The 144,179-nt window shown below is 40.6% G+C and overlaps 5 protein-coding genes across 8 annotated transcripts; 1 reads left to right on the top strand and 4 right to left on the bottom strand.

Moving 5' to 3' along the window:
• Window positions 1-46,217: 46,217 nt before the first annotated feature.
• ATPSCKMT (ATP synthase c subunit lysine N-methyltransferase) lies at window positions 46,218-59,833 on the bottom strand. Of its 4 annotated transcripts, XR_001553218.1 has the most exons (6): window positions 58,919-58,962; window positions 58,381-58,655; window positions 56,881-57,018; window positions 55,274-55,324; window positions 51,486-52,079; window positions 46,218-51,218 (listed from the first exon to the last, which is right to left on the bottom strand). XR_001553218.1 is itself a non-coding variant. In XM_015854405.2 (5 exons), the coding sequence occupies exons 2-5, from the start codon at window positions 58,648-58,650 to the stop codon at window positions 51,882-51,884; spliced, it is 657 nt and encodes a 218-aa protein (XP_015709891.1). In that variant the 5' UTR covers window positions 58,651-58,655; window positions 59,651-59,833; the 3' UTR covers window positions 46,218-51,881. The 4 variants fall into 4 exon arrangements, 3 of the variants coding, with proteins under 3 accessions (XP_015709891.1, XP_015709893.1, XP_015709890.1); XM_015854405.2 differs by lacking the exon at window positions 58,919-58,962 and adding an exon at window positions 59,651-59,833 and having other exon boundaries at window positions 46,218-52,079; XM_015854407.1 differs by lacking the exon at window positions 58,919-58,962 and adding an exon at window positions 59,253-59,515 and having other exon boundaries at window positions 46,218-52,079.
• Window positions 59,834-59,872: 39 nt separating this feature from the next.
• Window positions 59,873-67,440, top strand: CCT5 (chaperonin containing TCP1 subunit 5). The gene is made up of 11 exons (XM_015854403.1): window positions 59,873-60,045; window positions 60,282-60,342; window positions 60,457-60,621; window positions 61,328-61,526; window positions 62,425-62,617; window positions 63,052-63,201; window positions 63,583-63,702; window positions 64,088-64,273; window positions 66,006-66,143; window positions 66,349-66,529; window positions 67,157-67,440. The coding sequence occupies exons 1-11, from the start codon at window positions 59,941-59,943 to the stop codon at window positions 67,282-67,284; spliced, it is 1,626 nt and encodes a 541-aa protein (XP_015709889.1). The 5' UTR covers window positions 59,873-59,940; the 3' UTR covers window positions 67,285-67,440.
• Window positions 67,441-71,128: 3,688 nt separating this feature from the next.
• On the bottom strand, window positions 71,129-91,084 carry LOC107309548 (serine/threonine-protein kinase SBK2-like). The gene is made up of 4 exons (XM_015854454.2): window positions 90,793-91,084; window positions 84,167-84,356; window positions 83,238-83,440; window positions 71,129-82,980 (listed from the first exon to the last, which is right to left on the bottom strand). Exons 1-4 carry the CDS (start codon window positions 90,898-90,900, stop codon window positions 82,411-82,413), a joined length of 1,071 nt encoding a protein of 356 aa, XP_015709940.2. The 5' UTR covers window positions 90,901-91,084; the 3' UTR covers window positions 71,129-82,410.
• A 13,379-nt stretch (window positions 91,085-104,463) lies between these two features.
• LOC107309544 (carboxymethylenebutenolidase homolog) lies at window positions 104,464-111,404 on the bottom strand. The gene is made up of 6 exons (XM_015854449.2): window positions 111,282-111,404; window positions 108,938-109,205; window positions 108,317-108,424; window positions 107,073-107,215; window positions 106,568-106,659; window positions 104,464-105,643 (listed from the first exon to the last, which is right to left on the bottom strand). The coding sequence occupies exons 2-6, from the start codon at window positions 109,150-109,152 to the stop codon at window positions 105,464-105,466; spliced, it is 738 nt and encodes a 245-aa protein (XP_015709935.1). The 5' UTR covers window positions 109,153-109,205; window positions 111,282-111,404; the 3' UTR covers window positions 104,464-105,463.
• Window positions 111,405-125,112: 13,708 nt separating this feature from the next.
• Window positions 125,113-129,831, bottom strand: LOC107309513 (carboxymethylenebutenolidase homolog). Its single transcript, XM_015854389.2, has 5 exons — window positions 129,601-129,831; window positions 128,827-128,934; window positions 126,884-127,026; window positions 126,365-126,456; window positions 125,113-125,369 (listed from the first exon to the last, which is right to left on the bottom strand). Exons 1-5 carry the CDS (start codon window positions 129,804-129,806, stop codon window positions 125,190-125,192), a joined length of 729 nt encoding a protein of 242 aa, XP_015709875.1. The 5' UTR covers window positions 129,807-129,831; the 3' UTR covers window positions 125,113-125,189.
• Between the last annotated feature and the right edge of the window lie 14,348 nt (window positions 129,832-144,179).

The following is a 144,179-nucleotide window of genomic DNA, read 5'->3' on the forward strand; positions in this document are numbered from 1 at the left end:
ATCCCATGCTTTTGACCTATTTGAGAACATAACTTTGCCAGTCTAACTCATTTGTTTACCTGAATCCAGAGCACCAGCAAAGAGAATCAGTTAATATTTTAAGACCAATTGTCACAATTCTCATTTTACACCATGTTTACAAGAAGAAAGTGAAGGTTTGTAGTGAAGGCATTGTGTCTGACAGCAATAATTATAGTGAGCTCTCTAGATCACACATAGCAATTAAGAATGTACCTAAACGAGTACTACTGCGCTCCTCAGGGCGACATACTCAGCAGGCAAAGTATCACACAGCAGGTAGTTTTGAGGAAGCTCTTTCTCTAAGGACAGCAGCAAGGAACAGAGATTCAGGGGAGCTGACAATCCACTTGTTACTTGTAAGATCTACACAATCTGGAACTGGCTCTAAAAAGATGGTCTCTGAGAAACCCTCCATGATATCCCATAATCTATGCCCTCCCCTAGAAGGTCATGATGCAACCTACTGTAGGGAATCTGCTTTAGCAAGGGGGTTGGACTTGATCCCTTCCAACCCCTGCAGTGCTGTGCAAGTCTATGAGATCATTCCTCCATGCAGAAGTCTCTCAGAGGTTTATTTTGCACTTCAGATATTACATCAACACTATCTATGAATCCAGTACAATAAAGGTATAAAGCAAAAAAGAAAAGTGAACTGATAGAAAAATCAAGTATCATGGCAAACAGTAGGAGTGAAGACAACTGAAAATGTTATAGATTGCCATAACAAAATTCCCTGCTAAAATAAAATGATACAATTAAATCCACATCGATAAAAACAACATCTGTTCATACTAGAAAGAGCCCCATGTATTTTGTTTCCTTTTGTCTGAAGGCTAGGAGAAGAAAACAACTCCTTGCAAGAATCACTACAGAAGAGTTATAGTACATATACAAATAGAAAATTATGTTTTTTTAAAGACAACAAACATAAGAAGGTCAAATGCTTTTGCCTTATGTTTGCAAATAATTTAGTTAAAATCTCAACAATCTCTAACCTGCCCAGAGTGCTTCCCAGCAGAGGCCTAAGAATAATATTTTTTTTCATGACTAACAGAAAAGTCTGTCCCTTAGTCTCATTGGTTTGAGGTCTGGCAACATCAAATTGCTGTTCATTCTCATTCTTCCTCTGTTCAGTTATCCTAATGTGATATGTAGCAGTGGCATGTGGCTTCTCATAACTCTGCCAGGAAATACAAGGTCTGATGTAATTTGGGGGCTGAGGACAGAAAGTAAATATATATATATATATATATATATATATATATATATATATATATATATATATATATATATATATATAAAATAAACATATACATATGTATATTTTATATATATATATATATAGCATTTCTCATAAGAGTAAACAAATGCAAATATCAGCCTTTATTATCAACAAAATCAATATCATCCTGCAAAGTAGAAAGCCTATTATAAAACAATGTGCATCTGTTCCTTAAACAAATGAATTGCACTATTCAGCCTGTAGCTGCTCTGAAAGACCACACAGATCTCACCAGCAGTAAGAGTCTATCAAAGGCAAAACAACATCTGGAAGTGTTTGTGTGTTCCACAAGACAGGAAGTCATGTTTTGGGGCCGCCAGCAAAAGAGAAACATTGACAAACCAGGAGGCAAGCAGGGGCCCGACAAAAGACCAAAAGACTGAGGTACATTCAGACTAGTGAATCAAAGGCTTTGGGCTGATCTAGTCACTGTATGCATCCATAGGGGGAAGCAGGAGAGAGGACAGAGAAGACAACTCTTTTTAGAATTATTCTGCCAAAGGAAAAAAGCTGCAGGTTGTAGTAAGGGAAATTCCAACTAAATGTAAGTGAAATGTAGGATGAGTGGTAACAGCTTGAACAGGTTGTACGTGTAATCAGTGATAGAATTAGAGGGAATGGTTTTAAGCTGCATCAGGGGAGATTCAGGCTGGATATTAGGAAGTATTACTTTTCGGAAAGAGTAGTCAGGCATTGGAATGCGTTGCCCAGGGAGGTGGTGGAGTCACCGACCATGGGAGTGTTCAAGAAGCGTTTGGATGTGGTGTTGAGGAATATGATTTAGCCTGGAAGTATTGGTAGTGGTTGGACTAGATGATCTTCTAGGTCTTTTCCAACCTTGATAATTCTGTGATACAGAGAAGCCAGAGAAGAGACTGTCTCCATTCTTTGAAGATTTCAAAATGTACCTGTGTAAAACACAAACTTTGAAATTACACTGCTTTTTTGCAGGGTTGGATTATATCATTTCCAGGGTTCCCCTCCCAACCTACACTAACTCTATCATTTGAAGTGCAGAGTCATAATGATACCACGGTATGACTGTAAATCAATGTGTTGCACTGGTGAATTCATCCTGCTTCCTACTTTCTATCTAAAATCATTACAGTAGATGTTAGATAGGTATAATTCATAATGCCTTCATGATAGCTTCCTGCAAGGAAGGATGACGGTGTAACCTATGATGAATTCATACTGCTGTGCAAAAACAAAGCTGTGCACACAGGTTTCGTTAAAAAAAATTTAAAAAATCCAGCCTTTGGAACCAACAAGGATAAAAAATAAATCTTAGGAAGTCCAGGCTATATACAAACTGCTGTAATGAACAGCAACTCGAATAAATCAGTGGACTTCAGGGTAAGGAAGAGGTAAAAAAAGAAAAAGCAAACCCTAAATGTTGAGGCATGAATGCAGAGTTTGCAGAACCAGTTAGGGAGTCTGAAAGAATTGTGAACACACAGCTCAGAAGTACCAATGGCAAGTGGTTCACTCCAGCTTGCACAGGCCACACTTAGGAGGAAAAAAATAAGAGGAAAAAGCAGAAGCCGTGTATGTCTTATTGTATGACTTCCCAAAGAACTCTATACTCACTGACTTGTTGGAAGCTTTCAGATGGCTGTCCATTTGCTTTTCCTAATGAAGTAGATCCGCTTTGTATAAATATAATATATTTATATATATATAAATATGTAAATAAGCAGTATCAGAAGGAGACAGTGTAGGAACGATTTTCTAAAGCTAGCAGCCAAAATGCTCCCTGGAAAAAGAGAACTTGGACTCTGGTTACATACCAAGGAAATATTTATACATATTAAAGCAACATCAATAGAATTTGAAAAAAAACATTCTAGTCTTGCCTCTCTGGAGAGCAGTTAATTCATTTTTTCTTGGGAAAAGAAACAAAAGTTTTATAGCCCCTTCAGACAGAGGAAGACCTGAATCTGTGCTTTTCACATTCTGGATCAATATTCCAAGACCTATGCTCTTGATTAGAAGAATGTTAGTGTTATCACCTCCCATTCCTAGTAGCAAGCATCTGGTTCTGTAATTTTTTGTGAAGCATCTGCAAAGCAGTACCAAGCATAAATCTAGATATCATATACAAGCAACATGTGCAAAAGCACATTAGGATTTATCCTATAAAAACTGTTTTTCCTTACCAGCCAGCATAGTATCAAAAGCACAGCATTTTTCCTACAGCTGTTACCCACTTGTTTCATTTTCTTGAACTCTGCCATATGTAAGAAGATAAATTATGTATTGATTTTTCTTTTTTTTTTTTAATAGCCTCATGAACAAAGGCAGCGAAGTGGAAGATGGCGCTTTTGGGAGAGAATGGACAACACCAGCAGAGTATATTGAATCATGGCTCTCTTCTTGGTGGTTTTTCTTTGAGTTAACAGACTTATCACCACAGCAGCATGCTTCCAGAATGTGCATTCTCCTCACACTGGAGCAAAGGAGAGCCATATGCATCTATCATTATAGTTTTTCCACCAACAGCCTAGCACAGCTAATGGTACTTCTTTGCCTCTGTCCCTCTCCTGTTGCTCCTTCATGTGCTTTATGAGAGCATACCAGGCTCAGTGTTGGTGCTTTGTGGCTACATCCGTACACGGTATCATTAACAAGCCCATAAAATCCATCCCACTACCAGAACTGTCCCCAAGTCGTGCATCACCACATACGCAATTTCTGCCTTAGGTGAGCAATCACTTTCCCATAAATTCAGTGTGCTGTCCACAATTATAACTACAACACATTACTTCTCCACTGAACACTCCAAACCCTTCAGCTATAAATGGCAGGGTTTTCAGCATTCAGCAGTCAAACGACATTCAGTCTCTCTCTCTTCTTCAAGCATATTTTGTGACAGTGAATTAATTAAGCTTTGTTAACTAATACCACAAAGATAGTTCCCTCAAGCTTTTTTGATATTTGTTCCTTAATACTTTCTTAATTACTCAGTCAGTCTAGAGACCAATGGTGCTAGAGGCTTTATGAACTAAGCCAAATTGTTTGTCAGGCAATGCTACCATGAAAGAGCAATCAACATTTTTAAGCTTTGCTTCAAAAACATACTACCACTCTCAATCAGCCCTTGATCTAAATAGCTATGCTTATCCCAGAGGGAATTTTCCATTTATAATCAACAACTAAATATTAAAAACTTGCTTCACATTGAAAAGTAAAATAAAACTCCCACCTTTACCTGCTTTCTTTTACATCTTTGACATTAAAAACAAGTATATATATATAAAATCAATATACATCCCTAGGTTTTGAAAAAGCAGCATAGCGTAAAATAATTCTGCATGTGATATTTAGATAATTTTCTTTTTCTAGTTTCTCATGTGCCTATATATATAAAAAAAAATAAAGAAAACTATCATGTTTTATGGTCATTGGAATTCTACATCATAACATCATGCAGTGCACTGGGAATTAAAGTGTTAATGCCCCAGTTCCACATACCAAAGAGAAGAAACTACATTCCCCAGAAGACTGTTTGCTGTGCTGATATCATTCCTGCACAGGGGGAACACATATAAGGTGGTGGTGGGTCATCTGACACTCTCTCACTTTCCTTCAGCTATCCTCCCTGCTGCTCATCTTAATTGTTGCATCTATATCTCAGCATTAGCGTAAGGCCTTCTTTCAGACAATCTCTTTTTCATTATATCTGATTTGGTCAATCCCAATTCTAATTATATTGTATTATACTGTCTTATCTTGTTTTTTCAATACTCTATTTAGTAAATTAGTTCATTTCTCATCACATTGTTGCAGCTTTTTTTCAAATAATTTGGGGTCCCCTGTTTTCCTATCTCTGGAGGCGCGGATTCTGAGAAATCCCTCCACCCTGCTTGTCACAGAACTGGGTCAAACAAGCCCATAAACCATTGACAATAACCAAATAAAATCCCTTCTAGATGCAGAAGTACAATCAGGTAACCACAAGGTAACTCCAAGTTTTGTTTGTTTTGTTTTTAACTTCTATTTAGGTTCCACGTGTTGTTTGGTTTTTTTGTTGTTGTTGTTCATTATTATTTTCTTTTTTTGTTATTTTGTTGGTTTTTTGTTTTTTTCCCCCACATTTAAGACAATTTCAACCAAATTCACTTTTAAAAGATCCACACCAACATTCCCAATTCTGGTGGAGAAAGGCAAATGTTCAACATTTTGCATATCTCAATTTTCATGCCATCAGCCAGGAGATAGGCAGGTCCTTTTCTCTCCCCACTGTTAAGAGAACAGCACCTGCATATCATCTTCTTCCAGAAAATGACTCCACCCAGTGTGCTAGACAGCCCTTCCCACTCACCACATTCCACAGCTGATGACTATTTCAGTGGTCAGTAAAACGGGGATCTCCAGCAACGCCTGCATCTGAAACACTGAGTGTCTGTCTGGCCCTCTGTCCAGGCAGACTGATCCACATCTCGACAGTGCTCCATAACCACTGAGTTAGGATATTCTGGATATGATGTTCTCTGCACCATAGTACCCCAGCTGCTGTCCAGACTACTGCAATATATTTACCTGGTGGTGCAGAACAACAAAGAACATGTCCAACCAAGTATGGAGAGAACAACAACAACAACAAAAAAAAAAAAGAACATTTTCAGTGACATCAAATTAATTAAATCTGATAAATACTCAAGAAGAGAATATCTAAGTAACCATCAAAAAAATCATGAACAGCAGTCAGAAAATTAGAGATAAGTGCAGAGAAAGGTGGAAACATCCAAAGTAGGGAAAGGAGTACTGAACATCAACATACTAAAATGGATCAGGAGAAAGGTCAGAGAAAAAAAGTATAGGAACCAAAGATAAATAATTTCATATTCTCAATAACATGGAAGAATATCCCTTCACTTTTGGACAGAGAAAAGGCTTTGTTGAAGAAAAAAATATAATACAGATGTGCATAGTTTCAAGTGTCCAGTGAAAAATTATTATTAGCTACATAAAATCTGTTCACTTGTGCCATCTTCCATGAGTTGTGCTACAACTAATTGCTCTGAAACAAATCAATCAAGACATTCTCTTGGGTATTCTATATCTTCTTCAGTAATTAATTCAGGCCTCACATCACCTGCATTTGAAAGATGAAATGGAGGTATGAGTTTTATATTTGTTTTCTATAGCTTGTCTCATGCAGCTGGGTGTGAACAAGCCCTTGTAGGTACAGTCAGTAAGCAGAACAGAATTGCATAGCACACAAAGCTTCTCCTGGAATCAACAGGAACTGCAGGAATATTGTGTGTCTGACAAACGGCTTCTCCTTCTTCAAGAACCTAATAATAGCAAAGTTTATTTAGTTTGGATTAATTTCTGGAGGACAACAGCAGGCACACTTCACCAGACAGGCATAGTTAAAGGTATAAAGAAAATATTTCAAGATCAGCAGAGTTCAGATGCATCCCTGAACCCCTTTTCTTTGTGTGGGCAGCAAGCACTGAATGATGCAAATGAGCAGGCCTAGCAGGGGTTTCCAATGAGAAAAATCTTCATGTTTGCATGTTGCATGCATCTACCTAGCTAAAATGAGTGTGGAACATTTGACATCTGGAGATGATGCAATGAATATGTTCTATCAAGAGCACTTTAAAACTTGTATTTTTTCTATTTCCTGTTAAGTGCTAACATCAAAAGGGGTTGGATAGCTCATAGTGGTTGAAGTACAGTGGTCAAAAGGCTGGGCTGTGCCCAGTTATTTAAGGAAAGGTCCTCATTTTAGAGTAGAACTGCAGTTAATACAGAAAAACATATGACATCAAAAAACAAGAATAATTCAAGAGGGAGGTCTAAAATGCAGAAACATTACCTTGACCCTTTTCAGCTAGATCTCTTGGGTTTGGATTCCTTCCCTTTCCTGGCACAGGGATTAACTGATAAGCAGCAACAGAAAACTCAGCTGATTCCCTGGACAACACAAGCAGCTAGTATGTAGCTCAGGAAGTGGAATGCAGCTGTCAAATAAAACCACAAGGATGCTCTGTAGAGACAGATGATGTAGAACCTGGCAATAAGTTCAAAAATGTCTGAAGAGAAAGGCAGCAGCAAGTTAGTCAATGGAGACCATCATCAGCAAATATTGTTTCCTGAGGAAATTAAATAGAGCTGAAATGGCACAATACTACACCTATCTTATGGGTACTATGCACAATGGAAGAAAGGAAATAGTTGTACACTGTATACTGCAAATTGTGCAAGAGTTGTACAGTAAATCCACAACACAAATGAAGATAAGGAGCACCATCTGAAATGCAAGTAAAATAAACAGAGTATACAAAAAATTCTGGTTACTATTTTAAATCAATAGGCACAGCTGTAGAAAATGCTAATATTACATATTCCAGTGTATTAGAATTATGCAGAGGATATTGCATTTTAAATCTCTGCAGCCTTGAATTTTAACAAAATAGAACCTGAACATCATTTCTGTTCATCTTTTGTTTCTTGACGTCCAATTTCCCCTTATCCTTGCATTCCTGTTATTTCTAATTTCTCCAGAACATTTCAGGGGGGAAAAAAAGACATCAATATAGAAATGAGTATTGTATCATTTCTTAAATTAAAATCCCAGATAGTTAAATCCAGTGGCTCATTTCCATTCTTCTCTCCTAGTGTACTTGTCATATCAGTCCTTCATAACTGATTGGCTTCATCAATGTCCCATATTTTCCTGCATTAGAATTTAGAAGTATAATTAATACGCAGAGCAAATGCATTTCGAAGTACACAACATAGTACTCTGAAACAACGTATTAATACCCTCTGTGAAATGTTTGATTAATTATTGTTTAATATTGAAATCTTGAATTCACCCTCATGTCATGACTGAAGACAGCTTTTTCAGAAAAGTGGATGTTGATTGTTGTTGTTTTGTTTTTTTTTCCACAAGGGTAGATTGCCAAAACGCTGTACCAGAAAGACAACTACTGCCAGGGAGCAACAAGAGCCAATGCCTTCCTATTAGGATGGGAGCCAGCAGGGCCACACAGCCAGGCCCTGTCCTACTACCCCTACCAGGCAGCAAGGGGCACCAGGGCAGCCCCAACTCTGGATATTATGTATTTCTCACAGATGGGCCAAGGCTTGGTCCATGCCAGGCAGAGTAGGGCTGTGAGGATCATAGAATCTCAGCCTTGCTATATCATTTTTGGGGTACTGACTGGTAGTTCCAGAGGATGGGCAGGCATAGTCAAAGCTAAGAGTGTCGCCAGAACCATGACAACTTCAGAAAGACCTAAAAAGATCACAAAAGCTTATGTTTAGAAGTTCTGAGTTCCACAGTCACCTAACAAAATTTTACCTACTACTTATAAACCCTTCAACATCTAGTTAAAGGTCATCATGTTTATTAGTTTCCCAATATAAGCAGCACATTGATTTACAATGCTTTCACAGGAAGGCAATGCCTCATTGGAGGCTAGAGGCAGAAAACCAGCTATAAAGCGAAGCAAGAAGTATGTGGGCCTGCTACTGAGTAAGGCAGTTCATTTAGCAACAGCAGATAGATTAAGTTAAAGCACTTAGAAGTCCTCTTTTTCTCAGTCATTACCCCGCACCTCTGGAGTGAGTGAAATTATCATTGACATCTACCTGCATGAGGTCTCGGGGATTACCTGAGATGATTCAACCCCCACAAGTCTATGGGATCCAACAGACATCATCTAAGAGCATGAGAGCTGACCAGTATCCTCTAAATGCTCTATTGTCTTAGAAAGCTCATGGAGATCAGTTGGTTTCACAGATAAAATATTTGTCTTTCTCTGGTCCTGTCTTTAGAAAATGACAAGAGATAAAGCCAGGGAACTCCAAGCCTCAATCTCACCACTGGGGGAAAAAACAAAACAAAACAAACAAACAAACAAACAAAAACATAAAAGAAAACCCAAAGAACAAGCCCTCTTTGAGCATGTTTCCATGGAGATGTAGTTAAAGGTGTGTGGGAACGTCCAGTACAGATACACCAAACATAGACTGTCTTCTAGGCTAATATGACTAGGCTCATGGACGTTATTTGCCTTCAACTTTAGAAATATGTTGAACTCTCCCACCATTGTTCTTGTGTCCAAATTAGGATGTTATGATCTGGGTTGGAATAAAAATGTGCTCGGGTGATGAGGCTCTGAAAAGAACCATTAGCTCATCACAGTGTACATAGAAGCTACTACTAAGTGCAACACCACAGGTATTACGGCACCAATACAAGCTCAGTCTGGCTCATTCCTGAATCCTGCTGAGCTACTCTGGAGACTGAGTGATGCATTGGCTGCAGTGGGCCATGCATGGGCTGCTTGCAAGAGCTCCCAGTGCTCATCCCCACAGCACCTCTCATGTTTCCCTGACCCTAACCAGTGCAGGCAGACAAGGACCAGTGAGACATGCTGGCAGCAGTGGAGATGAGTGATACAGAGACATGTTCCCGGGGCATCCATGAGGAGCCTGGTTCTGTGCTGTAGTGGAGCAGGAGACAGCCCAGCTACGGAGGAGCAGGTGCACATCTTCAGCATGCCTTGAGACAGTGAGCAACTTCAACATCTCTTCCTCTTGCAGTGCGCAACAGCTCAGGTGCAGCACTGATGAAGGAAAGTGTCAGCCTCCACTTTCCCCACCTGCAGCAGTGAGACAACCATGCATGGCTGTTGCTGAGTTATGAGTGCATGCTTGGGCTGCTCAGCAGGGCACAGCCACTGTCATGATGATACAGGGCAAGGAGAGGCCGCAGGACAGGTTGGACATGCCTAGCTGAAAGTGACAATATGTAAGATTGCTGTAATCCAGTAAGGAGAAACACTTGACATGCTTAAGAGCAGGAATACTATCAAAATGGACCAGACAGGCCAGTGGGAGTCTTATGAAATTCAAGAAGGATGAATCCAAAGTTCAGCAGCTGAGAAGAAATAAAACCAGATGCAGAGGAATGACAACTAGGCAACAGCAATACTGAAAAATAAAAATTAAAAATCATGATCAAATTGCAAAATCACAGAACTGTTGAGATTGGAAGGGATCTCTCAAGATGCTGATCTTCCCGCTCAAGTTGGGACAATTAGATTAGGCTGCCCAGGAGGAGGAACATATACAGCAGAATTTTTCATTCACTCCACTATTAAAAGAGAAGTTCCCTCTTTTCTGGAAACGTTTGTTTAAAGAAAAAAAAAAAAAAAGCACTGTGGCTCCACCTTGGAGGTGAGAAACTCTATCTTCTGTCTTCTGATAAGTAGCAAGAATACAGACTCCTAACACAAAGTTGGTAAAGACCCAGACCATGCAATGCTGGCAGAAAATGAAGCAAAGACAGACATTTCTTATGAAAACAAGATGGTAAAAACTGATTTACAGTATCCAAATAAACTTCTTAGGGATTAGTTCACTTGAACTTGTTTAAACTAGACTACAAGTCACATAGCTAGAGTTAAGAACAAAATTATTAACCAATCAACCAAAAATAGTGCTACAGACTTCTAATCTGAAATTAGCAAATGCTGTAGTAACAGCATAGGTCATGCTTCAGTTTCAACAGAGACATTATCTAGAACTGAATTATAGTTCCTGTCCTTCTTGACATAGGTAGCTACGTTTCCTAAGGTTTCACCACACTCCTAGAAAAATCTTACCTTAGCCAGAAAGACATTTTTTCTTAGTTTTATAGTGAGAGTTCTCTTTCTTCCTCATTAGAATGAAAGCTACCTATATCAATACAACAGATTATCTCTGCTTGTCCTCACCAGAGAAGAAATGTCTCTGCTACTGTCAGAACACCGCTTTTGTCTCAAAGAAAAAACACCTTTTCTCCACCAGCTCACATTAAGATAAAACTGAATCAATATTCAAGAACATGAAGGACAAGAAGGTTATTAGGAACAATCAGTATGGATTTACTAGGGCAGATTGGGCATGACCAACCTGATTGCCTTCTTTGATGAAAGAACTAGCTGTACAGACAAGAGAACAGTGAATATCAGATCAAGGCAGTTATCATATTGGAGAGGCCTACCTGGAAAACTGTTCAGTCTGGGGCTCTGAAGTTTGCAAAGGATGCTAAGAAGTTGGAGAGAGTTCAGTAGGATACTGCCCAGTAGACAGCACTTAGCTCCTTAGGAAATGTTGAGGGAGTTCAGTTTCTTTAATTTGGTAAAGATTTTAATCCAAGAGCAGGCCTAATAGCTAGTAACCTACGTCTACTTGAAAGTTACTTACAATGACAACGGAGCCAAATTCTTTTCAGATATGGCAGACGGCAAACAGGAAGAAGTTGCACTTTGGAAGACTGATGGACATCAGGAAAAAAAAATCTTCTCAAGAAAGACTGGTTACCACAAGAATACATTATTCACATGTGGAATTGCCATCCTTAAAGATTTTCAAGACTGACAAAACCACAGCTGACTTGATCTAAAGTTTTTAACAGTCCTGATTATAGCAGAAGAATGGACTAGATGGCCTCCAGAGGCCACTTCCAAGCTGCATTTTTGTGATTCTATGAAAATATGTGAGGTAAACAACACTGGCTATTGTAACTTGCTTCTAACAGTTAATGCCCAGAAGAGTTACGTAATACAGCCCTTGTTCATGAAGGGTCCTGGAAAAACGTAACCAGATTTGGTAAAGAGCCAAAACAAAACAAGTCCTTCCTTCACATTACCTACATGAAGAAACAATGACAGTGGTTTAGGACCATATTTTGCTTACTCCAGAAACAAATGTATGTGCTGAACTAAAAATCAATGTTGAAAGGCAGTTTTTAATAGAACATGGTCTAGATTTTCATCAGAAAACAGCTTAAAATGACATTTACTTTTCTACATTCTTAAGCGCACTAAGCATTTTATTTTTTTTTAAATGGCATCTTCAACACAAAAGTGCATAAAGTGCACAGTATTTGCTCAGAGAAAAAAAAAATAAAATAAAATGAAAATTTTACCTCCACTTTTTGGCAGCCCTCCCATATAAGTATTTTTTTACTTGTGTTAAATGAGACAAGAAAACAACTACCAACAAAAAAATGGAGAGAAAGGAAAAAAAAAAAAACAACTGAAAATTAATAAATTGAAAATTCAAAAGTGAATTTAAATTTGTAAGAAGGCAACAAGGTAATGAATTTGGCTCATGTTTTTCAGGATAAGTATAATAGTATTGCATTCCTACTGAAGGGTAATGAATATGTACCACCAAAATCGGCTTCCTGTCCCTCACTATGCCCACCCTGTTAAACTGTCTTTTTGATTTTTGCCTTCTACCACACATGTGATTTAATATATATATATATCAGCATCATGCCAAAAGCATACATGGTTTATGTTGCTTACTGGCTAGTGAATCCAAATAATAGGAACTAGACAAATGTTTGTAAAGAGCATTAATTAGTGGCATCTATATTACATCCTTTAGCCAAACAGCCTTTTTTAATTTTATCATTGCACTTAAACTGAACCATTCATCTTCAACAAGGGCAGCAAACAGCTTAGCATTGCTGCCACAACCATTTGATCTTGCTGTGTTCAACAGCATTTCTAGCTACACATTGAGAGCATACAGGGATAAAGACAGCCAATTATTAGTGGAAACATAAAATATAAAAGTGGCTCAGGGACAAATGCTAGGAAATCAGAATATTCAAAACTGGTAGGGACAGTACTGAAATAAATGGATGTACCTAGATTAATAAATTAAAAAAAGACAGGGCCTCAAATAGAAGCCTGCACTCTTTTATGCTGTTTCACTACTAACATATATACTCCACCAATAGTTATGACCAACAATAATTAGTAATGTCGGAGCATCTACAGGACAAGGACTATGCACTGCAGATGTGAAAATACATTATTAATTCTGTTTTATACCATGAGCACAGCCCTCAAATCTACAAAGGAGTTGCTAAGGATAAGCATCATATTCTACTGCCCCACAAGATCAGAATGGATAGCACAACCCCAGACAGCATCAAGCAGTTGAACCTGACCCCAGAATCAGTTCTCCACCACTGTATATTCTTCAGCATGTACTCATTATAGCACTTAACTGCTCCTTCAAGGAGCAATGGGTACATCTGGCATTCACTGCTGTAAAACCACAGCTCACGTAGACATTCTTGACAAATCCAAAACACAGAGGCTGGATATTGCTGACAATGCAGCCACAGCAAGAAAAAGCGAAGTTCAGTCCATAGGGCAGAATTTTTAACTAGCTTCCTGTGTGGCTTTTCAGCCGCAGCTGTAACACTGACAGTACACACACTAAGTATCTTCTAGCTAGTTTGAACTCGTCCACACAAACTGCAGCTACTGTAACAGAGACATACCACAAGTTCAGTACATAGAAACCACAGGTATCTCCAAAAGATTCTCTCAACTACTGACTAGCCCTGGAGCCCAGGTTAGTTGCAGCTCAGGGGCAGACATGCACAGAACAGCCCAATAGAAACAGGGATGCTGTGCAAGCTCTAGCAGGGCTGTCAAGAGAACCCACCAACACCACTCTGCACAGAGCCACATAGACCCAGAGGATCAACCTCACAAGTGGACAGGCCAAGGCAGGATTCCCTCCTCTACCATCCCACAGATTTTTCTCCCAGTGAAGCAAGACAGAGGCAAGCCAGTTACAAACATGCACAGGCAAACTTATACAACCTCAGGAGGAAAGGTATTGATGTCATCCCAAAGCACATCACTGGCTTCAGCCCTTTTTACTTGTTTGTATGAATTTGTTTTCCAACTCCCAGATGAATTCACTAGCAGGCAGATTTTTCTCTGCTTTCCAGATGCTGGCAGGTTGAGGAACCTACCAAACAATGCCAAGTGAAGACAAATGCCAGGTGTTCAGTACTTCCTTCACATTTTGTACACTCTAGCTTAGGCAGCCGTGTACTTGGCTACACTGAGTACACTGACTGTTTTTTAACTGAAAAAAGTCAATTTTATTTGCAACACCATGTTCAGTAGACACAAATACATTACTTGTGAATTTTAAAATGCAATATAAAGAGTTGTAGCCCAACATTCAATCACATCTCTTTACCACACACTTATAGAAATATCCCTCACTTCACAACCAACCCTTACTCATGTCACCACTTTTGGCAGTACATAAAATTTGTGAACAACTGTCTTCAAGGCAGTACAAGAAGAGTAAAATTTCATGAACTATCTGAGGAGCACCTTGAGATCTCACTGAGTATGACAACCATTGCAATCAAACCACGCTGGCATGCTAAGTTACACACACACATAACATACCCCACTAGTCCTGTGTTTCCATTACTTTTTCTTTTTAATAAAAAATATTAGAGACTAAAAAAGTTTTGTTACTTATGTATGTTCACCATATTAAGAGGACTGCTCTGAAAGTAGTGCCTCCTACTTCCCAATGTTTGCCTACGATAATGTAGGCAGATATTGGTGGTATGGCAGTAAAGGTTGAACCTTCCCATCCATATCCCATTATATTTTGTTGCCATGTGACAGATGACAGCAGAGGGGCAGTCTGGCAGAGCAGTATCTGACAGAGAAGTGCACATGGAGAAAAAGCATGACACTGAATTCCCCCATTTTGAAATTCAGCATCCATTGACATTCATCTGCATTCAACAAATGTTTATGGGGAAGAAACAGTAGATTGAGCTCAAGGGGTGTTTGTGATTGACTAGCAGCAATAGCAGGTCACCTCTACTGGTGCAGTCTGTTACAAACACAGCACGCAGGCTCTTCTTTGCAGCTGGTAAAAAATTCATAGCTAACATGTGGAGACAGCATTGAAAATAAAAGAGTGCTTCATCGCTGAGAATGGGCTCCATCAAATAGTATTATTGTGCATCTTGTGTCTATTGCCACGTCCATGGAAATAAATTGGAGCAACCTTCATTGATGGGGCCCTGAATAATTTTTCTTCACTCAACACTGCCCAGGCAAAACAGAAGGTAGGACACCCATATACTATATCTTGCAGAGAGATCTCACAAATTAGAAGGTTGGGCAACCATGTACCATATTAAGTTTAATAAGAGCAAGCACTGGATTCTGCACCTGGTAAAGAGAAATCCTGACTCTACATACAGACAGGAGGATGAGACTCTAGAGAACAGACTCACTGAAAAGGATTGGGGGTCCTGCTCAACATAAAATTTTAAGTGAGTCAGCAGTGTGCCCAGCCAGCCAAGAAGGCCAATCATACCCTGGGGTGCACTATTAGAGAGCTACGAAAATGGTGAAGGGTCTGAAGAGAATGAAGAGAAGATGTATGAGGAGCATACATCGGTTTGCACAGCACAGAGGAGCTGAGGGGAGGCCTGATGGCAGCTGCAGCTCCTTACAGGGAGCAGAGGGGCAGTACTGAGCGCTGCTCTGTGTGACTGCAACAGGGCCTGAGGGAACAGCATGGAGCTGTGGCAGGGGAGGGGCAGCTGGGGGTAAGGGAAAAGTTCAGGTGAGCATGGAACAGGCTTTCCAGGGCAGCGGGTACAGCTCTAAGTCATCTAGTCCAACTCTGCTTCAATGAACAGGAACACCTACAGCTAGATCAGGTGCTCAGAGCCTCATCTAGCCTGACTTCAAGCGCCCCCAAGGATAGCGCATTGCAAGGCAACCTGTTCCATTGTCTCACCACCTTTGCTGTAAAAATAAATTAAAAAATAAAATAAAATAAAATGAAATTCTTCCTTACATTCAGTCTAAATCTCCCTTATTTTAGTTTGAAACCATTTCCCCCATCCTGTTACAGCAGAACCTGCTAAAGTGTCTGCCCCCTTCTTTCTTAAGTGGCCTTTCAGTTTGAAAGAGGACTGTAAGAGTTTAGATTACAACATACCTATAAAAAGCTCAATTTCACTCAGTGAAAAGAAACAGTCCTACTTTAGCTGAAATTAAACAATTTTGTTAAGATTTAAATTGATTTCTTAGTAAAGCATTAATTTCTCATTTGGATCAAGTGATAATAAGTAGGAGGAACAGTTTAATTAGCAATACTGAAAATATTCTGCACCAGAGAGAACTCATTAAAAAAAAAAAAAAAGAAAGAGAACTCCACCTCTTTTGTTAACGATTACCTTTGGAAGACCAACACGACACAATTTTCTAACTGCATGAGATTTGCACAATGCTACCATTCAAACACATCTATTAATTTACTTTTATTTTCTGTTCAGCTTTCCAAAACTAATTATCTAACACAGAGGTTAGGAAATTGGAGAGTGAGCCTCAAGAGGGATGAGGCGGTACATTCCATAAATGATAGCTTTTGAGTCCTAAGGGGAAAGGGGGATTCTAAAATACAGTAATTGTAAAATTATGCAAGAAAGAGCACCCCCACCCCCAGAAAATCCTTGTAAAGGGCAAGCACTCCACCACTGCTTTTATCCTCATGCAAGCATCTTACTAGATTAGAGAGTTGTGTGTCAGATGAAATTCACAGCTGATAAACATGAAGTGATGCATACAGAAAAAGAACAGATTTGACATACACAATGATGGCCTTTGGGTGACTATAATTAGCCAGAAAATACTACAGTCTTGCATTATGATAGTATTAGACACAAAGGCAACCACTGAGAGAGATCAACTCTGATAAAGAGAGCATCACAAAGAACAGCATAAAAGCTATGGTTTCCTTTTCTGCATTTGTTACCTTGAAATAATACTTGACCTTGTATGCATACTGCTATACGTGTGTACTACAAGAAAACGTATGAAGCCACCACTTGAAATACTATATTTTGTAACTGAGAGTAAGCTACTTTCATATGATGTCATACATCATCACCTAAGTGATGATGCTCATACATGAGTATTCCCACTGGACACCCTTAGTATGTGTAGTATCTAGAAGAGAGGGCACTAGAGTTACTGCAGTACCTGTATCAGCCAGATTTTTTTCCACTGCAGGAAGCAATCCTTATACCAAGCTTAAGGCTTGTCTTTGTTCTGCTTAAAACGTAGCCAAAGACCAAACCATGCAGTCTTAAGAGAACTGAGGGAACAACATGTTGAGGATCTCTGCTCTTTCAAGATTCACCTCCATGCCTCTAGGCTGTCTACTGGGGATGTTGGTGTTTTTTTGCCTACAAGAATGATAGATATCCTTTGTTTATTGCAGCAAATCTGTTTCACACTCATCCAACTGCATGAATCTTCATAAACTTACAACAGTAGAGACAGGAAGCTGCTATTAAATGTCTAAGTACCCTCTAAAAGCATACTCTGCTAATTTACTTGAGTAGCAATCTGACCCATAAATTTATTAACCATTATTTTTTCAATTTACAACTGCAATAATTGGTCTCTTGATGATAGAAAGAAACAAGTTAATACCAAACATTGTCTATTTGCAAGTGTCACAGAATTCTGCAAATCTTTCTAAAACTGATTGTTAAAGAGAGCAATAAAGTGAGTCTATGTGTCTATTTTAGGGTTTGATACTGACTGCAGCAGTTCAATACATTTACTTGCTACAGTAATATTACCAGTCACAACTACCTAATATGTTTTGATCAAGTTCATTCATGTAAGCATCAATAAAAAAAAAAAAATACTGAACAAAAGCATCACAGAAAACTCCACTCTGATTTAAACATTAAAGAAGAGTAGCTGTGATGGTTATGGATCCTGCAATAGTGAAAACACCAAGTAATAGTAAGAAGCATTGAGAACGATGAACGCGTCAGCACTGGGTAATATCACTTCAGTCCTCAGGCAAAGCATAGCCAGAACCCTATGGAGACATCCTGTAGCTCAAGAAAACACAGTCCCAAGTTGAATCTTATATTTTAGTTGTCCAAAATCACAACAAGCCAACAGTAACCTCTAACAGTGCACTACCTCAAATTTAGCAAGGGATTATATAATTTAGACAAACTGGTTTTATATTTTTCAATTCACCTAATTAATTCTAGTTTTCCATTACTACATCTTTATACATAAAAAACAGGTAATCCATTCACAAAATAAGAGGAATCAAATTGTCCCGTGAGAAAAGTCTCGGATGTTTTGTATAGGAACACTTACTGTGTCTTGACAGTAGTTTCATACATGTTGGCATCTGTAAGAGATTATTCTTTTATACCATTGACTCAAAGCTTGCTGAAGGGCACAGATGAACAAGTCCAAGCAAGTTCTGGTCAAGGGCTGAGAAATCCTTTGTCTGAGGGACACAGATGGACAAGGCCAGGGGCAACGAGAGAGAGATAAGCTGCAGCTTAATGGCTGAGAAGCAGTCTTTTGTGTGGGTTTATCTCAAGGAAGATGTCACATAGGCAGTAAAAAGGGAGGATAAAAGACAGATCAGCGACCATGAAGTTCAGTTTCTGCCAACATATTCCTCACAACCTGAGACCTGCAAGCTGAAAAACAAGAGGAGTTTTCTGACATCAGATTTCTCACAACATGCCTGCATGCTGAAGAAGAACAAGAAGATGTCTGCCATCATATCCTTCACTATGGAAGTCCTGCTTGCTGACAGACTCCCTTGGGCCTGCTACCCGAGAGCCCTGCTGCCTCCCTCTCAGTCTTACCCTGTGGTTTCTTCCTGCTACCCACTTGATGCCCAAAGCCAGTCACGCTGCTGCTCTCCCCCCCTGCATTTTTGCCTCGGATCATCAAAACATCTCACAGCGGGACTGCTCCTGGATCCTGGTGGTGACTATCCCCGCTTTATGCAATTCTTGCCTCTTTCTATCTTTTCTATCACCTGCCTTCCCTTCCCCATCACCCTAAATCATCCATCCTCCCCTTCCCCATCTCCCTGATTAAGATTTGTAATAAACTGGTCAGACCAACATTTGAACCATTGATATATTATACCCAGCATGAGATTAAGAAACAAAGAACCTCCCCTCTCTCTCTCTTTTTTGCACAAGACAGCATATCTTTTTTGTGGCTGAATAGTTGCAAAAGTCTCCTCATTCAGACCAACATTACAAACACCAGAACCAGATTATTTTCTCCTCAGAAACAGAGTTGGAATTGGTTAAGCCAGACCTTAAGATGCCCTTCTCAAGGATTATCTTGATTTTAGAATTTACACCACAGAAATATTACTCAGCACTACAGAGAAGAGTAAGATGTGTTGCAAAATAAATAAAGAGAAAATGCAGTTGAAGAAAATGCCAACTACAAAGAGAATGGTAATATGTCATCATGAAAGCACAGGAATTATATCTAGAATAATGTACTTCTTATTTCACAATAATTTAATCACATCTATATCTTAAAGCAAGGCTCAAATAATAATGGAAGCAAACAAGATTAGTGTCTAAGTAAAAAAAAATATTTATGGTATTTTTCCAGAATTAAATATCATAAAAGAATTACACATTTCATGAGAATAATTTATATGAATATTTGCTATATTAATTTAACCACAAAAACATTATGGTAAATCCCAAATAAAAGTCTCCATTAAAATTCAAGATTATCTGTAGCATCTAAGTGATTAAAAATGAATATGATTCAGACTCGTTAAAGAAACTTAAAGGATTAATAAATAACACTTCAAGAGTTCGAATCCCTCATCAGTGAGAAGAAGCATTGCTATCCCTCAGAGCAGCATGCACATGGAAAACACTCCGTACGAACACAAAAGTTATTAAATAGGTGTCACCATTATGGAGGGGGAAAAATCAAGCATATTTTTCTGAAAATATTTCCCTTATTTCTCTTTCCCAGCCAAGCCCAAAAGAGAAAGGACAGAAAGAAAAGTTCATAGCAAATTAATATCCCAGATGCAACTAAGTGTAACTTAGTTGTGTTTTTAGTGGTGGTAACTATCCACCACTTAAAGGATTTGTTAGCTCCTAAGTAAAAAACAGGAAAGAACAAAACTGAGTATTGACTTCTTGCAGGGTAAACAAGACTAAATGCCTGCAAGGTAATCAAGACTTTATTTGGGCATCACTTCCTAACAGTTGCAAAAGATATTTTTACTTCAAACATGAAAGCTTATACCAAATAATGGTGTTTCTAAATCATCTTCCCCACCCCAGACCCTTTCTAACTTCTAGCTCTGCAAGGACCTTTTCTCTGCCCTCTGTGATACAGAGGGCTTTTCTCCACTTCAAGTGGGCTGTGGATCAGGCTCTTAATCATGTTACCACCTGAAGTAAACTTCCACCATAAAAGCAGTGTGAAAACACTTAGCTTCTCTTCTTCCCAATGGCTTATTCTCTTTGTAAGCAGATTAGTCTTACTTGTTCTCAAAAAGTTTTTAGAAAATCTGAGAAATATGTATTTCTTCACTTGGTCAGTGTAGAAACAGCTATGTCAGTAAACAGAGCTCTCACATTTCTCCTCCACTGTTCTTGCAAAAAGACTCACTACTTCAGAAGAGTAAAGCCCCCTTCTTCACTTTTGGGAGTTACAACATATGGATTTTCCATCTGAACTAACAGCTACAGGATGCTGTGAAAACCGTGGCTATAGTCATGAGATAGGAGCTCAAAACCTACTACTACTTGACTTGCAGACAGCGTTCCATCATTTTGCTTTATTATTTGTTGTAGGCAAAAGACGTGAACCAGGCAGCACTATATTAACATATGAAAGTATAAAGGATTCTAGTAATGTCCTTTAAAAAAGAAATGAAATTAGCTCAGTGTTTTTGCTGCATCTTAAAAGACCAGATTTCAGAATCTTCATTAGAAAAATCTCTGTTTACTGGAAAGAAATGGAAACATACTTACAAATACTAAACAGATTAAAAAGAGTTAGAAAAACGTGGCATTTTCATGGTACCAGGGTCATATTTATTCTTCTCATACCACATTTATAAAAAAAATAATTCTTATTCTGTTATTAAGATTTTGAAAGTAAGTAGCAATACATTAAGAATGCCAAATCTACAACTTGAATCTTCACCTCATCTTAAGATTTTTGCTTTTTACTCATTGGATGTGTTCAAGAAATAAGACATTTCTGATCACTCTGAAGTTCACAAGTCAGCAGTTAAATAGCAGCATCCTGGTTGCTAAGCTACAACATGCTTTGCAAGTTACTTAAAATTCATAGCATAAGACCTTAATGTGAGAATAGTAGTCTGTGGGCAGAACACTGTTTCCGAGGGTGGTATGCTTATTCTAAAATAAGCAACCAAAAACCAAACCACCACCAGGCTAGATAATAAAATTCAGCTGCAATGTCTCCAAAATGCAATGAACTGTAAGGGAAAAAAAAAAAAAAAAAAGTGCTTCAGGTGAAGATAACTCAGCCACCATTACCAGACAATCCTCCAGATGACAGTGGAAGTGCTAATGCTACAAACATGGCCAGTGGGGATATAAAAATGGAGATATAATTAGTTGTAACTAGACTTTTTTTTATTCCACTTGGCCTTCACCTCACAAAGAAATACAAACTCATTAGTTGCTCCAGCATCTCACTGAGGTTGTTAAAGTACCAGGATCAGCCACATAAAACACAAAACAAAAGGAGTCTCCAAGTGCCACAGCCAGCCTTTTCAAACTGTTTGGTCATCTTGTGTCAGCAATCCTTACTTGAATAACCTACAATATCCATGTAAACGATTGGTGAAAACCATGCTGAGGAAACACTGGGAGTCATCTTAGGTGTTTTTGCCTTCACTTATCTCTATGAAAATGCCTTCTGAATGCTGAGATAGGACTAGAGAATGATAGTGAACAGCACCAAATCGCTTCAAGGAAAGAGGAGAAACAGGAAACAGACTTATGTCAAACTCCTCTTGGATAAGAAATTCCATACAGGTATCATATAGGTATTTCCTGATGCATCCATGATATAAGCCCTGTCTGACTCCAATTTGCACATCTGCCTGTTGCTTAACTCAACCTTATTTTTAAATCCTAGATTTCAAGCCTTCATTTCTGACTGAACCTCAGCCACATTTCTTCAAGTACTCTTCACCTCTGAAAGCTAGCAAGGTAGTACTTCATTGCTATATTAAAACAAATAACATCAACAACCAGGTTCCAAAAAACATGATTTGTCTCATTTCTAATCAACAACCCAAACACTTGAAAAGATTCAAACCACTGACAAGCTACCCATCTTAACAAGAAATTTGGATGCAAGTGTTAAAGTTAGGCCTTCTCAAGAGTCAAATAAAAACATATCCAGCAACAATGCTTTACGAAAGTACTTCCAATGCAGACTATGACAAGTTCCATGCACTGACCTTTGAGAAATATTCAAATTTTGGATATATTCAAGACCTGTCTGGACACCCACCTGTGCAGCCTATTATAGGATACCTTCTTGAGGAATGGGGTTGGATTCAGTGATCTCTTGAGGTCTCTTCCAGCTCCTGCAATTCTGTGTGATCCTTCATGTCTGATGTTTTTTGAAGGAGTGAATGGATTAGAAGCCACAGAGTGTTCTCCTGATGGCTCAGTCCCAAAGCTGACATGCCCAGAGATGTTTTTTGAGGTCCTTTCCAACCCCCTGCAATCCTTTCATTATATCAAATATTTCTCACCAATTTTATGAAAATAATAATCATATTAAATTGCAATATGGCATAAAAAAAAAATGTGGGGTAGGAATGACTAAAGAAAGAGGAAACTAAGAATAAAGAGTGAAAGGGTTGTTACATAAAACCTGAGCTTCCTAGCGCTCGTATAGAAAGCTGTCTTTTGTCAATTATACCAGCAGTGAAGTCCAATAAATCAATCTAAAAGGGCAACAGGTGTAGAATTTAAGGAAAAAGAGCACAGTAAAATATTCAACTGGCCCTGCAAAATTTTCACTGCTTAATAACCTCATTATACATATATAATGTGCCACTGAAACTTTTAAAGTCATCTTTGAATAAATATCCACATCCTGTAACACTTCACATTATTTTAGACATTGCACAGTTCTTACTCTTCTAGCATTTTAATTAAACTTCAGTCATGTAACCAAGCTAATGTCACTTTTTCCCACAACATAAAACTCATCAATACGCTCGATACATCATTCATTCCAGCCAGTCAGAAAGTTGGGCAGCTGAAATGTGAAGTAAACATTCAATTGAAATAAAACTAGATTTACATTTTAGTCACAATGCTGAGCGTCTGTAGTGTGATCGTTTGCTAAAAAAAAAAAAAAAAAAAAAGAAAAAAAAAAACAAAAACCACACTATTGCTCTGCCATTTTCAAAAGCACGTGCTACATCTCACTTTTAAATTCACTGATGTTTATTCCAGTAATTCTGAAATAAAGATGTGGAATTACATTGGAATGCTCAGAATAAATTCAAGATAATTTATTGGTGGAAACATGCAGAGAAATACAAATGACAGCCTCTAAGAATGGAAAATACCTCCATATCTTAGTTCTAACTCAGGAGTAGCAGAATATTACAAGCCTGAAATCTCAGTCATAACTGCAGGATGTTAATCTAGGATAGAATTCTTAATCAACTGGTATAAAAATTAACACCATTCTGATTTAAATATACTTCCCCCCCACCCCCAGAAGATTGATAACTGCTACTGAAGCTTAAGTAATTGTGATGCTCAACATGCCCTGCAGTTCATCTCTTGGAGACTTGCTCAGTGTGCATGCATACGTACACAAATTTTGAGACTAAAAACCTCTAGAGCTAAATACTGTGTCATTACAGTATTAATTGATACAAAAATACAGGCAGCTAACAAAAGGAGACTGACATTCGGAATGGGCACTTGGATGGCCAGTAAAATTCATTCCTTTCCTAAACTCACAATCAGAAGGATCATGTTTGCTAACTGAATGGTCCTCTTATCTTTACACTTGTAATGTAACAACTTACTCTAGAATAACAAGTTCAGGAAGGGTTGAAGCCACAACACGTTAGTAATGAAAATAGCTAAATAGTTTCACACTGCATTATGAACATTTCAATATTTTAATCTGTCCAGCTATCAGATAATTGAGCAAATTTAGGAGGGATTCTTGTTTAGGTTTGATGAACAAATCTTTCAGAATAAATTTCAGAATTACAGAAAAGGTTATATTGCAGAGGACCTCAAAGTCCATCCAGTCCCAGCCCCCCACCAAGTCAAGGTTGCCACCTACCAGTTCAGTTGCCCACAGCCCCATCTAACCTGGCCTTTAGAGCCTCCAGGGATGGCACACCACAGCTTCTCTGGGCAGCCCACACCAGCATTTCTGTCTATCAGCCTACACAAAGAACCAACTATACAACATGTGTTGCAGACAGGTTCTTTAAAAATAAAATAAAAAGTGAATCTGAGTGGTTAGAAAATCTCTTCCCCGAGAACAGGAGACTTCCAAGAAGCTATTCCTAAGAGTATAGGATAGAGTTTCATTTGGTCAACATAAAACAGTTCTCATATGACAAGTAACGAAAATTAAAGCAGAACTGTAATCATGGATATTTACTTTCTCTCTATGCTTTAAACACAAAAGAATTATTAAAATATTCCATTTAGCTTTTGAAACTGTGACTTTACAAATGCTGTGCTCTTCCAAAAAAATTGAGTAGAATGCAAAGTTTAACTCAATCAGGAGTGCTATTAAACTTCAATTACAAATGCATGATAGATCTAGTGATCCTATTTAGACCCATTAATAGACGAAAAAGAATGAAACAAAATCTTTTTAAACTACAAATTGCAGGCAATTGTTTCTGTATATTTTGATTTCCCCTTTTAAATAGCTCTTCTTACTAATGAAAATTGAGTATGATAGTTGTCCAGACTAAAAACAGTACCTGCTAAACAATAATAGACACAAGAAACTGAGAAACAAAAAAGCAGAGGGAAGCAAGGTGTTACGTTGTTCCACTAAATCAGTATGTAAGTATTGTTGCCATAAAGATAACAGATCCTGACTAGAAAAAGTCAAACCAGAATTAAAAGTAACTATGTCCTGGTATGGAATAAATCTTTCATCAGTCTTTCAGATCTAAGAATAATGTTAAGGGTTGCAGGACACTTGAGAGATAAATATAATCCCTCACAAAAAAAAAAAAAAAAAAAAAGATCTTGCTGATGAAAGAGCACAAATGAAACTGTAAAAGATGGCACATCCTTACAATTTCAATAATGCTTTTCTGCTAAAATATCATCATGTCACATATATGAGGCTTACATAGGAAGAAAGAAATTCTCCTTGTCACCAACACTAGGTGCGGGGTTTTCTATCAGCAAACTCTCTCTGTACACACATAAATAAATATGCTTACAAATTCCATCCTGAGAATAATTTTTGCACAGAAAGAACCACTTTGCCTAGACATGGATGGAGCAGCAAGCCTTTCCATGCTTCATAAGGGAGCATCCTTGGGACAGGCAGACCAAGTGGCAGCTCAGAAGCAGAAGCAGCCCCCCCCAGCAAAGGGCAGAGGAGTCAAGTAGCCTCCCACTAGAGCGTGGATCAGAGCAAATCTGTGGAGACCACCACCAACCCAGCTACCCAGGCTGCCAGCCCTCATCGGCCAGCACAGACGCAGTCTTGCAATGGTTTCTTCTCTGGAAAAAAGAAAAGACTCCAATGAGCACTGCTGATGTGAACTACTTCAGGCTGTTCTTTGAGAATACCATCCAGCAGGAAGGCTTGTGGCAACACTCCCACTGAACACACTTGCAGGAAGACACACCAAACATTGCAGTCCTTTGGTACAAATCTGATGCCATGTCAGCAGCAAAATTCTTGTTTGTGTAAGTATGGTCAAGCAATGAAATCTATTGGATCTGCAAAGCTCCCAAACATGTGTGCAATGAGTATAAAACATACCACTGAGAGTAGCCATATTCTTTCATTTTTCCCCTCACAGGAGGCTCAGGAACATCAGCCATCTGGAACTAGGCTGCTACAGTGAATCTACTTTCAGTTAATGCAGTGCTAGGAAAGTCAAAGTAATGTACTTAATGACTCAAGGAGAACGCAGTTATTGAATCGCTAAGGTTGGAAAATACCACTAAGACCATCCAGTCCAACCTTCTACCTACTTCCAATAATACTAACTAATCACATCCCTTAGCACAATAATTAAACATTTCTTGAACACCTCTAGAGACGATGACTCCAACACACCCCTGGGCAGCCCATTCCAGTTTCTGACCACTCCTTTTTTTCCCGAACATTCAACCTGAACCTCCCCTGGAACAACTTGGGGCCATTCCCTCTAGTCCTATTGTTAGGCAGGGAAAGAGGCCAACACCCACCTCCTCACAACCTCATTTCAGGTAGTCATAGAGACTCATTACTTTACAGGATGTTTTTATAGGTGTTGCACGTGCAATTAAGTGAAAATGCAAAAAGGAAGTGGGATTTCTTCCAGACTGATGTACTGCTAACTCAAAGCACACCGTGACACTAAGATACAATAGGCTGACAGGAATATTTCCAAATGCACACTTCAATAAATCCACGTATCAGAATGAATTGAAGGGCTTTTTCTTTAGAGAAATACTTCACTAGAATATATTTTAACAGAAACACAATACACCATTTACCATGGAAACTCTTGCCAAAACATTTTAGCATTAATTTTGACAGGCCTGGCAATAAAAAGAAACAATGAATTCATACAGATTTAAAATGTTTGAATTGCACTGCAGAATGACTTGGCTATCAGTACTGCTGCATGGCTGCATAAAGTTAGACACAGCAAAGAAAATGACTATCACACACTTTTCTCTTGTATCACCCTACTTATTACGTTTCAATGTTGTAAGTCAAATGACAGCACTAATCAAGCAAGTGACAGTGCTAATCTCTCCATTTGAGCTTTGAGCAGAAAATGCCTCAGTCATTTCAGGCTCTCAACTTGATTGTTATTCAAGAAGAAGATATAAGATAGTGTGTTATTTGTGATATGGAAGTATCCACGTACACCAAATAACAGTCTGTTTTATAATTGCTCTTAATTAGTTTACAGAGAAAGTAGAGAATATTATGTAGTAAACACTCTAACTTTTAAGAAGTTTACAGTCATTTACTATTTACTATTACATTTCCTACAGCATTATATCAAATTGATAATTAAGCCTGGAATAACAGCACAACATTTCTGCAAATATGGCTTTTACAACTGAACTTCATAAGGAAGCTCAGCATCTGGACCAAAACTCTGTTTAGAAGACAAACAGCTGCTACTCTGCATGATCCACCAGACAGAATTCTAGGCTAAGACCCAGGACACCTGAGCTCAATACATAACTTTTGAAAACTCACTGGAAATTTCTGCAGAACTAGAAGTATCTGTTGCTCATAAGAGCGAAGATTAGAGGAAGATAATTAGCAAGAATTAGGATAAATAAAGCTAGTAGGATTGTTTACAGTTAAGGTTGCTATACTTTACTAGCTAAAACAGGCCCTTTCTTAAGAATACAAAATACTGCCATACTTTAAGCTATTTCCATGTTACATCTCTGTCTCAACTGCTTGTAGTTTCTTCTTTCACCAACTTTAACATAGTTGGATTTGATGTTTCTGCACTCCCTGTCAGGCCAAACAAAGCCTGGCTTTTTCCATGTAAAAGAGGAAAATATGCCTCTTGGGAATCACCTCAAAGCATTTTCCTGTCTGTGGAACACTTCCACAGGACTGTCACAGGACTGGGAATATCAGTTCCAACTGGGTCCCAGGACTGCAGGAGATAGAAGGATGGTCATACGCTTAAGGCAGTTAAAATGCCTTCTGGGGAAGCATCACTGGTCACACCTTCACCTCATCAGCACTGAGGCTCTTAGTATTAAGCAAACTGAACTTTTCACTACTGATCCATTTTCACAGTGATCTCCATTCTCTGAAACGCCAGATATGAAAAAATTGTGACTACATAAAAAAAGTACATTTGAATCACTGGGAGGCCTGTAGGATGTCACATACTCTGGGCATTTAAAAGAAAGCACAAAGGTAGAGAATGCGACACTTTTAGACTTAAAAATGCTCTGTACCTCATTATTGTCTCTTTAAAATGAAGATAAATATGCTAAGAGAGGAAAGAATTTATTTCACAGCACCTACATTCTACAGTAGAATATTTCTTAAAGCTTTCTCAGTTTTCAGGAGAAAATTTAAATAATTCATCACGCAACATATTGGGTAGGAATGGAGGGGATTTATTTATAATTCTATCCACATTTTACGCATTCTAGCTCATCCTCCTTCCCCAGTTAAAACTTGTACATTGGCCAATAAAGATTAAGAGATCAGCAGTTCATTTATTATGTTTGCTTGATTCACTCATCCGTAAAATCATACACTCATCCCACCTACTTACCACACAGAAGTGTTGGAAGGATTCATTAAAAACTGTGTTCTCTGTTGCTGGAGAATACAATAATAAAAGTGCTTTTGATTTAGGAGGAAGGACTGGATTGCCATGAAAATACCATGTTGAAACACCAACATTTTTAAATCTTAAGACAACAGTATTTTCCAACAATAAAGATTCACTTGCTCTGATAACACAGAGTTCAGTCTGTTAAACGTGAATCCTGTAAGTTAAGATAATAGCAAACCACCTGTTTCAGCTGAAAAAAAACAAACAAACAAAAAACTTCAGTAGCCAAAAGCCAGAGCCCAACCAAAATATTCAGTTTGTCTAAAGTCTTCCAAAGAAACACTGTCTTTGCATTAAGTATAACAACTCATCACCAAAAACTATGATAAGGAACAAGGAATTGATTCATAAAGGGAAATAGAAGGGGATGCTACAAGGGTCCCATTTTTGTTTTGCTTCCTTGAGTCATATCTTAAGCAGCTACATAGCATATCTGAAAATAAAACACACTACAAAAGACAGTCTATCATCCTCTTCGGTAAGAACTCAAACTACAATAACTGGAACACTTCGGCAAAGAGCAGAAATCAAAGAGCTACATCTGACTTCAGGAAAATCTCCAGGATAGAATGAAGCTCTCAAAGATTAGGAACAGTTATGCAACCTCTTCAGACACTCAAAAAGTAATGCTCTGAATAAGCAATGATTTGTTGTGTTTTCACTGTAGAAGCATCAAGAAAGAAAAAACTACTCAAGAAAGTACATATTTCAGAATGTTAAATCTTATTATTCAAATAGACAATTTCTGGCCTATATCCTCAGCTTACTTTCTGAGTACAGTTGTTCATAGCTTTACCAAAGATTCAGCTAGCATAAAGAGGCATGTGAAAATAGCACAGCAGTATAGTTAAGTGGCAGTAATAGCTACAGAGTGCAATTAAAAGGCATGCACCACTTAAAAATTCCAGGATTTTTTCAGACGATGCCCACAATATTCTGATAATTAGCTCATGATAACAGACTGTGTGAGGACATGCTGCTAAAGCCAGAATAATAAATGTGTGCCGATATTAACAGAGAATCTGATATTCGCTAAATCTGATATACCCTACCTAACAACCCTCCACTAAATCATTTCCCCAAGCACCACATCCAAAAGGTTTTTAAACACATCCAGGGATGGTGACTCAACCACCTCCCTAGGGAGCCTATTCCAGTGCTTAACAATGCTTTCTGTAAAGAAGTTTTTTCTGATATCCACCCTAAACCTCCCCTATATACATAAACACAAACATTCAACCACAGATATGTATATAATCTTTTAATCTATATCAAGCTGAGACTTGAGTACATACCCCTGGCTTCTCCTTCCTCTCCCCTCTAGGGCATAATTGAAGGAAACCAAGAACCAGAACCCAAAAAAGTTGACAGGTGCCACAAAGTTTCTCTACTTCTCAATCCAACCCAGCACTTCATGGTGCATTTAGACAACTAACTTAACATTTAAGCAATACAGAGAAAGTATCTTTTGGCAAATGTGAACTCGGTCTACAGCCATTAGACTTCAGTGTTCCATACCAGACCCCTCTAATCTTTACCTTGCCGTATCCAGCTGATTCTTATACTTTATTCAGATGCTTAACCAGCCCTTACAAGTCGGACTGAGCTGCATGATGGAGAAAGATGTAAGCTTTTCTTGGATCTCCTTTCTGCAAAGAGAAGCATTTGGGAATTCCTGCAGCCTCAGAGGAATTCAGGCAGCTTTTAAACACTGCATGTAAAAACAGCAGGGTGCAGAAGGAAAAATTCTGAACATTTCCCCTGTGCAGTTTGATCAATACTTCTCAAACCAAGCTATTTCAGCTGAATTCACAAGTTAACAAAACTATAACATCTTTTGAGCAAAAGTGATAAATAAAGAGTCATGGGAAAAAGAGAAGTAAAACTGTAGCTAGATTTAAGATCTCAAAGTGGGACTGAGACATCCAAAGAAAAACCCTAAAGTGATTTTTTCCTTTTCTTAGTCTACTCACTTAGCAAACAAACAAAAGAGTAACACTCTAAATCCTTTTCCTGCTAAATTTTCTTTGAGGCTTGCTCGTTGGATTTGGAAAGAAGATTGTTTCTCACCTTTTCTTTCCTGAAAGCATACAGTATTAATGCTAACACGAAAATAACTGGCATGATGCAACAGGCAAATTAATTAACTGAATAAGAGAATGCATCCCTTCTCACATCCACACATGTGGTTTGGTTAAGGTCTTTAAAGTCAGGAAATAAGGAGACCTTAATCCTGCCATAATAGAAAAATCAATGGTTTTCTAATCTGAGGAGTAAGGGTATCAGCCACGGAATAATAAATCCACACCAAGAAGTGTGATTCCCTTATATAAATAGAGCTATCAGTCCTTTGAGTCAATCAAAACTCTGAAAGAACATCTGTCCTGCTTTCTCACCTGGAGCAGTGCAAAAAAAGTGCTTCCAATCTCTTCACTGCCAACAGCATGCCTGAATATTCAAAAACATGTCAAATAAATATAGACACACAAGAAGTTAATACATAAATCTAAATACTCTTTACATCACTGTTGTTAGTAAAGCATCCTATATATTTTGAAAATGTTCTTTTCTTCAAAATGAATCTGATACCATCTCTCGGGGAGAAAATAAGAAAAATTAAAGCTCAAGCTGGTCTTGGCGATCATGCGTACTACTCCCTATGCAGTTACAGATGCCTAGAACCTTTTCCTCAGACTTGCTCTTACAATGCAGTTATGGGCTGTATACATAACATCTGTGTCAAGTTAAAAACTGAGCTTTTTAGAGAAATAAGAAACACTATAATATAAACCCATAATATAAATAATAAAAGGCTAAAGCTTTGCTAAATTCCATGTATTTGTTACAGGAAGGGCTTTCATAATCTCAGAGCTAGTAGTGGCTTTTAACAGCTGAGGCAGTAGAGGTTCCTAAAGAGATTAAGGTGGAACACTGCAGGTTACAATCACAATGTCACCACAGGGACAGTAGCAAACTCAATATCTGCCCATGGGGCTTAATCATGATTCAGAAATGTTTTTTTGTAGTTGATGTTTCTTTAGAAAATTCATTTTCTTCAAAACTTTCAGAGTGCTTTATATAAGAACTTTCTTAAAGCTAACTACTGTTCTGAAGTACAAGTCAATCAGATCTACTATAAACAAGACAAAATAATCAGCAGATGCCTGAAAACACATTCATCACAGACAGCGGTTTGTTTTCTGGTACCTGCACAATGGCTGATAGTTATTCATCCAATCTGTCAGCTGACAGAACACTCTACACAATACAAAGGCCACATCCCACACCAGGATTGTCGCGGCAAGCCTAATTAATTGTAGGTCTTTCACACACCCATTTATTCGGTTTGACCTATTACACAAGCAGTTCAAACCAGTACAAAGACAACGGAAAAACAGCACTGAACTCAAAGAAGAATCATATTCAAGTAGGCAGAGTAATTAATCAGCTCTGTATATTTATATGACCTAGCTTCAAGTTATCTCCTCAGAAACAGAAAAATTATGGGAAATTTGGAAGATAGCACAATGTTCAAATAATATATTTTTAAAATAGTTTCATCTAATTGAAAACCTATGCATGCTGCTTTTCTATAATGCCACAACTACATTTTGCATTAGAGCTATTAGCAATTACCGAAAGACATTGTTTTCACAGTATGCAACACAATGATCCAATGATTCAATCTCTCTGCTCATGTCATACAAGTCATCAACCTTTTCAAGCGAATCTGTTTTTAAATCACCTGTGCATTAAAACTTCAGGAGTGCCTTACCTTGTCTAGCTCTTCCTAGATCCTCACATTTACAAAGTTATTATGGGAAAAGAAAAATCAACAACTTCTTTGAAACTTTAAAAGAAACAGTACCATTCTGTAGCCTCACATGAATCATCACCGACTAGATACAACCATTCATGAATTTTATAAGTTCTCAAGTTGCATTTTCTTCATCTAACATTACCATTTATATCATCAGTCTCAATATGTTGAGTTTCTCAAAGCAGTTCATGGGGGTCGGTGACAATAGCAGCTCCTGATTTGGCTTGCGAGAGTAGATACAGTATATTTGAAGTTATGATTTCGATACACTCAGTGACTTGGGAATTACCTTCAAGCTCCCTTCAAACCTGAGCCATTCTATGATTAGACAAGAAATTCCTTTCCATTTAATAATCTCCCCTTGTAGGAAACATGACCAAGAAATGTGTGCGCCGCAAAGATTTGAGGGAACCATTTAGTAGCCTCTACAGGCTTACCGTAGATGTGGGAAACATTCAAGAGACTTTTAGATGAAAGCAAAAATGGTTTGCAGAAACAGGCATTTTGAAAACCCAAGACTTAAAACCAAACTAAATAGCACAAAAGAGGTGGACACAAATACATGGCTGTGAGAAGAACAAGCAGGTTTACAAGGGTTCTACAAAAGGCAATGAATGAATAGGGGATGGGCACTACTGTTTCAAACAATGCTCGATGCAAGCAAGATGAGAACATGGAAGTAAGAAAGGTAAATTACATCACTAAGCTTCCTCCTCCAGCAAAAATTTACCTCTTTTCAACAGTTCAGGAATACCAAGTTCTCTGCAATCCCTTTCCTGTCCTATAAATTTATACTGATTAGAGAAGTCCAGGAAGAAAGCTCTAGGCTCTAACTGCTTTTGACACCAAGAAGCAAGGTAAATGAAGCCTGAGGCAATGGAACTGCACTGACAGGAAGCTAAATGGAAAGTGTTGTATTAATTACCACAAAACTGATAAACTCAAGGAGTCAATGATGCCAGCAAGATTCTGTCACTTACAAATCCTAAGCAGTTAGCTGCAGTTCAATGAGCTGAGGGCATCTGCTGCTTCGTCTCATGGTAACAGTCATTGCTAAATCTGTAAACCTTCAATAAAAACAACACAAGTAGGGCATTTTACATTCAAAACAAAAACCAAGCTTGATATTTCAACAGCACAACTTTCAACTGCAAAGCATTTCAAGAACCTTTCCCCTCTCCATGGGGATCATCAGAAGAAAAAACATTAGTTGAGTCAGGCTAGAGCTCCTGCTAACATCTGAACCAGTTTTCTTAACATAAGACAATACATAAAAGAGCAGTGAAACTAGGGAAAATGTATAAAGGCATTTGGTAATCTTTAGGGCTGACTCACTCAAATGCAGTGCTGGACCCAGCACAAAGCTTTATCAGTGACTTCAAGGTCTGCCAAATGGATGCTGTCCTCCACCTACACCTGGCCTGACAGTTACTGACTGGCAAAGCAAGTTTCTCCTCAATAAAGGGCAAAATCTGTTAAGCAGGAAAAACAAGAAATAGAAGCAGTGAAGAAACACACAAAGGCAGAGCAGGAACTTTGCAATTAAATTCCAAATACCTGGAATTTAATAAAATGCAAGCGAAATGGTGGTTAGAAAACTCACCACAACTAAAAGAAACAAGTTTTAAGAACTGCAGATGTGTGAACTACTGAAAGACTTTTGTCGTCACAATGTGCTCATAACATATGTCACCTTCTATACATTTCATAGAACAGCTTTTGTGTCACAAATGAAAATGTTTTCAGATGCCAATCATAGAATCACCAAGGTTGGAAAAGACCAATGTATAGGAAATTGGTAATTGCAGCCTGGACCTCTGATTAACCAGCTGAGGCAAGTGTTGGGTCAGCTGTGGGTGCACAGGTGAAGGTAATTCAACTGCGTTCCCAGAAGGGGTGGAGCCTGACTCCACCTCTCCTAGACTTCATTTAAGGGCTGACCACCACAATGGCAGCATCTCTTGTGGAGATCGCTCTTTCATGGAGTTTGGGTGACCAGCCCACTTTCCATCTAGATGGAAGGCATCAGAATTGGTGAGTTTTTCCTGTAGATAACCTTTGTCTATCTATTACACCACATTTCTTGTATTATTTCCTACTCTACAGCCTGAAAAAAATCATCCAGTCCAACTGTTAATGTTTTTACTGAGTGGGAAAGTTTGCTCGGTAATGCAGTTGGTCTCTTTTGACTAATCAAGTTAAATCTGACCCTGAATTCAATGAGAACTTAAAATAGGAAAAAGTCAGATTTAAGCCTGAGTTTCCCTTTTCACTACTTAAGTAGAAATCAGTGAGAACTGAGGTATGCTTATCACTCCAAAGCTGTTAAAGTATAGCTCTCAGTGGAAAACGAGGAGTAATTCTGCCTTTCATAAGTCCTTAACAAAACATAAGTAAGGCTCAACACTGCATATGAAATCAGGTGAAGCATGACAGCATTTAGCAAAATGAACATGGAAAGCTATTTGTTTAAACACAAGCAAGAGACCTTTTAACCTCAGACCTAACTCCAATGTATCTGTTGGCAACATGGTGGTATTAAATAGCATGCAGTAGAAATTTCAAGCCAATTTTGAAACAAAGAAGTTTCCACAGAGGAAACTGACAGGACTGGATCCACAAAAACACTGCATATCAACTTAGACAAGCTGCTAATAAAGGTGTTAGATTAGCTACCTAAATTTATTTTTACAGTGGTTCAAAGGAACACTGAAGAATTTGTGTAAAGTCTTCTTTGATGCTACATCTACAGAAGGACAATAGAACTTTTGAGCATTTCTCTGTTCTGCCAGCACTTCCAGTGGTTACCATGCCCAAAGAACAGCCAGTGCAAAGGACAGGTGAAAGCAACTTTAAATGTGTACAAAATGCTTGGGACTATTACTGAATAACTGGATGAAAACAGAATATTAACCGTATAACTGTCTTCTGACAGACAGTTTTCCAGAACAAAAAACACCACAAAAAAACTGCACTGATGGTATTCCTCCCTGGTAAAAGTCATGTCCCTAAAATCCTACCAAAAACATTTCTGTTTATACCAAAGTTTGTTCTCAGACACATCAAGAAAACAAATGTATAATTTGCATCCTTTAGTAGATACCATGAAAATACTCTATTAGAGGAATAAATTAATGGGGTGTTTTTTTTTCCCCCTCCCCTCACAATAATGTGATCCCATATTTTGTACAAAAACCATCCCCTAAATTTTTTGAAGGCTAGACATAGTTTTGGAAGTTTATGAAATTTAACTTGATAAAATTCATAGAAACCTACTGTGGGAGCTGCCATTTTTAATAAATCTTTAATAAGTCTAAAGATATATTCATTGATTTTTCTGCAGCAAGAGACTCAGCAATATTCTTCCAATTGAGTTTACATGATCACTTAACTGTAGCTAGCAAAAGCACCTTACTGAAATCATTTTCCAGCAAAAATAAAAGAAGGTATCTGTTTCACAGCACCAACAGCAAAACAGAGACTTTTTGTTATGTAGTGGATTTAAACACAGCTGGTAAATTGTGGTGTTGTTCAGTGTCAACACAGTTCCACTTTTTCATGCTAAAAATATAGTTAAGTAAGCAAGAAGTTAGAAAAGGCTTCAAATAGATTTTTTTTCTAAGTATATGTATGCATGACCTCAGGTCATTGTTCTGACAAAGGATTCCTAAGCAGCGCGTTTTTTCAATAAGCTGTTGACCATTAAGAATAAAGCAAGAGTTGAGACAATACATCTAAACCTCTGATTTTTCAAACACCTTCACAATTATTGGTCCCATATTTAAAGAAAAGCAATCCAAGAAAATTAACTGTTTGAAGACCTTCCAACTAACGTCTTAGCAGGAAAACTACAACTCTATGAACAATCCATTTCTCTTTTCATGATGTGAAACTCTTCAGTGAGATAAACTTTTATCAGGATGAGTCAGTGACAAAAAAGAATAGATGCAGTGCAAATAAATTTATGCACAATCCCTTCACAATAAAAAAAGCAAGCACTATAGCATGAGGATACTGAGCTGTAAGATTCAGTTTCAAATGGTACAGTCTCATTATTCCATTTCCATTTCACCATTTTGCTTGATGTGATTAGCAAACTATCTGTGCTCTGAAATCCAGTTTGTTTTACAAAATTACTTCATAGCTACAAGAACTTCAACTCAAAATCCTCACATACTTTCCACAGCTAATCTTCTTTTGGTTATTACAACAAATTCTCTTTACTATCTGCCTCTATATATTACAAAACAACATTCATCTCCACACAGTAATATTACAGTTTTGAGTTTTATTCATAGATTGCCAACACAAGGCAGAACATTACCATTTTTGAACTGGATGTAGACACTTTGAACATGCTCAGAAAGTACAGCATCATTTTTTGCACAAAAAAAAACCTGTATGTATATTACCAATAAGAACAGGTAGTATGTTTTCTTCAGAAATTACTTCTACTGTCATGTGTTTATTAAAATGAAAACCTATCATGATAGCTGTTTTCTTGTCTAAATAGATTCATACTAGCCGTAAGTATCTAACATTGCGATGTCATTCAGCAAAGATAAATTGTCAACATTTAAGTCAGAACAACAGAACAAAAACAATCATACACACAAAAACCCTTCCCTGCTCGCCAGCAATTTACCACTCAAATCTGCTACAAAAACTGAATATAAAATATATGTAGTTCTTTCTGTACTTGGAAGTCAGTTTGTGGAAAGGAGCTCTTGACAGACTGTTGAAACTTTTCAAGTAATAAATATTAACTATGAAATACCTTTATTTACCTTCTTGGTATGAATGTAATGTGCTAAATAGCGTAAACAACAAAACAGGTACCCTAGTTCCATCTACTGACCGAAAGTTCTCAAGTAAAATACATCTACTCTTGTTCTGAAGGAATTGACTTAGTATTCCAGAATTCAATAAATGAAAGCTTTTCTGTTAATTATCACACATTATCACATTTTCTGTTGCAACACTAATAAAAACCTTTATTCAAGTTTTTGGTTTCTAACTTCCCATGTTCCTCAGTGCCACATGTATATGGTTCTTGAATACCTCCAGGGACAGTGACTCCACCACCTCCCTGGGCAGCCTGTTCCAAAGTTACACCAAATTATGGATTGCAAGAGACTATAAAATAAAGCATATTATGAAGAACTGCACATTAAGTAGGTGTTAGCTGTACTAAATGTGTGCTTTTTCATATCAATGCACGTTAGCCATAAGACTGGGAGATCAAAACAGCCTTTCTAGTTGAAACTTAGAATGTAATTGGTGATAAGAGCTGAGAACTTGTGGCACTTAACTGAACAGTAAGACAGGTATCTGTCTCTTGTCTGTCATTTAAGTCCAAAATATATGACGGAAAAGAAAGGGCTGTAAGATTAAGAGAGAGGTACCAGCACTGCCTGAAATATTTACAGATAGAAAATGGGTATGTTTGTCCTCCACATAAGTGGCATCACAAAAACATGGCAGTAAAGGCCAAAATCCACCCAGAGGTGACATCACCTTTCCCCACGCCTCATCACTTCATCTGAGTGAAGGAGGAAGAGGCAGAGCCAACAGCAGTTCTTTCGTGGGGAAACATAGGGCAAAGCCTCCCTAGGAGAGGCTGGTTTCCATGTCACCTGCACAGCATACTAATATCACACAGATGGAGTTGATTCACTGAAAATGAGGGGAACGCCATGAACATGAGAGGTAAGAGAGGTTTAGAAGTCACTGCTTGGTCTCTTCCTCTGGTGACAGAGGAAGAACTCTGGCAACCCCTGTAGCAGTGGTTGCTTTAATTATACATATAGAATAAAAGAGCTCAGTGCCCAGGTACTATAGGAACAAGAGTTAAATTCCCTCAGGCAGAGAGAGAATTACAATGCATACAAACAGAGTATTTTCCACAGGAAAACAAGACACTCCTGTATATTTAATTTCAGCAGTGAAAAATATTCCAATTCAGTTTGATTAGAGTATAGCAATATAAAAACAAATAACGTCTAGGCTAAAAATTCAGAAAACAGTAATATAATAGAGATCCAATATTTACATAAATGAGACATTTTTATTCCAATTATTAAATCAAATAGCAATTTACCCCAACCAACACGTGGAAGATCACTGGGGAAAATGGCTACACTGTACATGAGTTCCCCTCAGTTTCTGTTAAGAGCGTCACTCGTATACTTGGTAATGAAAAGATGGGAGCTAGAGCAAAATTATCTATGTACAGAGTGCTATGGTACGTTGCATAGAAACCTGTGCAATGTTTTACAAGAAAATATATAAATCTTAGAAAATATAGATTAATAGACAAAGTTGTTTGTCCATCAGGTCATAATCCAGTAAATAACTTTAACCAAGAAAAGAAAAATTACACAAATCAGAATGTTTTCCTCCAAGTTAAAATCCAATAACATTTTGATTACAGACAAGCAAAGTGTTCCAGGCTATTCTTTGAATAGCTATGTTTTGTTCATATTGTTTTATATGTTCTTTTTTCAGATGGCCATTTTCATTGCCTTCAAGATTTGGCTCTCACTGCATCAGTGTTACTCCTCTCCATTACATACATCCTGAAAAAGGAAAATAAATGCTTGTGTCCTAAATTCACCTTTTAAAATGTCTTCATCAAATAAGAGAAATTTCAGAGGCTCGTTGTCTTGATAGTATTAAAAGTCATAGAACAGACATTTGCCAAAATAAAGCATTTATTCTACCACTTCTTCCAGATCAGATCATCTGCGTTAGTCTCCATGCACTATGAACAAAACTAAATATGTGCAAGATTAGGCACAAGTTAAACACAGCTTGAGAACACTGATATCATGAACAATTCTATTTTTCACAGACTTGCTACCATTCCCACAAAGAAGGTGACCAACAAATTATTAAATAATCAAAAGGAAATAGTTGAAGCCTATGTAAAACAAGTACCAGTTCCAATAGCGTATCTACCAGGAGCAAAAGATAGAAGGAACAGAAGTTGTGTGCACATGTCAGGGAGACAGTCACTGAACTCAGGTAGGAGCAGTGTTATAGTAAGCCTTGACAGCCCCATTGCTTAATCTCAATTAAGGTGATAAAAAAGTAGGATGAAAACTCTTACGTTACTTCCCAGTGAGTTCAGGGTAGCAAAAACAATAAAAGAAAACACCGAGGCTGTGCACTGAATAAGGAAAAAAAATTATCACAAAAGCACAATGAATATAGCATCCGATCTAAAATATAAATAATTTAACAAGAGTTTGTTGAAATAATTGTATTGTAATAATGGCTTCAGAGTTACATATGTTAACACACTGCTGTTATTCTGTGACATTAAACTGTCAAATTACTGTCTGTGCTTCAGGCACAAAAGAAATCTCTGCCTGCCTGACTACTGCAAGGAAAAGAGTAGAAAATGCAACCAAATTTATGATAACATTGACAAACAAACTCACAGAAGAATCTAAACAAGCAAGAGTTACAGAATTAACATCTTCTGCAGAATACACTAAAATTGTATCCTTATTTCTTTTCTTCCTAAACAGAACAATGCCTTAAATGGCCCAAACTAAATCCTCAGAGCAAAGCAGGGCTGTGCCTTATCATTAAAGCTTGTTACATTGGAGAAACTGATGGTTTGTAAAAACAAAGAAGGCTGAAACACCGAACACCAGTAAACAGAATACTCTTCTGACTGCTCATTAACCAACAGTGCTGGCAGTGCAGCCTTGCCAGGAGTTCGTGGAGCAAACAGATGTGCAGCACCATAGAGAGAAGTAAACTCATGCAGACTGAGAGTAAGCAAGTACTGTGGCTGAGAACCAGGCCATACATTAGGTAATATCAGGAGCCTGGTCATGAGAAGTCAGTTTGGGAATACCCATGGTGTTCAGCCACAACCAAGTGCAGGGGCCATCAGGAAACAGAAGGCTCTCAATTACAGAATGGACAAAATAGAAGCAGGCCCATAGCTCCATTTTCCTGCCTGTTACACCTGGGCCTTCACATGCAGGTTAGGATGGGAAACAGCTGATCAGCTTGCACCTGTTCAGTCCCTGCCCCCTGGTCAGCACTGGTTGGTTACAAGAACCCTGAAGGTTCCTTTAAGCATTAATAAACACAATTACAAGTCTGCTATTTGTTAAAAGGTGAAGTATATCTTGTCCACGCAGGGAAATGCACTAACCAAAATCATCGCTTTTCAATGAAGGTAAGTATCCAAAGCACACTGAGTTGCTACAGCTAGCAAACAAAAGCTCCCAACTTAATGATGCTGACAAAGTCCTTTCACATGTGATTTGGGGGCAATGATTAAAGAGTACAACAGGATTCAGTCACAATTCAGGCTGTTAACTATTCCTGAGATACAAATTATAGTCAATAAAGTTGCTTAGGAATAGGGGTTCATCTAGAGAAATCTGTAATAGAATAAAGGAGTTATATCTGCCTGGCATTTCATTTGTCTCAATATCTCCAATGCTCTTTTTCAAAGAAGAAATATTTGCCTATTTACTTAGTGTCAGGAGGTGAGCAAACAGGAGTGAATGTTAAGTTTGCCTCTCTTAAATAAAACCTACCATGTGATATCGTCCTCTGATCTCATCATAAAAGCTTTCTCTGAAGAATGAAAGGTTAGCTCATCAGGCAATAAATGCAGCAATTTCCCCTCAGTGTTGAGGTCATGGGGGTTGATTATGGACGAGTATTTATTTTTTAGCCATTTTCCACTATCGTGCCCTTTATGCTATCATTACAGTTTGGGCGTCAGGCATATTGAGCATAATGACAGAAAGAAACTGAGTAGCTCCTCTATTTAAGCAGGCAGAACTCTGTATTACAACATAATGGTTGGCCACCTTACCATTAACAATTCACCCAGGAACAGAGATTGAGCTACATCTAGAAAGACTCAGAAGCATTACACGGACCAAAACCTAGAAGTATTATGACATACTTCAAACATACATTGTACTACAAATCCTGCAACATATAACATCAAACAATAGATGGCTAAAGACTGCTCTGCTGCAGTTTAATAGAGCATCAGTGAAAACAAAGTTTTCTATGCAGAAGGTTTACTATTAAGCCTGCATCTCAATTATTGTTTCAGTTTTCTTTCCAACTGGTCCAAATAGTACCATTTCTTCATGATTTCCACTAAGGTTCATGTACAAAATGAAGTCTGCCACCTGTTAGAAGGGGATTTACTCCTATATTTTTATATCATCCGTACTGACTGAATACTAATGAAGTTGAGTTCACGAACACCACCTCACTGAGAAACCACATAAGCAGAACAAAATGAGGCTTCTACATTACATATATTTATGTAAAAAGTAGACAGAATACTGACTAAACTTTTTTGAAAAAGACTATTTTAGATTTTGTAAGTTTTGTTAAATTACACAAGAGCAATTAAGGAAACTCAGAGTAATGCAGTAGAACAATTGCGTATGGTCATAAATATCCACCTGCAGATTCAGGAGCCATGCACAACCTTGCACTGAGATCAGCCTCATTTTCCATAGGTCAAAGGCCAAAGGACTGTTCAGTCAGCCAAGAACCAGCAAATATAAAGCACAGTAGATCCAAACCAATTATACTTCACTGAGATTTATCACTAGGAAAGGTTAATTAATATCTTTACTCACTCTATCTATAATTCTTTTAGGAGATAGAAAGTTAATTCTACTTCACAAGTCACAAGAGTTCTACCAGCTGTTAACATATTGTAACATGACAGAAAGCACAGCAATGATAGCAGAGTAGAAAGGTCCGAGGCTGCAGCAAGCAAGGGCTTACTCAAATGCAACAGCCATAGGCACAGAAACAAAAGAAAGAAGCTGCTTATTTTCAGAAGGCCTCGGGTACACAGGGATCGTCAGCAAGATACTCTTACCTTCACTGCCAACCCTTAAATGAGGTCTGGGAAGGGATGGATCCTGGGTGCATCCCTTCCTGTCACTCAGGTGCATTGCACGCAACTGAGCTCCCCCAGGTTGGCCCTGCCTTCCCACCAGATGCTCAATCACTGCTTCAAGCCCTGACTTAGCATTTCCACTACACATCTTGCCAACAGCAAAAAAAAATAAAGAGTTTCTCACTTTTCTTTAATGTGCCATTGTTAGCAAGCCCTGCAGCATCTACTTCAAAGGATATGCCTTCTCTTTGTGCCTAGAAGCATTTTGAACCTTGTAACTAGTTCTCACACTGGGACTCAAGTCTGTAGGCTTGCTTTCACTCAGTTTGTTCCAGAAAATACCAAGAAACAGCAATTAAAAGAACCTGATCCTTCCAACAAGGCAGAAACCCATGCAAAAAATCCCCAGGGTGAGCCTCTAAGTTCTCCCCACTTGCCAGGAGCACACTGAACAGGGGCACTTGACTACTCCAGCAGGAGCTTCACCAACACAGAGATATCTCTCAAACCTCTGACAAAGGGACAAACTCCACCTTGTCAAAAATTCTGCAGATGGCCTCAAATTCAGTACATACACTCAGGAGAGTAAAACCACTTAAGAAAAAAGCACTGTTAATATGAAAAGGATTAACTGAAGTTTACATACAGAACATTCACTTCTTCCCATATTTCCAATAGACATCTAGTTTAGTAATATTCAGGACATGCATCCTCTGAGTCTCCAGTGTCTGCTTTCCCTCCAGCTCTTTGAGGCAACCAGAAACTGTAGTCTGGACTGTATCTTCAGATACATTTCAGAACACATTAAGAGAGGTCTTTATAAAATTAATCCCTTGGAAGATATCATCTACTTTTTTGGGTTTCTGTTTGTTTTCTTCAGTCTCGCATCTTGAAGATAATTTCCTACAAGGAGCTTTACAATCTAAGAATAAGGCTTCTTTTAAGTACAAGTTAATCTATTTGTTGAAGGTGCTGAATTAATTTTCCTACTGCTATCTTCCAGACTATGACTTCAGCAAACATATCTAACATAGAAGTAGAGACTGTCCTAATTTAGCTAAAACTTCAAAAGCCTAGCAGCTAGAAAAGGGGAAAATAAATGTTTGAGTGGTGGAGGTTAGGGCAGGTTTAAGCAGCAAAAGGCCACTGCTGATACACAGACAAAAGTTACATCTCTATCTGGAGAATAAATAATAGAATTTGATTGAGGAAGTGGAAGGCAACTGAAAACAGCAAGAACAAATTGAAAGTAAAATGATAACAGCCTTTGCAGGTTGTGCAACTTACCAGTTCCCTGTAAATATGTCAACCAACCATAAACAGATCAGTCACAAAACCTGCAAATATTATGAAACATTTTATTTCAAAATCAAATAGTATCAAGTTTTTCTTAAAGAGTAAGTCTATCAGAACCATAGTTTCACTTACCTTAGTTCCTTTTGCATTACAAAATATATGAGCTAAAAGCTGTTTATGAAATCTTTGGTGTTTAATGGCATCATGCACCAGTAACATACCTGGCCTAAATCACTGGGAAAAAAAAGTTTTAAAGACACTGGTATGAATTCTCAGTACTCTGTAGGATAAATAAACCCAAATACTGTTTGTAACCTATTCTAGCCAATTATCCATACAAAAAATGTTTAAAAAATGATATTTGCAATGCATCTATTATTGAAAATTAAAGCTCTGATGTACAATCACTCAAAAACAACAGCATTCTTTAGAACAAAACTGCACTGCAAGTAGGCCACAGGGTTTGGAGGGGACAGAAAAATGATTTCTCAGATTATTTTCATCAGCATAATCTGTTAACTCTGTCTATAGAACAGATCTTCCCTAATATGTATGGGAATAGGTGGTTTAACAGCTCTATAATAAAGAAAACAATTCAAATAGTGGGCTACATATTTCTTCTCTATTGCTTTCTGTAGTAATTGGACAGATAATACAAAGGAGAAGGCATTACAACAAAGCTGTGACGACAGAGGGACCAAGACAATAGGAAGGTGCTATAAAAGAAGGGAAAAAGATTGCTCAGCTGTACCAGAAGATTCTAAGTTTGCAGGGAAAAGCTCCACCATGGAAGAATCTCCAGGAAAAGATCCTTCCCTGGTGGCAACCAGCCTTTAAAATGGGGTCCAGGAGAGGTGCAGACAGGCTCCACCCCTTCCAGTCACACAGTTGAATTGCCTTCACCTGTGCTCCCAGGGCTGACCCAGTCCTTTCCCTGAGTGATTAATCAGTGGTTCAGGTCATGACTCAGCAGTTCCCATACACTTTCCGATAAACATTTAGAAAGCAGGAGGCACAGGCTTCTTGCTTCTTAGAAGCAGACGTAACGCTTTTCAGTTCAGCTGGCTCTTCTGTGTTGTTCATACTCTTCTCAGCCCCAGCTGAAGAACCATATTGACTTTTACTTGATCTTCTGGTTCCTGCTGTACTATCGATGTGGCATGACAGAAGCACATCTTGAACATCCAGGCCTCGCTGTGGCTGATTAATGTTACCAAGATAGGAGCATGGTAGTGTTGCTTCTCAAACTCACCATGCAGCTTTTTAATTCTAGTGGTCCACGTTAAATGCATTAACGTATTGCAGCAGAAGTAGCATTCTGTGTAAGGTGATGCAGAGAGAAGATTTTCAGCTGAGGGGGGGGTTGTGCTAAGGAAGGGCTGTCACTAATCTTCCAACAATCAATTTTGGCATCTTTTGTAGAATTGCCCCAAGCAGCCTTTTCTGTACATCCATTCTGAACTGCTTTTTAACTTCACGAGATTGGTCCGATTTCACAATTGTATTTCACTATTTGGAGATAAGAGGCAGAAAGCAGTACTGTTGTTTAACTTCTTTGTTGCTGGACTAATAACCTTTTATTATATTTGCTTAATTGGTACATAAAGAGATTCTGTTGCTATGATAAAGGCAATCTATTTGTTCACTCATCATTCAACATGCATTTTCCCCATATATGATAGAGAAAGCAGTATTTTGTCTTGATGTTGTTCACAGTTAGAGAGGATAAATATCACATTTTCAACCCTGACTCTTGAAAAATTACCCCCTGCCCCTGTCCCTTAACACAGTAAGAAGAACACAAGACCTGAGCTGGATTGTAGCTGATCTATATTTGACAGTGATAGTTTGAACTTCTGTCCTACAAAAATAAACTGAAATATAGAGAAGAACCAGAGTAACTCACGTATAAAAAGCAGGATCCAAATACAGTTAAAAAGATGTAACCAAGAGACATCAAACAGTAAGAGCTATCTGATGTAGAAATAGCTAAGAGAAACATAAGACTGAAGAAAGAAAGAAAAAAGGTCATGAAACACCACGGGTGCTATGTACAAATGCAGCACTGAATGTCATGTGAGCATCTGCCCTATCTCTAGCTCCATTCATTGTGTAATGGCACAGGTACTGCCACCCTCAGCAGCAGCCATCTGAAAATACACTCTTCCAGCAGTAGATGCGGACATGCAGCTGCCAACTGAGAGGACTCCACCATAGAATATTTTTACTACTCCATAGATTATGCTGCTGTAAGGAGGAAATCTTCTTCAGCTAACTGATAAAACTCCTCTGCACACCCTCACAGGAGCACAAAAAGGCAAAAGCAATGGAGAAAGCCTAAATAATCCCTGCTTTCTCCCAGGCCTGCCCAACGAGCCATCACCCTCCCCTTACCAGGGCCCAGATGAGCGCAGGGGCACAAAGGCAGGGGGAAGCCCAAATTAAGAACACCATGAGTTGCAACAGGAATATCACTCATCGTGGGATGCAGAGGAAGCATGAGATTCACTATAGAGCATTTGGAAGAACAGCCAAAATCAGACAAATAGGACAGCATCCAAGTCTCCTGTTTCCTGGAAGTGTGCTTAGACTACCTAATTTTCCACTCGGTAGACAAATAATCCTCATAAGAGTTCTACTTGATCAGGATTTTTATTAGAATAAGCAAACAACCTGATTTAGACAGCATGTCTACGAGGCTTACAAGAATAAGGTAGCAGTTCTAGGAAACTTAAGCATTTGTTAAATCAGTGTGGATCTGACCTATGTTATACTTAACTCACTTTGGTAAAAACCAGCAAGCTTCTGAAGCCAGAAATTGTTTTCATAGCAAAAGCTGTTTCTGTATCTTTTCAGGGTGATAAATGCAGTTTCCTTTTAAATCAGTGACAGTGTCACTCAGAGGGGGCTGGAGATTTTTTTGTTGTTGCGTTGGTTTCCTGTTGTTTTCAATATTGCTGTTTTGGGTTGTTTTGTTTTTATAAAGTATTACAGAACAAACATTATAAAATACCACACAACAGTGCTGCTTTGCTACTATTAGCCTTGCATTCTGTGGACTTTGCTTGACAAATCAGACTGACAACTGAAATTAAAGCATTGGAGCAGCATGATCTGGTTTCTTACCACCAGACCTGACAATCCTTGTCACTAAATAACATTCGTATTCACACATCATGACCACTATCTGTTCTGTTCTTGCTCAGAATCTTTACAGAACTGATGCAGGGTGAGGTTCGTATTTCTAAATTAACTTGGTGTTGATTATACAAAATCACAAAACTTACACACAAATTAAGCACAGAAGTAGTCGGAGTATAAACTTGGCTCCCACACATGCTGAAGAAAAGGAAGAAACAATGAAACACATAGGGATACAAATGACAAGAACCCCTATGGAGAATTTGAAGAATGGCATATTTGGGCATACAAAATACTTTGATTTCTGCATGTACTCTGAGCTACATACATATGTACTATGTAGCTCAGGGCTACAAAGGGCTAGGAAAAAAGACAGCATCAGCACTGAGGTTGCTAGAGTGGATGGTGACAGAGAAGACCCCTTGGATTTTGGGCTATACACCACACCACTCATTTCTCTCCCAGAACTTCCACTGTTCATTCTGTGTTCCCTCCTCACACTTTCTTTTTCAAAGCTAGAATTGATCAGAAAGCAATGGGAACGTGCAGAAATAAAGCATCTGCTCTCACACAGATACAAAGTGCTTACCAGAAGAGGCACAGAGGTACAAACACTTGGACAGAGCAGAGATTCGAGGCTTAACAACCCAAAGCAAGGAACAACAGAAAGAAGGTAGAAACCCCAGCAATTTGATAAACTCATTTTCAGTGGCCCATAACATCATAACTAAATCCTTATCTTTAGTTCAGTGACCCTCAGATGTTCACTACAGATGTTCACTACATTCAAATACACTGAAATTTTCCAATGGAAAGACAAGACCACAGGCAGCAAACCTGTGGAACAGTCCATTAAATTACTTCTGTATTCTTCTGAAGCAGCCCACAGACCTCAGGTAGAAAGCCAATAATTTTCTATTCCTGACATTGCAAAGACCTCTGATCACCTCAGAACTTTATTCCACAAGCTTTACAAGGGTCTTGCAAAACCTACTCTATTTCCACAGAGCACAGCACACACAGTAAACTGAGAACCATCCCTTCACATTTACTGGAAAAGCAATTTCTACTTAATTTTTCTTTTTTAACCAATCATAGCAGCTTCCCTCAGTTGTATTTCAGTGATTTTTCAGGGACTACTCAGCAATTCACAGCAAAAACATCAGTTCCACATTCCAACCGAAGTCTGTAATAGAAAACCCAGCGTTATACTAAGAAAAAGAAATCAGCAAAAATCCCACCTGAACAAATAACCCAAACAAGAAGAACTACTGAATGGATAAAAGGCCTGTGTTCATTTCCCAAGTGATGAAATACAATAAAAATGCTAAATTAAGTACTTAAAGCTACTAAACAGTCAGGATTGTTGTAGACCAAAGCTGTTTTTCAGTCTAAATACCATATGGGTGGATGTGTTTTTCTTTCATTTACTGGAAATGAAAATCATGCTACATCAGCATACAGACGGCTAAATAAAACAAGGGGTTAGTTACATACATGTGAAAAAAAAATCTGCAGAGAAAAAGGAATTCCTGCAAAATACTTGGTCTTCCTATAAGGTTTGCTGATAAAAAAAAAAGCTACCAGGGTACAGGAAAAGAATTTACGAGAGCACGTAGTTAAAACTGTAAGAAGACTGTGTGAAAAATAAAAGCAAAATGCTGAAATAGGAAGAAGAAATCAAAAAATAAAATGAAAGAACTGACAACTAACAAAGTCTTCTTAAGTAAAGGATATGAGGATGAATCTGGATTAACCTATGAAAAATAAAATACCAAGATGAATTCTTACAGCTTTCACACAAGGGAGTGATTTTTAACAATTAAATATAGAAGCCACATTTTTAATCAAGAATTCCAGAACTCTTCTGGCAGAAATGAGCTATTTCTAAAGAAACAGGTTGTAGCTACAATATAAATCTAGACATGTGAACTCAGGAAAAGAAAAATCGTCTAAATCAGAATTTATTGCCATTAAATCTAGTGTTAGAGTGCCCTCTTGAATCATGTGTTTGAAAGAATCATGTTCCCTTGAATAATGCCTCAGTATTTGCAAACCATCATACAAATAAACTACAGAAGTCTGAGGTAATCTATGAGGAATTCCTGTTCATTCAAGCATAATGGCATCAGACTCATTTCTTGACTCTCCTTTCCCCACAGCTCATTCTTAATATGAACACGCAAATCCAATGAGTAATATGTACAGATATGATGCAAGTCTGTCAGACTGCTTTTGGAAAGGCTCAAAGTACCGTACTCCAGCTACAGCTACCCTTCCTCTCTTCCCCCCCACAGGACAAAACATAGAAGACAAACAAGATGTCACTTCTGCCTACTTCCTCTTTGGATCTCAGAACAGTATTGTGATGGTGGTAACATTTTTTAGATGTTCACATGAGAAATGCCTTAAAAACAAAATTACTGCAGAAGGTAGGAGATCTCTGGTGCCTCATGAGACACATACGTTATTAAAGGTAAAAGACATTCTCTAAGCCTGGACCCTGGAAGTGTTTTTCCCACAAATAACACTCATTCACCTACCCTTGTGAAATGCAGAGCTGTATTCTGAATTTGATTCTGCATCTCCTTACCTGGCTGCAATTCATGAGTCACAAATAAACAGCAATGCAGAGACGGAGGATGAGCTTCCTCGGAGCAGTATTAGATTAAGTGACAGCATATTATCACATTCCAGAGGGTAAGTCAAGAACTTGAAAACACCTAGTAACACAGAAATGCCTAAAGCTCATAAAACAAACACACAGCTGGACAAGCTTGGTTGACACTGCAGTAGCCATACTGACTGTGTGGCATACACCAAGCAACTTGCATTATCACATGGCTCTCTTGTAATCAAACCACTGCCCAAAGAACTATGATTTATTTTCACACTGATCAAGTTCTACTGAATTTCAGTCAAGCATTACTCATCTGGCAATGAAGCAATATTTCTTTTCTGCTAAGATACATCGGGACAAGTAGCTCCCAAAACTCAGGTGATCCTTCTAGAAAAGAATCAAAGATAAACTACTGGGTTTTTTTTCTGTGCATCTGAATTACCTTAATTTTGAACAGCAGCATACATAGCTTGGGGGTTTCCTTCTTGCGGCTTCAGACTGGTGCTATAATTTGATTAAGTCAGTTCTCTAAGGCTTTTAGTTTTCAAAAGTAACAAATTGGTACTTTGAAGCAGCACATCAACGAAATCATAATTACCTGAGCAATTGGAAGTGTAGTAACGTAATAATCCATACAGGGAAAACTGAAGCCACGGTTATGCTCGTTTGATATCTTACCAGATTAAATACTAACAAGTGATTGGGAAAACTGAAAATGACATGAAAAGAAAATGCTTTCTCAGTTCCCTGTATAAATCAGAGCAATTTGCTTTCTGATTTGCACTTCAGCCATGAAAACAAGAAATGCACTGCATTCCTTTATGTAATAAGGAATAAAAACCCTGTAGACCACTGCATGTGTCAGTGTAGACCCTTAACAAAAGGTAAGAGTAAGAAATAGGCTTCTGCATTGCTTTAAAAGCAAACATAAATTCCTTCTTGCCTTGAGAACAGCACTTAATGTTCTTAAAGCTCCAGCCATCACGTCATTAATTCTACCTCAATCTCTTCAACAGGTATTTCTGGAGCAGTAGTTGATAACTAAGAAGACCACACCACAGTCTTTTAAGGCAGAACTGAGAAAATCAGATTTATGTTTTTAAGGCAAGTAAATGATAATACAACAAATACATCACCAAACACAAGGGAAAACATATCTGCTTCATTTCAGGCAATCTAACGTGAGCGATTGTCAGTGAAAGCAAGTAGCAGAAAGATGGGTCAAAGCAAAGCATGACAGATGAGTTGCAACTTACTTTATCAAAATCTTTTGCTTCTTCCCCTTTACAAATATTCAGGGAAGGACTCCTGGCTCAGTTAGCTAACACCCTTCCTGCATGGTCTTTTATAGTAAAAATAGTTTCAGACACCCTTAGATATTCTAGTTTTACAGCTATTAAATGGATATTAAAGTAAACATAGATATTTTAGACAAGCTGCTGTAGTCCAGTCCCATCACTGTAATACTTGTATCTCTTAAATAATGTTAAACTATGCTAAATTCTTTCCAACAAGATCAACTATGTGACATTACAGTGAAATGCTGTAAAAGATGGTTCATCAGTAATAAGTGTTCTTCAAGGGATAGTCCTGATGTTCACAGCTGCATTTGACCACATGCAAGACAGCCACCATCCTTTCCAGTGCAGGCTCCAGCGTATGCATTTGCTCCTTTCTTCTTTTTGTGTACATGAGATTCTACTGTACCATTTCTTTTCAAGTTGGATACAGTCGGACCATCTGCCTCTGGAATCAGAGATTGTCTTCCTGACACATCCAACTAAGTAAGTCTCACACATATCTTATCCAAGGTTTGGGCCATTAAAGGGGTGGCCAAGTAGATAACACATGAAATCTTTCCCAAATCAGAGACCTTAGGACCAAAAAAAAAATCAGGGTCATCTGCAAAGACCTATGCCAACAAGAGCTCATTCCTGCAGTTCTGTCTCCATAGAAATAAAGATGCACAATTATAATGAAGGGATGCAATTTTGTTAATGAATATAGTCATTACATTTGTTGTATCATATCCCATTTAAAAACACACATTTATGGATGAAGTACAAAATACCAGTATCTTCACACTTTGTTTGTATCAGTTAGATGTACTACGTATGTTGATTATGCTTGTTTAGCTTACCTAATGAAGACATTTGGGAACCACAGCCCATTTGAGAAGCCAATGGCACACGACTCCCCAAAACAGTAGCAAATGCTACATAGGATCAAAAAGAACACAGATTTTAGGTTAGCCAATTCAAGTACTTGAACTTAGACATCTCTCTTAACACTAATGTAGCTTGTTTTACTCCATTTTCCATATCACAGTTACTGATTTCTGTAACGATTTCTCATTCTTTTATCAATCACGTTACATCTTTTAACTACACCTTTCTGTGTTTTCAAATAATCAGTGTGCTCCCCATCATTTCAGAGAATATATCTCTCTGTACCCTGAGGTATATGTTGCATTACGTTTACGATCTAACAAATGAAGTCAAAACTGAAAATTTCAGTATATAAACACACTGGATGTTCAAGATTCTCTTTCTGGTGTAATTTCCAAGTTTCTTGCTTCATGTCCTCCAGAATGTTTCAAATCATAGGCCCACACAGTATCTATTCCCTCTCCAGTTGTATGATCTGGGATCCAGCACGGGAATGGAAAACGACAAGCAATAATTCTGGCATTACATTCAAGTTCTTCTTTGAGCTTCTTCTGCAATTCTGGCATCTGAGGAGCAGCAACAAAAAACTTTTAAGAAACAGTACAAGCCAGAAGCATTCTCTAATTCAAGTGTCTGAGACAAGCCCAATGATTGAGGGGATACGGGGAAAAAAAACAAAAACAACAAACCCACACGTTAGGAAAAAAAACAGAACCACAAACAAGAAGTTAAGAAAATACTTAGCAGATTCTAACTCATGGTTTTCTTCAGTGGGGTTTTTCTCTGCAGAAAAAAGTTTAGCACCCTGACTTTATACTACTTACTAACTTTATACTACTATACTAACACCCAAGCTGCATAAACTGTCTGTTGTGTGATACTCAAAAGCCAACACTTCTCATGATTTCCTGTCTAACCTTAAATCAGAAACTCAAAATACCATGTTTGGTCAGCTATCCAAAGCAAGCATCCTGCTGGCACTATGCAGTAAATTACTGCTGTGTTAAAGCGCAATGAAATTGAGCTTTGTTTCCCCCTGTCTATTAACATGTTGACATGACTACCTTCAGCAGTACTGTGTGGAACAGCATATACTTTGGCTGAAGACCTGCTAAGTACAGCTTTCCTCCATTGGTTCAGTAAAACCTTTTGTTTAGTAAATATGCAGCTAAAATTCAACAGAAGTTGTGAACATGAACACCTGGTAAAAATTCTGTCATCCCATCCCAAACAAATAAGTCTCTTTGCAAGCACTCACAGAAAAACAACTTCCCCTAAATGCTTGCAAGAACAGAGAGGTCTCACAGTCTTCCCTAAAGATCAATACATCCCAGCTCTGTTAGCTAATCTTGGATGTGAAATAAAAGCACAGTGTGACAGCATCAAATCAGACCGCTATTACTATAAAAACTAAAAACATCTACTGCCTTCAGTTTAAAAAAAAAAACTAAAAATATGCATTAGTTTCTACAAAATCAATTTAGGCATACACAAGGCTTAGCATTCACAACTTGAAAAGTAAATTTAGAAGACAGAACAAGCAAATTGATTCTCAGGAAATGCAGCGGTTTGTATGTTTGGGTCTGTTACATTTCTGGCGGGATTTTTGTTGGAAGAATTCAGCCTGGTATTTACTGAAGTTACTACTGAGCTACTCCTTAGTTCATACCTGTTGCTAACTTATCTCCATTTTATACTATTACTTTTAAAAATTCAGCCAGTATTTCCAGGGTACCTGTTTATTTCTAGTTTATGGAAATAGCTTTCTTCACCTGCACTTCTGCCCTTGGTGCAAATGCAGAATGTCTGACTTCAGATTCCCATCTTCACACTGCCCCCTCCTGGAACTCAAGCTAGAACATGCAACATTCAAACCTGGAAACATGCAGCACAAACACGGTACTAGTTCTGACTACAGTGTCACCAGAGGGAAAGCAAGTTGTAAAGAAATAAAACACAGCACATTTTCACTTCAGTTTTCAACATGAGTTTAGGTGTGAATGTTCAGTAGGCATTTAATTCCAATACTGTCATAGAGTGGCCTCTGTGACGTTGTGTGCAGTCTCACACAATGGCATTCTGGGGTGCATTAAAAGGAGCATTGCCAGCAGGTCGAGGGAGGTGATCCTCCCCCTCTACTCTGCCCTGGTGAGGCCTCATCTGGAATACTGTGTCCAGTTCTGGGCTCCTCAGTACAGAAAAGACAGGGATCTCTTGGAAAGAGTCCAGCAGAGGGACACAAAGATGGTGAAGGGCCTGGAGCATCTCCCCTATGAGGAAAGGCTGAGTGAACTGGGTCTGTTTAGCCTTGAGAAAAGAAGACTGAGAGGGAACCTGATTCAGGTCTATAAACACCTGAGGTGTGGGGGGGCAAAGTGGCAAGTCCAGACTCTTTTCAGCAGTGCGTGGAGACAAGGCAAGGGGCAACAGCCAGAAACTGGAGCATAGGAAGCTCTGCACAAGTGTGCACAAGAACTTCTTTACAGTGAGGGTGACGGAGCACTGGAACAGGCAACCCAGGCAGGTTGTGGAGTCTCCTTCTCTAGAGATAATCAAGACCCACCTGGATGCCTACCTGTGTGACCTGCTGTAGGGAACCTGCTTTGGCAAGGGGGTTGGACTCAATGATCTCTAGAGGTCCCTTCCAACCCCTACAGTTCTGTGGTTCTCTCCTGTCTCAATTTCTTTACTGAGAAACAAAAAGCAAACAGCAGGGAAACATCCCTATACTTCTCAGCACACACACCTTCCTATTGCTAGCTCACAAATACTATCAGTGTATGTTGCACAGTGTGGCATCACGTAGAGCTTGGCAGCCTTTTAATTCCACATCTGCCCCAGCAGAAAAATGAGCAATAGAGAAGCATCTGTAGGATATTTTCATTTCATTTCTGTGTAGGCATTCTACCTACATAGAATGCAATAATAAATATATATATATATATGTATCAAAATAGCAAATCTTAACATTATTTTTTCCCCTTTTCTACTAAAAAGATAAAAAGAACTAAATAAAGCTGAAAGCCAAGGTAAAAGAAAACCCTGACTGATCTAATATACCAAATAAACAGCATCTATGCAACAATATCTCAGCAATCTTGAATAACCCATTTTTACCAGAGATGGGATCAACACAGGCTACAAAGCTCTCCTAGAAAGAATATGTGCCTTTATACATGCTACACATGAAGTATCTGCCTCCCTTCCTAAACCCTCACAGACTAACACGGGCAGGGGATTATTTCAGTACATTATCTGCTAGCCTGATTTAAGGCAATAGCATTTTTGGATAACACAATGGAAGTTCAACACTGCACAGTAACAAGTCCACAGGAAGAAGCTGTAAACAGTCCCCTGCTCTATCTCCCTGCAAACATCCCACTTCTTTCCAGCATGAAACACTGAAATTTTGAGGAACTGATCTATCTCCTTCTCAAAGCAACTTCAGCACAGCAGTTTTCATTTTACTTCTGACCTTCACTAATGTTTAGTGGCCCTGCTAGGCAGGGGGGTTGGAACTACATGATCCTTGAGGTCCCTTCCAACCCAGGTCATTCTGTGACTCTGTGATTCTGTAATGGATAGTAAAGACAGCAAAAACAGCTCCAGTCTGTATAGTGCTACAGGATTTATCAGGTTTTATCATAGACATAACCAAAATACCTAGATTACCGCTACCTTTGACATTTTGTAGGTTAATTTGCTTTGCAGATGAATTGGTTTTAAAGTATTTAAAACAACGCAAAATTGGTAAGCTTACCATTTGAGGTACCCCAAAAACAACAACATTCGTATAACGTGAAAAGGAAACCTAGAAAATATATAACAAATGTTAAAAATCAATATGAAATACAAACATAAACCCCAGAATTTATACTTCCAAAAGTTCTCATTTATTCTTTTTTTACTGCAAACCCTCTAACTACAGGCCTTTTAACTGGAACTTAGTCCAAAAAATATCAAGAACTGAGATTCTGTATCAACTTCACATGAGATGAATTTCCACAAACAGACAGCTTTATAATGCTGCATACTAGAAAACTACAGCCTGGTCAAGAATATTAATTCTGTGATTCTGTTTTGGATGTTGTATTGATGAATATGATTTAGCTGGGAAGTATTGGTAATGGTTGGACTAGATGATCTTCTGGGTCTTTTCCAACCTTTATAATTCTGTGATTCTGTGATTCTATGGTATCAGTTCCAGGAGGACAAGAAAATCCTTGTGGGATTTCACTCATTGGTAAGTTTTGCCAGATCTCCCGTATGTACTGAGGTAACTTATCCCATTTTGTTAAACGTGAGCTAGAAATTGAAGTTTCCCATTCCAGTGCCTGGGTTCTTCTCACCAGCACCCAGTTTTCCAACACTCCTCTCCTGAAGAGAGATAAAAATCATACATTCACACTTGTTCACCAAATTCCTTGCATTCGCTTTATCAATTATGAAATACCACTTCAAGATTGATAGGGATAGCTGGAGAGAGACACACAAATACAACAACAAAGCCTAACTGAAGAAGCAATTTTGACTTGAATGACTGAACACCGCAAAAAAATCTCAAGTGCCGCTTAGCTTAGGGCAACAAAGCTGGTGAGGGGTCTGGAGCACAGGCCATGTGAGGAGAGGCTGAAGGAGCTGGGAATGCTCAACCTGGAGAAGAGGAGGCTCAGGGGAGACCTTATAGCTCTTTATAACTTCCTGAAGGGAGGTTGTAGTGAGCTGGGGGTTGGCCTCTTCTCTCATGTCATTAGTGATAGGACAAGAGGGAATGGTTTCAAGCTACAGCAGGGGAGATTCAGGCTGGACCTTAGGAAATATTACTTCTCAGAAAGGGTGGTGAGGCACTGGAATGGACTGCCCAGGGAGGTGGTGGAGTCACCTGGGGGTGTTCAAGGAAAGACTGGATGTTGTGTTGAGGGACATGATTTAGTAGAAGCTATTAGTAATGGCCTGGTTGATCTTTTAGGTCTTTTCCAGCCTTGGTGATTCTATGAAATCACATAACATGTTGAACAGAAGAACACACATCTAAGGAAAAAGCAAAATAGACTTGTGTGTTACTAAGTCAATAGAAAAGGGTCTCATGGAAGCTTGATATTACAGCAGACTCCATCACTCAATACACAGAATAAAACACAGTAAGCTCAAGGAGCCTGCGCAAGTGCAGCAAGACACTGAAGCACAAAAGCAGCAAAGCACTGTGTTATGTGGTGGCTTTTGCCTCTACAGTCTAAGCACTCTTCCCAAAGACCAGTAGAGCAACCCATGATCAGACAGCATCTCAGTTTGTTCAAGAACGTAACCTCCAAATCAAGTAAATCTCTCAGATGTCCCACATTCATCCTTAGGTTCTTCACCACTTACCTTCCATAAATCTGAAATATAAAACTTGGCATTGTGGTGTACCCCGTCCCTCCAAGCACGGTATCTGGAGTACCAGACCAACCAGGGATTTAACTCATAACCAACAGCTTCAAATCCCCTTTTTGCGGCTGCTATCACCTACAAGGAAGAAAAGGAACCTTTACTTACAATCAGAGAAAGATCTAGAAAGTACATTCACCTCGATAAATAAGAGAAAGGAGACTTAGTTATAATGCAAATCAAAGGAATGCACTTCAGTAAGTAATGAGATTTTATTTCCTAAGAGATTAGTAGTATAGCAAACAAAAATTCAAACCATATTTTACTATTGTGACAAATCCCATTGAAACTGATATTGATACAAACAAACTAAATCACTTAAACAGGCACAGGATGAAGCTGTGAGCTCGTACTATGTCTACAATTTACACCAAAGTTAAACTTAACATATTTATGATACCACCTTTGATTTAAAGAGCACTAAAACTGACCATGAAGACAGTGTAACACACATTTTGATGTGGCATTTGATATACCTAAGACCATAGGAACAGCAGCTCAACTTTCTTCAACATACTAAGCACTAAGCCAACACCCAGCATCTAGTTTTAGGCACCTGGCCTTCCAAGTAGTTTCCAGTGATGTGTGTACACACACATTTTAATATATATATATACATACACACACAAATCAGATGCCTCAGATGCTCAGGTACTTTATACATACACAGATACATGCTCAAATTATGTGTGTCAGATGAGGGTTAAGAGCCAGAACACTGACTAGAAAGGACATCAGGAATTGCAGTCCTCCATACCAATGTTCTTTTCTCCGTTTGTCACACAGGCCCAAATCTTTCACGGATTCTGACTTCCAAATCAAACTTTTCAGTACGGACAAATAGTTGAACCGTTCACATGAAACACTGACAAAGGCAGCATTCAAGAACTATCTGTTCTCTTTTTTCACCACTTTGAAAAGGGGCAGCCAGCACTACACAAAGATGTGAAGCCTATAGCTTTAATGACACCATGACATTTATTTTTTCCAACCCGCCATTCATTTCTCATTCTCTTTTGTTGTGCTATCACTTTTATACAGTAAGGACATAGCTGCAGTTCCAAAAGGGGAGGGCTGTTTAAGCTCGCAGCCTCTTGTACTACAGCTATAAACCGACACAGAATACAACTCCTAGGGAAACACATTGCCAATACTTTAATTATATCTTTTTATGTGAATAGCGTAATTCTTTCCAAGGAACAAGATAAGGTTATAATTCTAAACGCCGCTTTGTCAAGCTGAGGGTAAGAAGGGAACAGAACTATTGATTGCTTGCCCAACCCGAACGTAAACCATTCTTGGGTTTGCAGCTCTGCATGGGACTCAAAAACAGCGGATGCCAGGGAGAAAATACTCATAAAATAGGAGAAAACAGGTAGCAGCTGGAGTATTTACCACATATTTGAGAAGGAATAGAGAAGGAAGATGTCTGTGACTTACAATACGGCCATCCCCGCTACCGATGTCAACTACCGTGCCTCTTCTGCCTTGTAACATCTTCAGGACATTCTCGATCTGAGCTGAAGTTGCAGGAACAAATGGCAGACACACTCTCCTCAGAGCTGGAGCCACAAAGGGGGTGACAACCGCATACAGTGCCACCAAGGTCCCACCAACACCACCCACCATCCACAGCCCCCAGCGCCTTCTTCTGGAACCATCCTCAGAGCCTGCTGGCAAGGGGCTTTGTACCATTGGGGCACTGGGCATCACACCTGAAGGCAGACATAACAACATAGCAAGATTTACTGACTGCTTCCTGAAGAACAGAAAAAGCAACATATCATTGAACCAAAAAGATATGAGACATTAGATGCGAGACACTAGGGGCACAATACATCTTTTAACTTTTCACAGAATCACAGAATGACCCGGGTTGGAAGGGACCTCAAGGATCATGTAGTTCCAACCCCCCTGCCTGGCAGGGCCACCAAACATACACATTTACTAGATCAGGTTGCCCAGGGCCCCGTCCAACCTGGTCTTGAACACCTCCAAGGACGGGGCATCCACAACCTCCCTGGGCAGCCTGTTCCAGGGCCTAACCACCCTCCTAGTGAAGAACTTCCCCCTAACATCCAACCTAAATCTTCCCTCTTTTAACTTCAAACCATTTCAAACCATGTCCCCCATTGTCAGCCCTTATGAAGAGTTTACTCCCCTCACTCTTCTTTTAGTTGATTCCTAGGCAACAAATTGGTTTTTTTTCAATCAACTGAGGTGCTAGTTTATCTTTCTGTGAAGAGAGGGAAGCGGGTGGTGCTTAAGCATAAGGAGACTGCAGAGCCTCCTTCTCTGGAGGTAGTCAATACCAGCCTGAGATGCTCTACCAGGCGATCCACGGAAGAGGGTCTGCTTTAGCAGGGGTCTGGACTACACAGCCGACTAAAGCCTGAAAAGCCAGAATCACAGAACTGTAGGGGTTGGAAGGGACCTCTAGAGATCATCAAGTCCAACCCCCCTGCCAAAGCAGGTTCCCTACACCACGTCACATAGGTAGGCGTCCAGGCGGGTCTTAAATATCTCCAGAGAAGGAACCCCCAAGAAGCCCCTAGGACCCCCCTACGCTACACTGATCAGGGCACCCCCCCCCCCCCCTGCAGCAGTACTTATGCAAGAGGACGATACCATCCCAACATGGCGGGGGGGAGAGAGCGCAGGGCCACCCTTCTGACTACGCTCCAGAAAGCGGCGAGAAGAGAGAAAGCACCTTTGTGAATCCGCGCTGTGTCTGCTCTCACTCCTTCGCTTCAGTCCACTGCGGTGCAGGCCGCTTAGCTCCCGTACTGTGTTAAAGGATATCCCCTTTCCGCCTCCCCCCCCCCCGCGCTGGTGGACAGGGCTCCGCTCCCACAGCCTCAGACGCTTCCAGAACGCTGTGACCCACACGCCATATTACTCCTCCTAGTTCTCTGCGCATGCGCTGGGAGCGCGCTGACATCACGGCGCGGCGGGCGCGGCGGGATCCGTTTAGTGCTCGGGGTGGGTGCTGCTGCAGCCATGTCGGCCATGGGGACGCTGGCGTTTGATGAGTATGGGCGGCCCTTCCTCATCCTCAAGGACCAGGAGCGCAAGACGCGCCTTATGGGACTCGAGGCTCTCAAGGTGAGCGAGTGAGCGAGCGGGAGGACGGGCACAGGATCTGCCTGTAGAGGGGGGGCCTTGCTGGGCCATGCTGCCATGCCGCCGTTAGGGGGGGGGGGCCGCTAGGCCGTGTATGGCCGATTGCTTGCTTGGTCTACAGCCACACGCTGCTCTCCCTAGTGAGCTTACAGCCTGTAAGTTACATTAGTGCTATAGTTCAGGAGTGCGATTTACCTTTTATCTCCGTTGTTTTGCAGTCTCACATCCTGGCAGCAAAGGCTGTGGCGAGTACTCTGAGAACATCCCTTGGGCCCAACGGTAACAATGAAATTACTGTACTCTTTTTTTTCCTGCACCTTGTTTTCTGTGGGTTTTTAGCTTTTTCACTCACTTTCTTGATTTTTTATTTTATTTTATTTTTTTTTTTGTCAGGCTTGGATAAGATGATGGTGGACAAAGATGGTGAGGTGACAGTGACAAATGATGGAGCCACCATCCTGAACATGATGGATGTGGATCACCAGATAGCCAAACTTATGGTGGAACTGGCCAAATCTCAGGATGATGAGATTGGGGATGGAACCACTGGAGTCGTGGGTAAGAGCAGATTGTGCTTAATCAAAGAACCGCAGAATGGCTTGGGTTGGAAGGGACCTTAAGGGTCATGAAGCTCCAGCCCCCATGCAGCGGGCAGGTCTGCCAGCTTACAAATCTCATTCAAGACCAGGCTGCCCAGGGCCCCATCCAACCTGGCCTTGAAAACCTCCAGGGATGGGGCATCCACAGTGACTCTGGGCAGCCTGTGCCAGCACCTCACTACTCTCATAGTAGAGAACTTCCCCCCTGATAGCCAACCTAAATCTTCCCTTAATGTGGGCTTTCCAGTTATAAAAGCATACTTTCAAATGTATTTTAAGAGGAAAAGTAGTTTTCCCATAGTGTATTTACTGCTTTGGTATTTTTCGTTTCTTATTTGTAGCATTTTAATTAGAAATATGTTTTTGTAATTTTTTACTGTGGTTGTGTTTGAAGTTAGCATTGAAAGCATTTGACTAAACTTATTTTTGTTACTTTTTACCATAGTGATCGCTATTGGCTTCTGTGTTTCTCTGGTCTAAATAATGCAGTTTTCTTAGTGAATATGGGGTTGATGGTACCATTCTTATTGCCTGATAAATCTCAAACAGTTAAAATACAATAGAAAAATCTGAAGGCATACTTATTAAACTCTTGATGGTGTATGAGATATCATGCCCCCATCTCTGCAAGAGTAAATGTGTGTTTGTTTGTGAATTCTTTACAGTTCTGGCTGGAGCATTATTGGAACAGGCTGAACAATTGCTAGATCGTGGTATTCACCCTATCAGAATAGCTGATGGTTATGAGCAGGCAGCCCGCATTGCTGTTGAGCATCTAGACAAAATCAGCGACAGCTTTCCAGTTGATCCACAGAACATTGAACCTCTGATCCAAACAGCAAAGACCACGCTTGGCTCTAAAGTGTAAGTTTATAAAAGCTTAATGAAAGTGTGTATATTTTCCATGAGTACTCTTTGGTTGAAAAAAAGAAGTGTTTTGATGGATGATTACATTGTTTTTTGTTATTGGAGAAGCTGCTGAAGGCTTTATTATATTTGACTGGCTTATTTCTCAAAAAATTCATATTTCAGGATAAGAAATTGTGAAGCCCTTATTCTCAAAGGGGCAGTTTTGTGAAATCAAACAGCTACAAAATCATTTTCATTCTACCCATTCTGTTTTGTATTACTGTATCTTGGCACTTAGAAACTTTGAGTTCTAACATTCAGTTATTTTTAGAAAGGGTTTTTTTGTGGGTTTTTTTTTTTTCTGAACAGACTCATAGGACAGTTCTGGATTCACAATTGCAGTTTTCATTACTGGTTCTATAGATTTATATATATACAGATGTTAAGGATGGAGATGCTTTTGTTTTATACAATATTCTTTCTACGCAGTCTCATTTCTCAGTTGTCTGTGACTCTTTAGGGACTAAATTTTTAAGATACCATTGTGGGATCTGTATGTAAAAGTATAGGAAAGACTTGAGAAGACAGCAAAATACAGAGGGAGCTGTCTGCCATTTTTAATTACTCCTGGACAGTAGATTTTATGAAGTGCAGTATCAGTTCTCCCCGCTTGTTTCATATTGATGCCTTGAGACTATGTTCACAAAGGATACATAGACAAACTGATATTTTTTTTCTGTCATAGTTAGCATGTTCATATTCCTGTGCATCAATGAGCTGGATGCCTTTTCTTCATGCAGCAAACAAAACACATTTGCTATAGTAATACATATCCTTTCTCTGTTCAAAATTGATAGAACCTGTTTCTTCTGAATGTGCAAATATAATACAACTGTATTTTCTTTAAATTTAGAGTCAACCGTTGTCACAGACAAATGGCAGAAATTGCTGTGAATGCTGTACTGACAGTAGCTGATATGGAGCGTAAAGATGTTGATTTTGAGCTGATCAAAGTACAAGGCAAAGTGGGAGGCAGACTGGAAGATACGCAGCTGGTAAAGGGAGTGATCGTGGATAAAGATTTCAGTCATCCCCAGATGCCTAAGGTGAGTGAATCCCCTCTCTGCATCTCATCTGTAACAGTTTAAATAACATTTAACAAGTAGTATATAGGTTACACTGTGAAAAGGAAGGTTAGAGGAGAGTATCATACACATTCAGAAGTGTCAGTGAAAGCGAGTGGGTTGTATTTGTAATGTCCACTGTGGATAGGAAGCTTTCTTCTTTTTAAACATCTAATATTTAAAATAAATGACTGAAGGCTGATGGGTGCTTAAACATTTGTGTCCTGAAGCTATGGAATTTCTCTTATGTGAAACTTCAGATGAAACTGAGTATAACCGGCTTCACTTTAGAATCACTTAAATGATCATCAAGGATCCTACAGCCCCTACTTATTTAAAGATAACATTTGTGCATTGTGCAAATACAAATAGGAGGTGTGACTGTCATCAAACTGCAACTTTTTATTATTGTACAGGAACTTAAAGATGCCAAAATTGCAATCCTGACTTGCCCGTTCGAACCACCGAAGCCTAAAACCAAGCATAAGCTTGATGTCACATCTGTAGACGATTACAAGGCACTGCAGAAATATGAAAAAGAGAAGTTTGAAGAGATGGTGAAGCAGGTAGAGTCTTCAGAATTATGTTTCTATTTGTATTTTTTACATAGCCTTTACACTAAACAGAATCACAGAATTATCAAGGTTGGAAAAGACCTAGAAGATCATCTAGTCCAACCATTACCAATACTTCCCAGCTAAATCATATTCCTCAACACAACATCCAAATGTTTCTTGAACACTCCCATGGTCGGTGACTCCACCACCTCCCTGGGCAGTGCATTGAAATTTGCTTTCATTTCTTTCTATGCCTTCATGTACAGATATACTTGTCTTCTGCAGACTTCTGCTTTGAAAAGAGTAGAACTAAAACAACAAAGGAATGTGTTTGTGAAATTCCTCGTTTCTGTGTTAGTGCTGATGGTTATCACTGCGTGCTGCTTTCAGATTAAAGACACTGGTGCAAACCTTGCTATTTGCCAGTGGGGCTTTGATGATGAAGCAAATCACTTGCTGCTTCAGAATGAGCTGCCTGCTGTTCGTTGGGTTGGTGGACCCGAAATAGAAGTAAGTACAATCTTCCCAAACTGGGATTTTTACCAGATCTCAAATCTTTGTTGAGTGATCTGCTGCACAAATTAAAAGTTTGTGCTTTCTGAGTAGAATTACATTATTATTATGTAGTATTGGCACGTACTGAAGCAAAATCACTGGGGATCTGTCTGTGGAAAGAAGCTGGAGTTAATGGGATTGTGGTGTGTATTGCAGTCCATGCGTATTGCTCCTTACAGGTTGTATGCGGGTAGGAGCGATTTTACTTTGTGTCTTGTTTTAGAATCAAGGCATTGCCTGATGGGAAGGTAACTTTGTTGGAGATATTTGACTATAGCTTTACTTTATTAAAATAATTATAGAAAAGTCTTCTCAAAATAATGGAGTTTCTTAATTCTAGTTAATCGCCATTGCAACCGGAGGACGCATCGTTCCTCGTTTCTGTGAACTCACACCTGAGAAACTGGGTTTTGCTGGTGTTGTCAGAGAGATCTCCTTTGGCACAACAAAGGACAGAATGCTTGTCATTGAACAGTGCCAGAATTCCAGAGCTGTGACCATTTTCATCAGAGGAGGAAATAAAATGGTAAGACCTTTGTTTTCTGTCCTGGTTTTGGCTGGGATGGTGAATTTTCCTCCTAGTAGCTGGTATGGTGATAGTTTTTGGATGTTGGGAAATAATTTGTATAACACACCAATGTTCTCCTTGTTGCTGGGTGGTTCTGAACAGAACCAAGGACTTCCCTGCTTTTCACACTGCCCTGCCAGCGAGGGGCTGAAGCAGCACAAGGAGTTGGGAAGTGACAGAACCAGGACAGCTGACCCAAACTGTCTAAAGGGATGTCGTATACTGAATGGCATCGTGTGGAACTGAAAGCTGGGGAGGATCAGGGACTGGCTGGGCTTTGGTCAGTGTGTAGGGAGCAGTTACTTTGTGAACTAGTTCTGTTTACTCTTTTTGTTATTGCTTTTTATTGTTTCCCCTTCTTTCTTTCCTTACTAAACGTAGCCGTTTGCACACTGAAGAACTTGATAGTTGGGTGCCCTGCTGGATAAAGTCACAGCTCGTAGTTAGTAATGTTTTATACGTACATTGTTGAATATGTAGTCTCTTTCATTTTAGAAGCCTATTAACTCTTCCATTAATTTTATCTAAGCTTTATCTGCAGTGTGGAGTAATTTAGGGGTTTTGTAGGCAACGGTGTTTGTGTTCAAGTCACTTGTTGAGTCACATCCATGTTTTTGGGTGAAAATTTTGTTTTCTTATTGGACCGTATAGTTAATAGACAGAGAAATAATTTTTGGTCTCTCATTTCCTTTATGGGAGAGTCACTTTCATGGGTGAATATGTATTTTTGCAAGACTATATTTTAATATATACTTATGTCACTTGTTCTGGTTCAAAACGTTTTAAAATGGTCTGAGTTGTGCCTATTTTTTATGCTTCTCTGCTTAATTTGGTTCATGGCTGAATTGTTAGTGTGAAATGATTTATATTGTATATTATTATAGGTTATGTCCTGTTTTGAGTCAAAAAGTTGGGAAGAAATAAACTGCTGGAAGAGGTTTTTAAAGAAAACAATGCTTCTTTAAAGGCTAATATTAACTTGTTAAATCCTTTAACATCTATTGCACTCTGGATAGTTGACACTAAATGCAAGGAGAAAAAAATGTTGGTGTTTAAATTTGTGGCTTTTGTCTTGGAAACGTGTATAAGACTGAAAAAAGTGGTGTAAGTTTTCATAGTTTGAATTTATAGGTACAACAAATAGCACTGAAATGTGTATATTTTGCATTCCTTCTCTGCCACTAGGTATTGTAGCATTTCACTTTTTGAAATAGTATAATGTAGCATTAGTAGAGCTATAAAGAGATCCTGTCATAGAATCACAGAATGGCCTGGGTTGAAAAGGACCACAAAGATCATCCAGTTTCAACCCCCTGCTATGTGCAGGGTCACCAACCACCAGACCAGGCTGCCCAGAGCCACATCCAGCCTGGCCTTGAATGCCTCCAGGGATGGGGCATCCACAACCTCCTTGAGCAACCTGTTCCAGTGTGTCAGCACCCTCTGTGTGGAAAAACTTCCTCCTAATATCTAAACTAAACCTCCCCTGTCTCAGTTTAAGACCATTCCCCTTTGTCCTATCACTGTCCATCCCTGTTAACAGCCATTCCTCCTCCTGTTTATATGTACACTTCAAGTAATGGAAGGTCAATCATTTACTTGCATTCTTTTATTTTCTCGCATTAGGAAATGCATCTCCATATTCTCCAGTTGTGTGCAGTATGAAGTATGTGCTATTGTATCGTTTCAGATTATTGAAGAAGCAAAGCGGTCTCTTCACGATGCTCTGTGTGTGATCCGGAATCTGGTTCGCGATAACCGCATTGTGTACGGTGGTGGTGCAGCTGAAATTTCATGTGCCTTGGCAGTCAGTGAAGCAGCAGATAAGGTAGGGAAGGAGCCTTTGTAGAGGTATTGCAGGTCCTTTTTGGATAAGAGCAATATAAAATGGTTTTTATTTGCAGGCAGTTAGGCAGAATACTCTGTCAGTTACTAGGGTGAATATTGCCAAGAAAACTGCATGAGTATTTTAGTGCAAAAGTGCACTTTTGCTCACTGCAGAAATAAAAGCTGTATCACTTTTTACTTCCTAGTGCCCATCTTTGGAACAGTATGCTATGAGGGCGTTTGCAGATGCCCTGGAGGTAATCCCTATGGCCCTTTCGGAGAACAGTGGAATGAATCCAATTCAGACAATGACTGAAGTACGGGCTAGGCAAGTGAAGGAAAACAATCCTGCTCTTGGCATCGACTGTTTGCAGAAAGGAACAAATGGTAAGAAGTATACCGTGAAGAATAGGGAACATAACAGGGTTTCCTTCCTTAGAAATCTGAAAGCTTTCATTTTATCAGCAGTCTTATTTTTCTTTTTATTTTTCAATATGTCTGTCAGAATTACAAAGTCTTTTACCTTACCTTGTAAATTGGAGTGGGGGTAGAGAGATAAATGATGTACAACAGGAAGAAGATCTGTAACTGCTGGATTCAAATTCTTATTCTGCCATTTATTTGAAATGAATGAAAAAAAGAAATCTTGAAACATCAGGTGTTGTGCTTACATAAATACATAACAGTTCATTGATATTTCTGTATCATGGATCTTCAACTTTGAGCTGAATGCTCTACTCTTAGGATGCTTCTGATATCTGTACACAGAAATGCAGGAAGGTGAAGTAACAACTGAGGAAGACTTAGTTGTGAGAAGAGAGTTTGGTGTTAAGGTTCTGAGATCTTTGTTAAGAGCCCAGGCTAAAAGCTATAGTTTATACTAATTAATGATGATTGTGAATAGAAATAATTCTATTACGTTCAAAATTAACGTAGAAAATAACTGTCTCAGGTAAATAGTACATTTGGGTTTGAGGAAGGTCTCTAATGCTTTCGTATCTTCTTTTTTAACAGATATGAAACAGCAACATGTTATAGAAACCTTGATTGGTAAGAAACAACAGATTTCTCTGGCAACTCAGGTCGTTAGAATGATTCTGAAGATCGATGATATCCGTAGGCCTGGAGAATCTGAAGACTAAAGGTTGAAAAACATGGAAAGTTAACGGGGCCACAACAGTAGCGAAGACGGTAGTATTCTGATGCTTCATCTTCAGCTATTTATTTTGGACACTGTTTCAGATACTGTAATGGCTAATGGTTGGAAATAAAATGCAATTTAGCACCGATGGTTTCAAGCCTCGTTTCAGAATTGTCATTGTGTCTTGTCATGGACAGTTGTAAATAGTCTTAGGAAAAACATTCTGAATGTGTAGCGGGGGGAGAGTAATGGATAATGCTAATGGTTTCATAGTAATGGGGATAGGAGAATGGTTGGACTAGATGGTCTTGTAGGTCCTTTCCAACCTTGTGATTCTGTGCATTAATAGTATCTCACACATCCATTGTTCCTGCAGCTAATTTCTTTTAACTGCTTGTGAGCAAAGCCCACAGTTTTCCATTTTAAGTGTGTCACTCTTTAGTGCATGAAACTGAAAATAGTTGTAGCCCCCAAGAATTCTTACATGCTGAACACGTTGATTGTGTAGTTTACATTTGGAGATTTAAGGTACCATACAACATGTTTCAAGTTGCTTGAAAGTTGCACAAATCTTTGACTTGTGATGCTGAATAGAAGCTGCTTAAACAGAATCACAGAATTGTAGGGGTTGGAAGGGACCTCTAGAAATCATCGAGTCCAACCCCGCTGCCAAAGCAGGCTCCCTACACCATGTCACACAGGTAGGCGTCCAGGTGGGTCTTGAATATCTCCAGAGAAGGAGACTCCACCACCTCCCTGGGCAGCCTGTTCCAGTGAACAGGCTTGAGGCATTCAGCAAACAGCCGCGAAGCATTCCCAGATCTTGACAGCCTTGGGTTTATTCAGTGTTAGAGCCATTTGAACTGTGGCATGAATGAACACCGCATTATGAAATATGAGCTAAATGAACAGCTCTATACTATATATGAAATAACATGCCACAGGGCATTACAGTGCCATGCTGGAAGGGTTTAGGAAGACGATAATCTCACTTGATCCTTGCAGAATCTTTGAACAGCTTATCTGGGTAGTTTCTTTGGCATATTAACACAATAAAAGCTTCACCTATTAGCTGTTTCAGTTACATGTTTGTTTTTCAGCATGGTTTAGAAGACATGGTTAGTTTTAAACGTAGGATGTCCAGGAGGAAGAGCAAAGTTGGACACCCAGCTCAATTTGTAATTGAACATTCTGGCTCCTTGATAGATGTGAAGAACAGAGGGCTCTGTGCAGCAGCACTGCCACTGGAATGGAGAAGGCTGTGACGGTGCTCTGCTCTATGTATGTTGCATTGGTTCACAGTAACTTGCAGCTTGCAGGCAGTAACGTAGACCAGGTTATTCCCAATTCCAGGAAGACTTGCAGCCCAGCAGGCTGGGAGGCTCTGGGGGTGTGAAAGTTGAAACTTGATCAGATTTGGAGGTTTGCTTTTGGGGTGGGGGAGTTCTACTGCAGTCCAGAAGCCTCTGGAACAGGGAAAAGGTGATCCCTTTGCTCATTCATCTGCCTTAAGGAAATGAAAGTCTATGTATGTATGTAAATATTATCTAATCTCAAATGAGACTTTCATGTGGAATATTAGAAGACTGGTAGTGGAACACTGGCAAAACTCTGAAAATGAGGGTTTTTCCTGAGGCTTTTACTAATGGTTTTCAAAATAAGATGTAGCATTATCACCTGAGTTATTTAATGCGTACGTTTAGTTGATGTTTAGGTTTTGCATAGGTAATTGGAGGACAGCGATGTGCAACTGAAGAGCATTAAACCATATTATTGAAGCCAGTGCAGTTCAAGGTTGTATGCTTTCAAGACTGGAATAATTGTGCCTTCTGTTTTGTTTAACCGCAAAACCACTGTTACGATTTGGGGCTGAATCTGAACTGTGAGAGGTGAACACTGATACTGAAATGGAGTGTTTCACTGGCCTTCAAATTCTTCAATCAACCTGGCAAAATGCAGGGCTTGCCACTGGAGGGCAATGTAAGAATATTAGTGCCAGAAGGGGACTGCAGCTGGACTGAACGGTAAGCTGAAGCCAGGCAGCTTTCTTCAGCACCATCAGCATTGCGCACATTTATCACCATCGCAATCTGAATCTTTTCAGAAGCTTGGTACCTTGAACTGATTGCATAAATATTCCCTCTTAAATCCAGTGTTTGATGTCATCTTAGAACCCGCACCCTGACGATTCACTGTGCAGCTAAACTCATGGAAAAGCCATTTGGCATCAGAACTCAGACCCAATTCTAAGCCTCTCTTGCTGTGTTCCTGGGCCTAGTTCCTTTCCTCCTTCCCTCTCCTGTCTCTGCACTGACACGATGCTCATCTTTGCGGGTGCTTGGGGGAGGTTCCTAGAGAACAGCGTGCAGATTCCTCCCCATCCCTTTGGTCACACCCAGCTTATGGCAGCCAGCAGCTGCTGGGTGCAGTTTGTGCAGGGCTGGGATCCTGGCTTTGGGTGCGCAGTGGTTTCTCAGCGGTGTTGGGTCTGGGTGGGTTTTTCCAGGAGGAAGATACTTGCCACTTGTTGCATCGGCAGCAGCAAGTCCCTTCCACAGTTCAGATGGACAGAGAACAACCTACCCTGAGCCATTTTACCGTAGAGAACGAGCTGGGAGAACTTCCATCTTCCATCGTAACCATGCCAAACAGCATTAAAAATTGCTATTATGTGGGCTGTGGCTGTTACAGCTCCTGAACTCATACCATCATCCCATGAGGGATGATTCAGTAGGGAGGAACTAGCCCCGTTTGTCCTCTCTGCGTAGAAGTACCTCTCCATTTCACATCTTGGAGGGCTTCCCAGAAGCTCTCTGCCAGGGAACATTTCTCACCATGTTAAAGAGCCAATTAAATGGACTGACAGCGTTTGCTTTGTAAACAAGTCCTCGCTGTGATACAACAGAGACAGTCTGCTAAACTCAGATGATGGGAGGGTAACGCTTTAGCATGTTCTCTGCAAGTCACTGAACCTGTTGTACATGTGCTAGAATCTGCATCTTTATGGTATTTCTCCCCAGGCTATTTAGGATCAGTTTCTGTGCTACAGTGAGGTTCCTGGTGTTCAGTACTGAACAGCAGCAGCACAAGCACTGAAAGGATCAGGTCCCTGGCAGTCACCTGGCATCTGACTGCTCCCTTAGTACGGAACACCACAGCCAGGACTCTGACAGCACTCTCCTTGCCTCCCCTCCCAGGAGTTCAGATACTTGTGTGGGTGGCACGGCTGTGTCATCTGCAATTAGACTGCTATCAAAATCATGGAGTGGGAGATGCCTCTCCCTTTCCCTCAGTAGATGTATTTAAGCTCAGGCCCTGTCCCTTCCTCCTCACCTAAGTTACCTTTTATCTGTCTGTGCCTTGACCCCAGTGCTGCTTTGACTTAGTGACTTGCTCTTGCCCTGCTGTGATGAGCTTGCCTGGTGATCTGGGCTCTTGGCTGACCCTGGCCATTGACACTAGAGGCCTTGGTTTTCCTGCTTGTCCCCCTTGCCTATGAGCTGTCCCCACCTGCCCTGCTGTCACCCTCAGTCCTTGACCCAACTTTTACCTGTCAGACATTTGTATGCTCTTTTTCTGAGGTGGGCAATTGAGGGGCCCAAAGGGAGAAACTAAGGAGGAGACAAGAAATAGAACAAACAGGCTGCTCATGGAGATGGTGGAGTCACCATCCCTGCAGGTGCTCAGGAACCAAGGTGGATGTGGTACTGAGGGATGTGGGTTAGTGGGTACAGTGGGAATGGGCTGATGGTTGGACTGGTTGATCTTTCTTAGAGGTGAACTCGAACCTCAGTGATTCCATGAGAACCAAAGCAGACAGAGATGAATGAGCATGTATAATAAAATTCATTTATGTGGTTTAATAGTATCGTAAACCAAAAAAATAAATGCATATGAAATATTTAAATGTTTGACTGGGATTTAGATCTCTGATACGGCACAGTGCCTTTTTACACCATGCAAAGAAAACTGTTGGTTTCTGTGTAATTCATACATAACCAAGTTGGATCCTCAAAAACATTTGTTTCTTCCTCCGGAGCTGGAGGGTGGTTCCCCTGCTGGCACAAACAGGGCCCATGTACACAGGGACTATCCAGTGTCACTTCAGCTGCTCCAGCCTGAGGGCATCAGGGCCACAGATTGTCTCAGTTTCAAGAAGCTGCCTTGATTTATGTGCCTTATGTCACCTAGTTCTCAGTGTATCGTAAAAAACCCATCCAACATGAAAATTGCTGAGTTCCCACTATCTAACTGGACTGTCTGGTGGTGAGCCTCTCTGACAGCTGCTCCTATTCATCACTCACTGGCCATTCCCATCACCCAGGCCGCAGGTGCAAAGCCCTCTGCAATCTCCTGACCTTTCTCCCACACATACATCACAGCCTTCTCTGCTTCTCACTGCCAGGTCTGTCCCTCCAACCAAGGGCAGGAGCTGATGGCCCTCAGCCGGGTTTTCCAGTGAACCTAACCCTCCTCTAAGGACCCTTCAAGCAGCAGTCTAAGCTGACATTAGCTGGTTTCTTATTTTTCACATCCAGCTACTGTGTTGGCTGGCATTTTGCTAGTGCCTTGACTAGGTGATTAGATATGAGGTCGTCTCATTAACACGTCTCAAGCAAGTGGAAAAAGGCCAAAGGCCAAGAAAGGCAAGTCTCCGGCACTGCTTTTGAATTAAGGACAGTGCCAAAAGTTAAGTGATTACAAGAGGTAGAGACTGGCAAGGTAGCCCAGAGAGATGGAAAGCGATGCTTGGAGAGGGCTGGCAAAGCAGACATGTCCGAAAACCAGCTTAGGAAAGATCCTCCGCTGCATAGATTTGGCACAGGCTTGCACTGGAACATCATCTTAATGCTGGTTGTGCTGCCTTGCTTTTCAGCTATGGTGACTCAGTCTCTAAGAAAAGCTACTGCTACAAATCTCATGGGAGCTCCATTTCTGACTCCTTGGGATCTCTGACAGGATCTTTCTCTTGTTCCCGTCATTTTGGAACCATGCAAGTGTATGGGAGAGGGGCAGATCTGAGCTGCCTAAGTCCCATCTTCCTTGAGAGTGGCAAGTTGCAGCAGCAGAAGAGCAGAGATCCTAAATGGAGCCATACAGTTCTCAGTTCTCACTGAGCATTATTTTTAGTAGAAGCGCAGAAGCTAACAGGGCTAACACAGTTCAACAGATGCTTAGCAGCGTTAGCTTGATTTGAAGCGTTAGCTTCAATTTCCATCTGAAACTGAGCATGGGAGGAGGTGGAACTCTGTTCTAGAGGGAGCAGCTCACAGCAGTGGAAAGCAGGTTGTGTTACTAAACCCTGAGCCAATCTGGATTGCTGAGACAGGAGCTAGTGGGTATGGGCATCCAGGTCCTTGACTCACTGCCAGCAATGGTGGAGGCTTAGCTGCTGAAACACAGCAGTGTGAGCATCCAAGGGACTGAGAAGTGGCCCTGAGAATTCCTGCAGTGAAACATTCCCTGGAGGTACCTGCAAAAAACAGGATACCACTTAGGAGCTAAGCAGGGAGGGAGAATTGCTCTGTTGATGGGGTAGGATGGGACAGAACAGTTCCTGCGAGGTTTCAAGATGGGCTAGCTCCTGTAAGGGTTTAAGTAGGGGCACTGATGAGATGATAACAGATGCCTTTTCAAGCCCACTCAGAAAGAAATGTAGCAGCTCTGGTGTCTCAGTTGCCCAGACTGGAGCCCTGGTACTGATAGTTCATGGTCTGTGTGTCAGAATTTTTGTGCAAGGCAGAAGGTGAGTGATAGGCAGCAGCACGCACACAGGTTGCACGTGATACATGTGATTTGTCCAGATCACAAAGACATACAAAGGAAGTGAAGCTAAGTAAGGCTAATGAGGGAGATCTGCAAGGCAATGGCTCTGTAAATCAGCGTGAACATTTCTATCAACAACCTGAAAGATCCTGGGATAAAGGGAAGAGCTGGAAAAGGGCGCTGAACACTATCCTTCCTAAAGTGAGCCAGTCCTGGAAACTATGTCTGCTTTTCTGCTTGGTAAGCAAAGCTCCCTGACCTCCAGCAAAGAGTTACCATTACTCTTTCTTCTTTACCGTCTCTGATTATCTATGTGAGAACGGCCTGGAAAGGAACTAGCAGGGCTGGTCAGAGGACATTGGTTTGACTATACAGAGAGATGCTGCTTACAGAGCCTTTTGCCATAACACAACTCCAGCAATAAAAGTGCCTCAAAGGTTTTACTTCTGTAGGAATTCCCTGTGTGATTGTGTAGATAGATATACTGTGCCAATCAGCCCCTCATTCTTCAGCTACAGCAAAATGGTATTGTTTTTGAATGACACCATGTCAGACTTCCATGTCATTATTTCTAGTTAATTGGCATGTGGGGAGAGCTGTGCAATTTAAGTTACAAGAGTCAGACTTGAGTTAGTCCAAAGGTTAAGCCTACTGTGTAGCTGGGTGGCAGGCCTCTGCCTTCATCTGCATTTAGCACACACAGGACATTAATTCCCTTGACAGACAAGGAACTCCTAGGCTGTCCATCTCCACAGATGAGGCAATGGACTGAAATGAGACAGTGAGACATAATGTCAACTTGTGAGCCCCTATGGCCAAGAAGGCCAATGGTAGACCTGGTACATTTAAAAAGTGTGGCCAGCAGGTTGAGGGAGGTGATCTGCTCCCTCTACTCTGTCCTCCTTTGGCCACATCTGAACTACTATGTCGAGTTCTGGGCTCCCCACTTCAAGACAAGGAACTTCAAGATAGAGGCAAGCAGAGGTCCACAAGGATGATGAGGGGCCTGAAGCACATGAGGAAAGTCAGAGAGAGGTGGGACTGTTCAGTGTGGAGAAGACTGACAGGGGATCTCATCAGTGCTTATCAAAACCCTAAGAGAGGATACTGAGAAGATGGGGCTAGGATCTTTTCTGTGATGCCCAGCATTAGAATAAGGGGCAATGGACAGAAACTGGAAGAAAGGAAGTTCTATCCAAACACGAAGAAAAATTTATTTACTTTGAGGGTGACAGAGCATTGGAACAGGTTGCCCAGAGAGGTTGTGGAGATTTCTTATATATTGTTTAAGAAAAGTAATAGCAATAGATTATGTATATGTTGGTGAAGATACTTAGGACTGTTGTCCAGCTGGATATAAGAATTTAGCAAAACAACAGTTCATGAAGTCTCACCTAATTCATCTGGAGACTCCACTGTGAAGATCCTTGGAGCGGCTCCAATCTCCATTATGACAGCAATCAACTGTCCTATGCAAGCAAGATCAAATCCATGCTATTAAATAAAATTTATCCTCTTTTCTTGTTTCCTTCAGCAAAGCTTCAAGATCTTGAATCATTCTGACAATTCATTTCTAAATATATTTATACATAATTCTGTGGACACATCTGGTGACTTTCCTATTGGAAAACATATTCCTGTCACTGATCTGCTTAGCCCCAATCCTAGGCATTGCTACTTCCGTAGCTCAGCTCAATTTATGCTGTTAATGTGTCAAACTCTCCTTTCAAAGAACACAATCCCAAGATGAAGTCCAGTGGGTGGGAGTTAATGGCAACAGAAAGGAAGTGGTGGAAAGGAAAGCTGAGACTCAAGGTTAGGACTTCTGGTTCTTTGCCCAGCTCTGGGAATGCAGTCACATATCTGCCAGTTAAGGAGCTCTAAAGTCAGAATCACTGAATATTGTTCCCTGGTCCCATCTTCTGGATGACCTAAATTACAGCTCAGTGTCCAAACTTCTAATCAATGAGATTTCACCCACTGAACCAAACCAGTTTTGGTGGTGGGTGGCCAGTTATGCCAAGACTGTAGAATTTGACAATGACATCCCTTTACCCCGCTGCAGCAACAATACTTTCCCTTTTGATGTCTGAACATTCCTATGACCTCCTGGCAGCCCCCACATACCACGTGCCGTAAACCCAGTGATGGAAGGAAAGAAAAGGACAGGGGCATCCTGTTACAGCCCAGTCTCTGCCAGCCCTATCCAGTTCCTGACATGCCGTTGTTCAGCCAAGGACTAGTGGGAGGACTGCAAGCTACTCAGGGGCTGGTCAGAAATCCTGCCTATCACAGCTCGCCTTAATTCCAGATTTCCATTATGAAGCAGTCCAGAGGATGCCAACCAGTTCAGCAGTTCCTGGAGGTAGCTCAGCAACAGTAAACTCAAACAGAGATTGGAAATGGCTACCTTCAAAGCCATGTAGAAAGTTGCCAGGAACCCCAGCATCCCCTTGCCCTAAACTCTTCCAGCACTGGGAATAGAAGGTGCCCATCCTACCCAAACAGCAGCTGCTCCTCAGGCAAATGTGCTCATATGTTTCCAGCTGAATGATGAGCAGTCCTAGTGGGATAAAGGCGCTGCAGTCTTCTTCGATGTGCTATGAGCGGCGTGAGCATGAAGGAGGGCAAGCCTGAGGACTTGAGTTTCCAAAGTCCAAGGACTGAGCAACATGGCTAGTCAATATGGTCTAAATGCAGCAGTTTTGCACTGTACAGCTGATTTATGCAATAGATCCAACCACAGATGACACAAGAACATCCTAGCCCAAGGCTCATAGTAGCACTGCATTGCTATGCAATGATCCACACAGATCATGGAGGCATGGAAGCTGCAGCTGAACCGTGCTCAAGGGACCATCTGGGTGGTGAGAATAGCTCCATGCATGGAGCTCCATGCATAGGGCCTGGATGGCATTGCAGCACTCATGGTGCTGTGGACTAACATTCCTTACACTGAAGAAAGACACTTGCCAATTTCTTCTCTCCTTCACATCCTGAGGAGCTTCTTTATGTACTACTGTTTCTTGTCTTTCCCTTTCTTGGTCTCTGCTCCACCTGTCTATCTCTTCAGCCCTGTCCCTGCATCTCTTGTCCACAGCCATGAGCTTCAGAGCATTGACCTGTAGAATCCCATCATAACAGCACAGGCCACCAAATATATTCCTATCAATAAGGCTAAGCAGACATGAATTTTTCAGTAGATTCTGAGAGGGGTGCAAGAGAAGAGGCTCTGCAGGAGGAACTGCCAGGAGTTAAGCCTGCCCAGCACGCTCCTGGGAATGCTGATTATGTTAGCCCTGTGTTCAGCCATCTCTTCAAAATTTACTGCCCTTAATAAGATGAAAAAATTTCCCAAGAGTGAGTGTCAACAGCAGCAACTGTCAACAGAAGGACAAGGGGATGTGAAAGCTGTCACTGTTTCCTACTTGGCTTTGAAGAGAGCAGATTCAGCAGAGCCAAGCAATGTCAGCACATGGCTGTCCTTGCTGTGCCTCTCTCTGCCACTCCATCAGTGGAAGGGAAGACAATGAGCTGAGGCAGGCAAGGAGCATGGCTGGGGACAAGGACGGGGGGGCTGAGAGCTGCCTGTTCAAGGACTGATTGAAGCCTGTAACCAGTGACCAGTAACCAGGAGCTGCACATCAGGGGATAAACTAAAAAACAGACTGTATTAATCCTTACAGTAAATCTTATCATGAAAGCTCTAGCATAGGATGACCCTGGTCAGATTTAACACCCAAAAGGTACTACCAGGGCCCCAAGTGAGAGCAGGAATATTGTGCTATTCCATCCTGGAGCACAGGGGTCAGCCAGAGACACAACTCCTTGGTGGGGGGCAGCTTGTAAACAGCAAAGAGGGGTTAGAAGTGCAATTAGTCTGTGTGACAACTGTGACCCCCTTCTGTCACCACCCTAGGCTCAGCCAAATCCTCCTTCCTCCCTCTCTTGCACAATGCTGAGCCAAGGGATAGAGCTTACACACATGACCAGGGAAAAACAGAAACACAGCCACAGCAACGGACAGGCCTGTATATGGGCAGGCCTCTATAAGGGCAGGCCCAGACTATTGGCTGGCAGAGTTTGGCTGGGCTGTGAGCAGGAAAATCTAGGACTCTGAGAACAGTTATGGGATTTAGTAGTAGTCAGTTCTCATCTTGTGGTCAGCACTGAGGCTGACAGCCCATCAGAGCATAAGGAGACTTAATGTTATACTATGGGCAGCAAGGTACAATGCAACCCAAGGTATGGGATGAGATGAGGGAAATATGGAGCCTGCTTGTTTGATCTCTCTGCCTAAGCTATTTTTCTCTTGTTCACACATCTCTGCTCAAGGGTATAAGATCCAGTAATAAAAAAAAATTAATAAAAGATTTATGGCTGACACTCCATGAACCATCTCATATTTTCCAGTCAGGGAACAGCTCTAGAAACTTTAGAAGAAAGCAACTGTGCTGCAGTTGTGGCCAGCCTGCCCCTGTGTCAGTAAGGATGAAAGGTAACAAATCTTCACTGTCTCTATCCTGCAGTTATTGTCTCTTCCCACTCCTGTGCTCAGAAGGGCTCTTGTTCAGAACAGTCTTATTTTTTGTTTTGTTTGTTTGATTGATTCTGTTTATCAAAGCTCTGGCTCATTTTGCCTTTGAGGTGAATGTCAGAAGTCAAGAAAAAGCAATGAGAGAGGCAGCAATGGGCAATATGTAGTCTCATATCTGCCCTGTTATATTTCCTGGCTCACTATGCTTTCCTGCACTCATTTTTGGGCTCTGTTGCTCAGTTCTTTGACACTCTCAACACCTGATATCACAGGAGGGTCAAGTATGAGCCTTGTTCAGAAGACAACGCTACAAGAGAAGTCTGAGGAATACAGAGGATTAGTCTTTCCCTAACTCTCCTAAGAAACTTCAAGCAAAGCCCTTTCAATGATTCAAGTGGGAAGAGATGGAAGTAACAGAGCTTCAGACTTGTCATGGCAGATGGTAGAAGGAAGATTATGTGCTGCAAGCTTCTAGGAACGAGCACAGAAGCTTAACTGGAGAGATCCTGAAATTGTCATAGGGTCAGCCGGTCTAACAGCATGACTTTCCTCAGTCTTCCTGTAGAAGGGAGAGATGGCACTGACCACAACATCCAACCGTACAGACCACATGTTCTCCAGAGAACCATGGGATGCATGCGCTAGGGCATCAGAGCTGTGTTCACAGTTCCTGTTCTGTAGTTGCTGCATCCAGAATTCACACAGTGCAATGAGCTCTGCAACTGACCAGTTTACCTCTTCATTCCATCTCGGAAAGCAGTGAAGTACCAGGTCTTTCCCTCCCCTTAGCAGTCACCTGATGCCTCCTTGGGGACGACACCAGATCCTCCCCATACCCTGTGCCTACATTAACTGAAGTCTTGCCCTTTTACTGCACCAGGCATTCAGCCAGCCTGCTTGCAGCAAGCAGCAGAACGTGCAAAGGGCCAGCGTGTTTGCACGCAGCTCCGTTCCATTCGGCCTTTCCCAGCAGCTGCCATGGGGGGTGATGGGGACAAGCAGATCTTTTTTCAGACCCCCTGTGGATAGGCCTTAACAGGTCTGCTTGTTCATTGATTTAAGAAATCCAGCTGTAATTATGGGTGAGCCACTGACAAAAACACCTGGGTTGGGCACTTGGATTCAGGCATGTCTTTGGCCACAGTGCTGGCTGCTTCTATTGCTTCACTGTAACTCTGTCTGCACCACCATCAAGAGCTTGGTGCAGTTGCCGCACTGATTTCATCACTAAGTTGTATATCACACAATTTTCTGGCAGCAGAAACACCTTCCACTGTAACAAAGGAGACAGGCATACAGTCCTGGTCACTGCCACTGGTCGCTGCCAACATTATTTGTCAGACTGTCCGTCAGGCAGATCCAAGACTTTGATCCTCATCAACATAATGGGCTCCTGCAACAAACAGCCTTGGTGCTGATGGAACTTGGCAGCTTGACCTGTTGCCCAAAGATGTCAGTGTTTCACCAGTTCAAGTTTTCTTTAACTTGCAATGAACTTTACACCTCTGTGCAATATTCTTACTCCTTTTGCTCATCATTTTACACCAAGGCAGTTTTTCAACTTGCACCCAGCTCTGCTGAGACTTCTGCCTAAAATGCCATGCAAATCCAAAGCAGAGACATTGGAAGCCCCACATATGTACAGACACAACACTGACCGTTCTTGTCATGAAAAATGTTGCAGAGTCACAGAGTGACACTGGACAGAACCTCTGGAGATTGCCTCCTGTTCAAATAGGACCAGCTAGGCTGACCAGAACATTGTCCAATCTGCTTCTGAATGTCTGTTCCAGCTTGACTACTCTCACTATCAAGCCATTTTTGTTTCTGTTTAAATAGATTTTCCCATATCTCAATTTTTGCACATTACTTCATATCTTGTCACACAGTACCTCCAGAAAGATTCTGACAATGTCTTTCCTACACCCTCTTATTGGACATCTCTACATACTGATAAAATCTATACTGGATCTGGACCTTCCCTTCTCCAAGCTGAACATTCCCAGTTCTCTTGGTGTGTCCTTTCATGGCAATTTTTTCCAATAGGTAAGACTCCTCACCACTACAACATTGTGTTTGAACACGAATCTTTGCTGGAGATTTGACCACCTTGTGTGTCTGCACCCCACTCAGCCCTGCAAGGGATCCATCAGTGTTTTTGTCAGAGTACCACTATGAGAACTCACCCAATCTTATGTTTCCTCTATGTATTGCAAAGTTTTTATGCTTTTCAGAAATCCTTGTACAACAGTGATTTTTATCCCTATGTACTTCTACCTGAATATATTTCTTCTATCTGCAAAATAATGCACTTTGTTTGAATATACTCATCTCACAAAGTTATACAGAATTCTTCAAGTGGCCGCTTTCTGTCATTGTTTATCAGCCTATTCAGTTTTGTGTTATTTGTAGGTTTTTATTTGAAGTGGTTGTGTATATAACTTCAAATCACTGGTGGAAGTATTGATACTTTTCATTCTACTACTGATCCCTGCAGAAACCAACCAAAATAATCAAAGATCATTCCTAACTATTTCTTCTCTAAATTGCAAGTTCTCAATTCTTTTAATATACTTTATTGACTTTGCATAGTGTATTGTTTTAACAAATACAATGTACTATAATTTTAGTTCTATCAATAAGTCACGCCTCACAAAATTTTGTACCATAAGGTTATGGATTTACTTTATCAATCATGACTTTATCAAACACGATTTTCAGATAGAACACTGAGGGTTGCAGTCCACAAAATGATGTTCCTGATCTTTAATTCCCTGTCAGTAAGCTCCTCTTCTAGATTTTGCATTGTTTTTTCACTGGATAGACATCAGCTACCTGGCCTGTAGATCCCTCGGTCTTAGAAAGGGTGGGATGCTAGGTAATTCATCTTTAAAACTTAAATAATCATTGAAAATGAAAACTGAGGTGAAGACATTTCCAACAACAACATTGTGATTTGAGCTGGAAAGGATTACCAACAACAATTGCCTGAGGAAAGAGGTAGGAAATTAAGAAGAGCTGCTAACTCCTAATTCTCTTCTTGCTATCTTTTTCCAAGATTAAAATGCATACCTACAAACACATTTGCAGACTGGGAGAGGGGTGTTGATGGGGAAAGGGGGTGGTTGAAGAGACTGTAAGAAATGGGAAAAGGATGGTCTTCTGGAAGGAAAGGCAAGCATCAGAAGATCATAGACAATGTTGTCTTACGACCTGAAAGCTGAAAAAGGGAGGTTCTTTTGGGATAACATTGGAAGTTGTTCCTTGGGTCTGAAGGACTTAGAACAGGAGGAAGGATGAAGCGGTAGAAGATGCTGGTACAGAGGGAGTCTGGCTTTGTGAGTAAGGAGTGATCCAAGTGAAGGAGGGTTGGGATTGAGAGCAAGGCAGCAGTGAAAAGAGTTGGGAGGTATCTTCAGGATTGTTCTTATGGATAATGTACCCTGATAAGCTCCTCTGTTATCCTTTCCCAGCGAAACCCAGACCAACCATCCTCATAGCACTACTGTTTTCTCAGCTGAATCACAAATCAAGATGTTCATGGCAGTGAGCTTCCCTTTCCAATTGCACTTAGGCCAGTCATGGAAGGAGAGAGTGAATCATTCTTCATCAAGGGTGACAATGTTTGAAAAAGGATGTTTTCCTGAATAAAATAAACTAGAGGAGGAGACTCATAAACTAAAACTGTGACTCCAGCTGTTAACAACGCACTGTCACCTGTTCCTCAGCAGAAGGAAATGGGAAGAAATACATAAAGATGTGGCTTGTGGTTCCTGTATCTCTCTCTTGTTCATAAGGGAGGTCTTTCAGAGTGAAAATCCTACAGAGCAACCTATGTGTTTGGTATTAAGAAACCTTACAAGAAGAAAATAAAGTAGAAAAGAGATTTACAAGTAGTTGCAAACACTGTAGAATTAACAGAACAAGTGTCTTCAGAAACAGGGAGAAGAGTAGGCAGCAAAGAAACACAGTAGAGATAAAATGTATGTCCAACTCTTTTGACAGGAAAATCCCCAAACAGTTATTACAAGAATACGTGATAGTGGCAAGGCACAGATCTGTAGTCTTACAGTCCTCACTCACGCTGAGCTCCTATCCACCCTTTTCCTCTGCTCATTTCCATGCAGCACCTTGTGAACATCCTCCTATGTCTACTCACTACTAACAGTCCTTCAGCCAGTCCTCCCAACACCCCACTGCAGTGGCTCCCACCATGTTCTCAGCATCATCATCAGTCCTTAGATATCATCCGCAGTGATATGCTAAGAGCTCCCACCACCTCCACCTTGCTTACATGAAGCCACCCCTCTAGAGCTCTGGTGGAATCAGATGGCCCATGCCTCTGGCAGGCTGTCCTTAATTGGCCACTGGCATTGTCATACCTATGCTCTCCCACAGCATACCCCCTGCAGACATTTTATTACAAGGGAAGAAGAGCCACCCGTGGAAACAAAGAAGTAGATATCTGCTCTATTTCAAGGGTAAGGCAGGTGTTGCATCCCTAGAAACTCCCTTGGAGTGGCCAGTGGCCAGGACACAAGTTGTTGCTTCATACATGAACTGTCATCTGTGAGAAAAAGGAGATATTTTCAAATCCCAAGGAAGCACAAGGAAGTGGCAACGAGCAATGCTTAGCCTAGAGTGAGGACCATCTCGGGGAAGGAGCTTAGTTCCATGATGGTAGGGATAGTGCTGTGAAGAAGCTGATCTCTGTGTTACCATGGCATATCACAGCCACACTGCTGGAGGCCCATTATGATGCCCTTAGCCCCAAAGCTCCTTGCAGGGTAAGAACCGACTTCCCTCCCCAGTGGAGAGCAGGCTCTAAGGCTTCACAGCAGCCTCCTCACTGTGCCTCTCATCTTGTCGCCAAGGGCAATTGACATAGCGCAGAGCCCCACCAACAGGACCACGCTTGGCAGGATCCAGCGCCAGCAGGCTCCGCAACATGAGAGCAGCCTCAGCTGTCAAGCGCTTCCAGTGGCGAGGCAGGTTCTCTTCCAGGCCCGTTTCCTGCCACAGCATGAAATCCTCAAAGAAAGGGTCATTGGGCAGGCTTTGCTCCCAAGGGAAATATCCAGTCAGCAAGCAGAACAACAGCACACCAAAGGCCCAGGCATCCATGCTAGCATCTATGGGCACCCCCTGGGCATTAGTGGTGTTGCTTAGTTCAGGGGCAGTGTAGGGGATTACCCCAGCTACCAGTTTGAGCTTAGTACCCTTGGGCCGTGTAAGCCCGAAATCAGTCAGTTTGATGCGCCGGCACTCAGGGTCAAAAAGCAGCACATTCTCAGGCTTAACATCACGGTACACAAGCCCCCGGCTGTGGATGAACTCCAGAGCACTCACGAGCTGCTTGGCACAATGCTTGGCAGCTGATTCAGGGATCCCATCCTGCAGAGGGAGAAAGATAAACAACGTTGCATTTGTATGGCACCTAGTCAGTCCTACCAACATGGTGGGCTTTTATTTTTGCTCTTGAATAGGGAATATCTTTGAGTTTCTATTACTGCAAGCTCTAATCTTGTTCAAAGCTGTATATCTCAGAAGTGGAAGACCCACATCCCATTGACTTTCTTCCTCTGCCCCCGCCAGTCTGTAGAGGCCAAACACTGCAGTCCCAATTCTCATGCCTTTGTAGCAGCACTCACCTTGGGTTTGATGATAGATATGAGGTCTTTGTGCATTGCTGCTTCATAGAGAAAACCATAGTATTGACTGGATTCAATTGCAATTCCAAACATGCCAATGATAGCAGGGTGGGTGGCAAGGGAGAGTGCCACACAGTACTCATACAGGAAGGTGTGCAGCTTAGTACTGGCTTTGGGCAGCAGCTTGAGGGCCATAGGAGTACCTGGGATGAGAAGAATGAGTTAGATTCCTCCTGAAAGTCACTCACACCAAAACCAGACAGAGAGAGCACTGGACAGAAATGGGTCTGGAAACTCATGGGGGCCACAGGAGTCTCTGGCCAAAAGTTTTATATGGAAGTATGTCATACTGGGATCAGAAATGAAAACATAAACTGCTGCTCATGTGAGTTTTGAGCTATTCAGTTAATTCCATAGGAACACTGGGTAGCACTGGGTAGGGGAAGAGAAATTCAGGTTACATGTGTTTGACCTGAGACTCCTGGAGAGCAGTGCTCTCATAGGTCTTAATGGCCTTGGCCAGTCTTAGACATCCGCCCACACCATGACAGTCCATGGGCCCAGAAGACTGACTTAAGCTCAAGCCCAGGACTTCACTCCTTGCCTACACTGTGTTGGTGGGGCGCTGGTTTCCAGCTGTATGATATCCATGCCTATGCATGGTCATGAGTCCTGCTGGTCCTGACTGGTGGACTGACTTCACAGCTTGACCTTGGACCTACCTCATCATCACAGTCTTGCCTGTTTCTCTGGGCTGTCCCTGCACTGTTACCTTCCTCCTGGCTGGGTGCAATGAGAAGGTCCCTGGCTGGAATGCCCTTCTCCTGCTGGTTCCCTTGGGAATCTCCTGACACTCCTAGCACCAAACACGCAAGCCCCATCAGCCCACACCAAGCACAATAGCTCACAGGGTGCAGCCAGGTGCTTACCTCTCTGCCTGTGGGTCACTAGCATCACATGGCCATACTTGCCCCTGCCCAGCTCCCGAATAACCTCATAGTGCTCAGCCACCTCAGTGCGCACCAGGCTCTGAGCCGTGATCTCCAGGAGCTCCTCTAGCATGGTTGGTGCTGTTGTTGGTGCCACTGCCACAGCTGAGTTCTCAGCCATTGCTGAGCCCTGCAGAAACATCAAAGCCTGAGTCAGAAACAGAGCAACATGCACAGTGCAAAAATGGATCAGACATACCACAAACTGGCAAAGAATATTTCTACTACATGGATTCTTAGTGCTCTCTTGGCTGCGCTAGGGTTGAGTTGGTGTTATTTATGAGTGCATTTCTAGGCAAAGGCTGTCACCATACAGAAGGTCCACAGAACCACAGGATGTCATGATGTCAGAAGGGACCTCAGGAGATCACTGAGTGCAACCTTCTGCGTAGATCAAGGTCAATAAGAGCAGGTTCATCTGGGTTGTGTTCGGGTGGGTTTTGAATCTCTACAAAGGTGGAGATCTCCCAACTGATGTGGGCAATGTGTTCCAGTGTTCAGTCACTTTTATGGTTAAAAAGTTTCTCCTTATGCTTAAATAGGAATTCTGAGTTTGTTTGTGCCCACTTCGTCTTGTCCTGTCACGCAGTACCACTGATAAGACTCCAGATGTATCTTTTCATACCCGTCCGTCAGATTAGAAGATCCCTTCAAAGATAAACCATTCCAACTCCCCGAGTATCTCTTTGTATGAGAGATGCTCCAGTTCCTTAATAATCTTCGTGGCCCTTGGACAGATTTTCTCCAGTACATCCATGCCCCTTTTTTTGAAGGGGAGCCCAGAATTGGACCTAACCTGCTGATGTGGCCTCATCAGTGCTGCACTGAGGGGAATCAGAATCATAGAATTGCTCAGGTTGGAAAAGAGCTTAAAAGGCATCAAGTCCAACCACAACCTAATCATACTACCCTAACTCTAACAACCCTCCACTAAATCATGTCCCTGAGCACCATATCCAAATCGTTTTTAAACACATCCAGGGATGGTGACTCAACCACCTCCCTGGGGAGTCTATTCCAGTGCTTGACCAGCATTTCTGTAAAGAAATTTTTCATGATATCCAACCTCAACATCCCCTGGGAAGGATCACCCCTCTGGAGCTGCAGGTAACACTCTGCCTACTGCAGCCCAGACTGCAACACAGAGCCTCAAGGTTGCAGCATTTTTGGACCTCTTACTGTGCAGCAGGGCAGAAACGTGGTGTAAAAACCATAAACACAAAATCTCTTTCCATGCAATATTCTGTCTGACATGAAATCTTTAAGGAAGGGTGTAGGATCTCAAGTTGTTACACAAGCTGATGGCATCCTGGAAGTATGAATGGGAGTAGGAAGAATGCAGCATTTTCTCTTAGGTTATACATTGCTCTACCTGCAACCAGAGCTTATTAGAGTCCCTTCAACTTCCAGCCCCCAGTGCTGCTAAATCTGTTCATCTGTAGAGTCCAGCTATGTAGCAACAGAACTTTTTAAGCAAAAAGGCCAGATTTTTACAGGAGCATAGGACTGCCTGTGGGAGAGTTCCCCTTCATTTCCCTTCCCTTCTCACCTAGATTGTACTGTTAAATGCAACTTATAAGTACCAAGTAATGGGCCCCACATTTCTGAAAAGGCTTTGACTTGGTGAGAGAGCCAGCAGCAACCAAAGTTAGCACAGTCTGTAGGGAATTCAACATTGCACAAGTGTGTGCATGGGAGGGGATAAATGAAGCTTGGGGATACACAGTGAAAGTCATTCTGGAAAGTATTTTAGAGATTTTGCTTTGATGTCCTCCTGTTTGCTGTTCAGTCACCATAGCCTGCAAAACTGCATACAGCAAAGGCATTGCAGAACCTGTCCATGTATCCACCTTGATGCTGACACTTTCAAACTGATGTTGTCATATTTAGGCATTAAAAGGAATATCTGAGAAAGCCTCTTTAAAGAGTCCTATGTTGGAATACATAGAAAAAAGAAATTAAAATATAATAAACCTTTAAAGCATATAGCCCTCCCTGTGATATTAGATAAGCTAATGTCACACTAACTGGGGAATGGAGACACAGGAAAGATATCAGCTTACCTTGTTAGATTTATATTTCTGATAAAGCATAACAAGATTTCTTCTGATGATAGTATTTCTCCTATATCAAATTCATGGTCTTATACAACTTCTTGTCAGCAAATGGTTCACAATCTTCTCAGATAACTTAATTTCTCAAACTTGACTTAGATAAAATTTCTTCCCCTGTAGGCTGGCCACCTGTTAGCACTATCTAATCCAAAGGCTGGAATCTTATCATTGCATCCACTTAATGAATCATTCAATAGTGATATAATTTTCAAGCATCTATATATTAATTAATCAGCTTTTATTAGCGTCAAATTATTTAATGTATGATTCATCTATTCTATTAATTATGTATTTTTCTCATATTCCCCATGCTATATCTTGCTCTTGTGAGTGAGAGGATATGCTTCTCTGTATATTCTTTGTTCTCACTCCAGCTCTCAAAGTTAACATATTTCAGTTTGTAAACTCTTCAGATGCAAAGCAAAGAATCAGTGAAGTAGCCAGCATGGAAAAGCAGATCAGACACACAACATGCCGAGAACTGAATTAAGGACAATGACAAACCTATATCTCTGATCAGGATTCCTTATAAAGGAAGCACCAACTGCAGTCATTACAGAACAGTTTGCAGGATTTGGCCATTGCTATCCTTGAGGTACTGCTGATGTGTGTTTGACATTTCACTAGAAAGTTAAGTGTGGGCTACATTTGGGCCACCAATGAGTACAGTGTGCCTGGATGCTTCGCATATACCGCTGTTACCTTCTAAAGTGCTGTTTGCCCTTTGCTGAGTGATCAGATTTGAACAGGAGGCCTTCAGGGCACTAGCCAAGATACACTCACCATTTGGCTGGGGTATGTTGAAGGCAGCAGGCAGAGCCCTTTTCAAAACTGTTCTTTCCTCCACTATCCTTCCCATACGTCAAATCTGTTTTACTGTGTTCAGGTGGAATTCCTTGTTTTAATTTGTGCATATCATCTCTTGTCCTGTAAATGGGCTGATGAGAAGATCCTGGACCCATCTTCATTACTGTTTCCCGTTAGGTATTTGTATAACTCTGAGACTTCTCTGATCAGAAGAGTCACAGCTTTCTCAGTTTATCCTCATATAAGAAATCCTTCATTATAAATTTACCTGAGCATCTGGCATGTTGGGATCATTTTCTAGTCCAACCTTCTACAGAGCATCAATCCAAACCAAATAAACAACAGCACTTGGGGCACCTCCACTGTGCATGCTTGATCCAAAGGCAAACTGTGAAGTTATGTACTTATATGATATTCTGATTTGAATTTACCCGCCCGATGCTGCTATCTAGAGAAAAGTTTTCTAGCATCTTTCTTTCTGACCGTTGCAGGGTTTAGAGACATTGTGCTCAGAGATATATTTATTTATATATTATATTACGTATATTTAATCTACATAGATTGAGTGAAAGCAGCAGGGCACAGCCTGAAACTCAGCCTGTGTATTTAACCAACACCTTACATGGGCTTACAAACCATCTGGCACACTGTGCTTCTGCAATGTGTACGACAGTGACTTTAAAAACAGGGAGAATGTTTCCTGAACTCGTAGTCGCACTGATCTTTGAGTAAGCAGATCAGATCAAGACACTTTTAAGTCTTTTTATTCATTAACCATCTTCCAGCAACCTTCTGTCCAGCTCTCAAAATGAGACCTTTTCTCCAGCTCCCAGATCCATTTTACAACTCTTTTCTGAAACGTCGCCAGATTTGCTGCCCCATCTTATAACACAGACTGCTTCTGTGGGAATGCTTCCTGTGAGACATTGAGTCAAAATTACCTTCTGCCTTTTTTTGTGACCCCTGGACATATTTCAGCAGGAATAATGCACTCAGATTTGCACTATCTTATACATCTGTTATGACTCCAGTGCTTTTCCACATTACTCCCTTTCAGGGGAGTAGCTCTGTTTCCTCTTCACATCCCTTTCAGAGCATTGCCTTCTTTGTTTCTATCTGATCACAGTGAAGCATGTTTTGCCTAACTGAACTCAGTTATCAAGTAATTCGTATCACTTGTTGTATCTAGTATCAAACCATCACATTAATTTCTGTTTCAGGGTTGTGTGAGGAACTGACCTTCAAGGATTTTTCCATTAACCACTAATTCCTTGGTGGATGTCCTGAACCATTCTCAGCCTTGTGGGTTTTTTGTATGGCACCTGCTATGAATATCCCACCTAGTGACTGTTCTCTAAAATATATCCATACAAATTCATTCTGGTATTGACCAAAATCAACAAGCCACACAGTTTTCAATGGATTTAAGAACAAGCAAACTTGCAAGAGTCAGTATAGTAGAAACTGTCATGTTTTATTGTTGTCCTCACGTTACACATTTCATTGAATTTTGACTTCATTATGTTAATGTCACCTTTGTCAGTGATCTTGAAAAAGCATTGAAATGATCATCAGATGTTTGCTAGTAACACAAAAATGAAACTAGAGAAATAATGTGTTGCTTGATAAAAAGCACGTGCACACACATACAAAAAGTGTTACAAATTACCAGAGAAGACAGAAGTTCAGTCTGGTATTGAGGGACAAAGAAAAAGTTAAATGTCACGGTAGTCAGATTAATCTAAGCTCTCTGTGCCACTTTTTCAAGAAAGTGAATGTTGTGTTAACTTAGAAGTATAGACCTGGTATGCCCTCATCTTCCTTTGTAAGCCTTAATGTGTTGGAAGATATAGGACTGCCTTAAAAATAGACTGCAGTGATAGAGATATACACCTGAATGATACAGGGACAAGCATAAGAGAATAATTACCATGAGTTACTGATGTTACAGATTCAATCTTTGCATTCAGTTTGCTGAAGCGAATGTCCAGAGAGCATCAGCAGCATAAAACGTCAGCAGTGAGTGATAAACTAGAATTTGCCAGATGCTAATTTAAAAATTAAGCTTCACTCTACACGACAACAAAAAGCAAAACCAACCAACCGATCAACCAACCAAACAAAATCCAACCAAAACCAGATATTGCCACTCAACTTTACTTGTATTGCTTCTAATAAAAGAAGATATCTGTTGTGAGATAATACGCCTCTTACTCTGAACTCTGTTTCTGCAAGGTTTCCTCGTGTATACTGCTTGAGACAGTCTGAAATTTAATCTCTGAAAATAAGCTGAGTTAGGAAAGCTGTATTTCTAAAGAGCTGGCCACCTGCTAGTGACTTCTGCGCTGAAATTGAGAATATTGTGCACCACCAGACTTGTGTTTTCATTAGAAATGCATTCCTCCAGTTCACTCTGCTTTGCATTAATATTCATCTCCTTTTTTTTATGGTGTTCTTTGGAATGTCAAAAATCCACTAATGTGAAAGCCTGGTTTCCCTAGGATAAATTTCCCAAACAATTCTCGAGTATGGATGATGTCTAAAGGACAACAGCATTAGTGATTGGATGCTAACTTTTTAATGCTATTAATGAGACCACAATTCAGCAAACTACCACTGTTGACCACAGTTTGATGGAAAAAGGATCAGAGAAGAATAGTGGGAAGAACCATAAGAATTCTGAAAACGCTGACAGTTGCAGGGGAAATTTCCAGAGCAGTAGTTTTTGGTTTTTTTGACTTATTAAATAGATAGCAAGAAAGCGACTTTGTCTTCTGCACGTACCTTCATCGGTACTAGAAATTCACTGGAGAGTCTTTCCCACTAATTCAAGGCATTACAATAAGAACCAATAGCTGAAGCTGAAATGAGGTTGTTTTAGACCTCAGGTGTGATGCACATTTTATGAAGAAGGTCATTTAACCCTAAAAACCTCATCAAGCATTGTGCAAGAATATCCATATACGTTCAGGACTTCTAACTCAAGAATATTTCCTTTTATTTATTTTTTTATTATTATTATTATTTCCCCTAAAAGCTACCCTGAAGTGCAAACCGTGCATACAGGAAAGATACCAGAAGATATTATCGCAGTGGTTGTTTCTGGCCTTTTTATTGATAGATTTACGAGCTGCTTTCTAAAACAGGTCAGCAAGCTGGTGATTAATCTCACTAAGGAGAACTGCTGTCTGCCTCCTTCTCAGCACTGTGCAATGCTCTCCCCAGTCACAGACCCACACCAGCCTCCCCACAGACAGCTCTGGGAAGCCCTAAACCACAACCACCTTGGTCAGAAATCACCAGTGATCTCGCTGGGACCACGCCACATCACACTTCACTTCCCAACCAACACTCCAGTACCGCAGCACTGTCGCACCGGACACGACCGCTGAGCAATCTCCCATAAATACAGAAACATTTTGGGGCACAGCTGCCCCAAGAAGCTTACACCACCAACCAGACCACCTTGAGTGCCAAATGTTGGAAATGAGTGCGCTCCATGTTATGGCAGCGCACGAAGCCAGAGACTGGTCTGTGAGGGCTGCCCAGCTGTGCCCCTTTATCTGCCTGGCCAGTCCCCTTCATCCTACTATGACTGCAGCCTGTCTTCTCACACACCCTCTCCATTTCCCCCAGGCCTCTCACCTTCTCCAGCAGTGCAGGGCAGACAACCGTGGGCAGCCTTGCCTCCCCCTCCGCTGCCTCTGGGCTGGGACCAGGCTGTGTGGAGCAGCCGGAGGGGCTGCCAGGCATTACAGGGCTGAGCGTGACGCTCCGCCCCTTCTTCAGCCTCTGGTCCAGGGGCACACTGCCCTAGGCTGAAGGTGACCTCTCAGTGGGAGGAGAAGAGGGGTGCTGGGGAGGAAAGGGGCTATCCATCCTACCAGCTCATGGACAGGGAGGTGTCACAGGGATTGAGGTGGAGCTCTTGTTTCTGCTCAAGTCAGATCATCACAAGCCCCTGGGATCCTTCAGCAGATCCACCCTTTGCGGACCTTCCCTCCAGCTTCAGCTGTCCCTACAGTTGAATAAGCAAAGCTGCTCTGGGGCTATGCCAAGTCACAATACAGCCCTCGCAGCAGGGGTGAGGACCTCAGTGGGCGGCCAGCACTTTCTTTTGGTCACAGGATGGGGAAAAGACATTTTGGTCACAGCTGCCTATGTCAGTGAGCATCAGAGTCTAGGCACAGTCTGTAACTAGTCCAACACCACATGATGGGGCTTGTGACACAGGCTCCTCACACAGACCAGTATTACAGAGAGTTACAGAGAAGGTGAAATTATTAATGGTAACTACAATGGCTTGTAGTAGCTCCATCTATGCTTAGTTCTTCCACCTAGCTGATATTCATGGAACTATAGACTATCCTGAGTTGGAAGGCATTCACAGAGATCTTGAATCCAACTCCTGGCCCCACAACAGGACAGCCCAAAATCCAAACTCTGTGTCTGCGAGTGCTGTTTAAACACTTGTTGAACATCTGCACTTGGGTCCCATTCCATACCCACCTCCCTCTGGTGCAGACCCTTTCCTTTACCCCCAGCTGCCTCTCCCCTGGCACAGATCCATGCCGTTCCCTCAGGCCCTGTCACTGTCATACAGAGCAGAGCTCAGCACTGCTGGTGGTAGTATATCGGATAAAATTATCCAATGTCCAAGCATTCAGCTCTGGAATAAATATGATAGTGAAACCACAATTCCACAGGAATAAGAAATCTAGCTATGTGGGTAACAAAATAAGTGAGACCATTGCCTCCAATTGAGATACAAGTCAGTAGTTAAACTGAAAAGTGTCTCTGAGTATTTGCTTGAAGACAGAGTTACAAGGAAAAACTGGAAAAGGATCTCATCTGCACAGTACTCAGGAAAAAAAAAAAAATCAACAGTGGAGGTGAAGGGAAGAGGAAATATGGCAGAAGGAAGGATTTACAAATGGGTATTAATGGCTCTCCTGTTCATATGGTTTATTATTTTCTACTGCAAAACATCCTTTATGATGTATTTGTGCTTTGTGATGCACACAAATATTGTGGTTGATCAGCGGTGCCTGAAAACATTACAAAAATGCCTCCTTCTTCACCCCTGAATTATTGGGCTTACCAGCATAGTGAATATTCTTTCTGTTGTATGCGTGGCTCAGAAGGGCCGGCATGCAGAAAACAATGGAATATGAGCATTCCCAAAATCTAGATATGGCAGCTTGAATCACAAAGACGTAGTAGCGACTTCCTTGTTCCTCTTCACTGACATACCCTTTCACCCTCATCAGAATAGCAGTAGAACTTCAAAGTATACGATGTACACAATCTCAAAGCCTCAGGGTTGAATTCTCATCAGTGAGTGCTCAGACGACATCACTGCCCCTTCACAGGTAACTCCACCAGGCTCCAGCAAGTATCAAAAGAGCTACTGAGGGAGTTGGCTGCTCCAACATCTCACCAGCAGGATACTCAGTTTCTCTAGTATTGGCCCTAGTGTGAATGCTCCCTTTACATTAGGTGGTGGGGTATGTACTCTCATTTCAGAGTTACCTGATGCTATATGGTTCCTCAGTTCCCTTTCTGTACTATCAGAGGCACCAAAAGCACATAGAGTGGCGAAAGATATTGGTTACCATTTGAACCCAAGACAGCACTCTTTGGCACCACACAAGTATAGAGGCTTATCAGCAGGGCCACATGAGAGAGAAGACTGATAAATATGAACATCAAGCTCCTTTTACCAGGACTGCGCTCTTTATGTTGAAGTTAATGGCAGTTCCCAGATTGTCTATATATATTCAAACTGACGATAAACCTTTTCACAGAACATCACATTCCAGAGCAACCACAAATTCATTACAGCATGCAGTTTTCTCACATCTTTTCAGAACCAGCTTAGTGCCTGATGCTGGAGTGTGAATAGCTCTTTGATTTTCCCCATTGCCTTCCTACATCTTCTTCTATTAATAAATTTATGAGCTTCCAACTCTTCCACCCCTCCAGCCCCAGTAGGCAGGCAGGTGCTACAAGGAGAGGGCTGCCTCCTGGACACAGAGCTGGGGCCCTGAGCTCTTCTCGGCACATGCGGGGTGCTCAGAGTTGTCCACCAGCTGCACAGACCATTTGTGCTATGAGGTCATTCAGCGATACACCATCGCTGAGGAATCTGCTGGCCACCTTCCTGAAAGCATAGCACAATGTCCCACCTCGCCTGCCAGGGCCTGCCAGCTAGCACAGCAGGCTCTCGCTGAGCTCAGGCTCCACTGTCCACAGGTGCTTCTCAATCATGCTCTTCAGCATCAGCCCTCACACCCACGGACTCAGGTCACCCACTGACTGCCGTGTCTGCCTCCCAGCACCCTGTCCTGTTCCATTCCAGCCTCCTCTCTTCGTGCTGCCCTTTTCACCACTGCCAGCATAGTAAAGGTGCCATCAGAGTAGAATGAGTTGGCTAAAGTCATCATCCCTGGAAGTGTTCATGAAACGTGTGGATGTTGTATATAGGGACATGGTTTAGTGGGCAGTATTGGTGGTAGGTGGACTAGATGACCTTAGAGGTCTTCTCCAACCTTAATGATTCTGTGATTTTATGACAACAGTGTGAGGAGGTCCCTTCTGAGGCCAATTGTTGATTCCCATTGCCTGCTCTAGGCCTGCTTCATTTTTGTCCAAATTCCTCTGAAAGGCACCCAGTGACACAAGCTTCCAACTGCCTGTAACAGTGCCTCCTCTGGAGAAGAGATGACAGGGGAGGGAAGGTGGAGTAGATACAGTAAATAGGTATTATAAAAACTGAATGGAATAAAAGAAATGAAAATAAATTAATGCTCACTATCTTTACAGAAGATATCAGAACAAGAAGTAGGTGCAAAGAAAGTACAAGGCTTCTTCACACGGCATACCTTCATCCTTGGATACCTTGCATCAGGGGAGTGTGAGTAAAAAGCATTTATGTGATTTCATAAAATAACTGGACAGAGAAACTGCAGAGGAAGAACACAATTAAATACAGAGATTCAACATCTGTCTCTCAGGCTGCTGGAAGCTAAGAGAATATCTGGAGGGATTGCTTACATACTTCCATGCTCTTGTATATTCCACAAGGAATTTGCCACTGGACAGTCTCACAGCCAGGATATGTAGTTAAATGGTCTTTTATTCTGATCTGGCTCAGCTGTCCTCGTTCATTCTACTAATGAAATTCTGTGGTGGCATTATCATTTCTCCCAGAACAGCCCCACATTTGCTGTTTGAATGCCTGGTGAGTGATTCTCTGTGCTAGGCTGTGTTTTCATCTTTGCAGTCTCTCCCTGCCAGGGTGACATCTTTCAGAAGGGTCATGGAGATAGCAGGGAGCTTGCCTGGTGGGTAGATCAGAGACCTTAGAGGACACAAGGTTTCGAGGGCTGGAAAGGAGACCAACACTAAACTCCAGCATCTTGGATTATTTGTTCTTTCTCTTAAAAGACCACCTGTGAATGCTTTGTCTTCAGGATGGTGACAGCAGTGGGCAGCAAGAAAATCTTTTAGAAAACAATTCTTTATTATTTGAGGGAAGCTCAGGAATTTCTCTGACATTTCTCAGTCCTTTGGAGGAAAGGGATTATTCCTCTGACAATGTCAGTTTGGTCCACCCTTCTTAATCAGGAGGAAATTATCTCTCAAGAGCTGTAGCCACATTGAATTGACTTTCAGCATCCCAGATCTGAAAATAATCAAGAACATAAAAAATGGCCCATCCAACCCAGTGTTTTCCAACAACAGCAGTAATAGATGTTTAAAAGCACACACCTACTCACTGTCTGCAGTCTGTTTTCCTAGTAATCTTCCAACAGCTAAAAGTCTTGTGTTATGGAAGCTGGAGTTTGAAACCCTGTCCAGTTCTTTTAATGTCATAAATTCATTTCATACCTTTTTTGAACCCACTGATAACATCGGCTTCTACAGTCTCCTGTGGCATCAAGTTCCACACATTCGCTCAATATTATGTAAATACTTTCCTTTTTAGTTTGAATTCCTCTTATACTAAATTCACAAATCCTCTAAGTTGTCACGTTGCAGAACTTGGTGAAAGACAGATTCACCTTGTCCATCATCTTCATGATTTTATAAATCTCAGGCATATCTTCTCTCAACTTTACCATCTCTCCAAAAGAAGAAGGTAATCCCTCATAAAGCAACTACTCCATGCCTGATCTCTGCTACCCTTCTCTGTACCTTCTGTAATTTCATCATGTCTTTCTTGAAATACAGAGACCAGAACAGCCCCCAGAGCTCAAGATCAGAATGCACCGAGATTTTATCTAGAGCTAAAATGGCACCCTCTGTCTAATTTTAGTTACTATTATCAATATGCCCAACATTTCTCTTGGCTGTTGCCAAAAGAGTAATAAATGCAAATTCCAAGATCTCCTTCCTAATTTGAAACTGCAGATCTGAGTTCTGAGATCAGCGTCATGTAGGCATGGGTTAGATTATTTTCTCTGAATGAGAAATGTTTTCACTAAATGAGAATATAACCTTAGTTAGATTTACTAGGTTTTTGATTACTTACTTTCCGATTACTATTTATAGTGAAGTTCATCTGAGAGTTTTCTGCTCAGCCTCTTGGTTTTGTGTGATTCTCCTAAAGTTCCTTGCCATCATAACAGTATTTCTGCACCCAATGCCAGTATCAGCCTTAGTCTTGATTTGACTGTTTACTTGCTTCTCCAGTTTATCCATTAAGATACTGAACAAAACTAGTCCCAGCAGCAGCCCCTGGGATATGCTCAATGTCTGTTCTTCTTCATCCTGAAAAGTACCAAGTGAGACCTATCCTTTGCTCATCTTTCATTCCACAGTATGACTTTTCCTCTAACCCTGCAGTAATTTAGTTCCTTTACTTACTCTCAGTGAGGAACTTTGGGCTTTGGAAGTCTGAAAGTATTATTTTGCCTGTCTCGTCTCTAGCCACACACATATTAACATCATTCCAGAACCCCATCCTTCCAGAATTCAGCATGGCCATAATTTCCCTTTACAGAAGCCATATTAACTCTTTCTCAACAGATGGTTTTCACATACTTGTCAATCTTACTATTTATTATAGACACCACTGTCTTGCCACAGAAGGAAGTCAGATTCTTCACTTACTTTTCATAGCGGGAGTTACACTGGCAGACCACAAGGGTTCTGGCACAGATACATTAATGACAGGTTATACAGCTTGGCCAGCAGTTCAGTTTCACATTTGAATTCCTTCACGACTTTCAGGAAAATGTCATCCAGCCACGGTGACTTATAAATATTCAAGGTATCTGCATGGTCTTATTTCAAGAATAACCTGTCTTTTCTGACCAGTCTACTGCAAACATGTCATCAGGAGTTGAAATCTCCCCAACAAACAGGGTACTTAATGCTCACTGGTAGAAGAAGGAACTGTATCCCAAGGCTTATCTCCTAGGCATAGACAACAGAAAGGAGTTTGAAAGCTCTCTAAACTCCCTGCAAGAAACATTTGAACTCTGATGTCTTGGCAAAAAATCTAGCTCTAAAAGGCAGACTTGCCTTTTCATTTTCCTGAAAGCATGATCAGTAGCGTGGCTGCTTTTGCATCTTCAAGGCCATACTATTCAGAGGCAGAGGCTGAGGCCAGTGTGGAAAAATATAATACATGACACTAGGGGGTGATATTAAACTGAGTGAAAGTATATTAATTATTTGTTTTCACTTAGCTGCTTTGAAATTCAGTGTCACAAAAGTGATATGCTGCTTCTAAACCCTTCAAGCACTCATTTATCTGCACTAGTAGCTTCCCAGGACCCACATTACAGTTTTATTTGTCACTGTGCTCCCGTAATCTATCTCTGGTATGAGATCAGACAAATAGCTCTACAAATGAATGTCTGAAGATGTACAACGAAAGTAAGGGAGAGACACAAATAAGCATGCAGAATCAAAACAGGAAGAAAAAAATTCCTTGTTCTGGTGAGACATTATTGGATGGACATGCATGAGGAGGTGGGAAATTCAGCTTCAACAACCTTGTTATCACATACTTCTTTCTTCACAGAAAAAGAAGGTAAAACAGTCTTGGCTGCCTTAATGTGCCACTGGTTCTTGCTAGCCTGGGTTTGCCTCCCTGTAGGAGCTGTCTACTCTTTCAGTCCTTCAAGATGTATCAGCTTGCACTGTACATTAGGGAACTACCCTCTGAGGGATGATCTGCAGGTATGATGTGAGCTATAGGGCATCCAGTGGTGCTTCATCCTCAGGGGAACTCAGATCCAATTTAATTCATCCAGAGAGGAGATTTAATCAGTGTCTGTGATCACATGAAAACTGAAGTTTCACTCTTGGGAGGCTGAGAGTCCTTCCTCACGAAAGAGTTGGTTCATGAGGTTCCAGGTGCTTTTCTCCTCAGACCCTGAACCATTCTGGTCAACATGGCTTTTGTTGGTGATAAAACCAGGATAGGAAGTAGATATTTTCCTCCATTAGGAAAGACGCACAGCTAAACTTCTTCCATACTAGACATAAAACCTCTTTAAAAACTATCCATCTCCTGGAATCTCTGCAGATCTTCACTATTTCTGCAGCAGATGAAATGACAACAGCATTTGTGATGATCTGGCTGGAGAATTATTATTACTTCTATGTAATGTTGTCCAGTGGCTTTCTGCCACAGCTTGGAAAGCTGAAAGCTCTCTAGCTAATGCATTATTTTATTTCAGTGATCTCATGTTTAAAGCATCATTTCCTTAGCCTGAGGCTCTCCCGTGGGGTCAGTAAATTCCACTTTCAAAGAAGGTTTTAATTCCATGGTGAGTGACAAGCTGGAATGGTGATGTGAGTCCTAATCCCTCTTTCGAGTGGTGAATGGAGCTTCTCATCATTAGTACATCAGACATGCTACCAAATATATCTTCAGCTTCTCCTCATTAGTACATCAGACATGCTATCAAAAATATCATGGGACTAGCAATCACCAGTTTGCAACAAGCCAGCTGGACAACAAGAAATGGAAAAGTCTGCTTCCAACTTCACCAGCCTGCAGGGCCTCTGCTGGACCCTCCCTCCTCTCCTTCTTCTGGTGCAGCGTGAGACAGTACACACAGTTTTCCTTTCTCTCCCATGTCTTTTCTCTCCTTCAAACTATTGTTCCTCAATTTTCTTGGGAGAGGAAGATTAATACTTAAAATATGTTCCTCTTTATTCATTCCTACTCTATTTCCTTCTCTTTTGAATTAATTTCAAGCTCCTTGTCATTCTACAGAAACATCCTAACATATTTCTTTTCTACACCCAGTGCTCCTACCACTTAGTATCAGCACAGTGAAACAAATACATTAAGAGATAAGCAAGGGAAGGGAATGGGGGAAACTGCAGAAAATCAAAGAGACAACCATTTTTCCCCAGGCTTCTTTTGTTTCACTGAGGATTAATTTCCATTGTCTCAAAAACCTTACTGTCCACTTCCCCACCATTGTCCTGGGTTCAGCACTTCCTGGGAATCTTACTTTTCAATTTGGTAGAAGATATGAAAATGACCTGGAAATAGCCATGAAGCAACATGACAAGGCCATTTTTCTCTTGCAATGCCATTGCTCACAGTGCAATGGAGGAAGACTTGCTATCGTAAGCAGTGTTGGTCTCCTTATCCTTGCCCATTAAGTCAAGGATGCTCATGCCTTTCAGGAAGTATCATCATTGCCAGTGACTTTTTCACCCTGACAACTCAGTTTTCCTTGTCCCGCCCTACCACTGACCTCCTACGCCTTTCCCTTACCTTTTTGTTGTGTTTCCATCCCTCTGTGCTCACAGAGACATTCAACAGATTCTTGGCAGGCAAATGTCTCTACACAGGTAAGAGGCACTTGGACTAGTGCAGGTGTCATTAAAGAATCAGCCCTGGATCTGTTTGTCCTTGTTCATAATGAATCTTTTCCTTCCATCTGAGATGCATGAGCCCTCTACTTTTCCCACAGCTTTCTGACTTTCAGCAGCCAGCACCACATTCTTCTTTCTTCAGTGACTGACTCCTGACAGACAGATAGACAGGGATGGGCCTCAACAGTATTTTGTAAAGGCAGAAAAACAGGATTAAGTGAACTCTAGCCATGATGCCAGCCATGTACTACAAGCCTAGTCCTACCTGGGAGCCCTTTGGCTACAAATAACAATTTTGAGATGGCATAACCAGCAAAGACTGCTGAATCAAAGTGCCCTGCTAACCAGGCTACACAGCTTGTAGCCCTGCTCAGATTACAAGGGCAACAAGTTCACGGCTTCTTGCAACAGCCTTCTCGGAGCCAAACACAACAGTTTGCTTCCTGCCTTGGTATTACACAGCAAAGTGGTAATAACAAGCACGGGCTGGGAACAAAGAGCAATAAATAACATATCTGAAGGGTGTCATTATTTTTGGTCTTCTGGCTTTCACTGATTTTAATGATGTGATTTTATAGCTGCATTAGCTATTTATCATATCTGAAAATACACAGGGTAGCAATGAAATCGTCCCATTATCCCATAGCTAACTTCAATTTAATCTTTAGCTGTTAAACACGAGTCATGATGAAGCCTCCAGGTGCTTTATGATGGAGGGAAAAGCCATTGACAGGATGAGAGAACAAACCATTACTTGAACCACACAGTGGAGTATTCACACATCCAAAAATAAGACCAGGGGGTCTTATTTTTACCTTCTCCTTTTGCTCAAAAGAGTCAAAGGGATCCATAACGGTTTGTCTCACTGCTTTTGTTGTTGTTGTTTTATTTTTAACTGAGAACAATTGTGTTTTGATTATCAGGCCCCTCACCTGAGTTGTTCTGACAATTTTCTTAATTCTGTGAAGACTCTGGAAGAAGGAATGATTCTTCAAGAAATATTCAACAATTGGTACGCTCAGCACCTGGTAGAAAAACTGAAAAAGAACAGTTTAACAGTGCAGATAATTTCTGATCCCCTTAGCAAATAACTTTATTGTAGCTTTGCCTGTGTTTATGGCAAACTACCAGCCCAGATACAAAATTTCCTCACCAGCTTTGAATATAGGCTGGAAGGAAAGGAAATGTATTGCCACAGGTGTCACCATCTGCTCCACCGTATGAAAGGGGAACTTTGTTTTGGAGCTTTACTAGCCCATTACACTCCCCACTTTCTGAAGTTACATTTTCTGGTATTTGCTGAACTTTGATATACTGCAGAGACAAAGACCAGAAACAGGCAAATAAGCAAAATGTGCTGAGGGAGATTTCTAAGGACATAAAGAGGAGACTGGCAACAAACACTCATCACTCTTCTCAGGGAGCTCTGCAACAAAGTACTCTCTGTGGTGCTACCTTCATTTATCCTGGTCTTCAGTGAAATTAAGCCAGGTTGTTTTGTGTCTCTGTGAGAACATACTTCCCTGAAAAACAGTCCCAGAACTAAGCTACTACTCACTGCCTGCAATGAAACACAATGAAATGTCAATAGTTAAAGGAGCAAAGTCCAGTTTGATTAAAACCTCTGGTGTGTAGGCAATTACAGTTTGAAGCAGCAAGTACAGCGTACCTGTGGATGTGGCCAAAATGAATAACAAAGTCGTCAGATGGGTTAAATCTGAATCTGCTGGTGCAGTCACCTTTTGCTCTTGTTCATCAGTTTTCCCTGTTGATAGAAAAAATAAAAATAAAAAATCATAGAATCGTGGTACTGTCTTGATTGGATAAGACCTTTGAGATCACCAAGTCCAACCATCAGCCTAACTTATTAAGTCCCATCACTAAACCATGCCCTTTAGTGTCATGTCCATATATCTTAGACTTTGGCACTGCCCTGGGAGCATTCCAATGTAAGAGACATGCTGCCTTTGGCTCTTGCTGGTAGCCAAAGAGTTGGACTGCTTCTTGGTTGGTGTGAGAGGACATCACCAACAGATTCCCTTCTCATCAGGGTCCCAGGCACAGTGCTGGTATATGCATGGAACTGCAGTGGGCAGACTGTGGTTACAGCATGCCACAAATGTAGGAAGACATGGGTTTCATGTTCTTCTCCCCTCTCCTCCCGTGATGCTACACTGGTTCATCTGGTTGCTTCTCTTAACCCAGGAGCCTCTCTTATCCAACACATTTCTCACTCAGCTTCCTCCCTAGGATCTACTCTGAAGAAGACAAAGTCAACCCCCACTCCCTGAGACCATCAGAATTCTCTGGAGCCAGATGTTACTGCCAAGTAATGCAAATTCAGCCTGGGAAGGAGAGCTGCTAATCATAATTGTACAGCTGGAACTGTGTAGAGAGCATATTGTTAAAGCAAGCGCACAGTCTTCTGTAATCTACCATAAAGTGTAAATACCATCCTGCCCACAGGCTGGAAGATAATATATATATATACATATATATTTATACTATTTACGCACTAATTTATGGGAGTTTTGGCATTGCTCTGTCTGAGCACTCTGTCTGAGCAGTGTTTTGGCACTGTCTCTGTACTTTTCTATCTCACCTTCCATCTGACTACAAGCTGCACACTGAAAGACTATACCTGTTTGGAAACTGGGAGCCATAAAAGCTGAAAAAAAGTTGTCAAAATAAAATACTGACTATCATTTTTAGACACCTTTGTAAAAAGAAACAGTAAAGGCTAACAGAGAGGAATGGAGAAAATAGTGCAGACTTGAAGATTCATCAAGCATCAATTGTTGCCATCAAGACTGTACCAAAAGCCCATAGAAGAGTTCCTTTTCAGTAAGCAAAAGGAGAAGCAAATGGAGAATTAACAGTGAAGTCTATGTAATATGAAACTGATCACAAATATCAGATGTTATCAAAACATTTGTATCAGAGAACAGAAATGAGGACCCAGAATTTAACTTCTTAGAAGGCAGAAGATCGAGTTATTTATATTTGAGTTATGTTCTAACATTTTCTTTAACATGAAGGACTCAATCTTTTTTGAGAATGGGAGATTATCAGCAGTGGACAGGATATAACTTCTTGTTCTTCAGGACAGTGATCTTCACCATCTTCACTAAACTTGTCCAGTCCCTGTGGTTTTCCTCAGGAAGTTCACTTCAGTCCATTCCATTTCCTTCCTTGGTATAGCATTTCTCAGTGGCCAAAATCTCATGCAGTCTATGGAAGGTAGGAGTAGGAGTCTTCTAGGTTCTCTCTTCCTGAAATGGTTAAAAAATAGTTGTAGGTTCCCTGTGGGTAAGGATTCTGCAAGTTTTTCTGTGTAGTACTGCATATTCAAGGCTGTTAACAAATAACTTTGCTTATGAAATTACTTACAGAAAGCCAAAACTTCTGATGTTCCATTGTAACTCTCATCTGAGTAAAGGGGAAGAAGGACAACACCAGCTGACAGTGTTACTGTTCAAGTTTCTCTTCACATGCTGCAGTCTCAGAAGGTAGAAATGTGTATGAAGGGTTTTACTGAAAAAAATATATAAAATTACAGAAGATTAACATTTCATATTCCACATGCACAGTGCCAACAGGGAATCACTTCCAGAATGATTAAATTGGCAAGGCAGGCTGCTGGAATTGAATAGATCTACAAAAATACTGTGCTGGCAGAAGGACTTCTGTAATGTCATAACCTATATGCCTATATGTCAGCGCTTCCCAGACATAAAGGATGTACTCAAATGCCAGTTTTGTGAATATGTGATTTTTTTTTAGTATAGTAAATGTTAACGTTGTCAAAATTCTGAATCTTCTATCTCAAGGCCTGCATTTCTACAGCCTCTAGTGATGGCAAATATGAATATACGATGAAATGCAACACCTGTCCAAGAGCGAGCCACTCTGAATTCTCCAAGGATGATTAATTTTGACAAAAATATAACAATGCTGTCCACAGTTTCACTATTGCCATGTCTCCAACAAAATTCAGCAAGGCTTAGCCCAGTTCTCAGAGACATCTGTTTGTTCACATAAAAAAAAACCCAACCCTGCAATCTGGCATGGACAGCTGAGATATTACTGACTGTCTTCTGTGAAACATATTGGTAGGGTGTTAATAATGGAAACTGACAGCTTTTTTAATTTAAAATCCATGTTAGTCAGTGGTTGTAAGGTGTTTGATCTCATCGCCTCTGTCTGTTCTCATAGCAACCCCAATAAACTGGGCAGGAATCCACAGGTGGGAACTCAGTTCCCACTTTACAGGCTTTCTGAGCAACATGCCCAAGTCACCCTCTGGGAAGGTTCACAGATCATTATCCTCAGGTTTCAGCAGAGCTGCATGGACACATGCAAGGGATGTGGCTGCACCAGCAAAAGTAGGTGTCTGTTCTTCCTCTTTGCCACCATTCTCTCTTGTACAGGGAGGGGCCCAAGGGGAAGATAATTGCATGAGAGAGCTGCCCAGCATGTCTGGCAGAGTAAATGGGGGAAAGGAATACTGGGGGGCAATGGAGCTGCACCTTCAGGGGGAATACTCTATGAAAGCTGAAGAATCCCCTTGGGATTTCACCTAAGGGTAATCTGGGCATGCTTAGGACAGCAGCTGCATCTATTTTCCCAGTATCAAAGATGCAGGAAAAATCTCACTGAATGAATACACTGAGAAGAAAGAAGAGATGAAAAGAGGAGCTGAAAAAGAGGAGCTGCTATATTCCTCTCACAGCTAATCTACCATTAGGGCTGTATTGTGGCATCTACGTATTACCCATCCTGATACCTGATTCAATTGCAGTAGAGAGCAATCTGATGGCACTAGAAGGATTTATAGAGGTGAGGATTTATGTTGAGGTCAACACTGTGATAGATTCAGCTCTGACTGAGGGAGAAGGAGAGAAACTGCTTGAGATCATGTGAGATGACAGAGGATTTGCATCTTGACTGTGAAATGATGCAATGCTCTTTCCTGGGGGAGTGGGAAAAGGAAGGATCAGCCTCAGAAGCTGAGCTGGCAATGGGGCTTTTTATTAAGATAATGCAAAGGAGGAAGCAGTGGAGAACACTGGTGCTTTGTGGAAGAGATGTTATTAAATGTCACAGGATCCTGATTTAAAGGACAGAAGATAGTGTAGCAAGAGATCATTGCAGCTGCATCCATATGTCTGCATGTGTTTCAGAATCAAGAAGCAGATATATAGAGGGGGAGACAGCAGCATGCATCTATGGACAGAACAACGAGCCCTGTAGAAAGGCCGAAGCTTCAGGGTAGCTTACTGCTATCTGGTGTCAAAGATCTAGTAATAGAAGTATCTGTAAATGCCTCAAAAATGAGAAAGGCAAAGTGAAAGTGCTGGCTATCATCTAGAAGAAAAACTAATCCACAAAGTTTGATGAAGACTGAAGTATCCAGAGTCCTGTTGAGTTCAATATTCACAGAATAAGTCAGTGTTAGCCATATCCTGGAAGAAATTAATTTTATTGAAGAAGTGCAAATGTAAGAAGAAGGAAGATAAATCAGAACAATTAGATGTGGTAGGTTTGCAGATCACTTGAGGTGCTGAAGCAGTTCTCCAAAACACTGGCCATTATGCCTATGCAAGGAATTTCCGTGGAAGAAAGGAAGACCCAGGTAAATTTTAAAGATATTCAGGCTGGCTGTAATACCCCAAAGTTGTTAAAGTAGATAATCCTGAATTTGGTTGATAGACACAGATAATAAGATACTAAAGGAAACAACAAGGTGGCAGCCAAGATTAAATCCCTGCCCTCAGTCCCTACTCCCACTAGAGTACTGTCTGGAAATGGGGGAAGAAGGATTCAGTCTTCACTCACTTGTTTGTTCTTGTTTTTTCTATGTTCTGCCTATGGCTGGTGACAGTCTTCTGTTCCAATTTAGTTCTTATTTCTCTCTGTTTTCCATTCTTTCACAGTCTCTTCGTTTTCTACCATCTACACTTTTGCTCAGTCCTTCTTTGCTCATTCTGCATATCCCTCTAGTCCATAAAAAATGCAGTACCTGTCTATGAATACTGTGGCTATTTAAACTTAAATAGATTGTCTTTGCCGGAGCTTTCCCTCCACGATGTCACATTTCACAGCCCAACAACTTTAAACACAGCTTTTACGAGAGCGTTATCCAAGTGGACACTGAGTTTCGATGATCTTTTATTACAATGATATGAATATAAGAAAGGGAATCTTTCAGATTCTAGAAATCTACATCCTTTTATAATAATTTTAAGGTATGTGAAGTTGAACTCAAAAATGTTTTTACAATACAGCTTTCAGCATTTGTAAAAATATATACATCTTAGAAAATAAGTGCATGTAAGTAGTGCTATTGTAAAAGGTATTTACAAAACATTTTGATGATTGTAAGAGCATTTTAATCAACATAATCTTTGTTATTTTCTGATTTCATAAGCCAGTGGTTTGTTTTATGGGTGCTTGATTTCCTCTACATGTATTTATTCAGCCAGTTGATCATATCTCTTCTTCCTTCCTCAATGGAAGGTTTATCCTGAGGATTGATGTTTTCTTTTTTGCGGTGCACAAAACCATGAGTTTGTCCAGGGTAAATTTTAACTTCATAATCAACTTTAGTGTTTTGTTTAAGCTTCTGCTCCAGCGCGGTAACCTGTAACAGAGAACGTACCATCGTGGCTGAACACTGAGTTAGCATGGTAGCTATTTATAGCCTTTTTTTTTTTTTTAATATGTTTTTAACTAGTGTTTTGTGTTTTTTTTTTCTACAGAAAAGAAAAAACAAAAGCATGTGATTGTACAAAACTGCAAAAAAAAAAAGTGTGTAAGTTGCTCCAGGAATACCTATAAAGACAGAAGCACTTAATGATCATTGTCACGTGAAGGATAACATGCAGTCATTGCTACAAGTAGCTGTTGAGCTCAGAGAAATAAAACCTGGCAATGTTTTGAATCCATTTGAAACGGAGGGAGGAGAGGAGCAGATACAAAAACTGGCAGATCAAAGTTACTGGGATTTTTGCCAGGAAAACACCACTCAAAGGAAACACACCCTCCTGTTTGGTGCCCTTTGTAGATCATCTTTCTCTCCAGACTTTCTCCACCCTTGCTCCCCCAGAAGACTTTTGACAAGTGTACCAGAAAGCAGAAGCTCTGCAGCACTAGCAATTCTCACATGTAAAATGTCTTTATTTTGCAACAGAAGCAGAAAACATTTTTAGTGTCACTGTAAAACTTTTTGGGTTGAAGATGAGCAACATAAATTTGTGTAGAACTACAGTAAAAAGGGGGGGGAGAGCACAAATTGGAACGGACTCCTCCTGGAGATGGTTGAGTCACCATCCCTGGATGTGCTTAAAAACATCTGGATGTGGTGCTCAGGGATATGATTTAGTGGAGAGTTGTTAGTTAGGGTACTATGGTTAGGTTGTGGTTGGACTTTATGATCTTGAAGGTCTTTTCCAACCTCTGCAATTGTATGATTCTAAATTCGTCTTCTGGTTTCAATTAAGTAAATATCAAATTACAAAACAAGAATGAAAAGCATGGAGACAAGTATCTCCAATGGGAAACTCACTTGCTCCAGGGGGACGATGTCATCTTTTTCAGCAAAAATGAAGAAGGTTGGGTGAAGCAAAGTGCTTTTGTCATCAAAGAACTTGATCACTCCTAGGGGAAAAGGGAAGGTGTAAGAAGTGACTCAGGCTAGTTAGAGAGGTTAAAACACTACTTAAGCTAGCCAGTCAAAATAAAAGACATTACAATAAGTTAGAGCTGATCAGATTATAAATGAATTAAACACACTTTGTTTGAAAGCCCCTTTTGTTTTGAGAAGTTCCCATGTTTTGGGTTGACATTAAAGACAGAAAAAACAGCTCTGTTCAAAAAGTTCAGGGAAGAATCATTATTGGTTTGCCCTATTCTCAATTTAAGTAGTCAAATTAAGGAATCATATTTTGAAATCACATCACCTTCTTCTTCAGTAAGCTGTCACACTGAGTTTTGTCACAGGAGTGCTCCTACAGGACAGCTTCCTGCTCTGGTTGTGTCTTCCCACAACACAACAGCTATCTGACACTTACCATAAAGAGACACTCCTGTCTTTAAATGAGGATTCTTCAGCATCAGGTGTTGTACTGCTGCTCCACCCCAGCAGAACCCAATCACACCGATGGTCTTTGCACCACAATGTTCTTTTAGATACTTCATGACAACATCAACTTCTCTAAGAAACATAAATGAAAGAGAATTACGGCTTGAGCTCTGCTCCCCTGGCTTCCCCGAAGGCTACTGCTGGGCTTCCACTGCCCATAGCAGGGTCTGGGTGACTGCTTTTCCCTTGCTTGTGCTTTTTCTCTTTTTCTATCCTTTGCTTAATATGCTGCCCGTGACCTTTCTCACGTTTTTCCTCCCATTCTCTTCCTTGTCCTGCCTGGAAGCAAATGTCTGTGTCAGTGCTTGGTGCTGGCTGAGGTCCCACAGTGCTACAATTGCTCATTTCTGAATTATAGGACAAACTCTAGGTGAGAAACCAAAGGAGAAAACATGCAAATTCACTCTCTCCAGATCACTATAATTAGAACCTGATGGGATTTAACATATAGTATACCAATTAATTTCACAACTGGAAATATTTGTCTTATAGCCTAACATAAGTAAAATAACACAGTTAAGAGATATCAGATAAAAGTTTTTTAAAAATGACTAGAACAATGGCGAAGTAGTCTGCTCAATGTCCTTTCTGTACTGAGGTGCCCAAAACTGAACACAGCACTTGAGGTGAGGCCTCATCAGTGCCAAGTACAGGGGCAGGATGACTTCCCTAGTCCTGCTCACCACACCATTCCTGATACAAGCCAGGATGCCATTGGCCTTCTTGGCCACTTGGGCACACTGCTGGCTCATATTCAGTCAACCGTCCATTAGTACACCAAATCTGATGGGGAGCTGGACTAATGAATTTAATTTCCTTAGGTAACTACACCTTGCCCAAAGCCCCTAGAAGTTGTGCTTGCCTGTAGGAACCAGATGGAAGTGGAACAAGCCTGATACATTCCCCAGCTTTTGAGGATTCTTTTCTTTTGAGTCGTTAATCTTCCCTCTACTCTTTGTATAACTAAATAATGGTCACTTTTACTCGTTCTCCAAAAAGCGCCCCTCAGATAACCGTAAACTCAACACTTGAACTGCATGAAATTTTTGTTTCTGGACATCCAGCTGTATTTGACACAATAATAATTTAAGTCCTAATCCTCCATCTTTACTGAGGCAAAAATTCCTACTAAATAAGCACATCCACAAGATGTACAATGAACAACTGTTGTACTTGTCTATTTTGCCGGCATCTCGTGTTTTCACCCAATCGTAGAAGGTAGCCCACTCATTTGAAGGTTTCCATGGTTCCTGTCCCACAAAAAAATCAGGGCAGATGGCTCTGTAGGAAAAATACAAACATTTTATGCCCATGACATAACACTAAAAAGGGATTAAAAGGGATTCATTAGGGCCAGAAGGAATGATAACGCAATAATAGAGAGAAGAGGATATCCAGCACACTTTTCACATATTTGAGACCTTGTTTCTCTGTCTGGTATAAGCTTGTACACTTAATTTCCATAGAATCGTTTTCAGTTTCCCTGAAATTTTTGCCAAAACAGCAAACTTGCAGGCATGCTATGAAGCAGGCTGGGTCAGACCCAAAAAAAAGCATTTCAGTCACCCAGTCAAAGATTCAAAATAAAGCTTTTCTTGTTTTTTCCTCTTCAGTACTTGTGTACTGTCTCATTATGGTAGGACTACTCAACAACATTCTTACACTGCTTCAACAAACAGGAGATTGAAACCTATGAAATTGATCATGTTTGTATGGCTTATATAGGAAAGGAGATGGAAATGTAATTTGACTTTCTCATTAAAAAGACACTTTGCAAAGTGTGGGATTTCTTACATGTATCCATTGGTTGTTAGCATATCAGCTATGTATCTCGTGTTTGGGAGTTCCCATCCAAATATGTCATGAATCACGATCACGGCTTTGTCTGTGCTGGTAGAGGGTTTAGAGACATATGCCTTGATGTGCTCAATTTGTACTTCCTGCCCACGGCCGCCATAATCAAACCTGTCTCCAATATCACATGGGCAGGGCCTTAACTCGTTCGCCATCTGGAATGCTGCCCAGGAAAAACAGAATGCTCAGCGGAGAATATCACAGTACACTGAAAAAGAACAAATACAGCGGTGTCATAGACTGGTGAATTTTTAATCACTCCACTAATATCGTGAACATACTGCTGTCAGATCAAAAATGAAACGTGGTTCAATCAGCAAATTGGGTCATTTTTCATCATAATAATGTTGTTAGAGTTGCTTATGTTATCAGTTCTTCCACAAGGACCTGGTATGTAGCTAGAGCTTGTGCACTCTTCAGTAATACAGTAAAGGACAACCAGGAAAGCAACTATCACAAATAATTAAAATAGGGATGAAGCCAAATCTTTTACCCTTCTTCATATGTATGTCCTTGCCAAGAATGCAGAATGCTCTGTACCATAGACTGTAAAGGCTTAATACAGGACTTACATTTAAAAAAAAAAAATAAGGAAAAAAAAAAATGAAATTGAGCCAAATATTTTACGAACAAATTAACAGTAAGGGTATGGTTAATTTTTTACTAGCTATTGCTTAGATGAAAATAAACAAGTAATTCACAAAGGTCAAAAAACGCCACCAGAAATTAACAGTGTTTGTGTAGCTTCTCTTTGCCACAAGTTAATAATTTTACAACACCAACCTGAGCTTAACCAAGTGGGTGAACTGACTCCATATTGCTGCAAAATGACTCTCTAAATCATTCAGGATTTTGGAGAGAACATAGATTAAGCTTTGCCTGAACTCTCCCCATACAAGCTGCAAAGCCTGTGAGCACTGTGCAAGAAAACTCTGCTTGGTACAGGAACAAGAACAGTTCAACCTGACTGTGCCAAATACACTCACAGAGTGAAACGGGGAAAAGCAGGTTACAGAGCTCACCCTGAACTAGTGTGACTTCAGTCGTAGTAGCATGAACAGGATAGCTGCCAACAGCCAACCAACTTTACAGCCAGATCTGCACAGTGGTCCAGAATTGTCAGAAATCCAATAATCTCAGACAAGTTAGCACATCTCATGAGATTTCATTTTCAAGATGAAAATGTCAAGATAAGTTGTATCCTCTTTGAATGCTGCATCAGCACACGTGGGTGCAAGTCTAAGTCACACCCCCCTAGAGGTGTTTGTTGGTGGTATTTTTTTCACATGCTGCATTCTCATGTGTATGAAACCTAATTTAAAATAAGTTTGTCTGGAAAGAAATGAATTACTAGACAGGTTTATAAGCCAAAGCACAGTATAAACATATAATAGAAAAAGCTGATATGTATTTCTCCTTCCACAAACTGTTTTCTTTTTATTAAACTAAAATCAGAAAACAAAACAAGATCAATTGAATACTGAAGAACACATTCTGAAACTTCAGAAATGCAAGTGCAATGCCCTACAGTTCAGTGTAACCTGAAAGGCTTTAATCGCATACATTTTTAATGAATCAGTCTGATGAAATTTAATGCAAAATGTAAAGTATTAAATATTTAAGGATACAGATGTGGGTAGAAGAGATCCAAGCACAAGTCTGTGCAGTGCTGTGAAGGCTCCCATGGTGCATGAACCACATAGGCCTGTGAGCTTTGTAACATAATATGAATGGATCAGTGTTTCTACACTTGCTCCAGTCAGTGCCATGTACAAGTATTATCTTCTTGCATTTCTAAGATGCTATTGAAATTTATTTGTAAAAACAAATCTCTCTGGTTTATATCCAACAGAGGTGGTTTGGGAGGAGCTGTGAGCCCACTGCCATCACTGTGCTCATTCTCCTTCCCCATCTCCACTTCCAAGCACTTGTGCATTTGAAGACCAAACAACAGCTTCAGTTCTCAGTGACCTGAACCTACAGCTAGAAAAATATAAAGGTGGTGCTGCCCATCTCTTCTTCTTTCAAGAGGCTGTCCTTAGCCTGAACAGTCTTCATCACCTTGAGAAGGAAAGCAATGCCTTTCTGAACCACTGTCTGGAACAGTTAGGGAAGAAGTAGCACCCTGGTGGCATTTCAGTGAGTGTGAACTCTGCACAAATGCATGTGGGTAACGTGCAGGTTCCCCAGACGTACTATGTCTGTCCTGAGTGTACACTGGCTTGACTATTCTTACAAGGAAAAGCAGTGAAAGTTAAGGAAAGAAACAACCAGCCATGCTTACCTGTAGCACAACCAAGGTATGAGGTGGCAGAGCCAAACTGCAGAGCACAGCAGGGACAGCAGGCACTGGACAAGAGCACAGAGAAAGTGCTAACTCAGAGTGAAGGGAGTGAGAGCTGGGATCAGGTTTCTTCAGACAGAAGTTACGTCAGTCACTGCCTTTATCAGCACGTAACACAGAGTCATAAAGTCAGAAGTTCACTTTTTTAAGGCCTTTCGTTTCATTGTAAGGACGAGCAGGAGGTGCTACTGGGGCAAGTCATGCTATGTCTGAATATGAAATGTTCCTTGTAGTTTGTACCAAATGGCATTAAGAACACTTAGGAACCATGTTTGCTTATCTGAGCAATTCATTTAGACCATTTTTTTTTTCTTTAGGGGTGTTCCTTTGTTTTTAAAGGTTGGGCTATAGTATCACTGACAAATAGTATGCTGACATTTTTATTCCCTCAGATTATTTATTCATTGGTGATAGAGAAATGCTAAATCATCGGCAGGGTGAGGCAGTGACACAGAGAAATTGTTTCAAAGCTCTGTACAAGACAGAGCACAGCACCAGAAAAGAGTGAGAACAAGTAAAATGTGTTATAATATTTCTTTGTCTTTTGAGATAAAGTGACTCCCTTCCTCATCCTCGTACACCTTTGTAAGAAGCTGGAATTTTCTGATCTTCTTTTATTGGATAATTTGGTTTATTCTCTAAAGAGCTTTTTCTTACAATGTTTGTGATCAAAAGTCTCTGTTTTCTCAGAAGCACATCTAAGAAAATATCACTAAACTCGCCTCTGTCTTACAAAAGTGACCTGGCTTACCATTTGGTCCTCATGCATAAGCTGTTTTCCCATGTTCTAATTTTATCACCATTGTTTGTTTACAGTTCTTAAAATGAAATTAAATGAAGGAGAAAAACAAACAAACAAACAAACAAAACCACTAAAGACACCTACAATCATAAGATTCAAAAGGCAATTATTTGGGAAGTCTTCTCTGAAGGGCCAGCCCCACATAGAGTTATAAAGCGCATAGTGTTGTATTCTCCCCAGCTTCTTCAAAGAACAGTAGTAAAATAAATGTGAGCTAAATTAGCAGTTGAAATCATTCCTGGAATAGCCATTGGAGCAATGTTTTACAGAACCTCCTCTTCATTGGAGTTTCTTAGCCCCTGAACTGCAGTACTGTGCAAACTCTATACATGAGGCTATTTTCCATTACCTTAATACTAACACCAAACCTTAGAATTTTAATGGGTTTTATTTTGATTTCTTGTTGGTTCTGAGTTCCTTGCTGGACAATGCATTCTGTTTTTTGCTTACAGCTCATGATCTCTCCATGTGCAGTTGGTTGCACTTTGTACTATACTGTACACATATTAATTCTGGATCTTAAAATTCCAGTTAACTGCAGTTTATTATGAACATTTGGATGTACTTGTAGTAACTTGCATTTACTCTCTCAACTTTCAGCAAACACTGTGTCTCAAAGCTTTTTTTTTTCCCTACAGCTTAGTCACAGCATTAGTTTTACTTCACAAGTCAATATTAATGAATCACTGCAGTTCTCTAAATGCACAACCTGATCATTCTCTTACACAATAGACAATCTTCTAACATTAATGGAAGTCCACTGAATTCGGGGTTAGTCAGTTTTCACATCAAGGTAATTAAGACACAATGAACTGCCACTTTACATTCTTGTCCTGGAAAAAAGATGTGTTGTCAGTATATTACATACAGATGGTATCTTATCAAAAGGAACACTTAAGCAGCAGTTACATGCCAAAATTAGTGATCTCCTTGAAGACTCAATGCCAACTCTACAGTCTTACAGATTTAAAACAGAACTGGCAAATTCACAGAGGGTAAGTTATCAGTGCTTGTTCAACACAATGGCCAAACGGCAAAATTCAGCTTAGGAAGCCCCTACCTTGCTGCCTGATAGGACATGGAGAAAGATGGAAAATTCTCTGAGCAGGCACTGCTGGAGGCTGGGTGCTGAGGGAGGCGCAATCTTGAGCTGCTGCAATGCAGGGATTTTTGCTGTAACAAGATGCATTATGCAAAAATACTGAACGTTCCTTCTTTAAGCAGCAGTGAGGGTTTGTAAGACATGGTAAAACTGAATTAAAAGCCTCACGTGGACAACAGTGAATGCAAACTGGCTTATAATACACATTCTATAAGTGTACATGTCCAAAAAATTCAAAGAAAAAATTGATGTACTATTTAGAATGGCATGATGGCAAGATGTGGGTTTTGTTTTTCTTTCTTTTTTTTAATTTTAAGAAGAATTGTTGAAGATAAGGACAGTGGCACTTCCAAGTTTTATACAGCCATATATTTATTGAGAGACCTCTGGCATCTGTCTAGTCTAACCCTTACAAGGTCAATTGCAGTGGGCTGCTCATGGCCTTGTCCAGGTGGAGTATCTCCAAGAATTAAAGTTTCCCCACCTCTCTAACATTCCAATATTAGAACACCTTCACAATAAAAAGAAGCTTTTTCTTACATATAATTAGGATTTCTTTTTTTCTAGTTTGGCCCACTTACCTCTTCTCCTTTCACTGAATACCACTGAAAAGTGTCTATCTGTTTTACCCATTGTTGCATCACCTCTAACTTTAAGTAGCACTGTGAAAACTATGTACAGTTTGACCTCCCTGAGATTTCTGAAATTAATTTTGGAGTGTAGATAGTCAATCATGAACATAAGTCAGTTTACATGAAAAGATTTTTCTTTCTCGACTTCAGTCCATGCATGCAAACATGAGTAATTCGAGTTGCAGTTCCTGTAGACCAGATCTCCAATTATAAGCTTGGACTCATGTGGGTAATATAAGAAATCCTTTTATGAATCCATAGATAAATATGCACACGAACAAGTACAACTCTCAAGAAATTAATTCCACGTAATTATCTTAGCTCACAGGATATGTGGAAACATCTACAAGTAAGGCTTATTATTCATCATTATATGGACAATTATTAAGACTTCACTGAAAATAGCTGCTGGTAATCTTGGAAAATGGAAAGACTAAGTGTTCATAAATCCCAGACCAAAAGTTTCCTTAGCAACACTAATTCTTCCTTTTGTGTTATATTTCCTAATGCTACTCTTACGATGGCTTCTTTCATCTGTAAATGATAATGGACTCCATCACTCTGTTAAGCACACCAGTTATTTGACAAAAGAAAAAAATTTGCAGCATAAACAGATTTGTGAATCCTGGATGAGGCAAAGAACCACTGTAAAAAAAAAAAAGAAACAGAAAGAAAGAAAAAGAAAAGAAGAAAAGAAGAAAAGAAAAGAAAAAGAAAAGGAAAAAAAAAGAAAAGAAAGAAAAAAAGAAAAAGAGAAAAGAAGAAAAGAAAAGAAAGGAGAAAGAGAGGATAAGGAAAAGGAAAAGGAAAAAAAAAGAAAGAAAAGAAAAGAAAAGAAAAGAAAAGAAAAGAAAAGAAAAGAAAAGAAAAGAAAGAAAGAAAAGAAAAGAAAAGAAAAGAAAGAAAAAAAAAGAAAAGAAAAGAAAAAGAAAACAACACAGTTTTTCATCCTGTGAGGATCATGTCTCCAGCATATTGACTAGAGCAGGGTTAGCTGCAATAAAAAAACCCAAGACTGTTCCTCATCTCATTCTTGATTTTATTCCCTCCACTAACTCTCACTTCTACACATTTTCTTCACGTGAAGTCCGAAAAAATAACCATGTCTAGACCATAAAAAAAGAAGTCATCCAGAACAGAATTGCTCCCTGAGTGCACAGCAACAGGATTTTTATACAACTTCACTACCTGTGTTACTGGCGATACTCTGGCAAAAGAAAAAGACATAAGACAAGAAGTCATTCTTATCCTAGGTCACATTAGTCTTTCTATGTTTGGATCCATTTTTCTGCTCTTGCTTTTTTAATATGCATTCAAGTATTATTGTGAAGCCGAGCATTAACTCATAATTCAGGGGGGAAATTTAAAGGTGCAAATGAAAGAAGACAGTAAGTTGTCAGCATAGCTGATGGAGGGGAATTAAGTCATCTTTCTCAGCAAAAATGAAAAACGTAGGGTTCAGCAAAATGGATACACCATCAGAATCCCTGATTAGTTTTAGAAAGTATTTTTATAAATCCCCAATTAACTTTTTAAGTCAAATTCAAATTCAAGTGCAGCACTCAGTTTATGCAATGACAAGTTTGCACGTCTCATGAAATAAAGGTCAGCTTTTTGTCAAGCTACTGTACATACGGCTTCTAATAGGACATCCCCCAGTATTAAAACTTTATCTAAGTCAGTTTCTTAAGCTGCTGACCAAATATCTGAACACTAGGTTCTTTTGAATTGATGGGGAAAGTCAATTCTTTAACAAGCAGTCCAAAGTTTACATTCCAAGTACAGTAGCAAAGAATAGCTTAACTATCTCAGCTTCTTGGGAAGAGTGTAAAAGGAAAGCTGATGTTAAATAACCACAGTCTAGCTGTGTAGAGTAACTGGATTAAAACTAATGCTGTCTTCATGACAGTGACATCCTAGCTCTGCAATATATAGTTGCAAAACATTAGGAAACAGGAAAATGGAGTAGAGTTGGGAAGATGACCCAATGGCACGTATGTCTGTCCAAACCTGAAATAAAGACATAACTCCTATGATTCATTCTGAAACAAGGAACAAATTTCCTTATCACCATCTTCTTTGCATAAGAGCTTTCCTATTTTACTGGAAATCTCTCTCATCATCAACTGAGAATCTAATTAAAAGAAATACTGATAGATGAAGTACATAAGCTACACAATACATATATGTACATGTGCCTGCTTGTATTACATCCTTGTATTTACTTACAATAGAGAGATATAACAGCCTACAGTTTGAGGTATGTGATCATGTGACATACAGCAACACCACCCCATCAAAAACAAACAGTATAATTTCTTTGCAACACACTGTTCCTGTAGATAGTTCAGGACAGGATCAGCTGTTCTGGAACATAAGCAAAGGCAAATTAATCACCCGTAGTAAAAACAGTACTGGAAAATATGAAAAGTTAAAAATGTGTAAGTATCCCCAGACTATGTTGCTGATGTATTTTCTTTCATACACTTTAAATAAATCATTACTTCAGGTAAATATTATGGGTTGTTAACTTGAAATCATCCAATAGAGAAAAAAAAACAAAAGAAAAAAAAAGATTGGAATTAAATAAAAACACAACATGGACAACATACACCGCAGGGAATGGATGGAATGGACAACTGATTAAATACTTGCCTAAGAGGTAAAAAAGCTTGAAATTCTCTGAAGAGCTGAATGTATTTTTATTTTACTCATGCAGACTGAAAAAGAAATAAATGCCTCTCTAGTGAACATTACTTATTAGAATGTGAGAATGTTGATAATAACTGTAAGTTAGCATCTGAGATATTTACTGCAGGAAAGTCAACGTATAAGATATGGAAGATGTTTTGAGACTTCACAGTGTCTTTTGAAATACACCTTGCCCAGGCACTGTACTCAGAAAGCACTTACCCCTGAAGTAGTTTTCAACACGCAGGCAGACTAAAGAGAAAGTACTAGTGGGAGAGGGGTATCAGAGTAGTGTTTTATAACACCTTAAGACTATTTTCAGCCCCATCCCCTGGGCATGCAATCTGTTTACTATCACGATACATTAGCCTTGCAAATACCAAGTTATCTGCCAACACATCCATACAAATTAAATGCCAAAAAATTTTGTTCACTGGAGCTGACATTTGAAACATGTGAACTGCTAGTAAGAAATACCAGGCAAAGTCCAACCCTTTCTCCCCATTGCAGCAGAGTGGGTACAGATTCCAAACTAAGAAGTTTCCACAACAACTGAGCCCTCTGATACAGGAGTTCTTTGGATATGATTCAGTTATGTCTCCCATAACCTTCTCACCACATACTTAAATCTAGCAGTTTTCAATATAGCTACTGCTAACAGATTAAGGAGGAGATTTGCTCTCCCAGAAAGTCAATTAGCTTGGTCTCTAATTAGTTTGGCCCCTTCACAGTATTGTCTTGCCAATGTCTTGCCCTTCTGTGCTATTAAGGCAGCAGAATATCTCTGCTAGAGACAGAAGGTCTTTGATAGCCACTCCAGTCTTCAAAAAGGGCAAGAAGGAGGATCTGGGAAACTACAGGCCAGTCAGCCTCACCTCCATCCCTGGAAAGGTGATGGAACAACTTGTTCTGGATACCCTCTCCAAGCAACTGGAAGAAGGTTATCAGGAGTAGTCAGCATGGATTCACCAAGGGTGAATTCACCTGGTGGCCTTCCATCACTGGCTGAGTAGATGGGAGGAGAACAGTGGATGTTGTGTACCTTGACTTCAGCAAGGCATTTGACACTGTCTCCCATAGCATCCCTGCTATGAAACTTAGAAAGTGTAGGATAGATGAGTGGATGGTGAGGACCAAGAACTGGCTGACTGGCAGAGCTCAGTCAATTGCTATTGTCAGTCAATTGTCTGTTTGGAGGCCTGTGTGCCAGGCGAGGCACAAACTATTGCTGGTGCAGAACGAGGACGTTTACTGTATGTGCTCACAACTTTTATATCCTCATAACAACCTCTTGGTCACATGTACCAACCAGACACCTCGTGTATGTTTATGTCTGGCACAAGTAGCTGCTGAGCTTGTTTACTCATTTGCAAGGTCTTTTGTTCATACTGTCTTTGTCCCACAGGCCTGTAACAACTGATGTTTCCCAGAGTTTGGTGCTGGGTCTGATCCTGTTCAACATCTTCATCAATGACCTTAGTGAAGGGATAGGACACTTCACATGCTAACACTAACAAGTTAAAATCAAAGAGCAGGTTAAATCCCAAGATAACAGGAGCCAGGGCAGGTACAGACAACTGCTTATGCTGCGTTCCTTACTACTTCAAGTGTTATGCACTAGCTTCTGTTTTGCAGTAGTCCCAATGCAGACTTGTTTACTGAGGACATGACAGTCATCTACCAAAGGAACAGCCACATGATGGTGGGGCACTATGCCTACACCAGGGTTTAAAGGTTTAAAGATTCTTGTCCAAATTGCAGAGACAAAATCACCTTTGCTTGAGAAAAGAACCTCAGCATCCTATAGCAGCCTGGGTTCAGCAGCCCATCCCTGCTATATAAACAGTGGCAAAACCTTTTCAATGAAGAGTAGCAGTTAGTATTGCCTGTTATTTTTGCTGTTCCAGCTGGATGGAACTGGAACTAACAGTGTTTCTTCAGCAGTGGTAACAAGATAACATTCTTAGGAGCTAATGGAGATATATTTGATCTCACTAACTGCAGGACAAACAGTCTGCATCTGTGTACAGCCTTGTACCTTTCCCTTGGCCAAAAGTTTGACTCTAAGGTACTAGCAGAGGACTGTTTGGACATACTGTTGTATATTCCTTGTTGTCCTTGGAATGGTTAACATCTCTGAACCTGCTCCTGCTTCCAGATTAACATTCCCAGTTTGACTTCAGACCTACCCAAGTCAGTCCTGAGGGGCCTGCCCTGCCCCTGTTGCAGAAGTAATGTAAGATAAGAGATGCTGAGAACAGATGACCCAGATGTCAGCCACCTGGGTCCAGGGACACTGTTCAGAGCTGGAATCAACTACTCTTCTTTCCACACAAGGACTTGGAGTATCAGTTACACTGTTACAGTTGTGCTTTCTCACTTCTTAGGTTGCTAACCATTTTAAACCATGGTCTTCGAGGCAGAGGAAGCAACAAGTAGTCTATGATATCAACATCATACGACATAAGTTTTCACTGACCCACTGTTGAGACAGTTGTTCTTGGACCAATCATCAGAAGGCTCCCAGGCATTTTTTCCTGCAAAGACTAGATGGATGGCTCTGCATGTACAAATGCATGTAGACCACATAAAAATTAAATAAAACCTTCAAACTCTATGACTTTTTGGCCATTTATACAATGAGATACTTCTGCTAAGTTGTAATATTATTTTGATTTCTTCTCCCTGAGAAAATCACATTAAAAATACCATGTTAATTATTCTCCAGAAAGACCTATATGTTTTAGAAAACATTTTTAAGCACTGAGTGTTTTACTGTGGATGTCATTCAGTGACTGGAAAAAGAGAAGTACAATAAGAGTCCACTCAGTACTATGTAGTTCCTGAGCCATGAGGGAAGCCAAACTCTGACTCAGGGTGACCTCAGCTGAGATGTGTTGCATGACCAGCAAGAGAATCGGGAAGGTGCGGTCACCGGGGGATTGCACAGTCTTGGCATGCAGAAGGAAACAAGCTGGCACTGCCATCACTGGATCACCCTCAGTTACTTTTATGTGTTCTGCCAAGCCCAGACCACAGAGTAGCAATGGGATCCTTGGGAAACCACAGTTATCTTTCACTTACTAAGTGTCTTTGGCTCACTTCCCCACTCAGAAACACAGCATGTACCTCAAGGATCATGATGAAATGATTGCATCAGCTTTTCCTAAGGCAAACCAAAGTGTGTTGAAAGCATGTTCTTTTGTTTTTGAGCTCCTTTCTGCTCTACAAAGAGATCTTAGTCACATGGAAATTGTCCTCTGAAATCTGACTTCTGTTATGCTCTAATGGCTGAAAACACTAAAGGCAACATATTATGAAACTAATGGCTACACAGTTATGTAGTGCCTTGCTCTTTGGAAGTGGAGGCCAGTCCCATCTCTACATGAATGTATCAGTATCATACAATGCAAGCAGGGACGCTTACAGTATGCTCAGTCATCATAAGATGCTGTTGCATTTTAGAATTTAGCTCCAGTAGAGCAACAAAAATGAGCATGAAGATTTGGAAGGCTGAAAGGGGCTGTATTTAATAAGGAAGGTGTGCATATGACATTCACAGAATCACAGAATTGTAGGGGTTGGAAGGGACTTCCAGAGATCATCGAGTCCAACCCCTCTGCCAAAGCAGGCTCCCTACACCATGTCGCACAGGTAGGAGTCCAGGTGGGTCTTGAATATCTCCAGAGAAGGAGACTCCACACCCACCCTGGGCAGCCTGTTCCAGTGCTCCGTCACCCTCACCACAAAGAAGTTCTTGCGCACATTCGTGCGGAACTTCCTATGCTCCAGTTTCTGGCCGTTTCCCCTTGTCCTGTCTCCAGATACTGCTGAAAAGAGACCAGCCTGGCCAATTTGCCCCCCGCACCTCAGATATTTATAGACCTGGATCAGGTCCCCTCTCAGTCTTCTTTTCTCAAGGCTAAACAGGCCCAGTTCACTTAGCCTTTCTTCATAGGGGAGATGCTCCAGGACCTTCACCATTTTTGTGGCCCTTCACTGGACTCTTTCCAAGAGATCCCTGTCTTTTCTGTACTGAGGAGCCCAGAACTGGACACAGTATTCCAGATGAGGCCTCACCAGGGCAGAGTAGAGGGGGAGGATCACCTCCCTTGACCTGCTGGCCATGCTCTTTTTAATGCACCCCAGAATGCCATTGGCCTTTTTGGCCATGAGGGCACATGGCCAACCTGTTCTCCACGAGGACAACCAGGTCCCTCTCTGCAGAGCTGCTCTCTAGCAGGTCATCCCCCAGCCTGTACTGGTGCATGCAATTATTGCTCCCTAGGTGCAAGACTCTACACTTGTTTTTGTTAAACCTCATTCGGTTTCTTACTGCCCAGCTCTCCAGCCTGTCCAGGTCTAACTGAATGGCAGCACAGCCTTCAGGCGTACATTTAATGTACATTCAATATCGTATTCAAGATATATATAATCACAGAATCACAGAATCATAGAATCCTTAGAGTTGGAAGGGATCTCTAAAGGCCATCTAGTCCAACTTCCCTGCTGTGAACAGGGTCAGTCATGCACAGCTACATCAGGTTTCCCAGGGCCTGATCCAGCCTCGCCTTGAAAGTCTCTGGGTATGGGAGATCTATCACATTTCTCAGCAACCTGTGCCAGTGCATCACCACTTATAGTGTAAAAGACTTTTTCCTTATATCCTGAATCTACCCTCTTTAAGCTTGAAGCTTTCCAAATATATCCTGAATTGCAGTCACAGCTTTATCTGTGCTGGCTGTGGTTTGCATACATATGCTCTGATGTGCTCAACTTAAACTTCTTGCCCATAACCCTTTGGGAAGCTGTTTCACAGAATCACAAAATTGTAGAATTACAAAACTGTAGAATCACAGAATTATAGAATCATAGAGTGGCCTGAATTGGAAGGGACTTCAAAGCCCACCTGAAACCTCTGCCATGGGCAGGGCTGCCATTCACCAGCTCAGCTGCCCAGGGCTCCATCTAACCTGGCATTGAGCACCTCCAGGAATGGGGCACCACAGCTTCTCACCGTCTTCTGTTTATAGTGATTCTGCTGCCACTCCTAGCAAATCAAAATGGCACTGGTTGCTTATTAACAAGAGCTAATCTCTCTTCCTGTGTGAATGCATGCACTGTAATAACATTCCTTGGTCTCTGCGGTGTGCAGGCAATAAAAATGAATTGCACTCTCCAATGTCTAACTCTTTGCTAGGAAAATGTCTTAATCATGAATCCCATTTTAGATTTTTTAATTAATTCAAACACATCTCAACTAAGACCTTTAATGTGCCTCCCATATACCCTCCCATCTTCAATTCCTCTGTCACAAATCTCTTTAACGTAATAAAAATAGTATTAAGACCAAATGAGGAAAGTACAGTGTACATCCAAACTAATTACCTCAAATCCTATTCTTTACATCAGCTATGCTCTTTTCATGGGACAAAATTCTTTGTTTCTACCACTGGAAACATGCCAAAACACTTAACATTCCTTTGAGGATAATGAAGCTATGCTATGAAATGTTAATTAAACAGACATGGATGTAGGTTTTAAAAGTACTAAGAGCAGTTCACGAAAGGGATTTGCAGATATATTGATTAGACCACACACACACACAAAAAGGTTTCCTCCACACCATTCTCAATGTAGAATTTATCTGGTACTGCTAAGAAATACGCTTTTAAATAAAAATCTAGAAATGCAGAATTATTGCCATTATTTATTAGCTCAATTGTGATTTTTTCCGTACATGTTTCTACCATCACAAATCTTACAAGAAGGAGGTGGCTGTTCAGGGAAGCTGACTGTAACTGCAGTTTAGGTCAGCTCTTTGTGTTTGTAGTTGAGATCTGTTCTCCCTGAAACTGCATATAATATAGTTTAAATGTGTCTATGGGCTGATGCATATGGAACAGGCTGCCCAGAGAGGCTGCGAAACCTCCTTCTCTGCAGATATTCAAAGTTTTGGACATTTTCCTGTGTAACCCACTGTAGAGAACCTGCTTTGTCAGCAGAGCTGGATCAGATGGTCTCTAGTGGTCCCTTCCAACACCTACCACTCTGTGATTCTGTGCTATCAAGTAATGACTTGATCTCCACCTAAGGAATCAGCTGCATTGCCATCACTCTTTGAGTTTTCTTTCAAAGCTTTATGAGCTGTGAATTTTGTCACAACTTTACAGTACTTCATCACAATTTCATAAGTACCACATGTGATGTATTTACAGCCCAAATCTGGCATTTCCATTGTCTTGATTCACCCTCCCCAGCTCCAGGAGTTAAGCTATCCCACTAGCCCCCTCTACAAACAAAGGAATCAAACAATTTTGGTAAGACTCAGTTTGGCCTAACAGACTGTTTACTTTTAATTCTGAGACCACTGCACAACATCTAGACTGTTATCCTACCTGGTGGAGAGCCTGAGGCTACAGTACCAACACAGTATCAACACAGAAACAGATTCTTAACAGCTCTCATTTTGTCTCCCAGCAGCCTTCTTCATCCCTCTATTTATTTTTCCCATTGCTCAGAAACACCTTTCCGAAAGCCCTTTAGAAATGGCATGGTGTCAAGGTGGCACCTCCCCATCTCCTCACCCAGAGAGCTCTTATCCCCACATGCTAAGAACATCAGAAGCAATACTGAGAAGAATGGTTTGCAGAAGAACTGGCTGTAGCAGAGGTTCTTCCTGCCTTTCATAGTGCTGTTGATGCTGGGTGAAAGAGGTTTGGGTTTACTTGCCGCTGTTCTTTCAAATCTGCTTCATTAAAGAAATGCATCTGGGTTGCCTAAAGTCTGTCCTTCCTCAGTTGTGTTTCAGTCTGCTGAGTCATTTTAATGTAATTTTGTACTATTTGGCCAAACAAGTTTATATAGAGAATTGTAAGACAAACTCAGCTGCTGGAACTAATTGTTATAGTTCCCTTTAGTAGCTCGGCATACCACTATCTATATTTGTTTGTATAAGAAGAAAGCTCACACTCACGATGAGCAAGCACAAACAGAATTGCCCTCAGGGCACAATCAAAGGCGTGCTTCCTCCAACTCATTGGTTTATCAGGCTTTAATGATGCCCCAAGACGATTTGATTTTGTTGTGCACTGGAGATAAGCTAATCTTCCAGATAACAAACATTCAGCAATGCAAAATGAATTACAAGGTGTCATGATGATGTAACGCAACCAGGGCTCCTTCTTATAGAGTCCTGAGGAGGTGAAAATCCACACTTTACCCAAACCTACAGTGCCCTGCTGCATTCAGAGGCAGTACTCAGGAGCTCGGCTGAGTGCTGCTAAGCCAGGCTGCTGTGAGAGCAGCACACTGTCACCGCAGTGTTTGACAGGGGCAGTTCTGAGCACTGCCACACACCACAGCCTGAGTCAAACTTCTCCTAGGCCTCCTTGCTGACAATCACGGAGAGGGGCCCCATCTTGTGGACGTTTCCTGGAGTACGCACGGCTGTGGCAGTCGCGGTGCTTGTAAAGCAGAGCTGAAAAGCCAGCTTCGGTAGCCATCAGCATCGGGTCTCAAGGGCGCTAGGGATTTGGGTCTGGGTCGACAGGGAGGCAGTGGAGTCACCGTCCCTGGAGGTGTTCAAANTCTTCTCCAGAACAGTGGTGAGGCAGTGGCACAGGTAGGCTGAACACTGTAGGTGTTCAAGAAATGAGGAGATGCGACACTGAGGAATGTGGGTTAGTGGGCACGGTGGTTAATGGTTGGACTGGATGATCTTAGTGGTCTTTTCCAGTGTTGACAATTCCATGATTCTATGATTCTGTGTTTCCTTCTCTCCTACAGCTATTGAATGTTCTCCATCACTTCTCATCTTTGCTTATCACCTCATTGGCAATATCTCCATTGATACAGCTGCCCAAAAGGCAAGATGGACATGCTGACAGCAGAAAGAAAAGCAAGGGTACTTTTGGTCAGCTCAACCCAGGGACTGAGCTACATGCCACTTCTAGCGTCTCTGACTTCACACCTTGAAGCAATATTGTCTAGCACATTCAGCCTGTTGAGGTATGCAGACAAATGGCACAGCATTTAGTTAGGTTGAAAGCACAGCAACCTGAAGCTGCCAAGCCTTCTTCACAGTGCTAATGGAATACCCAGAGGCTGCCAAACAGCACCATTCCCTCCTAACTCCTTAACACAGCCAATTACTCTTTTCTTGAATGAGAATTTTGCTCAATACAAAAGTATATCTAAGACAAATGCACTGTAGGTAATGAAAATATTCTTCATGCAAAATGAGGGTGGTTCCATGCTAATACATGCAACTAATAAACCTCATACCAAAATAAAACCCAAAAACACTCAGGTAATGTCAGGATGAATAGTTATACCCTTTAGGACTCGTGAGTGGCAAGACAATTTCATTACTGTTGATGTCATAATGCAGAATAATGAAACAAATACAAATCAAGATAAATTCAAACAGTGCTTTAATGCTTAATGGTCCTTCAGTCCAACTTTGAGTTCACAATCTTCTGTAATCCTTGCAAAAAATAAATAAGTGTAAGTTAAACTGTTTCTGTTCCTTGTTTCCATCCATCTTCCTCTTGACTGTTTTCTTCTCTAAAATTTAACTGAACTCTGATTTTGAAGCCTAGTGTTCCTTTATGTTTTTGTCAAATAAATGTCTTGATCCAATCAATCATATCTTTTCTAGCTTCTTCAATATAAGGTTTATCAACAGGTTTCATATCTTCTGGCTTCAGTTGTGCAAACCCATGAACCTGTCCAGGATAAACTTTAATTTTATATGGAACTTTACAGTACTGTTTCAACTTCTCATCCAATAAGGTAATCTGTAAAATAAAGCATTTGTCTGTTAGGCTGTGGTTTTTTACTGTTTTCTTAAGTTTGCCAAACTTGTCATTAATCATATTGCTACATCTTTGCTTTTTGCACTGTCACAGCTGTAGTGGATTCTTTTATTCAGTAGATGAGAAAACCCCTCTTTGGAATGTAAGACTGAAATGGGCTTCAAAAATATGGATGTGCCTACAGACCCCACAGCTACTGCTAAGATGCTTTGGTGAATGTTGTTGCTGTAAAGGAGTCATCATTCTTGCTTTAGCCAGAAAAGAGAGACAGTGAATGAAAATCTGTTTTCCTGCATAGAGAAGTTTGATATTTGATGTGTAAATCAGCATATCTGTGAATACACAGAGAGAAGTAAATTTTGGCTGGCTTCTTCATTCATAGAGCGTGCTGTCTGGTTCCCAGTGAGACTCTATTATTGCAGCAACAAACTATGCTAGAGGTGGTATGCTATCATTGCCAATAGAGAGAAAAAACTAATCCACAGAAGAAGGCCTCGGTTTACTACACATATACATATCCAACCTTTTAGATGAGTTTATTATAGGGGTTGTGTAAGAATATATTTGGCAGCCAAGAATCAAAACAGAATCCACAAGTTGTCATCAACTTATTACACTAGAAAGTTTTGTCACTGAGCTGACACTACTTTTTTCCATTCAAAGAAGGTCCAAATTCAGTCATTTAACTATGTTTTCTCCCATACATGACTGCAGTACTCAAGTTCTTGAGGTGTTTGTTTCATACAAGTTGGGTCTTCCTGCCCAGTTTCACATTCTGCTTGCATAGCTGCATTTCTCAACTCAAAGAGAAGCTCTGAATAGCCTAAGCAAGATTTGGGGGAAGTAAACTGAAATACAAGCAAAACAAACCAGCCTACATGATTTTTCATATCTGAAAATGGTTTCTGACAGGCTAAGAATTTCCTCTAGGACAGAAGAAAAATGGAAAAATAAAAATGGTTTCCAGTACAACCTACCTGGTCATGAGAAATAGTGTGGTCTTTCTCACCAAATATAAAAAATGTGGGATTCAGTAAATCGTATCTTTCTTCAGAGTCCCGTATTATTCCTATAATGTGTTTGAGAAACAGAACATTAGTGAGGTCATCGTTCTTGCAAGATGAATGAAAAATTCTGTGACAAAATTTCTATTTAGGTTTATTTGTTAAATACTTTTTTTTTTTTTTTTTACTTGAGGAGAGTTTCTATTCTGACAGATGAAAAGAGCATTTGGAAAGTGTTTTTTTCCATTCTCCAAGCACTAAAATAATTAATAGAAAATGTACGTGCACAAAGAAATATTTTTTTTTCCTCCAATTTACAGTATTCTCATAATGTTGGTAGTAATACAGCACATTGCTGAAATAGCCATAATTAAAATTTCCAACTCACCTTTAAGTTGAGTACTTATAGAAAACACTACAAACCAGTGACTAGACTTACATACTACATAAAGTGATGTGAGCCCATGTAAGTTTTCGTATGTTCTACACTACCATAGAGGGATACCCCAGCGGATAATTGAGGATTTTTCAGCATCAAGTGATGTACTGCCATTCCACCCCAGGAAAACCCAACGATACCAATCTTCTTTGCACCGCATTGTTCCTTTAGATACTTCAAGACAACATCAGCTTCCCTAAGACATATAAACAAAAGAGAACTAAGGGATCTATAGCATAATCAATCTTTGACTGCTTAAGAAGTAAATTAAAAGAGACACGTGAAATTTTCTGCACCTGCACCTCCAATCATTGAAAACAGAGAGTACATTAAAAAGCAACGGCTTCTATTCTTGAATGAGAGTTAACATTTCTGGTCCTAACTTAGGGAAGTAGCCATACACAGTTGTAGGTGCTGAAATACTTACCTGAATTGTGACCTGCTCCTTTGTTTTCAAAAGAAGCATTTTTTCACTGAATCACTTTGTTTAGGACAGGACAACTAAAGACAAGACATATCTGCAAGCAGAACAACATCTTGCATTATGGAATGAGGGAATAGATGAGCTTGAATGTGTTATCTCTACTGAGTCTATCTATTTAAAGAATTACCTTGAGTGTGTCATTCCTGTTGCATGAGTTAATAATATCCAACCAAGCCCACGTACAAAATTACTATATTAAATAATAATTACTCAACATTAACATGTCACCAGCTACAATGTTTAAAAAATGAGTATTGCATGAGGCATATTGAATTAAATACAAAAATTGTTTTTAGTAAAGATCAGAGCAGGTCACATTTTAAATTAATGTTTTATTGCTAACTAAATGGGGGTAATGTTTTTATCTTTTTCATTATCTACAGAATTTTAAGTGAATTTTAAATGCAGACTGTGTGCACTAATAAAGTATTTTCAAGTATTAGGTATACTAGTACGACTATCATAAATTTGGATAGTCTGACAAAAAGGCAGTATGAAAGTGCCATGATCAGGAGATCATGATCAAGGGCTGTATGAGCTATGAATGGATGAGCTCTTTCAGCTCTGGTTTATTTGAGATGGTAGAACGTAAGTCATGAGTATGTAGGATTCCTGGCACTCCAAGGGATCTTAAGGCCAGCTACAAGTCAGCGCTTAGTAGACAACACGGGTACATCCTTCAGGTCTTAAATGGTTAAGATAGTTGTCTGGAGTAGGAATTCTTATCGGTATCAGTCATTTGTCTTTTCCAACATTTCAGTCACAACTCTGCAGCTATACTGTCAGAAGCTTTTCTGAGAGACGTTGGTTGGGCTGTGGGTGCTACAGGGGCCAGATAAACACTTCATGGCTTACAAGATGATAGCTGAGTAATAGGGCATCACTGTCTATCATTCTCTGAAGTTTCAGGCTGTGGTAACAGATTCTGAAGAAACAGTAATACCTGCCTTAATTTAAGGAAGATTTTTTTTACTGGCACTGCTAGGATCTACAGATGGAGGCTATTCCATATATTGAGAAAGACAGCATGGTTGATCAGACAAGTATTTGGGTAAATTCTGCAAATTCTGATCTAGTCCTGCTCAGGAGATTATCAGCTGCATCTACCATTTACAAGGGAGAAAGAAAGATGGGCAAGTGACAACTAGTAGATAGCATAACTACTTGTGGAAGAGGTTTCCTCCTTATCCCAAGGACCTGGAGTTTGCATGCACACTGATGAGAGTTCTGGGTGTTTTATAGCCTGTGAGACACTGGTTATGGGCCTGAGCCCATAGTTAGAAAAGAGTCCATGAGGATAGGGATGATAAGCGGTGTGATAGATGGAGCAGATGACCATTTCCAAAACCCAGGGTAGCGTTTTGGACCACAGAACTACCCAGAATAAAATAACTGTGTGCACGCAGCCAGCTTGTCCTTCTGTGAGGGGCCACTTTAAACATTTCAGATACGTACAAATTCCCCTGGTTTGTTAAATGCTTTTTAAAATGCAAGCACAGTTATGCATCCTACCTGTCTACTTTCATTGGGTCATGTTCTTTCATCCAGTCAGCAAAGTCATGCCAGTGGTCAGTAGTTTTCCAGGGGTCCTTCCCCTTGAAGAAGTCTGGGCAGATGGTTCTGCATAAGACATGGAAACTAATCAACTTTCATGTCCAGGTGGGGAGAATCTGTGGAGGTCTAAATGACTTCTAATGTCTTTTCTACTCCAGGCTGTACACCTACACAATTACCATCTGAATCATATTCTACTTATCTTGTTCTGGCAATCAGTAAAGCTAAGATTATATGTCTCACTATGGAAAAAAAACCCACATGCAAATAAACTCTCCTTCTTTCCTTAGTCTCACATAGTATAAAAGTAAAGGAATAAAGCAACCCTCTTGACTCCAAATAAATGGTTATTTCTCTCTTTGCTAGTAAAAGTAAAGCAACCTTCACTGCTGTATGAACTCCAAAAGGTTTGGTTTGAAAAGCTTACACAATTTGTAAGTACATATTAATGTTTGGGTTGGTTTTTTTAATCTTTTAATTACCCACATTGCCACATGTGCACAAACACTGTCACTTCATCACCCTCCTTGTAGCTTTTTGGTTTGATAGCCATTTTTGACTGGTCAGTTTCAGAACCCTTGGTGTCCATGGGAATATTTTGCCCCTTTGCATTTCTGTTCTCTCAGAGTGAAGTGCCCTATGTGTATGGAAAGCATACACAGTGCGTCGCTTTGGGCCTGGTGATCTATCCCTGCATTTATTAAGAGGAAAAGGGGAAAGATTGGAGCTTACATGTATCCATGACCTGCAATTAAATCAACTATATATCTAATGTCTGGAAACATCCATCCAAATATATCATGAATCACAATCACAGCTTTGTCTGTGAAATAAGATGGTCTGCAAACGTATGCCTTGATATGCTCAATTTGCACTTCATGTCCAAGGCATCCATATCCAGATCTTTCCCCAGTGTTGTATAGGAAAGGATCAGCCATCTGGAAACCTGGGGGAAAAAAATGAAAGAAAAGAGTAAGAAAGTCAAATACGTTAGCACTCACACGTGTTTTCACCCAGACTCATGGGCTAGTTTCTCTGAATTATATGAGGGGTAAGCACCACAGGACCCAGCTGCTACAGAAAGGCATAGCATTCAGAGCTTCTTGCAGTGCTGGCACTTGCCAGCTAACCTGAGTTTTCAGTAGCAGCTATGGATCGTCACAGAGGCTCTGGCATTGCATATACCAGGAGCAGTTGGCAACAGGCTGCAGTACTGATTTCTAGATTAAGTTGAAAGGCATTGGCTTCACATGCCTTTGAAAGAGACTGCATTAAAGCAAGCACATGCTAGAATTTGTTCTGTGTCTGGAGAATGGGAAGGACTCTGCAAAAAGCAGAATGTTAATCTTGTAATTAAAAGTAGTATTATAATCCATCTATACAAGGAATCCAACTAGGTTTGCAGGGGCAGAGTCAATAGTAAAATTTCCTAACCACATGCTGACTTTAAAACTGCCCTTGGGAATTTGTACACACACCTACATGCACATCATGACTCCATCATTTCTACATCAGCCTTTTATTTCCATTTGAACTGTAACATACACTTCAGAAAACCATCCAGTTTTAGAAATACAGCGAATTATATTGAAAATGTGGACCTTCTTCAGCTCTCCATTAAGCACAGCAGCAGAGAGCAAGGTTTTGCTGAGTAACAGGGAATTTTATTTAGGTTACAGAGACACATTGAGAACTACCGTGCAACCAGACTGAAGGACAGAGTTGAGTTGCAGAGTTTGACAGATTTCTTGTACCTACACCACACTTTCTTACTTGCACAACACAGGCCCAATAACAGCATTCAATTTTTTGCACATATTCAGTCTGCTGTATACTCAGAATAATTAACCTTCCTGAAGTACAATCTAGAGACACTGTTCTTCCACTGATCATCCTCTGAGGATGCTGTCATTGGGTCAGGCAGGGCCAGCATTGAGTTTGACTAAATATGCTTTATTACCGTAGTGAGTACTGGTTGTTTCAGTGTGGTGGAGTGATACAGGAACTGGGCGGATGTGGTTTTATTTCAAGAATCAAGATGCTTCAGAAATAGACATGAGATGGATGATCATACACGGTGATGTAATTCATTGTGCTGATAACTGGGAGCTGATTACATTTGTTAATTGTTCTCCCATCTTTTCAACACACAAACATCAAGGCTGGTGCTAGAAAGTATGAATTAGTCGAGCCTGCCAGGCTAAAACCTCCACTGCTTTCTCACCAAACCTTCATGGCTTTGTAACATGCATGGGAGAGTATCTCCTAGCTTTCATCCCCAATATGAAGCCTCAAAATGCTTGAATGATTTTTGCTTATGTAAAAGTACTTACTACTTGTTTTTCTTTTAACCTGAGGCAATTGAGGGTGCTGAAAAGCAAGAGACTGCTTGAAGAATTCACAAGCATTCCCAAAGACAGCTTACACTGAGCTGAGAAAGCAGCTCAGCTTTACACTTTTAGCCACTTTTGTTTGGAAGGGCACAACATACAGTGTCCCCTTCAAGGAAACATTTAGGAAGCATTAAGCTTTGCAACAGCTACGAAAGAACCTACTGTCTATCTTTTGATGGCTACCCAGAAATTATTTCTTTGGCCTATCTTAATTAAGTCCTAGCCAGCTGGCTCTTCTCCAATTACCTGTCTGCGAAGAACTTAGTAAATAGTCAGCCACACCTGAACTGCTTAGAAGTCTTTGATGGGATCCTGTTCAGTCAGGAGCATTATTTGCTCCCGCCCGCTTTGTTCCATGCAACGCTGTGCACTGAAGCAACGACCCAGGATATTTCCTACCTGTCCTGTCTCACCTCATTCTCTCTTCCCACCAATTTCATCCCTTACACTTTTCCCCTTCCTGCTTTCCCAATGGCCCAGTTCCAAACAAGCCTTGCCTTTACAGCAGTTCTACAGCCTGCTTCTCATCAGCAAGCTGCAGCACAGAGGAGACCCAGGGACCAGCACAAAGCAAGGAGCGGAGCAAACTGTTGCTAACACAGAAAAAGTGACATCCATCAGTCACAGGCCATCTTTCTGCTGCCTATGAGAAAGCCTTCTTACTGCTTCTCTCTCACCAGTGGGTTTGCTCTTCCTTGCTTCCCTGGGTTTCTCAATGTCATTCAGATTTCGTGCAAGTTAGAAAATAAATGAGGAGGAATATTTAGTATTATCACAAGGCAAAGGTGGTGTCCCTTGAATAGTAAGACAGACCAAAACTACTTCACTTGTAGGGAGCAGCAAATAACACCAGTAAAACCTACCTAGTCAAAGCTTTCAGTGGGAAAAAAATCATACTCCAGAAGTGGGGCTAAGAATCTTTCAAAAACACGCAGGTAAAGCTGGGGAAAAGGTAGTCCTAAGGATAGTCCCCACCTCTTAGAAAGCGAGTATGAGCACATGATCTCAAGGTGCTTTTGTTTTTGCCAACTGATGATGCTAAGATTTCCTGGATCCACTGATAACAGTTTGAACTCCGGCACTGATTTATTTCAATGCTAAATGCTCTAGTGTGCCAAACAATGGAAATAACAGAAATTAATAACCACAAAGGCAAAATTAATTACCGTGATCCTCTAACACGATCTTGCTGCTACTAGATATAAAATGGTGACTAATAATTCTTATAGAAAGCCCCCATCAGACTGTGGCTGATGTAGGATATCTCCAACAAAGGCAGTCTGGAGTCAAAAGCTTCAAGTGAATGTATTACCTCCCTTTGTGCCAATGCATGATAACGTTTAGAGGAAAAGATATGCTTGGGGTGTCCTCAGACATACTGCTGTGCTGCAGCAGCAGGCACTCAAAATCCACTTTCCCAAAGCTGAAACCCACTATCTTCACCATGTCTGCTCCTTAATACTTATCTTTGTGTAATATTTTGCTGAAGCCATAAGTCCTTCTACGGATGTTTTTTACTCAATATTTTATGGATTTGCAAAGATGCTTAGCATTTTTGGTGCTTATTGCTCAGCAATTTCAGATTTCTCCCATTCAACACAGTTAAAATAGTTAGCCTTTCTCTGCTGCCAGATCAGTCTTTGTAGACCAGTTTGCCATCACTTACCAGGATCCTGAGTTAGCCCAGCTCGCTTCTGTTCAGTGAGATACCAGCTAGATTTCACTATATGCAAAAGGAAAACAAGTTCTGCTGATAGTTTTGCTGCTGCTGCTGCTGCTCATCCAGTTTCCAGGAGCTCTCAACTCTGCTGCATAGTTTGGGTTTGGGAGTAGAGGAGGAGACGCTTGGTACACCAAGTCACCCAGACCGGAAGGGGTGGAGACAGATCACGCAGAGGCAGGGTTTGGTACATTCATCAGACTCCAAATCAATTGCCTTTTACTCCATCTTTTATTTATTTATTATCTAAGGAGTTTCAAAAGCCAGACACACAGTGACACTAAACAGCACTTGTTATTCTATTTCTCTAGAAGTATGTAATTCCTAACAAAATAGTATAGAGAAGTCGAATGAGAACCAGTGACTCTTCCTATCAGCAGACTCTATTTTTCTGGTAATCTTTCCCTTCTAGTCCTGTACAGAACAAATGACATGTGCGATGCAGCCATTTAAGACTGCAGAACCTTTGGATCGCCGAATTTGTAGCTGACACATCTGGCACGTAACACCTACTGGTAAATATGCTGGTCCATTATTAAGTTCAGAGATGCATTTTCTTGTAGTACATTCATGCACTTACAACGTCTTTAATGGAATTTGTGAATTAAGATGAATCTGTTCTGGCAAATTTGCAGCATAAAAAATGACGGAAGTCTCCCCAGCACACAGATGAAATGCACTGCAGCCACACCCACATAGATTCTGAACAAGTCTAAAAGTGTTTCAAGTTATTTCTGATTAGACTTGCTTTCAACAAGTTAGAAACATCTGAGTCTGCGTTGGTTGCTATTGGTGGTGAATTGTTGATTTCCATTCCCATTTCCATAATGGATTTGTATGCATTAGCTCAGCCCCCAGGACAATGTCTACTACAGGTTTAATTTTCTCAGTGTGTGCACGAGGTTTGTGTACGTGTGTGTGCTGGAGAGAAAAAGAGACAAAAGAGCTCTCTCCTGTACTGAGGACTCCACATCTGGGCACAGTACTCCAGGTGAGGTCCCACCAGCGCAGTTTAGAGGGGCAGGATCACCTCCCTCACCCTTCTGGCCACACTTCTGATGCAGCCAAGGATACGGATGGCTTTCTGGACTGTGAAGGCACATTGCTGGCTCTTGTTCAGCTTGTCATCCACCTGAACCCTCAAGTCCTTTTCAGCAGGACTAGATCCTGAGCTGTACTCTGTACAGTGACCACCACATCTGACAACTATGTAGATCGGGCTGGATTCAGTTCACCTAAACTTCAAACATTCCCAATGAGGACGCCTGTATGTTAGCAAGGTATCTGCACCCCACACTTGCCACTGAGATGTATGATTCAGACTTTATGGACACCTTCTTTACAGTGAAATGGATAGTCCCCTAGACGCCACCAACTGTGATGATCTGATTATCTCAGAGTTTAATGGCAGCTTACCCACCTCGCGCTGGTGTAGATTGCTGTGTTCTCTGCATCAGCAGGCAGGCAAGACGAGTCCCACCTCTGTGTGCTACATGCAACTCAAAATTAGGGTTTGTCATGCTCAGAGAGACAGTATTTTTATCTGTCCTGTCATGCCTGTCATTAGCTTTGTACATCAAGATTGTTTAAGAAACTATTAAAAAAGATTGCTGGTGTTGCAAGGGAGGGAGTGGGACTTTGCTGAAAAGATCTGATTTTACTTTGATCCTAATGACATCTGGCTTGTGTTTACCTAAGCCCCAGGATCTGAGTCAATGCAAGCTGCAGCCCCCTATGGTAGGAACAGGTCAGCGGAACCAGAAATCTGATCAAAGATGCATACTGACATTTGTGAATCCTTGTTTTGTGCCCAGCATCTCTTTGGAGTTTGCCAGGGAAAGAAGAGCAAAGGACAAACTCTGATGTAACGCAAGCCTTTACCTGCATACTGTCATTACATTTGACCTGCAAACCCTAAATCATTTACATCTCCCTTATTTGAAGAGACCGGCTCTTTCCCCACGAGATAGAATCACCTCTGTAATAGTCTCGGGACTGTGAAGTTCATTGTACACGTGCATTCAGGCACATGGTAGTTAAATTTGTCCTTCACCTGAAACACACAGCTGCTTGTCTGTTTTTGTTTGAATTTTATTTTATGTATATATATTTAAGGCTTTGCACTAATATTCCTCTTGGTTTGACAGAAATGAGTGTGGAATAAAACCCCAAAATAAACCCTCATGACTGTCAGTTGCATTTTTAGCTGCATAGTAACGTAAAAAACAAGATGCTAGGACATGCAAGCCTGCTGTCTGGAAGCAAAACAGCAAGATACTTTCTACCTGACAACTAGTGATACACAGAATCCAAGAACGGCAAGTAACTCTGCTGAATCTAGTGCATAACTCCTGATTGGGAGACTAATGTACAGGCTTAAACATGCTTTATTTCCCTTCACCTGGTACAGTATTTGTAGCACTGCTGGTAGCAACAGACTTGTCAGACTTATATATACATGTGAAAGCCTTGTTCAAAGTATGTGTGATGAATGATCTTTCTGCTTGCAGCCTCAGCCCCCAGCAGCTGCAAGTGAGGGAAGGGGGATGGCAGGCCTTGTGGGGGGCTGCTAAACAGAGGAGCTGGTGGAAAGGCCTGAAGGAAGAGTGATGGAAAGGCATAGCAAGGTCAACAACTGCAACACCCATGAGGGCTCTGCGCCCTGCCCCAGACCTGAGACCAGAAGGCACTCCCCTGGGATGTGGGTGGCTACTGGAGGGGAGCACTTCCAAGCCCTCTCACACTGTTTCACAGAGCTAATTAGTGGGTTTGTAATTCAGAGTTGGGTTTGTGGGTTTTCTTAGTTAGTCTGAGTCTTGCATCCATCCTGTATCTGAAGTTATCTACGGAGTCATCACCTGTGAGTGAAAAAAACTGCATCACAAGGGCAAAGACAGTGGGGGCTTGTGATGATTGATCTTGTCCTGGATTATGCCTCTGAGTTATGCTCTGATCGTCTTGCTTTCATTTTGGATTGCCCAATGTCAGCTCTCAGAGCACACAGCTCCTTTTCTCTCCAAAATCAAAAGTATGGCATAGGCCACCAGTACAGAAGAATGATCGGAATAACAATAATAATAATAAGCACATTCCTCATTTCTTTGTTGGTGTGTACAACCAGGGGACTGAAAAGCTTCTGGGTCTCTCACACTTGGCTTGGATTAATTTGAATTAATTTTTCCTAAATTAAATGGTGAATATTTACTCTCAAATTTCATAGAGGTTAATCATAGTTGGAAAGGACCCATAAGGATCATTGAGTTTCTGTGCAAGTTCTCTGTAACTTTAAGGGAGTCAACAACTCCTCCTAATTTAGTGTCATCCACAAACTTACTTTAGTTTCCTTTCACTGGAGGAGCTCATGGGAGACTAAAGAGTGAGGTTTGTGAACTTTATAGAGAAACTGTGGGTGCAAGTTTAATTACACCAAAGCAATAAAGTGAAAATTATTTTAATGTTGCATCTGAATTTACAGAGGCATATTAAAATTACCTAACACTGCCCAGGTGTTTCTAGGTAATTTGGTAGCTCGTCGCTTGATTAAAAAACATTTCTAATGGAATCTCAGGATAAGGCATATGATTCCTGGTGCTAACAATAATGAATAGTGGTAGAAAAATATAGAAAAACTAGTAAATTTTGGAGGAATTACTCCAAAATAGGTATTGAAGACCAGAAGCAGCATTATTGCACTGAATGTTGTAAACAGAGATATGAGCAGAAATAGGATGAATGTGGATAATTACCTGGATCAAAAGTTTATTTCCCTCTATAAAAACCTAAACTTTTTGTAGTCTCTAAAACTTCAAAAAGTTGGCACTTAAGAAATGGCTGAAAAGTTCTCTTTCTTTTAGTGATCCAGCTTTAGGACCACTACCTCGAAAACTAAAATAGAGCAAGAGGGAGAAAAATCTTCTTCCACGTGTGTCTGTCTTCAGGAGTCCTGTTTTGCAAACATGTCTACACATTAGTAATCTTGGCCAGAATACAGATAGTTTTGGACTGTATCCCAGAGAACAATATAGACGCCCAAGTGCAACATCAAAGCAACAAGTTAAAGGAAAGCAAATATGAGATTTTCTAATTACATTACAAGGTGATTACCATACATCAGCTCAGAGCCATCAAGGTACTTCAATAAATACATTTCCAGAAAGCGCGTGTTCTTACCCTTTTTTCTAAAACAAAACCAAGGAACTTTGGATAAGCATAAAGAAATGATATTTCAGGGCAACTCTGTAAACTGTGCTGAGGGTGGACTTATTCTATAGCCTCTGCCAGTTCAACAAAATTGATTTCCAAAAGCCCCTTAGCATACCCTAGTGTAAACACTGAATGGAAGGTGTCAGGAGGAAGGTCCCAGGCAGCAGAGATGCTGGCCCACCGTTCCTGCTCCCCCACCTCCCAGGACACCAATGCACACCATTCACGTGGGCCCACTGTGCTATGTGTGGAAGGGAACTCTGGGACCACAGAGTCCAATGAACTAAAGTCACTATGCACCTTACCTATTTCAGAGAGGACATCTGCTGCATGTTTCATCAAACATCGCTGTGTGGAAGAAGTTGTCTCCCCCTGCCTACCTGAACAGTTTAAACATTTTAAGGGTTATTTGTGTTAAGGTAGCTACAACAAAGAAGGGTGAAGTCCTAAGCTCATTCTTCCACAGAGTTTTTGTGAACTACGGAGTTTCAAACTGCAGGTTCAGCAAAAGGAAAAGCATGAGATAAGCTGAGAACTCCATGACCTTATCAGATTTGCTTTTAAAGGGATGATATGACTGCTTTCAGACCTGAGAGTGTCCAGCGTGCTGCTTCTTTGTAGTCAGAAACAAAGGGACTTCAGGTGCCTGATATACTTGTGAAGAGATTTCAGAAAGCTGACATGTTTTGGGCTGTGAAGTAAAAAAGCTTAGCTCCATCTTATTCACTGTTTTGCAAGGTTCCTCTCTTCTTCATTTTTTTTTTTTTCCCATAGGAAACTATGGCCTGCATATACTTGGCTACAAGACAGGCTCTTTCTAGAACCTTGTCTTGCGCTGTGGCTCAGACATCAGACCAAGCTTGTCTGTTCATTATAGCCTGTTCTCCTGGTTCAGTAGGAAAACTCGGCCCCACAAAACCAGAATCAAATCTCCACTCACCTGACTGTCTTCAAAGAGACCAACAGTATGCGTCACTACATAATAGCTTCGCCACACATCTCAGCTTGCTTATAGGCTTGCTTTCCCCAAGCTCCCCACTGAGATACATGGTATTGAGTAAAATCACAGCTTGCTTCTGTGAAACTAGACCACAGTGGGTTTATCCTCCTGCTTGTGCAAATCTCCTCACCAGCTCAGATACAATAATTAACGAGTTCTCCAGGGTGTGGATGATCTTCAGGTTAATTAATTAGATAAAGAGGGGTAAGAAATAAAGAAACTAGCCATTTTCTCCCCAGAAGAAATTCAAGGTGAGTCTCAGCTATCGTGTACTCTCTTCCATGAGAGAGCAATAGATAATATTTTTCTGAAAGTCTACAACCAAATATATATATATATATCTTGGATATAAAGACAATAGGAAAAACTGTGTGTAAGGAAATCTTGGATGAAAGCATCCTGAGAGAACCTAGGAGTTTGTATCAAAGGCATACACAGTCCCACTCTGCTGTTCTCCCACTAAGTTCATTCATACAGAAACTACCGTACCCACATGGCTACTTCTTACACTCTGTGTTCTCCAGGAGATCTTAGAATCACAGTCACAGAATGGTTTAGGTTGGAAGGGACCTTAAAGACTATATGGTTCCAACCACTCTGCCATCAGCAGGGACAGTTTTCACTAGGCGATGTTGCCCAAAGCCCATCCAATTTGGCTTTGAACATCTCAAAGGATGGTGCGTCCACAGCTTCTCTGGACAGCCATTCTAGTGCCTCAGTAACCTTAGATTCAATTTAAATTTGCTCTTAGATTTATTTTAAAGTCATTACTTCTTGTCCTGTCACCACACACCCTTGCAAAAAAAAAAAAATCTCTTTCCAGCTTTCTTGTAGCCCCCCTTTATGTACTGGAAGGCTGCAATGAGGTCTATGTGGAAAATTTTCTTCTCCAGGTTGAACAAACCCAGGCTGGTGGCATCAGTAAACTTGCTAAACATGCATTCAATCCCACTGTCCGTGTCACCATCAAAGGTGTTAAACAGCACCAGTTCAAATACCAATTCCTGAGGAACACTATTCATCACTGGTCTCCACCTGGACATAGAGCTGTTGACCACAACTCTTTGAATGCAGTGATCCATTCTATTCCATATTCCATTGCAGATGACACCAAGTAGGGAGGAATGTTGATCTGCCTGAGGGGGGAAGGGCACTACAGAGGGACCTGGATAGACTTGGTCGATGGGCCAATGTTAATGGCATGAGTTTCAATAGGACCAAGTGTCGGGTCCTGCATTTTGGTCACAACAACCACCAGGCAACCCTACAGGCCTGGGAAGGTGTGGCTGGATTCTATGATTCTATATCTTCCAGGTTGTCCATCTGTCAAACACACATCTCTCCAATTTAGAGACAAGAATGTCATGTGGGACAGTGTCAAATGCTTTGCACAAGTCTGGGTAGTTTACATTAATTGTTCTTCCCTAGTCCATCAACGCTGCAACACCATTGTAGAAGGCCACCATATTTGTCAGGAGGTGTATCTATATATCTCTATATTTTGCTTATAAATATAATTTCTGGTGAGTGGGAACTGGAAATCTGTTTCCTCTTGTCCAGTCAGATGCAGGTATACTATTAGCTGTTACTGTGAACTATTCCAAAACTCCCTCTCTGGTTTTAAACAGAAATCAATGTCTGCTGCGTGTCTGTTCCCTGGATTTTTATTTTTCTTTTCTAAAGTATCATCAAAACTGAATTTTGATCATATGTACTTTTCTGTCTATACATATTTATAAGCTAAAAAATAAATAAATAAATGAAGACAGTCAGTTTATTTTTATTCCTCAACATTAAAAAACAACAAAACCACCACAATTTAATTGAACACAGTGGTTTATATGTGTTATGCAAAAATCACTATAACTCTTTCCTCTAAGAAAAGACAAAAATGTTTGTATTTTCAAACCTAGAGTTCTGAAACTTAAGCCAATTCCCATGAACAACTACATATTATGAGATCTGAGGGCAAACACTAAGCATGGCATGACTCAGAAGAAAAACGATGAAACCGCACATTCCTTAGTGAACTTGTGAATTAGATGAATAGAAAGTCAGAAATCAAACAGCAGCCACCCTCCTTGGCATTTGTAATTACGTCTCTTCATTTGCACATAAGATGCTTTCATAATATATGTCTGTTAAAAGGCCTGTTTTAATTTCCCTACGTCAGTGTGGTAAAAAGGTTTTGCAAAGTCTGGAAAACTGGATTCTGGGCATTTCACCTGGGCACAATTCAGAGTAATTTTCAATGCATTTAAGTTCACCTTTCAGACAGCTGAAGTACTGGCAGTCAAGCTGCTTATTCCCGGAAACCTCCCAGAGAACCTGCAACCTTCAAACGCTGATAGAAGTGTTTCACATTCTTTAGATAGGGTACCTTTTTGAGCAACTCTTCTTTCTGTGGTCTCACAGCAGCAGATGAAAGTCAACAGTTATAACTCTGCGTTACAATCATAACTTTCCTTTCTCTTGTACTAAATGCCTATTTTAAAAACATGATTTTTTTAAAAATGTATATTATTTAATATTTTTTTTATTCCAAGTTTATTGTCTCCAGGTTTATAAAAGAACGTGGCTGAGAGGCTGAAGAAGAAGCAAAGCTTAAGCCAAGCTTTGAACACCAAGCCAGTTTTGACCCCAGTCCTACAATACGCTACTTTCCTGAGGCCCAACTCACTTCACTTCTTGGATGTCACAAAGAAATTCAGTTTTACCAAGAAGCACAACACTAAATACATACAGCAATGTTGAATATGAACTTGAAGATGGGTGAAAATTTGTATCTTTCAGCTTCCAGTTTTTATTAAAATATGGTCACCTTAATTTAGTGAAAATGAATAGGCAAGAATCTTATTGAGTCTGTGATTATATGTGATACTAAAGTGCAGAAGATTAGTAAATATCTTCAATAAATTGACAAAGATTAATATAACAATTGGAAGATAATGCACAGGGGAAAAGTGATGGAAAAATAGATGGAAAATCACTGATCTGTAGTGACATTTTAGTAAATGGTTTGTTTTTCTGCATACTATAAATATGAGTTTTCAAACCCAGAAAGATTTCTTTGAAGTTCTTCTCATATTCAGGGACAATCTAAAATTCAAGCCTTTTTTGGTCATGAAAAATGATATGGAACTGATCCTACACTCAAAATTTATAAGCCAATACAAAGTGTACCACAGGTCCAAGAACATTTCTGATCTAATCACGGAAGATATATTAACATAAATACTTCAAATTAAATAACATAAGCATACATTTCCAAAATCCAGTTTTAGACTACAAAAAAGTCTAAAGCAGGAAGCCAATTTCAAGCTTTCTCTTGCTGTACAGACTTCCAGTTCAGCTACATTTACTGATTCTCATTGCTTACACAAACAAGACAGCTTTCAGTCTCCTTTTCCTTGACCTACTTGGACTGTCTCCTGTAATTGCAAGGTAAAGGCTGCTGGTGAGGGCACATCAGTTCACACAAGCGTGCTATTAAGTAGCACCATGTGGACACGCTGTCAGACAAGATCCCATCCCTCACAGCCAGATCCACACAACAGGCTGCTGGTATGACAGCTCTTGGAGTGTCTGTGCTGCAGTGCTCGCACATGCCTGCCCCTGCCTCTACCTCCTTCCCTGTAGGCAATGAAAGTTCCTCTCCTCCTGACTTTGGGATCCTCGATGCTGCTGACGCTTTACCAGGTAGCATACAGTATGCCTTAGATTTGAGACAAGAATTGGCTAAAAAGTTTATCGTTGGGCACTGGGGGGGAAAGTGACCCCTAGCTAGGCCCTTGACAAGGTCAGAAGCCTTAAGCAACATTAGAAACTCCCAGCAGGTTGTCCCCACATTGGCCTGACCAGGAGGACAAGGAGCAGTCCCTGCAGCAGGCAGAGACCCTCAGCCCAGAGGCTCCCAGGGAGCCCTCAGGTCTTTGTGGTGCACATCACCATGCTCTCTAGCTCCCTGCCTGGCTGTCCCACTGCAGGTCCCCAGAGATGTTGTGTCCTCTGTCAACTTCTTCTCAAGTCCCTAGGCCACCTCTTGGGACTGGAACAGAGGGCCCTCTTGTGGCACTCATGCATCATTTTCACCTTACTAGTCCTCCTGGGCAGGACTGAGAACTGGATCGAGGGGACCAGGAGCGTACAAGAAAAGCAGAGACAGTACATGCCCTCAAGAGGCTGTAAATCATTTGAATACCCCTGCTTTTCTTCGTGGAAAAGGTGGAGAATGGAGGCAGGAAAACAATCTTGAGGATCCATGTAAGAAATGAAAGACAAGGAAAACCCTATTTGCTACCCTGAAAATAAGAATCCTGACCAGAAAATCTGGAACAGCTTCCTGACAGCAATTTGTATGCCAAGGATTCAGCTAAAAATGAATCAGAAGGTACAGGCTCTCAAAAGACTTTTTCTTTTAAAGCAAGGATAAATAATACATATCTAAACTAGGGAGTTTTCCTCTTTTGAAAAGGATAGCTTCCAAATAGGCTTGACCTCAAGAAGTGAACAGGGATCCTTGGGTGAGCAGTTCAGATACTTTTCATATAATATCGGGACAAATCAGTGAGAAAGAAACACTATGCACTGTCATTTCTGTGAGCATCAGCATCTTTGTGAGAGGACTTTAGCATCTTTAACCAATAGACTGAGATCCTGGCAGAAGATCATCTGATATCATGACTGCATTCAAAAACAGATGAATAAACATGTTTCACTGATCCATGCAGAAGAGCCAAGAATACAGAGGTCTTGAGTAGTAAATGTGTTTGATTTTTCATATTAGTCATCCATCTGAAAATCTACTTCACTGGGCCGAGCACTTTGACATCCTTCTCTTTAGACATGAAAAGCATTAATTGGTTTCTTCACTGTATTTGCCAATCCTACAGTAAAGGCAATGCATACAGTAAGCACATTGTTGCCTTAAGGAAACAAACCAAAGCTGGTTTTTATGTCTGAATTCTCAGTGTGCAAGGGAAAGCTTCTACACAAATCAGAGGCCTTGTAAAACAGAGGCTATTGACTGATTAACCCATAATAACTCTGACCTTTGGACTGCAACTCACTTTTCCCTGGTCAAGACAACTCTCATCTTTTTTCCTGTTGCAAAAAAGATCTGAGAGAAAGCAATGACAAATCATTAGAAACCTAGGCCCTTACAAATTCCTCCCCTACTTAATGCAGGAGAGGCAGAAGCAATAACATAAGTGTCTTTGTAAAAATATCTATAGCATGGGCAACGTGCAAAATGAAAATCATACTCTACAATAGATGTGTTCTTGTTTTTGCAGTGCTAACATTTAAAATGTGGCTTTAAATGCAGTTTAATTTGATTGCTATAATCTCCAGCAACACCCACGAGAAATGGTCAAGAAAGGGTTTCTGGCAAGTTAAGATTGCTCCTGCTAAATACTGAGGATAATTCTCACTCCTGCTAAATACTGATAACTGCTGTTACCTGTGATGATAGCTTCATGGATTTTTAAAGACATGACAACCAACAGGTATTCAAAAGGATGCATAAGCAGCTATTAGAAACACGTAGCACTTTTTTCCATTTCGTCCTCCTCTAAGGAGAACAAGGAGAAGAATGCCAAAGTTAAAAAATAAAAATAAAAAAATCATCCTATTTTAACAACATATATAACTAGCTAAAAGGTTCACTTAAGGTTGATGGGAGGTATAGAACCACAAGCCTTAAAGGATATTACAGTTGGCAGGAATGGGATATTCTGGAAGGTAAACATAGTCCATATTTTGAAGCCTTCACAAAACAACAGTACTGACAGAATCCTGAATCTCAGGTATGTTAATAACAACCATGCGCTTTATGCAAAGCCTGACAGCGAGATCCCAATCAAGTTTTCAAAGACTGTGTTTTGAACAGAAAATCCACTGTAATCAATATACGTGAAAAGATCTCTTCTGCACTTCTGTAATGTAAGATACTCATCGTAGCCTAGGTTCAGTATGAAGCAAATGCCAGCTGAAA

Source organism: Coturnix japonica, chromosome 2, assembly GCF_001577835.2.
Source record: "Coturnix japonica isolate 7356 chromosome 2, Coturnix japonica 2.1, whole genome shotgun sequence".
Taxonomy (NCBI): domain Eukaryota; kingdom Metazoa; phylum Chordata; class Aves; order Galliformes; family Phasianidae; genus Coturnix; species Coturnix japonica.

What these genes read in the sequence shown, in the direction of transcription:
- ATPSCKMT (XM_015854404.1), bottom strand. Translation starts at nt 58,949, where the DNA reads ATGCCCCGTCCTTGGAGGTGTTCAAGACCAG. An exon ending in TTGGAGGTGTTCAAGACCAG is followed by an intron (nt 58,656 to 58,918) that starts GTTGGACGGGGC and finishes GTCTGCCTTCAG; the next exon opens with GTGTGATGCCCAGTGCCCCA. An exon ending in TTTTTGGGGTACCTCAAATG is followed by an intron (nt 52,080 to 55,273) that starts GTAAGCTTACCA and finishes GCTGCTCCTCAG; the next exon opens with ATGCCAGAATTGCAGAAGAA.
- CCT5 (XM_015854403.1), top strand. Translation starts at nt 59,941, where the DNA reads ATGTCGGCCATGGGGACGCTGGCGTTTGATGAGTATGGGCGGCCCTTC. An exon ending in TGGGACTCGAGGCTCTCAAG is followed by an intron (nt 60,046 to 60,281) that starts GTGAGCGAGTGA and finishes GTTGTTTTGCAG; the next exon opens with TCTCACATCCTGGCAGCAAA. An exon ending in TTTGCAGAAAGGAACAAATG is followed by an intron (nt 66,530 to 67,156) that starts GTAAGAAGTATA and finishes CTTTTTTAACAG; the next exon opens with ATATGAAACAGCAACATGTT.
- LOC107309548 (XM_015854454.2), bottom strand. Translation starts at nt 90,900, where the DNA reads ATGCCTGGCAGCCCCTCCGGCTGCTCCACACAGCCTGGTCCCAGCCCA. An exon ending in GCCCTGCACTGCTGGAGAAG is followed by an intron (nt 84,357 to 90,792) that starts GTGAGAGGCCTG and finishes ATGTTTCTGCAG; the next exon opens with GGCTCAGCAATGGCTGAGAA. An exon ending in TATCTATCATCAAACCCAAG is followed by an intron (nt 82,981 to 83,237) that starts GTGAGTGCTGCT and finishes CTCCCTCTGCAG; the next exon opens with GATGGGATCCCTGAATCAGC.
- LOC107309544 (XM_015854449.2), bottom strand. Translation starts at nt 109,152, where the DNA reads ATGGCGAACGAGTTAAGGCCCTGCCCATGTGATATTGGAGACAGGTTT. An exon ending in GATGCCGGCAAAATAGACAA is followed by an intron (nt 107,216 to 108,316) that starts GTACAACAGTTG and finishes TATGTTTCTTAG; the next exon opens with AGAAGTTGATGTTGTCATGA. An exon ending in GACAGGAGTGTCTCTTTATG is followed by an intron (nt 106,660 to 107,072) that starts GTAAGTGTCAGA and finishes CTTTTCCCCTAG; the next exon opens with GAGTGATCAAGTTCTTTGAT.
- LOC107309513 (XM_015854389.2), bottom strand. Translation starts at nt 129,806, where the DNA reads ATGGCTGATCCTTTCCTATACAACACTGGGGAAAGATCTGGATATGGA. An exon ending in ATTGCAGGTCATGGATACAT is followed by an intron (nt 128,935 to 129,600) that starts GTAAGCTCCAAT and finishes TGTCTTATGCAG; the next exon opens with AACCATCTGCCCAGACTTCT. An exon ending in CGCTGGGGTATCCCTCTATG is followed by an intron (nt 126,457 to 126,883) that starts GTAGTGTAGAAC and finishes AACACATTATAG; the next exon opens with GAATAATACGGGACTCTGAA.